The 144179-nt window shown below is 41.7% G+C and overlaps 1 protein-coding gene and 1 long non-coding RNA gene across 45 annotated transcripts; one reads left to right on the top strand and one right to left on the bottom strand.

Annotated features, from left to right (window-relative positions):
- Nucleotides 1–32564: 32564 nt before the first annotated feature.
- LOC143412817 (uncharacterized) lies at nucleotides 32565–38396 on the top strand. The gene is made up of 3 exons (XR_013093349.1): nucleotides 32565–32781; nucleotides 35267–35425; nucleotides 37959–38396. It is a non-coding gene; the product is annotated as an uncharacterized LOC143412817 (long non-coding RNA).
- Nucleotides 38397–46665: 8269 nt separating this feature from the next.
- adgrl2a (adhesion G protein-coupled receptor L2a) lies at nucleotides 46666–136190 on the bottom strand. Of its 44 annotated transcripts, none has more exons than XM_076874425.1 (28): nucleotides 135306–136187; nucleotides 116623–116807; nucleotides 101128–101341; nucleotides 89097–89206; nucleotides 87511–87570; nucleotides 82806–82820; nucleotides 80884–81684; nucleotides 69568–69861; nucleotides 68910–69013; nucleotides 67854–68039; nucleotides 67366–67404; nucleotides 65345–65528; nucleotides 64541–64663; nucleotides 63937–64142; nucleotides 63113–63286; nucleotides 62366–62575; nucleotides 61491–61711; nucleotides 60793–60859; nucleotides 56846–56937; nucleotides 55548–55592; nucleotides 55233–55259; nucleotides 54342–54510; nucleotides 54015–54143; nucleotides 53159–53255; nucleotides 51464–51592; nucleotides 50757–50774; nucleotides 49597–49635; nucleotides 48856–48996 (listed from the first exon to the last, which is right to left on the bottom strand). In XM_076874425.1, the coding sequence occupies exons 2-27, from the start codon at nucleotides 116696–116698 to the stop codon at nucleotides 49598–49600; spliced, it is 3828 nt and encodes a 1275-aa protein (XP_076730540.1). In that variant the 5' UTR covers nucleotides 116699–116807; nucleotides 135306–136187; the 3' UTR covers nucleotides 48856–48996; nucleotide 49597. The 44 variants fall into 44 exon arrangements, with proteins under 44 accessions (XP_076730526.1, XP_076730527.1, XP_076730529.1 ...); XM_076874424.1 differs by having other exon boundaries at nucleotides 48860–48996; nucleotides 49583–49635; XM_076874411.1 differs by lacking the exon at nucleotides 49597–49635 and having other exon boundaries at nucleotides 46666–48996; nucleotides 135306–136185.
- Nucleotides 136191–144179: the final 7989 nt, after the last annotated feature.

Here is a 144179-nt window from a genome sequence, read left to right as displayed (position 1 = left end):
CACTGACGGAGAGTGACGGTGTTAATTCTGCTATGAAATCACACTTTAAGATGCGATTTGATACCGGTAAGTTAAACAGATGTTAATGCAAGTTAGTGTGAGTGGATAGGGAAATGGTGTAGCTGATTCTTATCTGGTGTGAGGTTAATACAGCCACGGAGTGATGTTGGGGTCGCGGTGGAGCTGTCCGTCCACGTACAGCCGGTCCACAGCGATGACAGCGCGGGAGCCCTTCTGGATGAAGCCGCGTCGGATTGGGAAGAGGACCCTGCGTCGTTCCAAGATCTCTTTGGGGAACTGGTCGTTCACGCTGAAGTCCGTTCCTTTTAATTCCCTGCCGCGGCTTTTCACACTTTTGTTTGAAGTGGCCGAATTTGGCCACGATAGGACGTGGTCTCCCGGCCGTAGCCCGAATGGGGCCGAGGCGATGTACCCGATCGAAGACGATGTTCTTCACAGTGTCCTCCGGCAGCTTCAGGTGGGTTTTGATGAAGCTTTTTACCGTGGTCTCCGCGTCCTCTCCAGCGGCTTCTGGAATACCAGAAAATACCAGATTATCACGCATGCTACGAGCTTGTAGATCGATAACTGTTTCTTTTATTTTTTAATTTTCTCTATTGAGCTGGGTAACATTATCTGTGAGACATTTCACCGACTCCCTTAGCGTGGCATTTTCAGCAGCAAGCGTTTCCACCTGCTGCTGGCTGTACTCCAGGGATTCTCGCAAGCATTTAAATTCTCGGTGAAGAATCTCCACCAAGGACAGCCTTGCGTCGAAACTGGACAATCGCTTGTCGATTGACTCCAATATGTCGGCAATATCTTTGCCGGCTGGCGATGTTGAGCCGGGGGAATCTGCCGGGCGTTGTCTTTTCGACGACGGCGTCTCAGGTTTGGCCGGGGAAGCTGCACACGGGGTCTTCTTCATCACGAGATCCTGAAAGCACTGATCGATGTAATCTTGGAGAGTCTCTAAACTCTCCTCGTTGTTCTCCAGGGTGTTGGAGATTATTTAGACAAATAGTGTTAGTTATAAGACAATTGATAAGTGTATTTGGTAATGCTGAAGCTTAAATGAATTTGTTCAAATCTAAACTACCATTTGCTTTAATTTTCCGCCAAAATCTCCGGCGTCTGACGTCAGTTACAACATGAGTCGCTTACCTTGTCCGTCACTTCCGTCACTTACTCACCTGCTCCGTCACTTACTCACCTCTTCTAAACTAGCTAACTAAGAGGCCTAGTTAGCTGGCTAGCAGAGACAAGACAGACTGACCTAACATGAATTACAATATAAATTAACAAAAACTAACTATCTAACTATCTAAGGAAGACTTTTTTTTTTTTTGTTAACAGACAGCAGACAACAAAGTGCACGTGCAAATGTGCGAACAAGAGCAGCAAAGTGACAGTGTGACAAAAAAACACAACGTAACATAATAAGGTTTTGTGATGATGAGTTGAGGTAGTGGAGGAACAGTAAACATTCCTTAGTGTAGCAGCAGAAATTAGGAAGTAAAGAAGTTAGTGCAAAAAGTCCAGTAATAATATTGTGCAAAAGAGCATTTACAGGTTGGTGTGTACGATAGATTGGTGGTGTAGGTCAGTGTGTTTGCGCTTGTGTTGATTAGTCAGTCCAGTCTCAATGTTTTGAGGTAGTTGAGTTAAGCTGAGTGATTTGTGTGTGTGTGTGTGTGTGTGTGTGTGTGTGTGTGTGTGTGTGTGTGTGCGTGCGTGCGTGTTTATCAGTCAGTTCCTTTTTGCTGAGGAGACGGATGGCTTGTGAAAAAAAGCTGTTGCACAGTCTGGATGTGCTTGCCCGAATGCATCGGTACCTTTTTCCAGATGGCAGGAGTGTGAAGAGTGTGTGAGAGGGGTGTGTCCGATCAGCCACAATGCTGGTGGCTTTGCGAATGCAGCGTGTGGTGTAGATGTCCTCAATAGAGGGGAGAGAGACCCCGATGATCTTCTCTGCTGTTCCCACTATCCGCTGTAGGGTCTTGCGGTCTGATATGGCACAGTTCCCAAACCAGACAGTGATGCAGCCGCTCAGCATGCTCTCAATAGTTCCTCTATAGAAGGTGGTCAGGATCGGTGGTGGAAGCTGGGCCTTTCTCAGTCTTCTCAGAAAGAAGAGACGCTGTTGGGCTTTCTTGTGCAGGGAGCTGGTGTTGAGGGACCAGCCGAGGTCCTTCTCCAGGTGGACGCCCAGGAATTTGGTGCTGTCGACGATCTCCACAGAGGAGCCGTTGATGCTCAGCGGTGAGTGGTCGCCTCGTGTCCTCCTAAAGTCAACAACCATCTCTTTTGTCTTGTCAACATTCAGAGACAGGTTGTTGTCTTTACACCAGTCCGTTAGCCTCTGCACTTCCTCTCTGTACGCTGACTCGTCGTTCTTGCTAATGAGACCCACCACGGTCGTGTCATCAGCGAACTTAATGATGTGATTTGAACTGTGTGTTGCTACACAGTCATGAGTCAGCAGTGTGAACAGCAGAGGACTGAGTACACAGCCTTGTGGGGCCCCAGTGCTCAGTGTGGTGGTGCTGGAGGTGCAGTTCCCGATCCGTACTGACTGAGGCCTTCCGGTCAGAAAGTCCAGGATCCAGTTGCAGAGGGAGGTGTTCAGGCCCAACAGGCTCAGCTTTCTGATCAGTTGTTGGGGGATGATCGTGTTGAATGCTTGTAAGCCCTGCCACATGCGCCGTGTGTCGCCGTTGTCCTTGAAGTGGTTGTGGATTCTCTGGGTGTGTGCTTCGACCCTAGCTCTTCTAAGCGCCACCTTATCTCCCGCTTTGAAGGCAGAGTCTCGGGTCCTCAGAAGTGCACGCACTTCCGCAGTAATCCACGGTTTCTGGTTGGGTCGTGAGATGATGGTCTTGGAGACAGTGACGTCATCGGTGTACTTGTTGATGTAGCTGGACACTGATGACGTGTACTCCTCCAAGTCAGTGAAGTCGCCGTAAGTTGCAGCCTCCCTAAACATGTTCCAGTCAGTGCTCTCGAAACAGTCCTGAAGAGCAGAGATGGCTCCTGCTGGCCAGGTTTTCACCTGCTTCAGAACCGGTTTTGATCGCCTGATGAGTGGTCTGTATGCTGGAATTAGCATAACAGAGATGTGGTCTGAGTAGCCGAGGGGGGGGGGTCGAGGCTCTGCCCGATATGCGCCGGGGATGTTTGTGTAAACAAGATCCAGCGTGTTTTCCCCTCTCGTTGCAAAGTCCACATACTGATGGAATCTAGGAAGCACTGACTTGAGATTTGCATGGTTGAAATCTCCAGCAACAATAAACAGTCCATCCGGGTGTGTATTTTGCAGTTCACTGATCTTTGTATACAGTTCCCCTAGCGCTTCCTTAGCATTAGCGCTAGGTGGAATGTACACTCCGATAATGAAAACAGTGGTGAATTCCCGTGGTAAATAAAAAGGTCTGCATCTAACAGTCACAAACTCCACCAGCGATGAGCAATAACTAGAAACTAGCACAGAGTTCTTGCACCATTTCGCATTGATGTAAACACACAAGCCGCCACTGCGAGTCTTACCGCACAGAGCTGCATTTCTGTCGGCGCGAACTCAACACAGCCGGCAATTCAGAAGTCCCAACGTCTGGCTGTGGGGTGATGCGCCGGCGGTGCGATCGTCGTTTCCTCCCCACAGACGGCTCCGACGGGCCAGGCAAAACCACATCCGGTGGGTCGGGCAGCGAGGCAATAGTGGCTGGGAGAAGGTGTGGTGTGTGCTGGAGAAAGGCCTGCATGGTCGGAGGAAGTGATTCCAATAACCATGGAAGGCCGGAAAAGAGCCGTTGTAGCCGGCTTTCAACTGCGCGGCGAAGCTCTTCCGGAGGCCCTTCCAACCACAGCCCGAGGAGAATCTCCACATTGTAAATGATGTCCTGGAGCTCCTCGGATGGATTCAGTGCCGCTGGTTCCATGGTGGCTGGTTCGTACTGTCACGGCTTGCCATGAGCAAGCTGTGTGTGAATGATTTAGGACCCAGGAAGCGGAAGCTCTGGTGCGTGGTGAGTTTAATAAACAAATGTAGAAATGGCGAGGGTGAACGTGAAACAAGAAAACCTAAACTGGGCAAACTAACAAAACTAACCATAAACAAAGATGCAGGGAGGCACAGGGAAGTACACGGGATAACGGACGGAGAGACGCAGACGAACCAGCAACTACTATGACAGGAGACACAACTTAAATACACTCATAGAAACACAGGGAGATTACACACAAGTGGGGGACACAGCTGGGAGTGATAAACGTGACGAGACAAGGGAGGCAAACTGAAAACACTCACATGAGACGCAGACCTTCACAATAAAACAGGAACTTACACATGCAAGGACACAGACTAGGAAACACGGACTTGACACAGGAATACACGGGCAGAAAAGAATAAACACTAAACTGAGGAAGAACAGAACCAAAATCACAATAATAGAAAACACAAAACACTGGGTCAAAAGACCCAGGATCATGACAACCTAAAATTACTTATAATTTGTTTTTCCTTTCCTGTAAAATACCTGAAGTTACACACAAACTACAATTACTGGCAGTCCAAAATGTCTTCCTTCCTGTAAAAACCTGTATTATTAGCATCTTATTCTAGTATCAGTAGAAAAATATAATTACATTGTAATTTCAGGTAACATACATGGAAATTCAGCTCTTAGTCACAGGTCATATTATAAAGGGTTAACAAGCTAAAACCAGTCAATCAAAGATTTAGTGACGCTTCATGCACTATGGATGGGAGCACTATTATGCAGGAAAAGTCCGCTCCCATCAGGATAGAACTGTGATCACTCAAAGCAACATTGTAATGATTTTGAGTGACCCTACTGTGTAATGGCACAAATGGACCCACACCATGTCAGCCAACACAAAGCGGACTCCGGTGTAGAAGTCAAGGGTTCAAGAGGTTCCCTTTAATTTATCACTGGTCTCTGCTAATGAGACACCTTTTTCAAGTGAAACATGTGATACAGTAATAACACAGACAGAAGCATAAAACTGAAATCTTTGTTGACCTCAAGTGTTCAAACTTTTGGAGAAGAGTGTGTAGGACCCGACTGATCACAGCAAGAAGCAGATTAAGAAAAGTAATCTTTAAGCGATGTCTTCCTTGCTCCCATTAATGTGCATTGACATAAATCTCTCTGATGAGTAGCCCTGATGACACGGGGGGAGTCTAAAGCACGGCTTAAAAGGAAAACCACATGCAAGGACATGTTAGACCTTATTACAGATCTATTGATTGCTTTGTGTGGACATTTTTCAGCCAAGAAGAGCAGCTTGCCAGCACTTCACCTCTTCCTGCTGACAACACAACTTTAGCACCACCTCTTCATAAATGGATGAAAATCTGTCAAAGCTCCTTCGTTGCTAACCATAAATCCTGCGCGGCTATTCTTCACCCGTTTGTTCAGAGGCCTCCCCAGAGCAGTGCTGGCAGGGGCCCCTGTCCTAGGGGTTCGATCAGCCTTACCAGACAGATGGCAGTTGCAATGTCATGGCTAAGTTCTTAGCAGAGCCTTAAGCTTTCATCAACAAGAGGCTGACTGATGAAGACACATCATTTCAGGTTAGGGAGCATAAGTGGAATACGATGTGATTTATTTTTTCCTGTAAAGACCTGCATTTTGTAGAATTATGGTTTGTGTTTTCATACGTACACACACACACACACACACACACACACACACACACACACACACACACACACACACACACACACACAGAAACAACTGGTGAACTTGCAAATAATCCTCTAAGTGAGATCACACACCCTGAGAGAGTAGTGAAATCATCTGTTTTGACTAAACCTGACAGATAACAACACTCAACCTTAATGATTAAATAAATCATCCTTTAAAATCTACACATATTTAAATATATTTAAACAGCTCTGCACCAATGAAGCTCGGGAACAAAAGAGACCATTTAGAAAACAGTCAAGATGTTTCCTCTTTAAACTATTTACACAGTGCAGAAACGACAAGAAGGTGTAAAAACCAGCGTCCATATTCCATTACTTCCTGTTGACGAGAAAAAATAAATAAATCGTGGCTTTTTTTCTCACCTAGATGGCATTTTTGTCTCACTTTAAGATGCTAAACTTCCAACATACTATTTTTAGTTTTGTAGCTCTTTCTGCACAATTGAATCCGCTCTCATCAAGACAAAACAGATTAAGGCTAATCCCAACATTAATCTTATTGAATGTCTGCGGGAGGAGTAAGGCCAACAAAGTCAGGTCAGAGAGTCACATTAAGTTGTTGGCTTCTGGAGCAGGAAAGGATTTTTGTCAAATTTTAATCAAAGCGCAGGCTGTGGTCATGTTCAGCCATGACTAGTCGTTTGACCTGCGCACAAATCTAAATCATCATTCAGCTCGGCTTTGTCTCTCAAGCATCCAAAGGTTTTAGGTACAACATCCCTTTTCTGTAATACCAAGGTGAGTTCGCAGCCCACTGCTCATGTGCAAAAGTGTAAAAGAGAAAAAAAGATTTAAAGCATAAAAAGTCATACAGGTCACAAATCCATAGCATGAGCTCATTTGGGAAATGGAGAAACTTCAAAATCAGAAAGACTTTGGTGTTGTCATCTCATGACTACAATATAATTAAGAAAGGATTACAAAGCAAGTCAAAAGTTGATCACGAGGGGTTATGGGCTAATTTCAGTCATCGTCTGATGAATATCTGTCAAGATAGAGAAAGAAAACAACATGCCTCTCTTGATCATTCTGAAACTTTTGGCAGAAGTTGAAAGTCTTTGTGAAAACTGTGGACTCCTCTTAATCACTGTGTGGTTTGCTTAGGGATGCCAATGTTTACAGAGAGGAGTCTGATGAAAAACCTTTGATTGCACGAGGAGCATCCACATACTCGCTCTGTTGATGTTTTGCCATCGTACACTATATCTGCGACTTCATATCATCAAGCAAACGTCCAAAAATAAACCCTAAACCATGCAGGATTCCTGTCCTGTTAGTAGCTGACAAGCCTAAGAGCTTAAACCTAACATCACCTTTGGTGAAATGAAAATCGTGCTGCGCTGGGTTGGCAGGTTGTTTATCTTGTATTTCCTTTTGTGCTATTACATCTCTAGAGGAGATGCTTGCATGTATTTGTCAAAACGTGCACTTTTTTATGTCAGGGAAAGATATGTTAAATAGTGTATAATAGCACAACATAGTCCTGTTTTCTTTACAATAATAACATCTTCTACCAAAGGTGATGCACAGCATCCATACTTCATCTGTTACACAGCGCCTTGATCGTAAATTCTTTACGTACAGATGAACACACAGATTAAGTTAAAAAAAAAACACAAAAAGGTAGCTACACAATTAAAAAAGCTGCTGCCCCTCAGGGCTGGTTGAATCAAGGAAAACAAAAGACAAACCAAGTCTGTGCTTATTCTGTGACAGATTTCCCATAACAGTCAATAAAGGAGGAAACAGGTTGTCAGGCAGACCTCTTAATTTGTTGTAATTGTTTTTAACGATTGTGAACGGCAAACTCACACTGCACACTCACAGATTTGTTTTTATTCACATCTTCATTTTCTTGTATATTTTTGTATATTGTTGCTAATGATCCAATCAAACTCGAGAGAGAAGATAAAGACACATTTGACTCCTGTGTTAATTAACTGGTGACACTAATGGGTTTCATTGGTCTACCTCACTTGTAAGCTAGTTGCCCTTTGTTCTCTATTGGCTGGATTGCCAACATGCCAATAAACAATTCAGTTGCCTAACAGATAAAATCAGCATTAACAAAAGCTGAAGAATTACCTGCTTGTGACAAATCTCGTGAGGAGAAGCAGTCTGCATGGCTAAAACACCTCATATATTAACTAGCTAGCTGGCTCCTGTACTGTATGTCCCTGAGTGTCGAGCAGCACAGAAGACAAACAAGTGAGTGTAAAAGAAAATCGAATTTACTCAGTGCCCATATGTCAACAGATTGCAAAAGACATGGAAAGTGAATATTACAGCTTGTCTAAGTAAGTAAATTAATGAAGGATTGTGAAGCTCTTTAGTATTTAAGTGTGTTTGATGTTTTCCTGGTTATAAAATCTATTCAGGTATTTCTTTGTCTCACTCCTGTTTCGTACTGCAGTCAATAAAAATGTATTTTTTCAAAAACTGAGAAATTATGAAATGTCTAAATTAAATTATACAATGTGCATGGACTGGAAATTCACACATAGTGATTTTTTTTTTCCTTAACACCAAGAAGGGGGGAAAGCACACAGAAAATGAAAATAACAAGAAAAGGAATATCACATCACCAGGTTGATTTAGGACAGGATCCTATGATGGCTAATATCAGGCTGCCATTTGGGAACCAGGACATATTTCTCGTAGGATAGATGCACTTTTAGTTCCAAAGAACGACTCCTTTCTTCTCTGTTTGTAATGAGCATGCATTTATTTATAAAGGTACACTATACGCTGTAATGAGAGACTACGTGTTTTTGGATGTGCATTTCTGTCTTCACTAGTAAAAAGTAAGATCAGATTGAAAAGGCCAAAAATCCACATGAAAGAGTTCAGTGGTTGCCACCGACCATGAGCACTGACAGCTGCTGTTCTGGCTCGAGTTTGCACTTGGGTCAGTACAGATACAACCGCAAGCAAATTTGTTTGAAGTAAAAAAAAAGAAGAAGTATGGTACTGCTGCTTGCCTCTAACTACGACCAAATGGACAACCTCTGTGGCTGTCCGCTCTGTGATATATATATATTTTTTTTTCTTGAAGTGACATCAGAAACAGCAGCATGTGACATCACGTGATGGCGGAGCTTCAGTTCATCCTTTGTCATCCTTTTTTTTTTTTTTTTTTTTTAATAGGACAGGGGGAAAGAATGAAAGAAAGAGGGGGAGAGGAAGAAAGAAAACCAAAGGGGAGAAGAGACGGTGAGAAGGGGGGGAAGAGAGAAAAAAAAACAAAAAAAACAAAACAAAAAAAAAACTCCTGGGTCACCTGTATGGAGAGAAAGAAAAACAAAAAAAACAGGGGAGACAGCAAACAACAAAGAGCAACATAATAAAAAAAAATAAAAAAAAGCACCATCACAATAAACTAGCTAGTCATAGATATCAATAGTTACTAAATAGTAAACGATATTGTGCAGCACGCAAGATAGACAGCGCACAGTGTGCTTTGAGGCAGCAGCCAAGAAAGCTTTAGTCCGCATCTGTGAATACCTATGCGTACACCTGTGTGCATACCTGTGTGGATCAGCATGCTTGCATTCCAAAGGTTTCTCCATGTAATGATCTGCTAGAGAGTGTGGGGAGCCACAGCCCCGTCCTCTATGGTATCAAGCAGGTATGGAGGAGATCAAAACTCCAGACATCCAGAGGCCCCCAGAACACAAGAGACCAAGGAAGACCAACAGAGGGGCAGCCGCGCCACTGTCCCAGAAAGAGCTGAGGAGAGTCCCAGATGAGGGCTCATTCAGCAGCCGCGGAGCAGAAGCCAGGGGGAGTTGCAGTGACGCGCCCGTGAGCTCCGCCGGCAGCCAGCTGTGCCTGAGTGACCGAGCCCCAGGCCGAGAGGCCGGGGGCACCCCACCTCCAAAGTGGCCCGAGCGAGCCCCAATAAGCGGCCGCCAAGGAGTGAGCCGGTGTGTACCCGGACGCCCACCCCCAGATACAAAGAACCACCAACGCACCGATACCTGAGGGAGTCCGCCACCGTCAGGGGAAGTGGTGGTGGGTGGATAGGCCTCCAAACCTTGGAGGGCCCGAGATGTCCCCAGAGAGGTGGCGTCTGATACCCAACCTGACATATAGACACAGAAATACAGGCACACACAGACACAAACATCCATTCCCACCCTCATGCTCTCATATGCACTTCACACTCAACCGACGTGGAGACAGACATAAAGGGACGATCACACTCCCCAAGCGTACTCTACTAACCGGGTCTAGGTACCCTTGCCCCTGGAGGCTGTGATATTCTTGACAGATTTCAGTTCATCTATACATCCTACCTGGCAAGTGGGACGTGTAGGGAGTGCAACAAATTGTCTAGATGAGAGGTCATTTTTGGCTTAACTTTGAGTGTGTCCTGTTCTGCGCCTGCTGCATAGATTATCTCAACAGTTCGATGGTATTTAGGCTCGTAAGCTTAATGTGAGACTTCACAGATGAGGCCACACTCCCCCGTGGCCTCATAATGCTGTCAGTGGGTTTTACAACACGACTGTATGTCTGTGGATGCCTGCCTTTTCTTCTCATTGCGCAACAGTTGTTCCTTTTATCTATTTAAGACTTGGAATTTCAATTGCTGCTACGAGAGGAAGTGCAGTGACAAGTTTGATTAATGAGTCTGAGTCCAGCATTTACCTTTGCAGATGCTAATATGTTTGTGACAGCGTGTATTGCACTAGTAAATACTGAGAAGAAAATGCAGCTCTTGGCTAAGTGGTTTTTAGATTGCGTATTAGGGTTCATTATGGCCAAAGACAGGAGCGCAAGAAAGGTTTATCTTTCCAGATATTGCATGGATTAGAAATAATTAATGTGACAAAATAATTATGAAAATGTCTTAAACTGAGTGAAGTAGGTTGTGAAATCATTTTTAATTTTCAATTTAGACAGTTGCATTTCTCAGTGGAGACACTTGGACAGCAACTGGAACAATATATTGTTTAATGGATGAGTGGTCCCTTTCTCCAAATGGAATATAAAGTGGTTCAACTGCCTGAACACACCATTTGCTGTTAGCCAAAACAGACACGCCTACCAATACCTGGACATTTACGGGTCATCTCCTGATTGGTTTCCATCATCATTAATGATTCCTTCATCTAAAATATCATTTTATGGCTTTGACAGCGTGTGCACCGATTTCCAACACATTATTAGGGGGACTGTCGAAACGGACAACTTCCACGGCTTTCCCAAAGTAAATGGTACTGCAAGTCATGTTTTGAGGCCAAAATGACTGGGTGAGTGAAGGATGGACTGTAGGAGTCATTACTTTTAAGCCGCTGGATCTGAGCCCAGGTATTTTGAATTGATGCCTAACAGGAGATTAGGACAAAACCTATCAAGGTCTTGTCATTTCACACAACTTTTTTATGAGATCCTGCACAGTGAGTGATGAGAAACTTTTACTGCGAGTCTGCCAGACCGGGCCATATCGTGTATTAGCACGAAACACTTTGATACATAAAGATGTTACTGGCAACAGTTTCAGGTGCCAACATCAGACCTGGCTATTTGACCAAACAGATTACTTGGTCTGACAGCTGCAAATTCCTAATGCCATATCCCAAGCCACAAGCATGATGCGCCCCACAGCATTTAATGCCTTTAAAAAAGTCAGGCACACACATCTCTCCATATGTTTGGGGCCATTTGCTGGGATTGCCTGGGGGCTCTTAGAGAAAATGCAGCACTGGCCAGAACTCTTCTTTGCAGTCAGGGAAAGCAGGGTCAAATCTGGTAATGATTGGCCCACTTTGCTGGATGAGGTGTGGAACTGTGAGTCCTGCAGCCCCCACACTCCCCTGTTTTTCAATACATCGTCCATCTGGCTGAACGGATCAAAGACTTTCCAATAGGAATGTGGCTTATACATGTGTGAGAAACAGAGGGGATCATTGTTCACGTCTCCATGTCACAAACCTCAGCTGGAAATAATCCTTCTTTCTTCTATTTACACGACATATTGTAAGCTGATAAAGATATTGTTTTTCTCATGTAAACAACGCTATGACAGACACAGTGTATACCGTGCAGTTTTTAACATTTGGTTACATATTGTATGTAGAGGACAGTTCGCTTACACAATTAGCAAGTGGTATTAAATTTAAAGTATCAAATGCATGTGCACATTTACTCGAGTAAGTCAGATTTTATGTAACATTTTTATATAAAATTGAAAACCACTCTAAATGTCAGGTAAAAGCACACATAATCTGTATATTATTCTAACACATATTTGCACATTGTGCTGCATGTGTACATTTCTCTATACAGGGAGTGCAGAATTATTAGGCAAGTTGTATTTTTGAGGAATAATTTTATTATTGAACAACAACCATGTTCTCAATGAACCCAAAAACTCATTAATATCAAAGCTGAATGTTTTTGGAAGTAGTTTTTAGTTTGTTTTTAGTTTTAGCTATTTTAGGGGGATATCTGTGTGTGCAGGTGACTATTACTGTGCATAATTATTAGGCAACTTAACAAAAAACAAATATATACCCATTTCAATTATTTATTTTTACCAGTGACACCAATATAACATCTCCACATTCACAAATATACATTTCTGACATTCAAAAACAAAACAAAAACAAATCAGCGACCAATATAGCCACCTTTCTTTGCAAGGACACTCAAAAGCCTGCCATCCATGGATTCTGTCAGAGTTTTGATCTGTTCACCATCAACATTGCGTGCAGCAGCAACCACAGCCTCCCAGACACTGTTCAGAGAGGTGTACTGTTTTCCCTCCTTGTAAATCTCACATTTGATGATGGACCACAGGTTCTCAATGGGGTTCAGATCAGGTGAACAAGGAGGCCATGTCATTAGTTTTTCTTCTTTTATACCCTTTCTTGCCAGCCACGCTGTGGAGTACTTGGACGCGTGTGATGGAGCATTGTCCTGCATGAAAATCATGTTTTTCTTGAAGGATGCAGACTTCTTCCTGTACCACTGCTTGAAGAAGGTGTCTTCCAGAAACTGGCAGTAGGACTGGGAGTTGAGCTTGACTCCATCCTCAACCCAAAAAGGCCCCACAAGCTCATCTTTGATGATACCAGCCCAAACCAGTACTCCACCTCCACCTTGCTGGCGTCTGAGTGGGACTGGAGCTCTCTGCCCTTTACCAATCCAGCCACGGGCCCATCAAGACTCACTCTCATTTCATCAGTCCATAAAACCTTAGAAAAACCAGTCTTGAGACATTTCTTGGCCCAGTCTTGACGTTTCAGCTTGTGTGTCTTGTTCAGTGGTGGTCGTCTTTCAGCCCTTCTTACCTTGGCCATGTCTCTGAGTATTGCACACCTTGTGCTTTTGGGCACTCCAGTGATGTTGCAGCTCTGAAATATGGCCAAACTGGTGGCAAGTGGCATCTTGGCAGCTGCACGCTTGACTTTTCTCAGTTCATGGGCAGTTATTTTGCGCCTTGGTTTTTCCACACGCTTCTTGCGACCCTGTTGACTATTTTGAATGAAACGCTTGATTGTTCGATGATCACGCTTCAGAAGCTTTGCAATTTTGAGACTGCTGCATCCCTCTGCAAGATATCTCACTATTTTTGACTTTTCTGAGCCTGTCAAGTCCTTCTTTTGACCCGTTTTGCCAAAGGAAAGGACATTGCCTAATAATTATGCACACCTGATATAGGGTGTTGATGTCATTAGACCACACCCCTTCTCATTACAGAGATGCACATCACCTAATATGCTTAATTGGTAGTAGGCTTTCGAGCCTATACAGCTTGGAGTAAGACAACATGCATGAAGAGGATGATGTGGACAGAATACTCATTTGCCTAATAATTCTGCACTCCCTGTATAAAATACATCCTCGATCTTATGTCGAACCTGTGGCATTATTTATTAAAATATAGTCATTCTAATATGCCTTTTTAATATGCCTTAAACTGTAAAAAAAAGAAGAGTGGATAATTGGAAACTGGATAAAAACAGAATAATTGAGACAATAAAAATCTCTCAGTTTACAGTTTTGAGTTTCTACTGTACAGATATAAACTGAAATCCTTACTGGATTGTTCTCCTACTTTCTAGAAAGATAAACACTAATGAGAAACGACAAAAACACATCGATCGCAGTATTGTTGCCACCTCCATAACACTGAATTACATCGTTCATGACTCAACTCCTCGTTGTCTGCGATGCAAGTTCCTTGCCATCAAAGTGCTAAATCCATTGCTCTTCTCATGTGTGATGGACAATGTTTACCATGGCCATGATAAACTATTTCCTCATAAATGATTTTGTCACGGCCTTCTGCTGGCTGTCATGTGGGATTCCGCCTGCAGACTAAAACAACCATAATTCACTGGGTGTATTTACCTCCTCAGAGGACAGAAGCTTGACAGATGATAAATGGCCACTGCTGACAATCATCAACACATACCGCCCTGTGTTTGCCTTGAGTGTAAGTGCCAGGACATGGAAATAAGACTTTGACATATCACACATGTGAACAAAGACACACAGAAAGAATGGAAAGATGAGCAAGAAAAGAGGAAGAAAAAGAGCTCGGAAGCTGCAGCTCTATTAGCAACTGGTTGAAATCTTTGATATGTATATTGCACACGTTTGCTTCTGTGCTTCCTGTTGTGTTAACTGTATTATATTTTCCCACTATGAATGGATTGATGTTGTATGCAAACCCAGCGGGAGAGATGTGCCGCTGTAAATTGAAGATGCTTTTTTTCCCTTTTGGTTGCTTCTTTACTTTATAGTCTTATAACGTATGAGCACGTGACGCAAAACATAATGCAACCAAGGTGATGAATATCCTCATTTCTTGTGTGAAGACATTTTCCCACGGCCTAATGATGTGTAGAAAACTCACCTGGTTTTCATGGACTGTGCAGTCTTTTATTTTTTTCTCTTTTTTCCTCTGTGTGAGGTTTTTTTTGTAGATGTATAATCTCTTGACTCTCCTCCTCAAGAAAAATTATTGAATACATTAAAATAAGTAATAATAATTTGTTGTAAAAGGTTTCCATATACTCAACATGGGTATGAATGCCATGGTAATTTGGGACTTTTAATGATTTCTTTGAACTGTTCTTTTCCAGGGTGGATTGATTGCACATACATCCTGTTTCTTAATGAAAAAAGCAAGAATTGGGTGCATTTATTTTGGATTTTGTCTAATTCATAAAGGCTCAAACATATACATACAATCACCCAGATCTATTAATAAGTGACACTGAAGGTTCTACAATGTCCTTTAGCCTGACGTTTTTTAGGCCGGTTAACGTCTGGTTGATTACAGCTGACAGTTTCTCCACGCCAACATGAAAGCTGTTTGTCGAGGTGCAACTTGCTAAGGGGCATTGGACTAAATATCAGTGGGTGCATGCATATATTTGAGCCTGTGTGGGGTAGAGAAAATCCAACACAAACTCATTCACCCAATTCTGTGTTTTGCAATCTTTCCACCCTGGAAAAGGAACAGTTCAAAGAAATAATTTGAAGCACAACATGACATTCATGATGATTGTATTTAAACACAGCAGCAGACCTTCGTATCGTGCAATCTATGGTGCCTTTTGCTCTTTGACAGCTGGGATAGCTTCCAGCCTCCACGATTGATGGCTAGATGAATGAATGGATATGGAAATTAACCTGATGCTTTAAGATCAAATTTTTTTTGTTAAAAATCAGTTTAAGCAGCACAAAATGTCATAATAGTCCAGTTCAGAGGATCCTAAGTGTCTGCAAAATTTAAGCAAAGCAGTTGCACACGGGACTAAATCTTTTAAAGCAACACCTTTAAAATATGTGTGTTTTACTACAGTAAACATGCAACGTGCTCTGGACACATCTCAATCCCTTCAGCCACATTAAACAAGGATAATTTTCAAATTAACCTTTGACCCAGGTAAGCTACACCTCTGGACACAATATTAATTAGCAGCAAGTCTTTGATCTTTTTCCGAGTGCAGAGTGTTGTATATAAGGTGTAAAACCCCCTGCTAATTATGCATTATGCTATTTCCTATTTTCATCAAATAAAATCTCATCGCACTGCCTGTTTCACTCAGTGTTGAGTCCAAAAAGGTCCATATATGGTGTTAGTCTAGGCATCCTTGCCCAGTGAGGTTTTTGTTGCATCCTGGATGGACCAGTGTGGCCTTGGATGGTATTTAGCCTTTCAATACAGAAAAAAAGAGACAATTATAGTCCTCATCTTTGAAACACTGAAGCTATTAGAATGCCTTTGCACACTATCCCCTTCCCTCTCTATGTGCAACACATTATCTATTTGTCAGAGTATTAGGAGATTAGTCATGTTAGACCTCGCTTCCTTTGTGGGCTATCTGTGAATTACACTCTGTGAAGGACATTTTTCCCAGCCAGCAGTTAAAGGATGGTTCATTTTTGTATTTATTTCCCACACACATACTTCGCTTGCTAGTTGGGCACACATGGGGAGGCTACAGCTGTTCCTCACCCTAAACTCTGCCAACAATCATTACAATGGATCTCAAATCTAACACTTGATTGCATTAGGCTTATGCAAGAAAATGTGTTCTTTGTCTAACAGATACGGAGCCATTGGTGTGATTTTAACTTCCCAACTTCAGAAGAAAACGCGACTCGCCCACAAAATCAAACTTTTCCACCAAATGAAACTCAATCTATCCCCTTAGACAGTTTTCAGTGAGTCAAAGTGAACAGCGTGACATGTGGAGCCACTTCTGCAGATTTTTAATGATGCATCTCATATCCAAATAGTTTGAAAAGGGCTCTAAGGATTTAGATTGCTGTCAAGATACAGTATATTTGATTTGTTCAATTTCACCCTTGTGAAAAGCCAAAGAACAGGCCGGTTTCAGAATGTCAATGTTGTGTATCATAGCCATGATAATGCTCACATATCCTGCTCCAGGACTCTGAGGTCTCTTCAGAATCCTGTGCACACTGTGAAACGGATGATTCCCAGAGATATCCGGGTATATTGGATTTACCCGGCAGATGAAACTATTTGTGACCGATATGTCAATTTTTTCCAGCGTGTTTGCGAGGGCAGGTTCTGACATCTCGCAGCCTGAGCAGACACATGTTCTGCTGACCAGCAAAAGCTTCATATCTTGATGTGGAGAGATTGCTCTGTGGCCATTTATTAACATCCTGTGCAGCTGACAGGGTCGGCTTAAGAGCAAATTGAAGAAAATTTAAGCGTGGCACTGCTCCCTTCTGCCATCAGATTGGCACCTAAACTCCACTACAGTATTTTAGATAATATGCTGATTGAGGTTATTATGTGTGAGATACAATTTGAAATGGCTTACTAATGAACTGAAAGGCACTCCACTATCTCAGGTCAGTGTTATATTTGCCAAAATCCAATTCATTCTGGAGAGATATGGAAAATGTCCCCGATTTCATTAAGGTATTAGAATAATCATTTAAAAACTACAGACAAAAATAGCTGCCTCCAGACAAATCACCCGAATGATAACATTTCCAGATCGATCAGTTCTGGCAGCGGCCCAGCGCTCGGCGAGCGTATCTGCTTTTCACAAGGCATTTCTGTTAAGACTGATATAAGCAGGAGCAGGCAGGCAGATGCAGTCATTCTTGGCTTCTTTGTGTCATCCTCTGTTCCTCATTCTGACTTGTATTGTTCTAGAAGTTACAGCTCCATGAGACAGAAATGGGGCTCCCAGAATTTGTTATTTGCTTTTTGGATAAAGTTTAATTTAATCAAATTTAAAAAAAAAAAAGGGACAGTGTGCACGGTTTAAATCCACCACGTGACATGATTAAATGTTGAAAGGTGAAACCTGAGCCATTATCACGGCTTAGCTTTCTGTCAATATTAATTTTATTTTTTTTACAAGTCTCTTATTTACTCTAAACCTAGACGGATTATTACCACTTAAAATGGTATTTTTTTGAACAGTAACATAAACATGTTTTATTCAAATGACAAGCAATAAGAGCACAGGAGGAAGCCATATTCCCCTTAGTGCCAGCAGGCAGGCACGTAGACGGATCTAGCCTCACTGACTAAATTGTGCTTTTTTCCCCGAAAATTGGCAAGCTCTGGCTCACTAGAGGCACACTATGGTGTTGTCAATAACAATGACTGCCTGTGGCTTATTTATTTTCTTATCAGCTTTAATCAGTCTGTGTTGACAATGACATCTGCGCTCAGCAACATCCAAATGCTACCAGTTAAGATCCGTGTACATATTTGTATTGTTTCGCGTCATATGGCTGCGATGTATAATTGGACATTTGTGTTTGAAGATACAATTGACCATCTAATTTTGTGTATAGTCACACATGTTCTTGAAGAGCTGCATACAGGAGAGTATGTTTTAAGGCGTCTGTCTTGACCCACTGAGCATCGCAAATCACAAATCTCTCTAAGCCTCCGAACAGACAAATGTTTGCCTATAAAACTTTTCCAGGTTCTTTTTTCTTTTAACTTTATTGCTTTGGACTCGTGCCCTCAAACCAATAAAGCAACATTTGAAAACATATACCGATCGACGTAGTCATCTTGAAATTTTGACATATCGAATGAAACTCTCATTTCCTGTTTTTTCCTATAAAACAATAAACGCTAAAAAGCTATTCGCTACAGATTTATGTTTGACGAATGACTGAAAGTTCAACAAAAAGATTCTGGCCTTTTGCCCTCTAGTCTCTAACTGAACAGATAGCTGCTGCTTTTGGACAGTTGTATGATTGACTGCATTTCCACTGAGGAGCACATTTTTCCACTTTTCTGCCCGGCTCAACTGCCGGGTATGCCGACAGGCGTTTGCCTGTCTGCAGAAGCGACACTGGACATGTGGGCGAGCTCGAGTGTGTGTGTATGCGCGTGTGTACTGCTCTGTGTAGTATACGTGTATCGTCCATGTCTACCTCTCTCACTTGCTGAAACATATCCGTCCAAATTTGACAGCATGGGGGCAGACAGCCATGCTGCAGAATTCTGATCATTTAAATGCTCAGAGGCCTGCTTGAATAGCAGAGGTGTTAAAAAACCCAAAGACACACAGAGAAAAGGATAGAGAGCAACCCTTCACATGCCTCCATATCGCATAAGGGACTGCCTGCCACTTTCCTGTGAAAAATAATGCTCACTTGTCAATCTTTCAAGACCCAGTCAGATAGCCACCAGTCCCACGGAAACCTATTGAGGTGTATGCTTTGTTTCATGTGGGGCACGCCTCAGAGGAGATTCTGTAGAGTTGTATCTATGAATTGCCTCCAAAATCTGGGGTAGGAAAAAAAGCGAACATTTGACAGAGCTCTACTGTTGCTGTGCTATTGTGCTTAAGTAAGAAATACAAAACGTGTATTCATTTGCCTGAATGAAAGGAAACTCGTAGAGAGACATAAAGAAGTGTCGATGAGACGGACCTGAAAAAACCCTAAAAGGTTAGAAACAAATGGCACCTATGCTCCACGGATACGGCTGTATTTCTTAGTAAACACCGTTTGAATTACAGTTCAATAACACAATTGTCCCCGGACTTTTTTGGGGGGGGGGAAATTGATTTATCACTGCCCTAATTACTTCAATTACTGCCTAATGATAAATAGACTAGCACATGGTTATGTACACAAAGGTACTGCATTCCTCCAGAAAAAGCAATTCTCTGTAGTCCATAGCACACACTATAAAAGTACCTTGTGATTTATCTATGCAGCAATATAAATAAAGAAAAACACACCCAGCAGCTTTAGGATGAGGTCTGCATATCTGTCCACGCAAACATTTTCATGTCATTTTGAAATTACGCCACCTGTTTCAGTTTTATGACTCACAGCACCGATGCAAGTCAAAAACCTTACTTGTATTACGGTGGAAAATCTAACTTTGCCGCCATAAAAGAGACTTTTTCTGAGTAAGTTAACAACTAGTGACAACGCTCTAACAGTCGAGTGCAGTCGAGCATGCCTACAGCCTCCTCCGAATCTGCTGAAAGAGATTCTGTCCTAACCATCCCACGGGCCGTCTTAAATGAGGAGGTTTATATCAGTGTATCTTTCAGAGAAACACTGATATGCGCAGAGAGAGATTGAATGTTTTGCAAATTATTCACAGGGATTATAAATCACACTGGTGTCAGAGTTTCCAATGATTGGAGAGGATGCTTCCTCATTCCTTAATACAAATGACATGGAAAACAACAGCTGCAGCAATAAAACGCTCTGCCATAAAGAAGGATAAATAAATGTACAAAAGGGAAAAGCCGGGGCTCATCATTAAACATGTCGGCATTTCTCAATGTCAACTCAATGACTGTCTGATGTCAGTGCCTGTTTTATTGTTCTCATAGTTGCTTGTTTCAGTCTTGCCTAATTCATTTATCTCACTCATGTCCTTTTTTTACATTTTTTTAATGGATTTTAATCGTTATTGTTGTTGTTGCTTTTAAACCCTTGAGAAATGTTCTTTACCTTGGGTTGATCAACGTGACATCTACATGCATATTTATAAAGTACCTAGATGTGACACAGTTTTAATAGTGAGTGCATTTTTTAAGGCTTACTTTACATATTGGCTGGATATTTTACACAAACATGATTGGAGAACAAAGGCAGTATTTAAAAAGTTGAACACCTGTTCAAAAAGAACATAGCCAAATTTGAAAGCATACATCAACTGGTACACAGCCTATAATTTCACCCTCTGCAGCCTCACTTTAATGTTAACCTAACAGTACATAGATGACTTCCAATTTGTATGTTTAACATCCATTTTAGCATCATGCCAGGATGCCAGTTTTCTGAATTTTGTATTAAAGATAGCAATAATTTAATTAGCTGATGGCAACAGGGTGATAATGCAGCTAATGAACCTCTTTATCTGGAGTTCATGGCCTGTTTTGTTTATAGACTACTTTTAAAACCGAGTACAACATAATTAACAAATTAGACCGGGGATGTTGGAGCTGTATGCATCCTAACCACAGAGTCACTGAGCTTTGCAGCATTCAAACAGGGACACCGATCTGCCAGAAACAGCGCGGCCACTCTTAGGTGCATGGTTTGTACCAAACAACCTCCCATTTTTTCCTCCCAGATATCAGGATAAATCATAACATAAAAATTATTTAACTTTTTTTGTCTGTGGCAGCAGTGACAACTTTGCTAATAAATGCCTGGCGGCGATTATATTCTCTGGCAGAGACTCCCTCCTAAGGCAAGTGTAACCCCGTTTCTCCCCTTGTTTTACTTCACTTTGTCATTATGCAAGGCAGGAGCTGAGGTGGTTAACTACACCGAGTCCGGGTGAGTCTCTGGCTAATGAAGGTGAAACACAATGACACTCCATTTCCACATTAGTCTCCCCTTTTCCCCTTTTTACTTTTCTCTGTGGGTTCACGGTGACCTGATCCTCCCCGCTCATCTGTGTCTTGTGACTGCTCCAAAAACAGGCTGACAAACACATGCTCATGTCTTTTACTAATATACTTATGAGGACTGTCTCCTTTCTTTCTTTGGCATCACACAAAGATGGCTGACAGGACTCGACTAAAACAGACAAATATTTCAGCGATCTATGAATCACACTTGAACTTTGTTAACATTTGTGGCCTGGTTTCATCCATCCAATAAACAAGACAAAGGAAAACAAAAACAAAATGTCATGTTCTGGGAGCGACGCTATGTTATTTTAATGGGACATGTTTTTCCCATTAAAATAACATAGCAGACAGATTTATTTAACACCAGCTCACAACAATAGTCGCCTCAACAAGAAAGGAATTTCGGACTGATTCCTGCATGTCTCTCATGCTTACATTTAGAAAGTGTGCTGCATTAAACTGCATTATAACTTTCCCCTGTGGCTGGAAGCTAGTTTAAGCAGCAGCTCTGCTCAGTGTAATATTACCAGCCTCAAAAGTACAATATATAACATTTCTGCATAAAAATGTCTAAAACTGCCATGACTAAATCCTTAAGTAAAGAAATCCCTAATTTTGTTAAATGTAATGGGGTGTTTAAATTTGGTCAGCTTTCAGCTGCTTGCCTGGTTTTACTTATGTCAGCTACCAAGGTCTAGCATATAGTGATGTGCCGGTCGCGAACGAAATGGCTCTTAGAGCCGGATCTTTGACATGAACGATGCGAGCCAGCTTGTGGGTTTTTTTTCTTACTCTCACCCTCTCTCTCGCACTTTTTTCCCGCTTCACTCCGCACGTGAGTCTTGTGCTTTGCGCTGGGCAGAGTAGTTACACTCTGAGTAGCACAGGAACAGAGCGGGAGGGAGAGACAGAGAAAGAGAGCCAGGGACAACTATGGCTGTGTCCCAATTCAGGGTCTGCACGCTTGAAGTACGCATTTCAAGTGCGATTACGTCACCGCCACGCGACGACGGCTGTCCCAATTCGAAGTGTACTTCAAATGCATACTCCAAATGCGCCGTCAATTTCCCCAAATATCAAGCGTGGTCCCGACCACGCTTCGTGGTCCCATATATCCCACAATTCATAGCGCGGCGGTGGGTGTGGATAATTTTGCCGCAAAATACGGCAGAAGGGAGCGGCCGAAGAGTGAACTGTCAAAAGTAAGTACTGAATATTATGTAACTTATTTATGTGCGAATGTTTAATAATGAAGAACATCAAAACGTTACTGTTGGCCACATGTCGGCAAAGTTGTGTGACATTAGTAATGTTTGTACTTTCAGCGTCAGCTTGGTTTTAAAGCCTCTACTTCTAAATATATATATAGTCGACCTTAATCTTACAGAGAATGTGATGATTTTATGGATAATTAAAGTCAGTCATATATCCACAAACACAACAAGCTGAAAGTCAGTGATGCTGCTCGGTTTGCAGTCCTGAATATCACAGCACAAGCAGGATTCACTGCACTGTTAATGTTAGCTGTGTTATATTGCTGCCTCTGTTCGGTGGTGTCGAGCCAAACGGACTTTAACGTGTGTTTGAACGAGCTGACGGTTCACTCGTTAAGCTGAAAGAAAGATGCTTTAATCACAGCAGTCACACATGTGTCCACTGCACCATCTGGGAACTCTTCTTGTTTACACTTGTAATAACACAAACACTAAATCCTGCTTCTCTGGTGCTGTTGTGTAGCAGTGTGTACACCTGAGACTGTCACCTGTATGTCTGTCCTGCACTCTCTCTCTGTTTCTTTCTCTCTGATTGTGGAATAAAAGTATGAACATGTGTTTATAAGTTACACTTGTGTTTGAATCCTGCAGCTTATCGCACATTTGATTTCCATGTGTGACAACTGCAAGTGTCCAGAGTGAGGACAGACTGAGGGACCCACTGCTGCACATCATCTGTGAGGCTTTGCATCCCTGATGATCCACCAGGACAAACTCAGCAGTGTGTGAGGAAGAGGAGGAGGAAGAGCCAGCAGCAGCTGATAGATGGAGAGAATAGACAGACTGTTCCCTGTTTGTGAAGGACTGCTAGGAAAGTTTAACATAACTGTCTGTCCTGAATCAGTCTTATTAGGTAATGTTCAAATAATGTTATCATCCCAGTGTTTTCAGTGTGGGAGAAAGTACTCAGGGCCTTCAAGCTACACACCATGAAAGGCAGCAACAAGTTTAATGTTCAGAAACCTAAAGTATGTATCAGCAGCAGAATGGAGCTAAAAATAAATGTTTGTTTCAGTTCTATGAAGCTTTGAGTATTTTGGATCAGTAGCTGCTGTGTTTGTTACATCATATTGCTGTAACTGTTTATATGCTTTATATATTCTGAGCTAAGTTGATCTATAGTGTTACATCATATTCTATAAGGATGTTATGTGTTTGTATACTTTCTGCCCAGTTTGACCCATTTAGCAGATGTCAGCCTGTTTAAGGCTCTGATGTCTATTCTGTATGACTTAAAGCAGTTATGACATGGTCTGATTTTCTCACCCAATAAAGGAATATTTCATATATCAGTCTACTCTTCATTCTATCAGAAACAGTTTTCACAGCTCGTACATTTTCTTTTTACACATATATGTAAGCATTGAGCCAAATCTAATGTTGCCAACATATTAAACGAACAATATTTCTCTTATATATAATACATCCGTATACACACTGTCAAAGATACTTGTCTTTGACTGAAGATTTAAGGTGATAGGAAATATAAATAACTGCAACTTGAATCTTTGACCCAGAGTTCAAGCTCACTGCTGTAATACAGGGAGTGCAGAATTATTAGGCAAATGAGTATTTTGTCCACATCATCCTCTTCATGCATGTTGTTGTTAGATTTGTATTGTTGATTGTCATTTATGCTTAGAAATATTTACTTATATATGCTTAGAGTTTTGTAATTAGTTGTAGATTGGTAGAGGTTTTGATCCTTGATAGTCTGCAAACTTTGTGTGTATTAGACAGCACTTTGGGAGCATGAGAGGTCATACCGTGTCTTATTGTTTTATGGTAGGATTAACGTAGCTACGTCTGTTCTAGTCTAAGTGCTCTTTGTTTAGATGAACTGCAGGACTTCCTCACCGTGTTATCTAGGATGAACCATCTAGGGTGAGGGGGAGGCTACCCTCTTCCTGACCAAGGATGTTTGACCCTTTGATCAGACACACACACACACACACACACACACACACACACACACACACACACACACACAGGCAAGGTACTCTTTGTTTGTATGTAGACGTCGTATGTTAATGAACCTATGCATATTCATGTAACCTCAATAAAAAGACAGTGTTACGGGAGGACGGACGAGACCAACTGGAGTCAAGCGGTTGTCCGGTTCTCTCCCGTGCACGAGTAACATGAAGAACTTTGCCTATTTGTGTCTTGCTTAGCAGTGTAATTATATTGTCTTCAACGTTCCAGCGGATGGGTTCAAGCTACAAACCTAACAGTTGTCTTACTCCAAGCTGTATAGGCTCGAAAGCCTACTACCAATTAAGCATATTAGGTGATGTGCATCTCTGTAATGAGAAGGGGTGTGGTCTAATGACATCAACACCCTATATCAGGTGTGCATAATTATTAGGCAACGTCCTTTCCTTTGACAAAATGGGTCAAAAGAAGGACTTGACAGGCTCAGAAAAGTCAAAAACAGTGAGATATCTTGCAGAGGGATGCAGCAGTCTCATAATTGCAAAGCTTCTGAAGCGTGATCATCGAACAATCAAGCGTTTCATTCAAAATAGTCAACAGGGTCGCAAGAAGCGTGTGGAAAAACCAAGGAGCAAAATAACTGCCCATGAACTGAGAAAAGTCAAGCGTGCAGCTGCCAAGATGCCACTTGCCACCAGTTTGGCCATATTTCAGAGCTGCAACATCACTGGAGTGCCCAAAAGCACAAGGTGTGCAATACTCAGAGACATGGCCAAGGTAAGAAAGGCTGAAAGACGACCACCACTGAACAAGACACACAAGCTGAAACGTCAAGACTGGGCCAAGAAATATCTCAAGACTGGTTTTTCTAAGGTTTTATGGACTGATGAAATGAGAGTGAGTCTTGATGGGCCAGATGGATGGGCCCGTGGCTGGATTGGTAAAGGGTAGAGAGCTCCAGTCCCACTCAGACGCCAGCAAGGTGGAGGTGGAGTACTGGTTTGGGCTGGTATCATCAAAGATGAGCTTGTGGGGCCTTTTCGGGTTGAGGATGGAGTCAAGCTCAACTCCCAGTCCTACTGCCAGTTTCTGGAAGACACCTTCTTCAAGCAGTGGTACAGGAAGAAGTCTGCATCCTTCAAGAAAAACATGATTTTCATGCAGGACAATGCTCCATCACACGCATCCAAGTACTCCACAGCGTGGCTGGCAAGAAAGGGTATAAAAGAAGAAAAACTAATGACATGGCCTCCTTGTTCACCTGATCTGAACCTCATTGAGAACCTGTGGTCCATCATCAAATGTGAGATTTACAAGGAGGGAAAACAGTACACCTCTCTGAACAGTGTCTGGGAGGCTGTGGTTGCTGCTGCACGCAATGTTGATGGTGAACAGATCAAAACACTGACAGAATCCATGGATGGCAGGCTTTTGAGTGTCCTTGCAAAGAAAGGTGGCTATTGTTAAGGTTCAAAATTGAGGAGGGAGAGTACAAACCACCCTTGGTCCAGAAGGTCTTGGTCAAACAATGATTTTAATGAATACACACGTGTGGGAAGAATAATCTGTACACAGACAGGAATTAATCTTCAACTTAATCAAAGCATAAACAGATATTTTATAGCATCAGGGTTTGATTTACTGACGCCCCTTCATGCGTCACAGATACATTTTATACATAGATCAGATCAACACCACAATGACTTTTAACCCAGAAGATCATCTTCTATTTTCATGGCTGGTACTTTCCGTTCTTGTCTTAAAGTGAATTGTTCCTCTTTCTTGCCGAGACATGACTAATCTCTCTCTCCTCTAAATAAATCTAACTCATGTGTGTGTGTCACGACCTCACATGCTCTTTCTCAATTCACCTGTTGCACTTCTGACCTTTCACCAGACCAGAGGCTCACTGAGACTATATGTATGTCTTCTACTAAATAAATGTTTTAACCAAGAAGCTCTACTTAAAAGCTTAATATAAAATGATCTGATATATAAGTGTTTTGTAAGCATGTACTGCAATTCCTTCTATGGCTCCAAGTCACTTGCACAATAGATTGTCCGGACATCGCGCCGAACAAAGCTTCCAACCCCCAATTAATTGACCGAGCTCCAACTCTTTAATAAGCACAGATATGCATTGTGTATAAAATAGTCATAACTGCACCTGAAATACAAGGTCAACATAATAACTGTATGCATAACATCTTAAGGCCTTCTTAAAGCTATCTGTTACATTGTTAAAGCCTCGTCTTAGCCTGCTGCTCAAAATAACTTTCACTTCTGCAAAACTCTCCAAGCCTGTTTCCTGTCCTGTTACTTTTAGCCTTTCTGAAAGACACACTGTTTAAACCTCTAAACGCAATATAAACTCCAGATTATATTATTAATGCAATGGTAATGATGACAATTATTTAACAATAGCAGTAAAATAATTTCCCTGCTCCACACTATATTGGTCGCTGATTTGTTTTTGTTTTGTTTTTGAATGTCAGAAATGTATATTTGTGAATGCGGAGATGTTATATTGGTGTCACTGGTAAAAATAAATAATTGAAATGGGTATATATTTGTTTTTTGTTAAGTTGCCTAATAATTCTGCACTCCCTATATATCCTGAAATATATATATATATATATATATATATATATATTAGGGGTGCAACGATACACAAAATTCACGGTTCGGTTCGATACTTTGGTGTCACGGTTCGATATTTTTTCGATACAAAAAAAATGTTCATGCCTTTTTAATTTGTCATTTATTAAAATTATAAATATATATTTTAACTCAAAAGTACAGTTTTTAAATTTAACCCTAACCCTTGTGCGTGTTTTTTATTTTGACAGCGAATGCGTACCTGCGGACCAATTATGTGCACCCCTGGTTATTTAGCTCGTCATATTGCAGCCACAGAAATTCTTTTGTCCATGAAACCATAAAGCTGCACTTTCTTTTAGCCTTATAGTCTGATTTGTCATAACTTTTCCGTTTTGTGGTAAGCTTTTCTTTGGCTGTCACTTCTTCACCCTGACCTGTCTTATTTGGCTCAGCAGAACTAAAATATATATCTGTCTGTGAAGGTTCTCAGTCATCCAGGTCATCGTAGTCAAATATATATCCTGCTGCTTTTACACACACACTCACATAAGCTCAGCGATTTTCTGCGCGATCAACCTCTCACATGTTTAAGCTTGCTGCGTGAGATTTCACTTGTCATGTTTGCATAGTAAGCTAACAATTAATAAGACGATGTCAGAGGAATTGGTGCACAAATTATCATCACTCACAGATCAGTGCTGTTGCTCTCTATACACAGTTCACACGATTGCAAAGTGAAAGCAAAAAAACAAGCGCAAATTCAAGCGCAATTTCAATATGTCACATATTGACAGTGGCTCACCGATGCCAATGACATAATTACCCAGCTACATTTCTGAAAGAATGCAAAAGCATTGACATATATTTCCTTCCTACAATAGCCCGACGGGCAGGGCAGAGATAGATTTCGGTAGCCCGACTGAAAAAATCGCTAGCCCCGGGACGTAGGGCTAGCGATATTGCGAGCCCTGTATCTGATTGAGGAATCACTCATCTTTGGAAAAGAGAGTTTATTACAGAGAAATGTCTCTTTCCAAAATAAAATCTATACTATCCGCTTCTTCTGGGCTATATTCTCAGCAGCATATTAAACATATAAGGAGAATCATGTGCTAACAGCTGTCTAAATGACTCGGCTAAAGTTAGTAGCATGCTTGCTTGTTTTTTTTCTGCTTCCACTTGTCTTTGCACTAGGATGATGTCGGTGTAAATGTGCAGTCATATTCGTTGTGTTCCCACTAGTGCTTTCAGGTTAATCTCGTTGAAATGACCTTAACGCCACAACACGGCCAACACGTTAACGAGCTAACTGCGCTAACACACTAGTTCCCACCCATGTAATTGAGCATTGCATGGCACATCCAACATACTGTTTTACTTTAGTCCATGACTCGCTTACCTTCAGGGTCATACGTCACATGAAAACCAAAATAATTCCAAACGCCAGATCTGAATGAGGGTGGGGGAGGTCCATGTTGCAAGGAGAGCTTAACTTCTGTCTCGCTAGCTTGCCCTGCGCTCTTCCTTCTGACGATGCTGTCTGTGTTGAGCGCTCAGTGAATCTGCGTTCGACTACTCCGCCTAGGCTCGACAGTGCAGCCTAGGCGGAGTAGTCGAACGCAGATTCACTGAGCGCTCAACACAGACAGCATCGTCAGAAGGAAAGTTGATAAAATAAATTACAAATTTTGTATTGTTCGATACATATGCGTACCGAACCGAAAGCACTGTATCGAACGGTTCAATATCGATACGAATATCGTTGCACCCCTAATATATATATATATATATATAAAACACCCAGCACGCCCCTGCGGGCGGTTTATCCTTCAAGCTCGGGTCCTCTACCAGAGGCCTGGGAGCTTGAGGGTCCTGCGCAGTATCTTAGCTGTTCCCAGGACTGCGCTCTTCTGGACAGAGATCTCCGATGTTATTCCCGGGATCTGCTGGAGTCACTCGCCTAGCTTGGGAGTCACCGCACCTAGTGCTCCGATTACCACGGGGACCACCGTTACCTTCACCCTCCACATCCTCTCGAGCTCTTCTCTGAGCCCTTGGTATTTCTCCAGCTTCTCGTGTTCCTTCTTCCTGATATTGCTGTCATTCAGAACCGCTACATCGATCACTACGGCCGTCTTCTTCTGTTTGTCTACCACCACTATGTCCGGTTGGTTAGCCACCACCATTTTGTCCGTCTGTATCTGGAAGTCCCACAGGATCTTAGCTCGGTCATTCTCCACCACCCTAGGTGGCATCTCCCATTTTGACCTCGGGACTTCCAGGTTATACTCGGCACAGATGTTCCTGTACACTATGCTGGCCACTTGGTTATGGCGTTCCATGTATGCCTTGCCTGCTAGCATCTTGCACCCTGCTGTTATGTGCTGGATTGTCTCTGGGGCATCTTTACACAGCCTGCACCTGGGGTCTTGCCTGGTGTGATAGACCCCAGCCTCTATGGATCTTGTGCTCAGAGCTTGTTCTTGTGCTGCCATGATTAGTGCCTCTGTGCTGTCTTTCAGTCCAGCTTTGTCCAGCCACTGGTAGGATTTCTGGATATCAGCCACCTCCTCTATCTGCCGGTGGTACATACCGTGCAGGGGCCTGTCCTTCCATGATGGTTCCTCGTCTCCCTCCTCTTTCTTGGGTTTCTGCTGCCTCAGGTATTCACTGAGCACTCGTTCAGCTGGAGGTGGTTGTCCTGGCACCATGATGCCAGATTCCTCACTTTATCCATGTAGACTGCGTCATCGTTGTTGGAGATGGCACCCAACACCACTGTGTCGTCAGCAAACTTCACAATGATGTTGGAGCCATGGGTGGCCACACAGTCTGAAGTGTAGAGGGAGTAGAGCAGTGGCGAGAGGACACATCCCTGAGGTGCTCCTGTGTTGATGGTGATGCTGTTAGAGACGCATCTACCCACCCTCACCACCTGAGTTCTGCCAGTGAGGAAGTCCAACACCCATGCACATAGACAGCTGTTAAGTCCCAGATCCCTGAGCTTTGTGAACAGTCTGCAGGGCACTATTGTGTTAAATGCTGAACTGTAATCAACAAAAAGCATTCGCACATAGTTACCCTGTTTCTTGTCCACATGGCTGAGAGTGGTGTGTAGGACGCGGGCGATGGCATCCTCTGTGGATCTGTTGGATCGGTAGGCGAACTGCAGCGGATCTGTGGTGTCTGGGATGGAGGAGGAGATGATGTTCTTCAGCAGCCTCTCAAACACCTTCATTACTACCGAGGTCAGTGCAACTGGCCGGTAATCGTTCAGGGATGAGGGTTTGCTGTTCTTGGGCACAGGGATGATGGTGGAACTTTTTTTAAGCATGTGGGGACCACAGACTTCGCCAGGGACTCGTTGAAGATGTAAGTGAACACACCTGCTAGCTGGTCAGCACAGCAGCGCAGCAGACGGCCGGTGATGCCGTCTGGCCCCGCCGCTTTCCTTGTGTTCACTCTCCTCAATGCCGCTCGGACGTCATGCTCCGTGATGCTGGTCACCGGTCTCTCGCTGATGACGTCACTGTCCTCGGTAGTCAGGCGGTAGATAGCATTAGCCGCCTGGCTAACCTCGAAACGGGCGTAGAACTGATTCAGCTCGTTGGTGTATGCAGAGTTGGCGTTGATCGGCGCAGTGTCCCTGGCTTTGTAGTCCGTAATGGTGCGTAGTCCGTGCCACATACTCCGTGTGTCGCCCTGGTGGAAGCGGGACTCCACACGTTCCCGGTACCGGCGTTTGGCATCTCTCACCGCGCGCCGCATGAGGCCGCTTTGTAGGCGCTCATGTATGGCAGCAGTATATGAATATGCAGCAGTATATGAATGACTAACCTCGTATTGTGGATGGATTATCTCAGTTGTTCTCCTGGCTGAAGCATCCTGCCATGCAATTACATTTGTTCCTGACCACCGAGAACACTCACGTTAACTTTTATCGAGTGGAAAAAAAGTTAGCTTGTTTATATTATGCTAACATAGCTGTGTCGCTAGCGGTCACGTAGCACATCATTATATACCAGCTAGCTAAACTTCAGTAACCCTACAAACGTCACTGCTGTTTCGTTTTCTGTCTTCATTTATGTTGGAAGTGATAGCAGAGCTGTACGTTTGAATTGTTTCCAAAACCCCGCCGTCAGGACATGCTATATTGTATTTAGATAGAAGCTAGCGAGCTAACTTCCTGCTAACTTCTAACTCCATTAAATGTCATAAATTCTGTTTTCATGGATGCTTGGATGTTAAACTCAATTGTTACACCTGGTAGAGCAGAACGCTGATCATTTTATTAAAGATGTAAGACTTTAGATAGTTTTTCAACTCTCAGTAATACCATAGTAATCGTTTGATATATGGAGCTGCAGCAGAGTTTAGGCCCAGACACGGCTGGTGACGTCAGACTTAACGACTGGATAGTAATCATCCACAACTATTTTCAGAAATAGTTTAAGGATTCAGAAAGTTTATTCATGCAGGCCCATATGACAGAGAATGTGCATCTTCTTTTTGTTTTCATATTTTAATTTATATTTAAAAGGAAAAAGCTGAAAATTTAAATAGTTAAAAGTTGAAATGTGAATAGTTGGTTTTTGTATTATATGATTTATTTATTACATTTTATGTGAATAAATAAAAGTATATTTACGGTGGCCCCTAGAGACAAAGCACGTACAAACTTCAAACACGTAAAAACTCCAAAACACGTAAAAACTCAGAAGCACATAAAAACTCAAAACACGTACAAAAGACAACAGTATGCTCCAGGATGCTAGGCGCAGTGTTGAACTTTTGTTACCTAGTGCCAGCAAGCCAGCAAGTACCAACAACCGGATTTGGTGTGTGGTAGTAACAGGTAAATGAACATTTTTTTAAATTATTTGAATATATATGAATGCTTGTGGGCAGCACGGTGGCACGGTGGTTAGCACTGTTGCCGCACAGCAAGAAGGTCCTGAGTTCAATTCCACCATCAGGCCGGGGTCTTTCTGTGTGGAGTTTGCATGTTCTCCCCGTGTTTGCGTGGGTTCTCTCCGGGTACTCCGGCTTCCTCCCACCGTCCAAAGACATGCAGCTTGTAGGGTTAGGTTAATTGAATAATCCAAATTGCCACTAGGTGTGAATGTGAGTGCGAATGGTTGTCTGTCCCTGTGTGTTAGCCCTGCGACAGACTGGCGACCTGTCCAGGGTGTGCCCCGCCTCTCGCCCTATGACAGCTGGGATAGGCTCCAGCGCCCCCCGCGACCCTGAAAAGGATAAGCGGAAGCGAATGGATGGATGGATGGATGAATGCTTGTGTATAAATGCACAAATAATACACATATGCTTTCAATTGTGTAATTTAAGTGATCTAGGTAGCTCTGTTTTGGAAGTTCAGTTAACGTTAGAAATGTGTTTTGGAATTTGTACGTGTCTTGTCTCTAGGGGCCACCGTATACATTTATATATAAACATATATAAGTAAAACAACTTTTTTTTACATTAGTAATTCCTTTTGTGCATAATTTTATATTATTGTTAATAATAAATTAATTAAAGCAACCAAACAACCTGAAGATCTGGTTCGGAGCCGAAAGATTCGGCTCTTTCAGCTCGGTAGTGATGGGTCGTTCGCGAACGAAATGGCTCTTGGAGCCGGTTCTTTGACGTGAACGACGCGAGCCGGCTCCTTATCGCGAGCCGTCACGTGTTTTTTTTTTTTTTTTTTTTCTTTCTCTCAGCCTCTCTCTCGCACTTTTTTTTCCGCTTCACTCTGCACGCGAGCCTTGTGCTTTACGCTGGGCAGAGGGGGGAGGGGCGGTAGTTACACTCAGTAGCACAGGAACAGAGCCAGAGAGAGAGAAAGAGAGGCAGGGACAACAACATTAGAAAGGTATAGTAATCATCCACAACTATTTTCGGTTGCAGATGATAAAGGATTGAGAAAGTTTATTCATGCAGGTCCATATGACAGAGAATATGCATGTTCTTTTAGTTTTCATATTATAATTTATATTTAATTGTGTTGTGGTTTGCAGGTGTTCTTTTCACTTTAAATTTGTGAAAGGAAAAAGCTGAAAATTTAAATAGTTAAAACTTGAAATGCGAATAGTTGATTTTTGTATTATATGATTTATTTATTACATTTTATGTGGAGTGAATAAATAAAAGTATATTTACGGTGGCCCCTAGAGACAAAGCACATACAAACTTCAAATCACGTACGAGCTCTGAAGCATGTACAAACTCCAAAACACGTAAAAACACGTACAAACTCCAAAACACGTAAAAACTCCAAAACACGTAAAAACACGTACAAACTCCGAAGCACGTAAAAAATCAGAAGCACATAAAAACTCAAAACACGTACAAAAGACAACAGAAGTGCTCCAGGATGCTGGGCGCAGTGTTGAGCCTTTGTTATCTTGTGGCTACACAAGCCAGCAAGTACCAACGACCGGATTTGGTGTGTGGTAATAACAGGTAAATGAACTTTTTTTTAAATTATTTGAATATATATATGAGCAAAGATGGGCAGTAACGCGTTACAAGTAACGCGTTACTGTAATCTGATTACTTTTTTTCAAGTAACGAGTAAAGTAAGGGATTACTATTGCAAAAACGGTAATTAGATTACCATTACTTTCCCGTAGGAATGCTGCGTTACTGCGTTACTAAAACCGTGATTTTTTTTGCGAGAATGTCTCACGACAGCGAGTGCGCCGTTAGTGACAACAGCTGTGTGCAGATCAACAATGGATCACATATCGATTGTGGGAGAGAGTATGAGCGTGCAGCATTTAAAGCGTGGGAGTACTGACCTTACTTTGAGTTTGATTCCATAAAAAGTGACAAAAACATTAGCGTCCATTGTGCGTGGGAAGAAAACTTCTTTTTACAGCGAAAAAACCCCCTAAACTTCCAAGAAAGCACCGAGTGCGCCATGACGTAATGGGAAACTCACAGAGAAAGTCGCGGATTCTTTAACTGACCGTGGCACACCTGCACCAGGGTAAACCTCCGCCTACCGCAGTCCTGCTTTACAGGTGAAAATAGAGCAACAGCACCGCTGAGTCTTTGACTTTATTTATTTTCTGCTGTGTTTTACTTGCATCTATTTGAAAGAGTGAGTGTAAACACAAAAAATATTTTATTTTATGTGCTGGAATGTGCAGAAAATAGGTTTAAATGTTAAACTAATTTATTCAAGTCAGAGAATGTTGCATATAATTAAATTTTTGCTTGATGCATAAAGTTAAAAGATTAAAACTGTTAAAACAAGTTAAAAAAAGGGACTTTTCCATTTGATTACATTTTGTATGATGGATTATGTAGAAAAAGTAGAATTGGGCTGAAAGATCTATCGCTTTATCATCTCTTCAGGTTGTAAATCGTGTTTTTAAAAAGTAACTAAGTAACTAAGTAATTAATTACTTTTGAAAATAAGTAATCAGTAAAGTAACGGGATTACTTTTTTGGGGAAGTAATCAGTAATTAGTTACTGATTACTTTTTTCAAGTAACTTGACCAACACTGTATATGAGTGCCTGTGTATAAATACACAAACAATACACACATGCTTTCAATTGTGTAATTTAAGTGATCTAGTAGCTCTGCTTTGGAAGTTCAGTTCATGCTAGAAATGTGTTTTGGAGTTTGTACGTGTTTTGTCTCTAGGGGCCACCGCATATATTTATATATAAACATATATAAATAAAACCACTTGTTTTTACGTTAGTAATTCCTTTTGTGCATAATTTTATATTATTGTTAATAATAAATTAATTAAAGCAACAAAACAACCTGAAGAGCCGGTTGGGAGCCGAAAGAGCCGGCTCTTTTTAGTGAGCCGAACCGAAAGAGCCGGATCTCTAAAAAGAGCCGGAAATCCCATCACTACAGCTCGGCTCACTAAAAAGACCCGGAAATCCCATCACTACTAGCATACCTATCTGGCATACTTACAGTTTTTACGCTTGCATGGACCTCACGGTCAGGGGCGCCGTAAGGGGGAGAAAAGTGATGTCTAACTAGTAAACAGTAGACTAGTCAACTAGTCTTTTTTTAGTATTAAAATTATTACAATAATTAACCGTCACAATAATCAGGTTGCTTTATTTTTGGCAATAAAAAATAAAATCCAGTCACCCTCTGACCCAGCCGCCCCCCCCTCCTTATTTCATGATTTGGTTTGGTCCAGGTGCACCAGACGGAAGAGTCTCTCCATTGAAAACTTATGTCCAGTTTCAAAAAAGAAATTAAGATAGGTGGAAATTAAACTCATAACAAAGTCCATATGAAAGAAACTGCTTGACTTTCCTAGTATTAGTTAGCTTACTTCATTTCTAACAGAAAATAATGTGTTTGTGTTCCTTTAGCCAACGTGTAATTGGTGCAGGCAGATCCTCCGCACATATGTTTAATCACTAATCTGACGACCTGGTGCCACGGCAAACCTCTGGCTCAGCTGTCCCACGCATCTCCCCAAACTCACACTCATGACAGTGAACCAGCCCCACTGATATCCGAAGAAATAGGTGAGTTCAGGGTAATGTTTTTTTTCTACACACTATAAGCCAGTGTGTATTGCTCTGGATATATTTTGCACACTGCCAATGATTGTTAGGCATATAAATATATATATGTGTATATATATATATATGTGTATATATATATATATTGGCACGGCACCCGTGCCCATGACTGACTTTGTCAGAGTGCATTTCCCCCACCTATAGCCTATAGCTCAGTGGAATAATGTGAAATGCCTCACTTGTTTGCATGAGTGCGTCCTCGTGCACTAGACAAACAAAACAGGGAACTCCCTATGAGTGACATCTAAATCACTGAGATTCAATCGATCCCACTTTATTAAATTGAAGTTTTCAGCCATGAAAGCCTTTAAACTTGTAGCAAATGTAGCAGAAAAATGGTCTTTCTCTTTTGATCTATAAGCCATTAGCCCTTCTGAATTTAGGACAGAAAACACAAAAACGCATTCCCGGTTGAAAAATTCAAACCTTGGTTTAAAACAGGATATTAGTCATCCTTAGCATTGGTCTTCACCAGCCTGAGCGTTCGACTCATCCTGGTGACCGGAATGCATTTAAAATGCCAAATATTCCCAACTGCACACCTGCTGGAGGTATTGGAAAGCATAAAAGGAAATGAGAAATGAAATAGAAACAGTTTCCATCACAGGATAAATAACTTGGAGAAAAGGTTATATGAGAATTACACTGAAAAACATCAAACTAGACCTGCAAATGTAAATTTTCTTTTAATCCACTATGACCAGTTTTAAATTTCTTGCACTGAGTTGTTTCAGCTTCCTGTCACCTGCTTGCACTGTTACAAGATTAATTTCTTAATCCTTCCTAATACTTTCACTTGCAGGCATTTTTAAGACAGGCAAGTGGCTTGCCCACTGCATGGCTGTTCCAATATTAATTGACTGCTGACAACTTTTTCTCATTGATGTAATGGATTCTCCAGATTGACTGTGAGCAGACTCGTGATGCCATGTAAGCTATATTGTAAAGGCTGGGGAATTAACCATGATGTATATGATCCCAATTAGTACTTATCACCATTACTTTGAGCACTGCAATCCTGTGAGGAGGATTTAAAACGATCATTGTCAGTCAGTTTGAGGGAAGTTGAAAAGTGACGCTGTCTCCTGCCCATCAGTCGGTCAACTTTAGCTGTAAGAGATATGGGGGGAAAAATGCATCGGAATAAAATGTGGTGTTAGTGCGAAAGGATAAGTCAGCATTTTCTTTCACTGTGCTGTGGCTTAATAACGTTGAGCTGCTGTGGCTGAGGGTGATGATTAGATGCAAAGGTGAAAATCTAAGATGGTGGAAAAACTAACAAACCAATATATATTCATGAGGTTAATTAGAGGATGTGCTATAATGATGCCTTTTTGTTATTGGGTTCTTTGTCAAATGGAAACTGGCACTAAAAAGTGTCAGATTGCAAATCAATGCCAATTATATCAATATATTATGAGTCAATAATATTTTTTGGTTGGTTTGTGATGTTGCTGAACTGCTGTGAATTAAAGATAACATGAGTCGTGGTGGCAGCTTTTGGGTAAATATGCACAAATTCATAATGTTGGCTGTCAGTTGTGGATCTCTTTCCGGCGGCGACCAAGACAAAGAAGTTTTCATGAAAAAAAGCATAATAACAATAGAAAGAGTTCATTTCTGTTAGTAAATTGTTCACATAATGAGTACTTGGAGGAAAACAAAGCACATTTTAACCATCACGAAAGCCTAATCATAGCTCACAGAGCACAGCGTTGCTGCTAAAACGGTGTATTAATATCACGGATATCACATTTTGTGAAGTGATTTAATTGTAAGTAAATAAATACAAGATTAACATTTTAGTCAGCATTTCGACGTATTTGTTTAAGATTTGATTATATTCATCATGCAGTAAATAAAACGGCGATACTTTATTTCTGTAGCTTTTTCTTTTTCTTTAAGCATCTCTGATTCCTCGCAGATGTTAAATTAAGCCATTAATCAGATATGTTTCTGGTGGAGGTGGGAATTTTAAAATAAATAAAACACACGCTGATTGCTCACTGATTTACTATTGTGTTTCACAATTGGTGTTGTTATATCACTTTCAACCATCAAGTGGCTTGTAAACCAGCTCATGCCCAAATCATGCACGCGAGCAGCATTTCAGGGCTGTATAATCACCTTGCTTATTATTCAGAGTAGTCTATCCAGTGTTGATTAATGCTTCTGAGCAAATATGTACAGAGGGCCTGGTTAATCTGCAGCACTGTTTTAATCAAGTGGACCTTTGTTTTTGTCCAGCCGTCTAGTTTGTCCAGCAGACGTAGGCTCTCACACGGTCGTTACGTATCGCTCACAGCACAGAATTTCTGCAGAGTTTAATTTTTGTTTGGCTTCACTGCTTTCTACTTCCACCCACTCTCCTCTGTAACATCACCCTTTACCTCTTCCCTTACTCATCTGTCTGTATGTTTCCTCCCTCCTCTGTTCGGAGACTAGCCACTAATCCTCGGAGCATTTTATCATGCAGTGGTGACAGTGGGTACTCCTGTCAGCTGACCTGACCCCAGCGGACCTCTGCCGCTATCGACCAAGTGACCCAGTGTACTGCTGAGGGAAAACAACATTTCCTGCAACTGCAGAGGGGTCCCCGAGCAGCGAGAGAGGAGCCGGCAATGTGACTGACACAGGGTGACAAACACTTTGAACTCAGACAACAGGAAATTAATGCATGGAGCGCCGCTCAAGGCACAGCGCATTGCATGCGGCACACTTAAATTGACACGTCTATCCAGATGACACATGTTGATACTGTGGCTGTGGCCTCAGTTTCACTTGTGAGTCTCTGCATCTGGTTCTCCTCCAATACTGCTGGCACACTGGCCACATAAAGACAGGCCCTGCAGATACTGGAGCCGCCCTGTGAATACAAATGTAAGTGGCTTAGTCTTTTTTTTATTTTTTGCATCCAAAAACAAATCTCAATATGGCATCAGCAACTTGAAACTCAATGTGAAAATAGGATTGGCATTTGTGCTACTAAATGACCCCATTTAAAATCACTGAATGCAGGGGTTGCAGTTAGCTTGTGTGGGCAGTGATGGTATCTGTTATTTTAGCCTGGGGGGGGGGGGGGGGGGGGCTCTGGAATTTAAGTGCTTAATCTTGTCTGCCTACTGAACCAAAAAGAAAATCTGTTTGTTAGACTACATCTACATGATGGTGTCTATTTTTTAAACTGCAGGTTTTGTGTGGAAGCAAATTGTGTCCTGTTGTAGGTGGTTTCAGTGGCGACATTAGCCATCAATGAAACAAGAAGGTATAAATAGATTCATCTCACCTTCTTCCCCCTATTCCAGTTGAGCCATTGAGAACACTGGGTATCAAAGTCAAAACATGGTTGTTTGCATGGCTGCTATGTCCACTAGTCCACATGACTTCACAGCCACACAGTATCCGATCTCCAGTGGCCAAGCTAACGTACAAGGGCAGAGACTCATTTTACTGTTGGACACAAAACAAACAGAGACATTTCCCGCAATTCCTGAAAAGGGACATCAAAGGTTGCGCCCAAAGTGCAGATGTGTTAAGAGTATATACCTATACCAGTAAGCTTTTATGCATTCGATTACCTAAATTTCCTGTATGCCATGCCCACACCACTGTTTTAGATAACCGGTGTCAGAGCTATGTAGTATGAACATGCCTTTACACTTTTCCACATGATTTCTTCTTCCTGATCTTAATCTCAATATTGCACTGCTGACATACATAAATATTTGATTTTTTTAACGTTTCTTTCAAGTTGCACCAGCCTGACTGCATTTAAAGCACAAAAAATTCAGCCATCCAGCTGTTCTTCCTTTATCAGCCGAAGAACTGACTTCACCGAGCTACCCAGTCACAGCTGTGAGCCATAACGTCGAAGTGAGTCGTAATGTGGTTCATACTTGATATCACCTTCAAGCTGAAAAGCCCTGATGTACTCAAGACAACACAACCATCGAGCATCTGTTGGAATCCCCCAGGCTCTGCTTTAACTTAGTTGAAGAGTACATGTGCAGCGAGGAAATATTGCATTTCCCCAAAAGCCAGACAGCAAAATGAACATTTGCCATAATGATTGCATTACAGTGTAGGCTTATGCATTTAATTACAACATCAGGCCTGAGTCGCTTATTAAAATGATATGAAAGTGAGGACCTTTGCAGCCAGGCTGTACACAAAGGGTAAAACTAATCAATCAGGTGGAGGCACGAGCGTATTCCATTACACTTATTGAAATACATTCATAATAAAAGTCTATTTCCAGGGCTTTTGCTAGAACATGTAATAGGCACCATTCATAGAGCTGAGTGTCAATACTATGATTATCACAAATAAGCGCAAAGTAATTTATCCTTCTGAATTAACGGAGAAATGACTTGGAAGGCGGAAGCGTGCCTGACATTAGACCATCTGATCATTTATGATTGTTGGGGATCTGAAACCCCAGCTCAGGTATCATTAATTGCTTGTCCTCCCTTTTTCAGTCAACATAATGCTTTTCTCTGTTCCTATCTGCAATGTGATCCATTGAATCTGAGATGTAATTTACATGATTGACAAGACATTTTATTGTCGTTTCAGACATAAGAAGTTTAAAGAGAGGCTTTAAAGGTCATGCCAGTAATTTCATCAGCTAAGAAATGTACTGTGGGTAGATTTCAGGGCTTTCCTCTAAGGATGCAACAATGGCACTGCATATAATAGCACCATCCAGCCACTAGCAAAAGTAATGTGTTGGGCTTGGTTTAAAGTACAGAAACGACTCGGACACCCTTTATTTATATTCTTGTACAATGATGACAATTGAAACATTTCACCAGTGCCATTCTAAACTGTGGCCCTTTACTTTAAGGTGTATTTGCACATAGTCAGGCAACAAAGTAGCTCCGTGTGCCGTTATTGGCCAAGAGTAAAACGAGAAAACAAAAGATGTTGATATGAATCAGAGAAGTGCGATGGATTCCTAGAACTGCATTCTCATTTTAATAAAATGAAATCAGATTAGATCTCACAACACTTCACTCATGCTATATTGAAACTGACCTACAGTTCAGTCGACATTAAATTATAGAGCATACTGTATATTCATTTTCTCTGATGGCTTTATTTGTTCTTGTTTTATTGCTTTAAGTCAGACTATTCTGCATTTGAACACATGAACTAACTGATTATTCATTAATAAAACAAGTGACCTGAACCCAAATCATTTCATAAACAACTAAATTTCTTTGCTTTTTCAACACTTGTTGGGCATACTCTGAAAAATACAGGCTGCTTTGCTTGTATGGAAAATCCTTTCTCTTTCTGTTCTCTTTCACAGCAAAGAGAAGTGGAGCAAGCTGTGCGTTTTGCTCTTATAACCAGATATTTGACTAAGACAAACTACTACACAAATAGGACAATGACAACACAAAGGCAATCCGAGTAATATGACAAAGATCACAGACGAACAAAAAAAAATGTTCTTCGAGGTTATGCTCGCGCACAGTTCCTGGGACCCTGTGGACCACTTGCCCAGGATTAGCATGACAAGGTTCCATTGCAAAGGCCCCTCTGAATCTTAATGAGAAACTACAATCCAACAGAGACATTCATAATATATTTTATATCTTCTCTTCATAGCCTCCTTGCACATTTGCCACCAGCAAGGAAACTCAAAATCAATATTCAGCTGGAATGCACACCAAGGTTACCCCCCCACTTCTGTTTACCAATTATAAATATAGTAATGAGCCTCAAAAATGTAATGCATATTTTACAAAAAGATTCCAACAGTTACAATTTTATATTAACACGTATGTAATGTTTTCATCAGTACTGCATTACATTACCATGCAGTTAGGAATGTAGATATTATTGCTATTATTATTATTATTATCTGCTCAGACCTTTGATTATGATGGCATTGAATATTTCTCTGTGCAAACACGAGTACTTTATGGCGGCAGTGTTTTTAAGTGTTATCATTTTTTTGCTTTAGATATCCGAGTTGTCTTACTCACTCTGATTTAAGTTACGGGAAAATGTGCTTTGTTTTGTCTCTGTGAATATCCTGGTTAGAATGAAAGCAATGCAAAGATTGCAGTAGCTTTCCAGCCGTATCATATTTCCTTCTTAAATGTCCTTTAGAAACAAGCAGGCTAGGCGAGTGGACATTAACTGGTTACATATTCCTTCTCCTCTTGTCAAATGATGAATAAAGATGTTACTGCTGTGTGAATACAGCACTATAATGGATTATTTTACATGAGACACGGCATACAGTAGGTGTCTTGTGAGTGGGAGTTATCTGTATTGGCCTGCAGAAGCTTGTACACAGCAGGAGATCCTGTAGTTATTGCTTGAGGCTTCCCTCCGGCAAGTGCCAATGAGTTTATCAGACGAATATTAGATTTACTGATAGGACGGAGTCTCTCTGTTGTGAAGGACCTGAACACAAGATTTAAAGAATGCATCATTCCTGATTACTAAAAACTATGTGATAACTCATGTAATTACATAAGAAAATTGTATTATACAATTTATTAAACTCTGTGGGAACTGGACATGTGCAGTGTGTGATGCACTGCATATATTAGTCAGAAACAGTCCAGATGAAATGATACAGTACTGGTACTGCTACACCTGCCAGTACAAATATTATATTTTATTTCCTTTTTCTTCGTAGGTGTGTTATCAGCTAATTGCCTTCAGTTTTTCTGCTTCACTTTAATTACTTGTGTGTTTTCTCTTATTTCTGGTTAACAGTACACTGGTTCCATCATTGCATGTTTATAATATGACAATTTTATTTGAACTCCTTTCGATTGTTTATGTCAATGTTAAGGGCGCACTAATCCAACACGGTTGCTTTGCGAGGCTCACAGTTTTTAATGTTCGCAGACCTGGAGGCAGGCGTATTGAGATGGAAGGACCTGCACTAAGAGTGAGGAAAGACAGCAGATCTTTGACAAATTCAAAAGTCTGGGGATGAATGGTTTATTTTGCTCTCTGTTTGTGAAAGGCTGGAACAGCATCTACAATGACTTTTAATGAACGTGGCTCAAGAGTTGGGAGTTCGCCTTGTAATCGGAAGGTTGCCGGTTCGAGCCCCGGCTTGGACAGTCTCGGTCGTTGTGTCCTTGGGTGAGACGCTTCACCCGTTGCCTACTGGTGGTGGTCAGAGGGCCCGGTGGCGCCAGTGTCCGGCAGCCTCGCCTCTGTCAGTGCGCCCCAGGGTGGCTGTGGCTACAATGTAGCTGCCATCACCAGTGTGTGAATGGGTGGATGACTGAATGTAGTGTAAAGCGCTTTGGGGTCCTTAGGGACTAGAAAAGCGCTATACAAATACAGGCCATTTACCATTTAATGAGATCGCAAGAACATTTATGAAACCGCTTTAATTTTTTTTCACAGTTTAAATGCAATCAAGAAACTTCATACAAATAAGTTAATCGCCATGTATCGCACCTCACTGCAGTCTGTTGTTTAGTTGTTTCGTCAGGAGACGCCAGGCAAGTCAGAAGGAAGCTGAGGGATGTTTTAAGACTTAAAGCCCTTCAGAAGTACACATTTACACCACTGGAGACTCCAAAGCGCTCACACTGGCACGGTTTTGATATATTTCAATAAGCTAGACATTGATGTCTAAATGCATAATTGTCTGGCCAGTCTATCCATTAATCTCAACGACTAGTTCGCGATCCTTACTGTCCTCATGTTTGTGCTTAGGATTTGTCTTATTCTGATTACAAGGACTTTGTGGGCTTCACCTTCAAATTCAGCCATAGGAAATAGCTGTTCCTCCTTGAGGTAAATGGGAACTCTGTATACTGGCAGGGAATGGCTTATTTCATCTTTTTTTTCCTGAGCCAGTCGCTCTCATCCTTTTTTCATTTGAAATCCTGCATCTAGTAATTTCATAATTATGGGAGGGGATTATAACGAAGGCAGCTGGAGCTGCAGGTTAATTGGATTTTTCACCTCAACGGGACCGGATCTGAGTCGCCCATGGGCCGCAAATCTGCACATTTGAAGTTGGGGACAGGACAAAGGAGGCTGGGGGAAGAAAAGAGTAAGCAGTTAAAGGGTCCCCTTTGACTTCAAGAGTATGGGAAGTTACTTTTGTGCTGCCAGTTACTGTTTGTGGTTTCAGAGGTTTTCCTTTGCTTGTACACAATCGCCTTCATTCACGCTGATGGCATCTATAATTGGCAGTGTTTTCCGTTCACAGGAGTGACTGCTGCAGAAGCTATTGCAGCAGCTATTGATAACCTCAGAGAAATAACCAGAGGGTTTGAAAATGAACTTCTTAAACAAACTTTCAACAAATACATGAATGCATACTACTTGCAAGAACAGTCACACTGTGCTCTGTTTTTGAAAGAAATACCAAATTGACTGGCTTGATCACCGGTGGTGCAGTGGTTAACAGTGTCACAGCAACAAGGTCCTGAGTTTGAATCCTCCGGCTGCCTTTGATGTGTGGAAATTACATGTTCTGCCCAAGCCTGCTGGGATTCTTTCCCGGTACTCTGGCTTCCTCCTGGTGCAAAGACATGCATGTTAGGTGAATTTGTGATTCTAAATTGGTTCGTAGGTATGATTGTGAATGGTTGTCTGCCTCTCTGTCTCAGCCCTGTGATAGACTGGTGACCTGTGCCTCTGATAAAAACATGGGACATAAACAGGCTCTCTATATACTAAAAAAATTAATTAAAAGAAAAACAGAGATCTGCAATAAAACACACCCACATACACACCACAGAGCACAGATTGGAAATACTCGTACTCTGCGAGCCAGCCCACAGCTTGCCCCGTGACAGCAGTGACGAGCTTCAACCCGACAACTACCCTGAATTTACTGAAGAAAATGGATGGATGGCTCATAAAATGCATTTAAGCACTTGATTAAAGTAAAAGAATTGGTGTGAATTTATTTTAAAAATGATTATAACATCTCAGTCGATCTTAAACAGAGGATTAGTTAAACAAATAGCTTTTTAAATGTCTCTTTTAAATCTGCTTTCTGCAAAAGATTCATTGTTTCACGTTTCCTGGAGACGGAAAATGATGCTGGAGACGTTCGGTGCACTCTGGAAACGCACATTAAATCTTTTCATCGACAGCAAAATGTCTTTCATGCCATTTCATCATATCCTACAGAAATCCTTAGATCCTGAAAATGATCTCAGACTTGACAATCAGACAGTCACAGCTATGTTTGGTCAGATGTGACTCACATGCTTCTTTCAGTCAATAACCCATTCGTCTTAAATAGTTTCACTCTGATTCTGCTGACAGTATTCTCTACTTCTGTTTCCAGAGGCTGGCTTGTTCCTCCGTGGGAGGAACCAAGCTCTCAGCCCCTCGGCTCCTGGCCTACTTCTGAATCAATGTTTGACAAAGGGCGAGTCTCTCCCTCAGCAAAAGGCAGGGAATTAGAGAAGATCTTGAATGGTGAGAAGGCCACACGCAAAGCTAGAGGCTGTATAGTCCACATTCTCTAACAGAGACAAACAGTCAGTGTGAGATCATATTTCCCTGTCCTCAATAATGAAAATAAACCTGCTTACACACCAAGTTTATCCACGTCGAAGGTCACCGTGTCGGGATAAACAAACCGCAGTTAGAGAGAGGGGTGAGGAAAGGGTTGGCAAATATTTGTTTGCCTGTATTTTATGAAGACCTGACTACTGACACCACTGAAACGTGAGCTTCTGCTGTTAAAATGAACTTTATTTTACAATTTGTACATAATCTTGCACTGGAGAGTTTTTTTTTGTTTCAGGTAAACAGATAAATCGGGTGAATGGTGCTTCTGAGTGAGATTTATCCTGACAAAAACAATGAGCAAAGACAAACCTGCAGATCTGACAATGGAGCATTGCTTTCAGTGTTAACTGTGGTGGTAGTTTTGAGGTTTAACACATTGTTCTGCACTCAAAAACGCATTTTTTCCCTCTGTAAGTGTGGGTTAGCCACTTCTTTTTAATATGCATTGTCAGTTTAGCATTACTTTTGACTTTTACAGGACATATTTTGTCATTCCGCTGTCAAAAAATACTATCAATTCATTATAATATTTATATTTGTCATTCTTAAGACTAATTTTATGCTTTCAAATTACGTGTACGCTATCAAACGTTAAGGGATGTTAAACAGATAAAATGGTGCTGCATGTTTTACAATGCAGGAAATCAATATGCTTTTTTTCTCATTATTATGCATGTCATTATGCCTGCCATTTCAACAGTCAACAATCACCACAACACTTGATTCCAAACTGACATTCAAGGGGTCTGTACAAGAGATCACAAAAAAAGGAACATAATTCTTCTATGACAATTTGAAGCCTCAGATAATTGCACAAAATGTCACGTAATTGTTGAAAAAGTCAAAACAACACACAGCCCACACAGCCTTATGTGCACTGACATAAAGTGCATTTTTGCTAAGTTCTGAGTCATTTCCTTCAATGCCAAATGGTAAACAGTGCAATTTCCAGCAACCCTGCTGAGAGCTGTCACTCTGCCTCAACTGGTGTTATATTAAAATGCTTCAGAAATTAGCACTACCTGAGGCATAAACCACCCAAGAACTGACTGTGGGCTCCAGCAGAAGCAGACATTAATTAGAGCAAATATGTGTCATAGCTGGACACATTATGTATAATATATTTCTACAGCCGGAGCCAAGTGTTACATTGACCCCTTGTTAGGTCTGTGGACACATTTCCACTCCCACACGGCATTTTAAGCCAAAATCTTACTACAAGACTTCTGTACTGCCAGACCCTTTAATGGCGCTCAGTCTAGTGCTCATTTAAAAATATACTTAGTGGACAATGCTTTGAACCAGTGTCGGGTTTTTTGTGTTTGTTTGTTTTTAGCCTTTATTAGTGTCACAACCACACAGAGGAACATTTACAATGCAGTTTTCCTACCTGAGTTTCTCATCTTTGAATCACATGGAAAGATTTGGCTTCTCTATAACACATACGCGCTCTCTAAACTCTGCAGTTAGCAAAGAAATAGCAGGAAAAGAAAGCAAATAAACGCTCTAGAAAATAAATTCACTAATTTACCTGTCAAGGTGCTCGGGACTTAACTTGTAACCTGAGTCAAAAGTGTATTTTGTCCATAGCAAAATAATAAAAGCTTTTTTCTCAAATAGTACCAAAACCACAAACCATTAAAAAGCAACTGGCATTTGACAAAAAATCTCACATTTATTTTATTTGTTAAACAAGTGTTGAACTTTACATCAGTCTTAAGTGAAGAGCCCCTTGGTAACATGTTTACATAAAAAACATGAGCTACAGTACAGCATGTATACCAGTGCTGGAAAATATTCACACATTTCCCATTTATTTATTCTTTTTTTTTTTTGGAAAGATTTTAATAAATAAAATATCCAAACCCAAGCGGAAGAACTACATTTATGATAGGAACTTTATTGTTCAAAGTCGCTCGTTTCATTTGCGCTTGCCCACCACTCTGCCGTTACTTAAAAAGATCTATATCTGCCAGAATTACACAAAAAACTGTGCAATGCATAAGTCACCTTAACTGGGGTTTTTGCATTCCCATTCTACCAAAGTAAATGGCAAAGTCAAATAAACATATTTAAACATGGGCGATATCGATGGAAGAAAAAAACACTGTTCACAAATGGAAAAGGTGATAATGCATCTTTGTAATTAGTTGACTCGATCTCTCTTTTTATAAGCCTTAACGTTCAAACGCACTACCATGAATGAAGTGTTGGAACCATAAACACACTGTATAACATATGTGCAACTTCTACACAATAGTCTCTCAAACGTTAGATTTTGCAATTATAAGGTTTCTTCATATTTATGGTTTCCCATTGAATTTTTTTATTTTATACTAGCAATACAACAAAATATATATTTTAGCCATTTTTCCTTGACAACAGTTCAAGTTACAGTTGAGAAAATATAAGGCCAGGGGCTTGATTGCTAGTGGTTATACAATCCAAACTTGATGGTGATGGAGACCGATCAGGACCTTATATTCCTTTTCTAACAGTTTGATCAGGAACATTTTGCAAACATGTCCATGTCCTGGTCCAGGGGTACTGTTCTGTATACAATATTTTAAAAAAAATAACAAAAAAGAAAAAAAACAGGCTTCAGCTAGGTTGTTGGGGAGTGTATGTACAGCCTTTTGACTGGGAGGTTGCTGATTGGATGTAGCCAGTATTGATTCTTTCTCGCTCTCTCTTTTTTTCCTTTTTTTTTTTTTCCTTTTTTTTTTACATTTTTTTTTAAATTTTCGTACCTTAAAATTTTCTCAATTAATCAACAGCAGCAGCACATTTAAATACATAGTTGGCTTGTCTCTTAAAATTGAAATTTAACTCTGCATTTTATGTACAGTCTCATTAAAACTCTGCACTGCCATAGCTGTGCTCCAAGTCTATTGGTCTGCAGGGAAGTTAGGAAGGGTGGCATGAAAAGAAGATGGCAATGGAGATGTAGGTTTGCAAATGGCTAAGTATAAATGGCGGGGCTTTTAAGCTCTCGTCAAAAAAGCAAACAAACCCCAAACAAACAAACAAAAAAACCCCATTAAAAAAAACAAAGAAAAATGCCTCCCTTCCCTTTTATAATGTCCTCCAAGAGTTCAGGGCTGCAGGAAGGCTGGGAACGGTCTGGGGATGATTTAAATACATTTAAAGGCTTGTCACTAACTGCATCTGTCCTTCTCGTACGTCGCCTTCAGGGATGCTGTCCTCTTTAGTAATGGGAATAATGTAACCATCACTGCTCCCTCGGCCTATCTGGTAATAGGCTTGGAGCTGCTGGCCACCCCCCAAGTTAGGCATACTCTTGTAGTAAACGTCCTCATTCTCGCTCCTTTTGGAGGGGGACAGGTCCTCCACAACATCAGGGCTGCTCTCGGGGTACGGAGAGTCTTTCAGATTAGGCATACTAGTGTACAGGGAGTCCCTGTTTGGGGACTGCAGACTATCATCGGGATTGGTGGGTGTCAGCTCGCTGACAAACGTATCGACTCCCCCATCGGTCCTCACCTTCTTCTGGGGTGCATACAGAAGCGAGTGAGTCCGCTGGGGGATGAGAGGTGCCTCCAGCTCCTGGTGCAGCTCGAGGCCCACCGTGTCACCCACGTGGACCAGAGACGAAGCGTCGGCCACAATAGCGTCATCTTCGCTGCTGCTTCCACCTACCACCGTCACCTTGGGCGGAGCCCGCTCCGTGTGGTGGTGATGGTGGTACTGCGGTGGCTGCTGGTGGTGGGGTGGATGATGTAAACTGTGGTGCTGCTGCTGTTGCTGTTGGTGGCTTTTATTACAGGCACGCAGGTTGTTGTGTACTAGCTCTGAGATTATCATTTTCTCAAAGGCAGCATCGTCCAGACTCAGGCCGCAGTCTACTACCTGCACACTGTCGCCAAAGTCCCCATTACGGAGCGAGTAGCTATTATTAAAGTTACCATTTAGCGGTAGAGTATCCATTGCACTTGTGTCCCTCACCGCATTGTTCAGTGAGTGCCCTGGAAGGAAAGGCAAATAGAGGGGATTTTACATTAGTCAAACACCAATAACAGCAGGGGGAATAAAACAGAGCATTAATGCTGTTTAGGATGCAGTTTCACATGGAGGTCAAATAAAGCCATGCCGTAAACCTGTTAGTTAGGCACAATCCTCAGCATACGCAGGCATGCATCACTTGCGTCGAGAAATCATTTTACTTTCTCACATATACATTTTCACTTTCCCTTTTAAAAAGCTGCTTTAAGAACAAACAGGAAGGGGTTTGTGCGCTTAGTTCTGCCACAAATGTGAAAAAGATCCCAAACAACATTAAGAAACAGACAGTAATCACCATCACAACACACCGGGCAAAAAGTGGATGTCCACATGTATGAAGCCACAGACGGGCAAGCTACGACACTTAAAGGTTTTCTAGCAACTAATAGGTTGGATGTGCTGAACTAAAGAAAAGGAAGGAGATGGCAAACGATGACATAAGACAGAAAAGGGAAAGTGGTCATGGGACAGCCATCTTTGTTCCCACTACAAGGGGAGCCCACAAGCAGCACTCCACCATCACCACACACAGCAGGTGAAAGGACTCACTTTAGACAACTCACATCATGTCTGTCTGCTCAGGCTATCTGGTCTAAGAGCAGCTGATGTACAAAAGAAAGTAAAATGATTTATTGTAACATGAAGAATCACTCAAAAGAACAACAAAATGTAACGGTCTTAACTGCAACTTAGCAAGAGCAAGGGTTCAGCAAATGAAATAATTAAGCATCGGCTAGCTTTTAGTTTTCCGAGCTAACTGCCAGCAGCCGCTTTGTTGTCGTTTTTTTTTTAAGTTGAGTTTGTGTCGGTACACTTGCTGTCCATTAGTTGGCAGCTTGTGTACCCAAAGCTGGCAAAGGTCAAAGCCTGCCCGCAGTTCGGCACTTGGCATCCGTCACAGTAACAGTTCCCAGTGAGACCCCGGTCACTAGCAGAACAGCTCAAGAAAAAAAACAGCTGCTGCTGAGGTCAGACTCAGTCATGTTAGGAATTTCTCAAAGCATGGAGGTCATGGAAAGCAGCAGAAAAATGTATTTGTAATACCACGACTGAGAAAGGAGATAAAGGAACTCTGCTACCACTTTAATTATAACATTAATTCAATGTCCATGGCAATTCATTATGTCTCTGTCCAGGAGGGGTGGACCGATTGTGACTAAAGGGAAAGATTTTACAGAGATTCTGTGGAAATTTCAAAAAAAAGTATGAAGAAGGAAAACTAAAGCTGAACAGCTGCAGCCATGACATCCACGTGTTTATGCCCGCTAGACGGCAATTTAGTGTCCAGACGGGTGTTTCTGGGGAAAAACAGTGCGGGGACACTACTGGACACTGAAACTGCTGTATGCCACACAAGGACAAGCAACTGGAGAGAAAAGAAAAGACATGAAAAAAAAAGGTAGAAAGAAAAGAAAAAAGAAACCTGACAAAAGCTGTTCTGACGGGGAGAAAAAAAGCAACACATGTTGTTTTGGTTAAATCTCAAATTAAGCAAAAGAGACAATAGCAGAGTAATAAGCATTTAGAAGCTCTGGAAGAATATTTGATATTTTATTGTCTTTCAAATTTGGGTAGATAATTTTGTGAACCGCTTGCTCACTGAGTGTGTGTTAATGGCCTAAAGTGAACCAGTGATTGTGCCGGGGTTTTGTTGGGTTTTTTTTAATAAGCATGCTGAAAAAAATTTACATTTGATAGGCAAAGTTAAGTTTTACTCCCATACTTGTCTCTCTGTAGGTCACTAGAAGGAAGCACAAGGGAAAAGCACAAAACATGACAAAGGAGGCCATTTCAGTTTCAAAATAGAATACATATATAGATATATATAAAAATAATCACAGCACAGTCTTTACAGTGTGGTGTATGCTCAAAAGTCACCACCAACTGTACAGTAAAGCAATCTGTGAAAGTCTGCATGTGTATGCAGCTACTAATGCAACGCTGCATGATTTTTTCTTGCAGTTTAATGTGTTCTGAAGGGGAAAGAAGCAAACCAAAACTAACAAACGACCTGTTCAATTCAGGAGAATTCATCATAATAATCATGCAGATTATACTGCGGCTGCACAGTTTGCATTATTTTAAGGCAGAACGTGTAGTATCTCTTTCCCATCTTAATCATCACGTCCCATGCAGAGTATGGATATTAGAAATACGAGAACACATATGAGACTCTATTGAGGCGAACCACAAAAATCTCTGGCGTGCATGAAAATGTGTGCATTTTCACACAGACACACACACACATTCTCTCACTATGTAGTGTGTCAAGCATTTGGGAGACAGTGATTCAGAAGGAAAGGTGATACTGCCGAACATCCTGCTTTTCTTTTAGCGTGCCGTACACTGAAGTGAGATACAAAAGAGGGAGAGAGCAGGTAAAGACAGAAGAACAGGCAGAATGCAGGTGAAAGTATCAAGTAAGCACACCTGGTGAATTAAACACTGGAGCTGTGGGAGTGTTACATACGACTGTCTCAGCCAGTAAGGTGTTATAAGGGTTGTTAGTGCCTTGTGGTCGCAGGAGAGGATTTGTTAGTAGATAGTTCCCGGTCATTCCTGGAGCAGCAGGACAGAAGAGGAGCATTGAGAAAAAGAGATCAAGGAAATTAGCAGCAGTTTGTGTAGAGAGGCGTGTGGCGTCACTTCTCTTTTTACGCGAAATCTGAAACGTAGTGATCGTACAGAGAAAAGTTTGAGGAGCAAAAATATTCAACTTTGTGCTGTCCTTCTTCAGTTATTTAGTTCATTACGTGTGTTGAAAAGCATTTATAACCCATTTATTTACCAACTAACATTTGAAACAGCTGTGCTCATTACTGCAATTTTTCACACTTCTCGCATTTTTTAAGTCAAGCTCGGTTATTAGTATTATTTTCCTCCCAAAAACAGCACCCTGTTATTGTGCAGAGGTTTTGCTGTTGGACCAGGTCCAAACATAAGTGCTCCCAAGAGACCAAGGCGAACACGTCCAAGTCAAAGTTATTATTAAGTCTTAATTTTTTGCCACTTTCTTCCAAAAGCTCATCTTCTTTCCATCCCCCCCCCCCCCCCCCTCTCAGCTTGCAGTGTGTTTTAAGGATCTGAGGTATTTCGGCTGCCATTTATCACCTGTGTTAAATGCCATCTGTCAGGTTGAGAAGTCTCCAGGGATGTTTTTAATGACAGGGAAGTGCTTCTAGGAGATAGAGCCATCCTTCAGTGCACTGTCTCTCCAGGGTAACGAGGCAGCTACACCCCAGAGTGATCAATATCCAACCTTTACATTAACATCTCCAGGAAATTATACTGATCGCCCCCCCAAAAAGACTTCTATTTTGATGCTGATGTATCAGCAAGCCAAAATGTGTTTTAAAGCGCTAGGTGTAATGTTGTAGTTTGTGACAAGTGACAGCAAAATTTTAAAAAAAAGTGACCGCAAAGAGAAGCAGAGACAGGAGGGGAGAGGAGGGAGTGGAGTTAAGCTACCTCGGTGTAAACCCTCTTTCCCTTCGCATGCTTGGAAAGCCATTTCAGAGAGCAGCAGAAAGCCTAACAGCACACTAAGCACTCCAGGTCAGCCAGAGTTGAACATCATCTTCTCATCATCATATTTGTGCTCAAGCTAAATAATAAATGACAGTTTTTTTTTCTCCCTCCCACTGTAAAGTAAGAGAGGTCACCTTACATGCCAGGCTACAAACCGCCTTTTTAAAGCAATGTTAAGATTTTCCGAAAATAAAACTTTGCACCCCACCCCTTCCCCGCCTTTTAAGTTTTGTCTATGTTTCCCCTGAGCTTTGGTATAAACTTTGGACAGCCAGCACTTAAATTAGAAAAAAGTTCTTCCAGCCTTGCCCCAATTTAAGACTGACATGACTGGCCAGAATGACAGCTCACAGAGTATTTGAGGATGGATTGTTGTAATCCTTTGCTGGCAGAACAGGGAGACCACACTAAAGACCTAAATCTTTTTTTAAAACCGTACTGCTCTGTCTTTTCAAGCTGAATCATTTATTACGATTACCAGAGTAGGACCCTAGACGGTGTTGGTGAGATCATTGGAACTTGAAGGAGGTATTTTTAGCTGGATGATGAAATGTGTGCATAGGTGTGCATGTGCAGAGAAATGAGGTATGAACTGACCTTGGTTAAGGGTGGAGGTGCTGTTGATGTCACCTGAGATAAAGGAGGACTCAGATTGCTTTCTTACGGTGTCATTCCACATTCTCCTGATACGACTCTGTCAGGTCAACAAGGGACAGCCATTAGGACTTTAAACAAGCCCGTTCACCTTTCAGATCAACTTTCATTCGATTTCCCTCTACGTGCTACACACTATAAAACAAACCTACTAATCTGCAGTGAGGCAAGGGCAGTAGTAACTGCTCAATCCCTCTGGATGAGTTTTTCAAAAACTAATTTTATGTAAGTCAACTTCTGAACAACTTCAGCTCCAGTTATGACTCTTTACAATAGGCTGGAGGTTATACTGAGACGGGGATGCTTCTCTATAAGCACATTACATCTGGAGGTATTGTCTGCTAAGGTCTATTAGCCTTTAATAAGAACCGGATAAGGCGAGGACAAAGTTGTTGTTTTCTTCTTTGTAATTTTGGCTCTCCCTGTAGTAAAAAGTGCCTGCAATGCTCTTTAAACAGTGCAATATGTATTTCTTCCCCATGCACATGGCGTTAGTGAAAAAGGATAAAAGCAAGAGCTAAAGGGGCCAGAACAGAAGAAAGGTACTCATGCAGTACAGCAGATGCTGCTTGTAAAAAAGTGGGATAATGTTTGTGTCTTCTCATCTACCTCTGAGGTTAAGATGCAGAATGTGCTTTTTCTCTGTGCTCACAGTAAAAGTACATTTTCCTGAGGAGTCGTTTAAACAGTGGGGTTATTAACAACGTAACAGAGCTGCACGACGAGTCCAGGATACGTCGCGCTCTCATCTTATCCTGGCACGTGGCGAGACTCTCACTGTGCAAAAGTGCCGGTGTACCTGTGTGCCAGAGGAGTAGCGTGCGCTGGTCCGTGTGGTGGAAGTCTTCGCAGAACCGTGCGAGCTCTCAGTCGGCAGCCCTCCGCAGCAGTACGTGTGGCGGAAGCACTTGCTGTACTCTTTGCGGACCTACGCAGGCAAACAGCCAAGTGTTTAAATACAATGTTGACTTTACATATGACTTTACAAGAAGCAGAATGAGGCAGTGTTTGTTCTTTATATCAGCATCTGTGAATTCAGCTGAAGGTTTGGCCTTGACTGCTCAAAAGCCTTCTGCTTTTCACCTTGACAGAGAAAAACCGTACGCAGTGCAGAGTGACTACTTACTTTTTTCTGGAGAAGGCAGTGGAAAATGAAGATAAACATTCCTTGGAAGGTGTTGAATATGGTGAAGAGGTACGCCATAACAATCGAGGCCTCGCTGATGAAGAAGAGCCCAAAAGACCAGGTGAGACCGAGCAGACACAGCAGAGCAAAAGCACCCATGACCCAGGATCTGAGGGACGACAAACGAGACACAGGACGAATCCAGCATGAGGGAGGTTCTGTGACAGAACGGTGATTGGAATATTAATCACCCGGTTCCACTATGAAATATGTAGAAAAGGCTAAAAACCAGGTGGGAGGAAAATGAAATAAAATGAAAAAGAAAACACACACACACACACACGTCCTCACAACCCTTCCCCGCTGTCCCCACCCCTCCATCCTCACACGTGCAGATTCTGCCCTCAGACAAGACAAGAAACAAGCAAAAGCTTGACCCGCTTTTCTCTTTATACCTCTCTATTTATTAAAACACACCAACCGCTATCACAAGACAGCACGACATGTTTAAAAATAACTCAACAAAAGCAACAAACACTATCATATTCATCTACTGAGTGCGCTACCAGAACCGGAGAAGCTACGCAGACGTGGAAAGAGTTCAAGGAAAACTCCCTGCTTCGTGTGCGAAGGTCCTGCGGAGCCTTCGCACACCAACAGTGGTCACGGTTCGATGATCAAACACACAACAGCAACGACACCAAAACTGGATCAAAAATGATGGACGTGGTGGCAGTGACCGGTCACAAAGACAGTGGATGAGAAGCTTAGAAGCTGCAGTTTGTGAAAGGAAATGATAGAAAGAGGAACAAAAAGGCACGAAAAAATAACGTGGGATAGAGAGAATAAACTAGAAGCTGAGGAGACGACTTCTGGGCAGCATGTTCTTACTTGATAAACCGTTTATTATCTTCATAGCTAGAGAGCATGACAGGCAGGAAGAGAGAAACACAATTAGATTAGAGCGCATAACAGCTTGGGTTAGTCGGCATTTGAGTAAGATATCGTCAACTTTGATTCAGGGGAAATCACGGGAGGCAGTGAAATAAAGGATCTAACAAGAACTGAGACTTGTATATTTTGCTGTTGATGATTCAATTACATGTAGAACATTCGCTGTCTGTAGCTGAATATGCATTTATGCTCCTTTACTCGTGGGTGGTGTTGTGTGGGTAAAATTATCTGAGGTGCGTAGTAGAAGCTTACCCAGGCAAATCTGTATTATAGTAGCCGTCACAAACGCGATAATTACTGGTGTGGATTGCAGAACAGAGACAGGAGAGAGGAATGACAGAAGAAAAAGAAAGGAGAGGGTGTGCGTTAACTTTGGCTTCACATGCAACATGCAGCGACCGTTGTCTGACTTCAGCATCAAACTTTGGCACGAAAAACAGCGACAACAGGAAACAAATGATCACAGAGGAAACAGCGATTAGGCAAACGTGCATTTCAGTACAAACAAGCTTGAAAGAAATCATTTCTAACATCCGACATCAAAATGCGCAACAATCTGAAGTTCAGTGAATGCTTTCTGCTGTGGTTTCCTTAAACAGGGAGGAGTCCATCTCAAATGGACCTAGAATACTAAGTGAGGCGTTTTTGTGACTGTTCTCTCTGATTGCGGTTTTACCACAGAGCTGTGTTGTTGCACGCATTCATTAAGCAAAGATGAAGAATAACAAACACTGGACGGGGGGAAAAAAGAAAGCAGCAAGCGCCGCTCCCGCACAGCGTGGTGGAGGTTGAAACACAAACTAATATAATGTAAATAATGCAAAATGGCATGAGACTGCAGGACTGTAACCAACAAGGCCCTGGAGTAAACAGCAATAAATATATATTTATATCAGTTTTCTTCATACAATGTGCAAAAACAACAGCAGTTGTAATTAGTGCTTTGGAAAACGCTGAGCTACACGCTGCGGTGACTCAGCAGCGGCTACAAGAGGAAAGGCGGAGTGTGGCGGTGTTGAGATGGTGGCAGATTTTTTTTCTTTTTAGGATTAGAAGCTGGCATCTCTCTCTCTATATATATTTATATAAATATGAAAAAACTTTGACATTTTCCAGTCTCAAGCACACATGGTAGCTGTTCGGCTGCGCCCCACCCTGCCAGAGCCGACGCTGAACGGTTACGCAGCATCCTTACAGTGATGCGTGTCATGCCAGAGCAGTTCTGTGGCTGCAGGTTTGCAGTAAAACACCAAAGCATGAAAAATATGAGTCACAGAATATGTGTAGTCATCATCACAGATTATACACAACATGGTGATGCAAAAAAAAAAGTAATTTCAGTGAAAATAGTAAAGTCTCTATGAATCATTTTAAAATTGGGCCTAAAATAAATAAATAATAAAAAGAATTCATGTAGAGGTGGAGAAAAAACAACAACTTAACACTAAAAGAGGCTTTGTGGTTTTTCCGGGGGAAGTGGCACCGGTGTTAGATTGCTCATAGGTGGGAGGAGTGTGTGGGCGTTCTGCATATGATGACGCTTCACTTACTTTATATTCTCCAGTCGGCTAGAGTCTGGTTTCAGGGTGGTGGAGTGCTTCACCATTTTGTACATTGTGATCACCAGGAAGATGAGATTGAGCTGTCAAAACAGAGTAATGGCAGTGTTAATACATGAAGATGTATGACTGAAGATATAGCACACACAGAAAAAAAAACTGTTAATTTGCCCATAAGTATTAAAAGAGGAGAGCCTTCAACTCTGCATGTCCACAGACTAATCCAATAAACATCTATCGTTCCAGCTAGTCTCAGACGGGGCCGACTGGCGCCAAATTTAGTGTCATTCTATATCAATAAGAGCATGGAAATGCATTAAAATCCATCACTGTAAGGGAAAAAAAGAAAAGAGGGGGGCAGCCACACAGCACCATTCTGGGAATGTCAGAAGGGAATGAAAAGTAGCAGAAGAAATGAGAGCCTCTTGGTGTACAAAACAACTGCATATCATTTTATGCACATAGTGAAATATTATAAGGTATAACCAGCTACAGAAGGCTTGAGGGAACGTGGTGTATTTTGTTCGATTCCTGTTTGTGGCCAGATGAAAAGAGAGAGAGAGAAGGAAGGGGAGACGTGTGGAGGCTGTTGCTTGCTTGTTTTAATGTATTAAATCTTTAGAGAACCAGTGGCACATATCAGGTTGAGACAGGGATACTATGCGCTGTGTTTCTGAGCACATTTATTTGCTACCTTTAAAAAAAAAAATCAATACTGTGATTTAGAGACACAAAGGCTGCATGTTCCAGCAAGGAGACCTTCCAAATAATTTACCTCAAAAACATTTATTCTGGAGCAAACTAGCACCTGACGCAGCATGTACATGTACTCACTCAGACAAACCCAAGTGCATTTGTGCTGAAAGCCAGGCATGTATAAATGATGTCAAGGAATATCTTACAAAGGGAAATTGAGATGTGAGTCTCCAATAGAGCAAATAAGAGGATCAAACACCAGAAACACGGCAGACAAATTTATGTGTACGCGGCGTCAGTGCCATGTGCGTAACAAAGAAGCTCCATGCAAGTAAAACATTTGTAGGGACGAAAACCAAACAGTGCATTTTGGCGTTAGCACGCTGTCTTTAGAGCACTGCAGCACTGGCAAAAGAAAAATGGAGACGGACTGCCAATGCAAGGGACCTTTGTGAGCTGGACTCAGACCACAGCCATTCAGTCTTTCTCAGTGTTCTGGTGCACACACGCTGCTATCAAAAGACTACCTGTGGTCAATACATCACCCCTCCACATGCAATCAACTCATGGAGCCTCTCACAATAAGCCCGACTGTAAAAAAAAGAAAAAGGGGCGAGAGAGAAAGAGGAAAAAAATGCAAACCTTCTTTCATATCACAGACGGCACTGAAACTATGTTTTGTTTCACCGTGATCAGCCATTATTCCTGTCTGCATGAGTCAGACAGTGGGTGTGGGTGTGGGGGAGGGGAGGCGTGTGGGTGTGGGGGGACACGAGGACGAGGACTTTTGAAAAACCCTTTCACACAGCCTGGAGTGGTGACATGGATCCAATGAGACAGAGGAGAGGGACACGGTACTTTAAAGTAACCTAGCAGCATGGCACATGTTCCCACCCCCACCGACATGCTTTCGCAGCCCCTCCCGGGGGATCCCTCTTGCTAGAGCGGAGCTGTCTTGCCTCTATCCTTCACTCTGTCTCTGAATCATCACTGCAAGCCATGCAGAAGCACCTTGCCACACTGGGACTGAGGAGAAAGCTTTTTCTGAAGCGGACTGTGTGTGTACACACTGAACTCCAAATGAACTGCTGGGGATAAAATATTAAAGGTGCAGATGGAGCTGTCCAGATGATAAGAACTGCTCGCGACGTGTCATGATCCAAAAGGCCTTGTGTTGAAGTTATCTCAAGCATGCTAATGGCTCCCCCCACCACTCATTACTTCCATGTTCCTCCTTTCATGGAGCTAATACCCCCTGTGCCCAGAAGCAGGGCAACCTCTGCCTAAGAACAAGGATCTAAATGCCTGCTCTCAGCTTTTGTTTTCAGTCAGTATTTAGGAAGCGTTTCATCCGGCAGCAAAAACAACAGGAAAAATGAGGGGGGAAAGCACAAGGCTGAGAAAAAACAAAACAAAACATGACCACCCTAGGTCAAAACTGGTGTTACTTGGCACAAACATGGTCTGGGTGACAAGTGGGGATCCAGACATAAGCCAAAGCAGCACTGTTTTCTCTCCTTTTCTCCTGTTCATGTGCCTTTTCGCCTTCTAACTCTGTCTTTCATTGACAAGGACAAAGCCAATTTGTAGAGAAACCAGGGTCACGGATGGTGCAGACAAACCTTGCTCCTGCACGCTCCCCCGAGATGCCCCTTTCCACAGTACTTTGTCTTTTTGAGTCAATTGTTGCACAGAATCAGAGGAGCGGTGTGCGAGGCCCGGCCCAGTGCAGCAAAACCTCATTCCTGTCACATATTAGCTCTGCTACAATACATTAGCTCCTCACAGGGTCATGATTCTATCTCTGCGGTCATCACCACCGGGATCCCGATCATCATTTCCACTGCAGAAATATTTTTCATGCAAATCATTATGAGAGCAACACTCGATTGGAAAACAATGAGGGTCCAATTTAGGGAAAGGAAACATATTCCAGTGTGGCTGACAGAGCATTTGCTGAGACAGGGAGAAATGTATGTTTGCTTTAATACAATGTTAGCTTTTCCTCAATTATAAGCTCACACATTCAAAGCAGGGAGGCAGAGAGGAGGAAAGAAAAAAGACAGGAAAATCACTGAAAACAAGAAAAAGTCATTTCAGCATTTACTCCGAGACATTTCAATCCAGCGCAGACCCTTTTCGAGTGAGCACCATTTCTTCCATTCCTAAGCCAACGCCTGTTTGTGAGAAAGCTGTGAAATGCAATCCAGTGTGCAGATTTGCCTTTTACTTATTCTGCTGCCACACAGACAAAGAGTACGGCCACTGCATCTTTACTTTGAAAACTCGGAGCAGTCTGCCAATAGTGTGCAGGGACTTGATGGAATTTGACACGGCTGACCCTTTTCTCTAGTATATTTTCAGTGTCAGCTTGATGTTCAGCAGAGGTCACTGCATCTGTAGACACAGTACCAACCATTAGCTTGGATAATGAACACAGTACTGAACAAATACCACCCATCCTCCCTACACAGCAGCAAGACGAGCCTGCAGAGCTTCCTTATCCCTCGGTGTGCACGAGGGCAAAGCAATACATGATGTGGGAAGCTGAGAGGATATATGTGAGGCTCACCACCTGCTATTTCTTTTTTTTGGTCCTGCGCAGGGAAGTAAGACTCCCGAAGGTCTTATTCTTCTGAGCCTCTCTGATGGAGCGAGAGATAATAATGTCATGACCAGTAAATAATTGCATGCCTCAATGGGACATATGTCAATATTATATGCTATATGTCCTTCACCCTTGGCGGACCCTGACCAAACAGAAGGGATGCCTTTGCTCTCCGTCTTCCTGACAAAGTCGTGCGCTATTTACAGGCAGACAAATACAAAAAAGAGCTATGAACATTACCCCGGCTTGCAACGTGTGCTGTAAAATGGACCATTTCAGCCAATTGTTAACATAATTTTTTCCCTCATCACATACCTTTGAAGGTCATCAGGTAATATCTGTGATATGAGACTTCCTGAAATTGTGTAAAAGTGAGGTTAAAGTACACTATCAAGGCTGATGCTTGTCAGGCAGTGAGAGGCAGAGGGGAACGTCGGACGCCTCGTAATCTGTCTGTGGCGCAAAATTAACCTGTCATCACCGGGAAGGCTTGGAGCAAAAATCCTGCTGACTTTTCCCTTCAGTTCAACCATCTTGCTCCCTTTATCTTCCTCCTGCATCTCTTTCATCTCACCCTCTTGGTCCCTTCCTCACTCTGTCAGTATGAGTATTCAAAGAAAAGAAAACAGCTTACCATGATGATACAGGTGACAGGTCCTATAAAACTCCATATGAAATGATTATCCACACTTAGCCAGCACCTATGTCAGAGAAACACACAAATCAGCTCCAGGCAGTGAACACCACAAAAACGACATCGTGCTCCTGTGGCTAAAAATGGAAAGAAATCATTTTTGGTTACTTGGGCTGATGTCTTTTATTATCAGTGTTTAACTCAAAGCTCTTTCACAAAACGAGCAGGAAGACGGCCGGACACAACAGGAGAAGAAGCAAACCGAGCAGCCCCTCTTAATAGCGTCGTCTTAGCTGTGATATAGCCATTAATCTATGTAAAAGGCTTTTTTCCCCTGCACTGCGCTCTCCTCTTTAAGACAGCATTTACAAACAAGAGGTCACAGGAGGGTCTTTGAACAGAAAGGCATTAATGTAGCTGCAGCCTCCCCTGAAACCACAGTGTTGAGTCTGTCAGCCACTTTCAAATGACATAAAAAATTGAACAGCTGCCCATCCCTGGCAAAAGGCGCTCAAATGTTTTGGTGTAGTCTCCAGGGATGCACATAAGGTGCTGGAAGAAATGACGAGCGGATTTCTTTTCAAAATCTGCCACACGCAGCCACAGCAGGTAAGCCCACACAGTGCAGCATCCAGCATGTCTGCTCTGCATTTCCAAGAATGTTTTCAGAGAGAGAGAAAAAAAGAAGCTGCACTCACGCTTTCTTGGTCCCGTAGCTCCTGTAGTCAATAGCTGCTGAGACGCCGACAACGATGGCAGGGAAGAGGTAACCAGACACGTAGTAATACTTTTTCCGCGAGTATTCGCTCTCAAAGACTTCTACAAGCATGAGGTACAGCTGGACTCCCTCAAGACACATCCAGGAGAAGGAAGCTAGGAAGAAGAAGTGCAGGATCCCCGCAATGATGGCACAGCCAATCTGAGAACGACAGAAGAACAACAGATTCAGACAATCAAAGAACAAGATGCAAAGGAGACACAGTGAAATTTATTAAATAATCTTTCGACATCAAGATGACACGTGTCGTTTCCATCTGACTTTTGTTGTTGTTGCTGTTTTTTTAGTGAAAATTGTACATCGTGTACCCCATCTTTTATTGAAGCTCCCTGAAAAGATCGTCGTTTCAGGGCGTCTCGTTCAACAGCAGAGAAAAACAATGAATATTCATTCACCACATGGGCTCTGACTAAGCACAGGTTTAGCTTTCCATCAGCACAGTACAAATTTAAATGCCATTAGTATTGTGGGGTTAGAGTTAGGAGATTTAATTATTTGGAGCTGTGAAAAAAGACAGAAAAAAGCTGCCGTTGCTCAGCAATCGTCGCTGCAGCTTCAAAGGAAAGAGGGAAAAAGACCCATCAAGCGGAAGACATGTCCCTTTAGTAAGCTATATTAATGGTGCTGTTCCACTCGTGTCATGTCAGGGACAAGTGGGGAAGGCTAGAAACAAACAATGCTTAAAGTCTTATCCATTTTACTCTGGAAGGGTCTTTTGTGTGAGGGCTGAGAGGCGATAAGGAGAGAGAGGATGAATCAAAACCAAATCAATAGGGTGAAATCATTCCGGCTTACCCTGGGTTCCGTCATATCGATACCAATTAGGAATATTAACTCTGCAATGAAGAGATTAATGCACAAGTTCTTGTGGATGGTGTTGCGATCGCTCTGCAGGCCCCGGAAGAAACAGAAGGTGAAGATGCTGATCATGAGGCAGACGAGGGACACCACGATGCCGACGCGAGTGATGACGGTCAGGAGCAGCTCGTGCACTTCACTGCTGGCCTGAAGCGAAAGGGCGAAATGACAAAGAGGGTCGTGTGAAGCTCTGAGGGAAATAATGGTAGCCTCCCCTTTTAGATTTGATAATTGAGGACTAAAACGAAGAAATGACTGCTTACATTTACATTCCAGCATAATGAGATAAATCAGGAGCAACAAAAGGACACAGAGTAACCAATTTCATATTTTGGGACTACATCCCTATCCCATGACATATCTGCGGGCGCCCATGGTGATGATATTGATTAAAAAAATCTTTCTCTTTCAATAATTGTGGTTATTTCATTATCGTTTGCTTCTGGGTGTAAAATTAGCATTACGTGTTGGAGAAGATGCACTCAAATCAAGCTGAAAGATGAAAAAAGTCTGGCAAAAACAACCCAGTACGCACAGATCGACTCATTAAACCGCACCGTGATAGCTGCAATCTTTAGCTGCTTTAATATTCAAGCCTAGGAACTAAAATGTTAAGGGTCTGATCTTGATTTAATCAAAAATCCTCCAATGCTACGGGTGGGCACGAAAGAAGACTGGACATACCGAGGTTTCACGGTGTGCCATGAGGATGGCAAAGTTGGTGAGATGGCTGCATGAGCAGGTGGTGTGTGTTTTATTGGAGTCCAGGAGTTTGCAGCCTTGGGTGGACCAGTAGCCCATCATGCTTCTCTCAGAGTAATTCCAGAAGGAGCAATTGGAGTTGAAGTAGTGCTCCATCTGCAGATAACAAGAGATATGGTTAAGTGTCCAAATAATTGACTTCCTGAAATTGAAGCACATGTAGAACACAGAGGCCATTTACCCCCCACTCACAGAAAGTATTTTTCTGCACTGATATGGATGAGGATTTTTCACTTCACAGCTCTTATGAAGCAATTCATATGTTGTATCTCATTTGGCACATGCTTGCCAAATCAACCGAAGCATGGTCGCGTATACGAGGCCTTAATAACAGAGAAGCATAATTGTTTGACGGCATGTCTTTGGAATTGCACAATTTCTCTGATAAAGAATGGAGTCACGCGCGGCCCTCTGGGAACTCTAGTGACAACTTTAAAAGACGAAAGATAATTGGTGCTCCAGTAATTTCATCCTAGATTGTAGGGCTAATCTAGGAGTTAATTTCCCTCACTATAAAAGAAAATGGGTATCATTTATATCCCAATGTTGATTAAAGAATTAGTTTTCATTAAGAATTCACTTAGGTTCTAAAGACTCCTTTAATTTGATGTTCAATGACTTAAATAAACTGCCAACTGACCTAGCCAGACATTTACAATTCAAATTGCACATCTCCGTCTACTCTAGATCTTCCCTCCTGGTGTTTTTAATATGGCCCGTCCATTTGTTCCTGCAGGCGGACTTACATCAATGTGCTCCAGGGTAAAAATCACGGGGTCATTAATGAACACGCGGCTAGACTCTTTGTTGATTGAGGCGGCGATGATGTCCGAGTTGACGGCTACCGAGACGTTGCGGGCGTAGGCGTCATTGTCCATCTTGATGGTGGCGTTTTCTGTGCTGAGGAACTGGCTCAGGTTTTTGTAGAGCATGAAAACCAGTTTGGCAACTCCTGCGGAGCGAAAGATTTAAAGAAACACCAGATTAGGGAAAGAGCGACGCAATTAAAACAACAGGGGCCTAAAAGAAGTGAAGACAAAATATGCAGAAGACCAGAGGACGAGAAAGCTCTAAAACTGACTGCATCTTTTTCAATGTAGCTGAATTTAAATTATTCAAGCAATTATCTGCATGGATGAGAGAAGTGAGATATATTTGCTACAAATGGCCTTATTTGTAGGTTTAAAATCGCAGAGCTTTGGAGTTTTTGAGATAAACTGCACTCAGTCTCTTGAAAATGAATCCATTTCACAGTTTCTCCTACGCTAAAGAATCACTTTTGTTTGTCTCTGAGTTACCAGAGTTAACTTTGACCGAGCTCCTCTCGCTATCGTTGCTTTTTTAACTCACCATTCCGACTGTTGAGCTTAACAGTATTGGCTGAGAGCTGGATTGAGATGCCGCTTTTGCCGATCTGTGGAAATTTGAAATCCTGGACCTGGCCATCCGTGCTGAGAACATACACTTCCAGGACTGCCAAGAGCAGAGAGGCAGGGGATGAGTTAGAGAACGACAACAAAAAAAACGAAAATCGGTCAATTCAGAAGAGACAAAAAAGAAAAAAAGCAGAAGGGAAGACGATTTCTTCCTGACATTTCTACACGAGCTGTTTAAACATTTCTAAATGTTAGTGACAGTGCGCCACGCAATAAAAGCGTCACTCACACAGTGATCGTTTCATCCCAGTGGTGCTCCCACTAATATGAATAAAACGGTGCTGAGAGAAACCAAAGGACTCTCTCGTTCGGTCTATCAGCTGAAGAAAATGAGCGAAGGAAGAGGAGCTTTGGATAAACAATGTCCTTTTTTCTGCCTGCACAGCAGGCTAATGTTCACATTAGTGTATAGAGTTACAAGGTCTAGACGCACACATTTATAAAGTAAGCGTGCGCAATCAGAGAATCCAGTCTATTTAATTGTCTGATATTCATCACTTTGTCAGTAAGCGACTTGTTAAACCTAATACGCCTTGTTTTTCACTTCCCCCGAGGTTTAAACCCTTATTATGAAAACAAAGTCCTTTTTTATGAGGCGGCCTTGTGTTGCTATCACAGGAGTTACTCTTTCAATGAACTGAGCGTAATCAAATTAGCCGAGGCGCACATCAATCACGGACGCTTGTCATTTGCTTACCGCAAACTCGGCTTTACTCACTTATATTATCTGCTGGGACTTTGACAATAGCTGGTTCCATGAGGTTGTCGGCGAGGACGAAGGCCCCTTCCTCCAAAGTATCCAGTAACATGGTGGCTGCGTGAGTTTGCTCGGTGCTGTTCATGTCCTGCCAGGATTTGAGCGCCTCTGGTCGCAGAAGGTTATCCACCGTGTCCACGATGGCCTGTATTAAAGCAGATAACCGAAACAAATCCACAGAAAACAAAGGTTCTTGAGTGTCTGGAAACAAGTGACATTTTCTGTGGATGAGCTGTGACATGCAGACGCTGATGTGAGTTAGTGAAACGCTGTGCTGGAGTGTCACGTCGTTAGGAGTGAAATGGACAAAAGTGAGGAAGCTGAAAGGACGTCTGTTTCTCAGGTGTATATGTAATGTAAACATATACTTGCAACACATTTCAAAATAAAAACAATAAAAAATGTTTTTAATGTGATGTTAATGAAGGAAGAACTGCTAAAAGAGCGGAGGAGACGAGGCGCTTCAGCGATGCTCGGCCTCTTTTCCAAGGATGTTGCGTCGATGCTCTGGGTCACAGTGCACTGAGCCTATCACGTCTGTCTGATAACAGGATATTAAGAGACGGCCTGGTGAAAGCCAAAGTCTCCGTGGCTGATCTCAATTAAAGCTCTCTAATTGGAAAGTTCAGTGGGCAGCAACTTTCCTTTTCTTCAAACACTTTACTGTAGAACAAGTAATTAAGCCGCCCTGCAAAGGCACTCGAAAAGTCAACCAAAAGTGTGCAGTTTGCTAAACTGTTGTTTGTCCCGTGAATGCAAACCTTGTTTTTTTTCCCCTTACATCTTTTTTGCCATCTAAAAGATCAGGAAACACGGAGGATAAATTGGGCATAAATGATGCAGGGTTTTCTTCAGGAAATAATAAAATCAATGCGTCTAATCAGGTAATCAATGCTGGCGACGGCTGGAGGAGAGGGTGGGGTGTGTGTGGGGGGGGGCTAATGCGAAGTTGCGTCAGATGTCAGATACTGATGACTCAACAATCCCTGTCCCTGATCCTCTCTCATGCTGCTGTAATTTACATCGACATAACCTCTCGGAAGTCAAATCGAAATGTTTTGACTTTAAAAAGCGAAACGATGATGCGACGCGGCGGCGGCGGCGATATGACTACGTATGTGCTTTTTGCTTTTTTCCAGTTTCCCTGCCTCCTTTACGAGCGCACGGCCGTTGACTGGCTAATTAGCTTGATCCATTTTAACACCCTCCCGAAGGAGAGATGGATTGAGGGGGGTGACTTTGGTGGCAGGTGGAGGACACTGATGTCCCTGATGGTGGGGGGATATATATACAGCCAAAATACTTTGATGTGCGAACCCAACGCTGTGAAAGCATTTGGGGAAGAAAGGGAAAGAAAAAAAAAAGCGTTTGACCTGCACTAACCCTATTAACCAGCTCGAGCTATAGATTTGTACCTTTAATTTATGAAACGCATTCATTTAATGACCTCAAACCTGCGCCCTTGTGGATTTTCCCTTTGCAGGCTGTGAATGGTCAGGAAACGATCCGTAGAAAGAGTTTTGATACATCACTACAAAGCAGCAAATCCTTCATCAAATGAATAATGAGGGGGATGTAAGAAGAGGATGTCTGCTTGAGTTGTGCTGTTATTCATGTAGGCGTGCAGTCTTGAGGAAACACAGAAAATAATAACAGGGACAAACGGAAGAAACAACAAAATACACCATAGCTGTCAATGCATACAGGAGAGAAAAAAAAGAAGACACGTACACAGTTACAAAAAGAAGCCACCTAAGTAACTGGAGATGACTTCTCTTTGACTTAGGAAGCACTTTGAATACAACTGTGTTTTTGTGTGAAGCAATTACTCAAAAAAGCAGGAAGCACAGGGAGGAGGGTGTACACGACAGTGGAGAGGGTGCATGCTGCTGAACTTGGGCTAGGGCATATACAGTACGGTAGTACAGGAATAGAGGGGACAGCAGCTGCAAGCAGAGTGGGCAGAAGCTTTGCTTCAGTACCTTCATGTATGCCCTGCATGTCCTTTCTCGCTTTTGGAGCTTTTTTTGTTTGAGAAGGAAAAGAACAGATACAAAATAGAGACATGTAATTTGCACAAGTTCACGAGCTCGAGTAAAGAATTGGTAGAAATAATAAAGGGGTGAGCGCTGGATGGAAAAACCAACTGATAAAACGACCAGTCTCAAATGGCACCGGTGGATCACACTCATGACACTGAATACACATCTGCTCAAAAATCAGAACTGCTTTTCTGTTTGTTTCCCAGCTCGGCTGAACTTGAAGTGAAAAGCACAGAAAAGCAGACTGCTGACGTAATCTGGTGAAAAAAATCTAATAAAACGCAGCTATTGTATTAAAGAAGTATTAAGTTATCAGTAAAGCATAAAAGCGATGTAAGTTATGCAGAGTCATTCAGTAAGAGGGAACTGGGGAGAAACTTGAGGTAATAATTTTTAATACCCTGCTAATATGTGGAGGATCTGGTTACCTTGTTGAAGCTCCGTCCTGCAGAATCCTTCTCGCTGGGTCTGAGCTCCTGCAGCTGCGCATCCAGGATGTCCACCAGCTGCTCCATCAGGCGCACTGAGGAGCTGACGTCCCCGGCAAAGATGGGTCCTTTGGTGTGCTTGGCTAATTCATTGGCCAAGTTAGCCGCGTTTTCACCGCTGCGGATCTGCATGGGGAGAGAGTGAGTAATGTGAATGAGAATACGAAAAGACAGACTTGGAGGGCTCTTTGCGGCTCTGTTTCTAACATAAAAATCACACTTGAATGAGTCCTTGAAATATTGCTTATGAAAAGAGGGTTTAATGTTTTCTTCACACAGCAGAAGCTGCTATAGTGGCAGTTTTTTCTTTTTTTATTGTGTGCTAAGGCAAAAGAAAAAAACAAGTCTACAAAGAGTGGTTTGCAAAATAAGACTATGGTGCAGATTATACAGAAGGTAAAAGGCTTTTAATCAAAGGGCACAATGTCAGGTACTTTTGTCCCTTATTTCCGAGTCGGGTGCCAAAGCAAACGAGTCCACGTGGTGGATTTGGAACAGATTACATGTCGGATGCTCCTCCTAATACAACCGTCCTATTTATGGGCCAGCTTCTGACCTCCCAGTTTCAAACTGGGTGAAGGTGTTAACCACTACACCACTAACCAAAATGTAAAATCAAAATCACTAAAATGTAAATACACAATTATACACACTGCAGCTTCATGGTGCCTTTCCTACTGTCCCTCTGTATAATGCAGTTTGTGTCATTTTATTTTGTTAACACAAAATTTGGATCGTTTTAACTCCGATATTTCACTTTTTTCTTTTTTTGTAGTCGTCTTCTATAAAACCAAAAATATAGGACACATCAGCCCTTTTTGTCATCCTGCTTTCGAGTGATTCTGACCCAGATTTGCTTCCATGTTTATATTTTTTTTCCAGTGAATAGTTTACTTTTGCAATTGACGTCCTTTACAGGAACACATTATTTTTGTCTACTCCTTATTTTAAGAAAAACACTTAGATGGAAAACAGCGAGGCAGAGCTCATACAAACCTTCTGGGCTACTTGGTTGACCCAGTGGGAGGTGCAGTTGCTGAGATCAGGGCCCTTTGGGTGCCAGTCCCCGGTGGAAAGGACACATAAATAAGATGCTGTGCCTGACAGAAAAAAACCAAGAAAACAAACAAGAAGAGAACAGTGAAGTTGAATCAACTCAAATCAAATACATATTTTTTATGAGGCTGCTCGCTGAACAACAAAGGCAGAAACAGAGATCAAAGGAAGAAATTGCACACAAGCAACACAATCATGCAAATTGAGTATTTATATGTAGAACATATATGAATCCAAAACATTTTTGTGCAGATGACAACATAAGCCTGAGCAGATGTTTCTTCTTAGTTTTCCCCACTTTGTCTATCGAGACAATGTACAGAAAACTAATTTTGTTAGCCTGTTATTGCTACAAAGTGACATGAGTTCATATACAATCAAATGAGGAACAAACAAACAGCTGAGCCTCAGTCAGTCAGAGACTGCTTACGCTAACAGCCACTGCTGATTCCTTTAAGTTAAATCTTTTATAATTAGAGAAAAAAGGAATATCTAACAAACACGGGGATGTTCTCTCGAGAGCTGTCGGGTCATATTGAACGCAGCGAGCAGTCGGCCCTGAGATGAGAGAGAGAGAAGGAAAGACGGCCCTGTTTACCTCGTGTTCCCTTGGGACAAGGTCGCTCAACAAGCATGCCCCTCTGGGTCTGAGGCCACATTATGTCTCTTTTCTCAATTGCCTTGCAGAAGCGTTCAGGTAAAGGGAAAGACTCCAGGGGCGGAGGGGAAGGAGTCTGTGGGATTACAGGACGTGGCCTGGGCGTTCCCCTGCTGCGCTCCTTGTACCCTGTTGTGGTGGTATTGTTGTCCACACCCCAGTGCACCGTGGTTGTTGTTGTGGTGGTTGTCGTTTTTGTAGGCGGAGTCGTGGTGACTTCTGAAAACGGCGGTGCTGTGCAACGGGAGAGAAAAAACAGAAGTCAATATTTGGGTGGAGCGCCGCTGTGTGATCTGCGCTGGGTTGGATGGGGTTGGGGGAGAACACGACGAGTCTGGATCTCACTGGGATACATTTAGTGTTTCTCAGCCTCCGAAAACACGATGCAGTGCTGTAAATAAAAATAATAACCAAATGGTAAGTTGACCTGCGGTTGCTGTGTGAGGTCAGCTCATTAGTGTGGCACCCCTGTTGTGCAAAACACATAATACCGAGGATTTGCTAAGAATATTCAACCTGGCAGCTTTTCAAAGCTTGACCTTCTGGTGGGCAGAAGTCTTCATGTACAACTAAACCTTAACGGCGCCCCCTGTAAGCAACATTCCCATTTTTTTCCTCAACACGTTCGACGCTGTAATGCTTATACATCCAAGTACCCTGTTGTGTAAATTGCCACTAAGTGCTTTGTGCAACAAGCGTATTTGCTTTCCCGTTGACTATGGCTTATCCAAGGCACTCAGTCTGAAGCGAACAAGACAATAATTACAGTAACATCCTCCTGCCTGGCAATCATTCTTGCCTGGAAGATTTTGTGGCATGGCTGATTAAATTTCACTAGAGCAACATGGAACCTGTATGTGCAGCCATGGTGCCAGAACATTCATTTTACAGTTGTTTCTCCCTACAACTCATACTCTGATAAAACAGGTGTGCAGTAACTCTTCCAATGCCCCGGGCAAAAACAATATGTTTCAGTCCCAGGAAAGGAGAAAAATAGTGCAGTCCTTACATTTAACATGAGCCACTAAGGAAAAACTATGAAGACATTTTTCATGTGATACACCGGAGGAGTGAGAGTAACGCTGTAATTACATTTCATAAAAGTTGAACATAAGGGAGCTTTATAGATGAAATGTTGATAAACACTGACTATTTGATATAAATCTGCAAGTGCAAAAAGAAAGCAGAACAACCACCTCAGAAAAAAACATATTTGTTGGTTGAATTTAACAGAAAAAAGCCGAATCAATCAAAAGGAGCTCTGAACGTTATGCGATCTAATCGCATTTGAGTACTTTGATTTCCTCCATTAGGCTGCCTATAAAGCATGCAGAAAATGCGAAGAGGTGCTGTTACACTGCCGGGGTTGAGCACAGTTGCTGTCGGTGCTGCAACACCTTGTGAAATAACAGGTGAAGGTAGAGACGAGGCAGAAAGTGAGAACGAGGAGATAATCTGAGGTGGAAGGGGTGAGGCAAGAGAAGCGGAGAAACAGAGGGCGACGATGGGAAAATTCAATAAGAGTGGGGTCAATAAGAAGACATTTTCGGCGTTCTGGTGAACCCCTGGCTCCATATCTATCGCCTCTTATCTGACTCAACCCTCACACACACACACACACACACACACACACACACACACACACACCAATTCTTCCATCACCAAAGGCCCCATCGTGTGGATCAGAAGCTTCAGCACAGTGGAGCTGAAGGGAATCGTCTTTGAGGCTGGCTGCCACCTGTGGAGAATTAGGCTCTATTGACCAGAGGAGATGACTCTCTGTGCTCCCTCCTGTTGAGGGAGGCTATAGGACGGCATACACACAAACACACACACACGCACAAGCAGGTGACATGAAGGTGTACACAGCTGACTGGCTGTTTTGACACTGAGCTGAAGGCAGATTTGGCTGGCTGGTCGGCTGGCTTCACCTCAGCATCCCCCCTTCTCTTGTCCCTTCTCCCCTACCTGTATCCTTTTACTCAACACAGTGAAATTCTTGGCTGCACAGCCTGTCACAGCAGTTGAGAGACAACCTGTGCTTAGTGTCCTTTCAGCACCAGCATTTAGCTGGCTGGGAGAAATGTTTGTCTCTATTCTGCACCAATATCCTTTTATTGCTATAGCCCTTTTTTTTCTTTCTTTCTCTTTTTTAAGACTCACTGAGAAGAATCAGAGACGTGAAAGCAAGCTTTGCAGATTCCTGGTTGACTTTACAAGCTGTGGCAATCAATGCTGCGGCTCGGTCTAAAGGAAACGAATGTGTGTCAACGCAGTGTTAAAATGATTATCGTTGTTTCTTCATAAATGTCTGCGTCAGAGTTGCTTGGCAAACTTCCACAAGGCTCCCAAGAAACTGTGGGGCCCCTTTATGGGTTTCTCATTTCCAAAGTATGAAAGATGATAAGGCTAAAAATCCCAGTCTCTGTGGGTGGGAGGTTTAGGATCCAGACAGAAATGAAATGAAAATGAATTGCTGTTCGGCAGCGTGATTCGAGATAAAGGGCTCACCACTACAGCCAATAAATCAAAGAGGCATCTGCTGTAATCCAAGCACATTCCTTTTGCATGTCAACTAACAACTGTATCTTGTCTATACTCTCATTCAACAGGACTACATGCAAAAACAAAAAAAAATTGCTGTGATGTTGGGGTTTACGCGCTAGTTAAAACGACCGCAATCTTTTTATTCTCTGATGGTGCCTGCTGTCAACAGCAAAGCTGGGAATATAATTAATGTTGGACTCTTGTTGATATAGAGCTTGAACTGAGGGGTTTCCGTTTGAGAGGGACGACCCTGTGGCTTACGGAAAGGGCTGCGGGGTGGATTGAAAAAAACCAAAGAATCAGTTAGCTACGAAAAAACCCCCAATAAAACTCTTGCTGCTCTGATTGGACGCCATCAGAGCTTCGTTAATGAGCAGTACTGGGAAGAAAACGCATTATTTAAAATGGCTCAATTAATCCAGTTTGGAGGTTTCATGTCATGTTTATGATGCAAACTAATCCGCTTTCCAGTGTGAAAACGAGGCTAATGTGGATGTAGGCTACACTTCCCACAGAGATCCGTGCATAAACAATGCAGCCCCTCTGACCACTGCTGCTCCCGTGTACGTAGCTTGTCATCCCGTAATCCTACCAGAAACACAATAATCTCATTACCGTTATGCCATAGACTGGTTTAATTTAATCCAATGAACGCTAGGAGGAATTAACCCAAAGGCATTAAAATGGACACTCTTCTCAGGTAGTCACTTCTTCACAGAGATGTCTAAGTGGATGGTTTTTATAAGCAGAGCAAGCAGAGCCGAGTGAGGGATGGCTATCGATCTGTTGGCGGTGCTGCAGCAGGCCTTTCCAGACCTTTTCAGATTCATAACATTAAGCAAATAGTTCTGTTTTCCATTGTGGCAACACATGCCTTGACACTCCTGAACTTTCCCTGTGCGACGTTCCTTTGATTATGACAAAAGAAGCAAATCCCACGTTCGGGCTATATATCGAATCCAGGACAGGATCCTTGATTATTATGTCTGTGCTGCACTCAGCCCAAGGGGAAGCTTCAATTAGCTGTCATACAGTGGGAGCGCACAGAGTGATATTCTCCAAAGCACTGCCACTAGTCAGGGCAGACTTATTCATAACCTCTTTGTGAGATTCAACACCCACACATTGTTGCACTTGAATGTATCTCGGTGGTTCGGTTATTACCACAGGGGTTACAGGCCTCGGATTGATGACAGACAATAAGATGGGAAATCGAGGAGAGGAGCATGTCAAGTTTTGAGCCAGTGCAAAGCATATGCATGGACGCAACACACACACACACACACACACACACACACACACACACACACAGAGGCCAGATGAGACTTTACCAGGACTCGGTATTCACGGCGAGGTGACAAATGAAAACCGACAGCGTGTGTGTCTTTTATATTATGTTTAATGGCTTCACTTTCAGTAGGCACCGCATGGTTGTTCATCAGGGTAATGTTTCATACACATTATCAGGTGCTGTTTATCTTGTGAGGGAAGGGAAAGTGGTTTAGCATTCGTTTCAGCTAATTTGCCACATTAAAAGCTAAAATAATTATTGGATGTCACTTATCACCTCCTCTATCCCCTGCTTTGTCATGGAATAATCACATGATGGGAAGTGAAGCTGCTTAAGAGATTTACTGTACCGCTTGTACCTACTGTACCATTTTTGAGAGAGGGAAAAAAACAACCTTTTTGTGCTACAGTGAAAGGCTTGTGGTAATCACACGCCCATGAAAGGGGAAAAAGTTAACGAGCCCATGAAACCACAAAACAGATCCAGGCCTGTTTCTGCCATCAATAGCGACCCGTGATAGGCTTTTGGGAAGGGGACCAACGAACAACCCATCGGCTTTAGAGCCGCTCGACACTGAGCGCAGGCTAATTGAAATAAGGCGCTGAAGTGTGAGAAAAACTGTAAATAATTCTCTGTGCTAATACTGCTGATGCGTCCCTGTTTCCAGCGCGCACGGCGCTCGTTGTCTCCGGGTCCCGCCTTGCATCGAAGTTCATATGGAAATGGAGCTGTTCTTGAGTATGAAACAGCGTGATGATTTATAATATGTTTGTGATGCATTTTGATATCTACCAATAATAACAATAATACACAAAGGAAATTGGATTACACATCTTTCACTCTACGCCGCGTTTGTAGCTGTGGAGGGAACACAGCGTATGATTGCTTGTGTATCAGCAGTAAATATTAAGAAAGGCGAGTGAAAATTCATATAATTTCCCATGAGTCATGTCCTTGTGAGGTGTGTACAGTACACATCTATGTCTTAGGGAACCTAATAGTTGGATTATGTTATTTTCTGTTGTCTCCAGTGTTTCTGTTTCACACAGCAGCACTGGAGGCAACACACACACACACACTTTGAAGGAAGCAGAGACATACATATACACATTTACACATTCATATACACTCTCACACACAAAATGTATGGAGAACAGACTTAGCAGCTGCCAGACTGCCGCCTGTTTTCTTTTTTTTTTTCCTTGCAGCTTTCTGAACCGTACGTGCCTCAAATTTCAAGCGTTAACTCAAAGTGTGCCAGGCAGACTGATATGCAACGCTGTGCACAGGAGAGGGTATCTATTTTGGGGCAGTCACATGCACGTGCACGAGCGCACGGAGATGCACACCCAAGCGGCTGCGTGTGCATGTGTGAGCACGGGAGCTGCAAAACGCAGAAATCCATGCAAACCCGCAGATTAGAGAAACACAGACTCCCATAGACACAATAATCACGCCTGTGTGAAATAAATCTCCTCAAAGGCGTGTGTCAGGGAGTGATGGGGGACCATTGTGATGTCTGAGTAATAATTCTTTTAATACGCCTTGTTTCACAGTCAGACTGTAATCAAACAAGAGACTGTGGATCCCCTTGGCTATAGGACTCAGTGTAACTATAATCACCCCTCCTCCCCTTTATGTAAAACAACTCTTTGTGACATTCTAAATCATAACCCCGGGTTTGCTATTGCCCACATCTTGTGTGCTGTCAGTGGAGATTATTTGGCCATGTTGTTTATACTAACGTAACATCAGCTTGTAAGGCTGCATTCCAAGTGAAGTTCCAACTAGCAGGTCGGGACTGTGGGATAAGCTCTGAAATGGTATTCTTTATCCAGTGGCCAGTGCTCAGTGCTGGAGTAACAGCAAAGATCGTGATCATATTTCAGAGGAAACAGGTGACCTCCTAACCTGATGTGTAATAGCCTTTATTGCCACCAGATACTGGATGGTTCGTTATTATCCCACAAAAGTAATATCTGAGACGCTGTGAATAATCGTCCAAATCCCCATTGTGGAATTTCCCTTTTTCATCAGCCTAGTTAAATTCACTCCTATATCATAACCAAAAAGGAGAACAGCGGTGTTATGATGTAGACAGAATAACTAAATTGTGTTTAAAAAGATACGGGGGAGGAATAAAGAGCTGAAGCAGGCGGACAGATATTAGAGAGTTTTGCATTCTAAAAGCAACAATGGAGACATTTAGCTGACAAAATTGGAAATATCATGCACCTGGGCAGAAAAATATGAGATTTAGGGACGTATTTAAGCCGCTCAACAAAATATGAAACTTGCTGAATTTACCTGTTCCGACCAAGAAGCAGGCCTGCCAAGAGGTCAGCTCGCTGTGGGGGGATTTTTATACAGACTTGCTGCAGTGAGGTGTTTCATTTGGTTGAGCCTTGGCTGGCCGGGCTTGTGCGGTCAGAATTAGAGTCACCTTGACAGAGGCGAATAGTTACTTACCAAGAATTTATCAGTAGAAAATCCAACTACGAACAGATGGGAAATATTGGATTTTACTTTTTTTTTTAATAATGAAAATATTGATCCTTAAAAAAAAAAAAACAGTGGAAATGACTTCTTAATGACAGCCAGCAGTGTGTGAGCCGCGTGCTCATGTTATGATGGCCATCTTTGCCCTGTTGTGTGTGTGCAGTTCCCCATGAGGCAGAGCTAAGGATTTGCTCAAATCCACTCATTTAGTGTGCACTGCTCTCACTAGGCATTATTTGAGCAGTCTGACTTAGGCTTTAGCCCGACTTCAGCAGAGAAGTCAAACAGATGCCTATGGGTGACGACATGCTTGCAAAATGCAAACATGTGGATCTAAGTCGCAGCTCGTGTACATTCACAGAGAAGGAGGACTTAAAAGAAAAAAAATTGCTAGTTTGGATCAGCTGGAGGGCAAAGCAGAAACGAGGCACTGATGTGATCGGTGCTTAATGTTACACCGTGATTGCACTTGCTTGCGGAGGCGCCGACGGACAGCTGTGGACACCATGGATGAGTAGTTGTTCTTATTAAAACGGTCTTCTGGGACGACGCGTGCTTGTAAATCTACACAGGCAAGCCTGTGACGACAAATTTGAAGGCACGCCATGGCAGCGTGTAGCTTCGGTTTCACTGATGACAAAATTGGCATCGCTGTGACCAAAGGTGACTATCGTATATTCACGGACGTGAAAAGGGTAAAACATGCTTTAGGAGAGATATGTGGATTTGGTTGTCAGAGTTAGAGTGGGTTTGGTCCGATGGCATCAGGCACCAACCGAGACAATGAGTGTCTGCAACTCAGAAATAAAGAAATAAAAGAAAGAGTAAAGCAGCACAACTGAATGCAACAGAAACAACGACGGCGAGAAACCATGTGACTGAAACGGACAGAAAAGAAAACATGAAGACAAAAACAGAAAGGGTGATTTTCCACATCGATACCCTCCCCATCCACACCGCTGTGTCCACACTTGATTGTTGTCAAGGCAAACATGTTTTTAACCCATCCTGAACCGTGATCCTGCACCACAGTGAGCAGACACAAAGTTCTTACCACCTGACCAGAAATAGCCTCACACACATTTTCAAAACTGCACAGCCTGGCTAAACAAAGAATAAAAAAAAGATGGTTTTGATCATTGTGGCTAATTTATACATTTTTTAAGGGTGTGGCTGCTTCGAGATGTTTTTCAGTGTCGTACTAAACGAAACTGTCAGGACTGCATATGTTGTAACTAGCTAAAAGTAGCATCCCTTTTAATGAGCCTGGGAAGTGGCACCTCCTTATCCAAGCCGGCTACTCGACAATCGCAACACCTTAAAAAATAATAAAGAACAAATTCAAACTCGAGGACACATAAACATCCATGCTCTATACATTTTAGCGGAGCAGCTTAGATGGCTGCGAAAGCTTAATGATGATGTTGACAGTGTCCATCTTTTTACCCCCCTTCCTTGTTTTCTCTCTAAATGTTGCCACGCACAAGTTGACCTCCATGTAAGCACCACAGAAGACAGAAATGAATCATAGTGGTGCTTATTAGAGAGCTGTATATTTATCAGACTATAAGAGGTAAGCTCTCTAGGGTGATGCTAATGCATATGAGTCACAAGCATCTGTTAACAGCTGAACATTTTTGCACTGTAAAGCACTTTCATAACACACCAACTACAGGGCATTGTTTTGACCACATGCAGACTTTTGTAAGCTAATTGGCAACTCGCGTCGGTGAGCCGTACCTTATAATTTTAGACAAATTGGGTCATTTTCTTTCTTACGATCCCTACTTGCGAATGTTGTAATTTGACTGTGCAGCGCAAAGATTGAAACTGTATGCAAATGTATTGACATTTGAACAATTAAAGAGGCGGTTTTGATTTGCGTGGGTGTTAACTGCAGCACTGGGGGCTTTTATACAGTAGTATTTTGCAGTGCGGGATAAAATAAAAGATTTCCAAGGCTCATCTGTGTCCCATCCTGGAAATGTCACAGCTTGTTTTTACCCACTTTGGGTATAAAAGGCTTTGGAGATGCTTACGCGGTGGTTTGAGGCCACATATCAGAGCTTGGCATGAATACATTCTCCACAGAAATGGGTGCATAATGAGTTCTCTTTGGGAATACCTCATTCAAATCCATGTAATCATCTCACTTAAAAAATGCAACAAAGGAATGTGCCTTTTGCATTGGCTGCTATATGCAAGAAGGGAAACATGCAAGGAGCAAAACCACTTTATTATATTGACGTTGGTCAAAGCCACGAGAGGGACTTGCTGACCCATATAGCGTCCACTTCCAGTGGAGCTGATTGTTGAATCGGAGCCCATCCACTCCCACATAATCCTACAAGAGATGATCTTGTCTTTACACGAGCAATGCTATTGGACTTGACAAGAATCCAAATGTCTGTCGCATAAAGCCTCAGCATCACTTTGATGCTTAGCGTTCCATGACGGATCAAATCAAGTGGCTGAGTTGTTTGTGCATTGAGAAATGGCAATAGAGCAGAAAGTGCAGTAAAAGTAAAGTTTTGGTCTTGCCCCTACCAATTCCATCAGCTTCTATTCATTCTCTGAGATTCCCTTTAAAAGTAGAACGACCTGCAGATATTAGTCAAAAGTTTAACACAGCCCTATAAATACTGAAAGCGTGGAACTATTTTGCATGTTGGATTCTTAGGGCTAAAACACTGTGCACCATATGGTGATTCAACAAATAGAAAAAGTAAGAAACTATTACTTTGCTGCTTAAATCCTCTTGTTACACGGTAAGTAACTACTGGATGTTTGTCTGACTGATAATGGGCCAAACTCATCATTCAGCAGCAGAATTTTGCAAGTTTGGGCCAGTTACTGCTACACTCATACACAAACACACCTTTGTGCGTGTGCATGTAGTCTAGGCTTTAGTGCATGAGAATGTTCTTTTAGTTTCCTTCTTTTTTCTTTGTCGCTGCTGCTAAAAACGTATAGGTTCAACTTTTAACACCACAAAAGCATTCTGATGGCTTGTTTCAGTGGCCAGTGATGCAGCCACTGAAACGAGCATAAAGATATCAAAGAGAGGGCGTCCTGTGACAGCCAGAAAAAATTGCCATCATTTATGTGTCAACATCAGCCATGTGGGAGGACAAGTTTATTGACATCTTGATGATCATCCTGGACCATTCTCCCTTGCTCTCATCGACTGCAACTCAACATACATTAGTCAGCAACAGGGCCAGGCTCATGTCTCATTTGTCAAGGGGAGAGAACTGAGTCCTTGTAGACATTAAAATAAAGATGAGAGAATAAGGAAACCCTAAGGAGAAGGAAATGCAGGATGTCAGAGACTGTATATTTCTTAACGTACTAGACAGGAAGTGAAGTGGGCTCTTTTTGATGCTTGAGAGGTATCTGTGTGAATAAACAAGCTAGCACAGTGTGATTTAAGACACACAGACAACTGGAGTGTATTCTTATATCAGGGCAGATCCTTTTAAAGCCTCTTATTTTGCTATCGGTGATCAGTGTCCATTTAACAAATGAAAAAGTTGATTGAGCATGCAGTGTGTGTATAAACAGCTTAATACGGGAAGCCATATCAGTTAATCTGGAAAGACAATGCTGACTGCTTCATAGTCAGTTTGCTGGTTATAAACACATAATGCACTAATTGATTCTCATTTGTTAGGAGAAAAAAATAACACGACCGCTTTTACAGTGACTGTCGGGAAATTTAAGGGAATGGCCCAAAACCAGCTTATTTTTGATTTCTTCAAATGAGTACGTGAATGTATGTTCAGGCATGACTAAAATAAGGTAACGGATTCTGACTGCAGAATACGCCTCAATTGTTCAAAATTTGTAGGTAAAACTCGATATATTGATAAAGTGGAAGAACTTCACGCAAGTTATAAAGATCATTTTTTAATTTTATTTGGCCAGTGAACCCTGTGCATTTTACCTCAGACCTGGTTTGCATTGCCTAGGCTGATGCTGTTCCACTTGCTGAACCCAGTCTAGCAGCCCTAGGCCGTGCCCTATCAATACCAAAGTGGACGAGCCAACGCATTAATAAATATTGAGCTCTTGGATAATCTGTGAAAAAGTTGCTTGACCTCTGTGGCTCATCATTAACTATGCTGAGCATTACGTGGACTTAGGATTCTGGGTGTGGAGGGATTAAGATAATTACCGTTATTATATTCTCAGCGTAAGGACGATTGCAAGCTTTGGCTGGTCTCCGCTCAGCTCTTGACAGCTAAATTAAAAACACATGCTGCCGATGTGACCCTGGATGATTGATCCGTCTCTTTTTTGTCTGCATCTCTTTCTGTCTTAAGGAGAACCTTGAATCCTTACACTTCAGCTAGAGACTGTAAAATGAAGTGGGGGGGTTCTCTCGCTTTTTTTCACTTTTTAATGGCCAACAGAGATTTCAAGTTTCAGCATCACTGGGGGAATTATCTAACCTTGCCCCAGGCCAGACTTTGCACCTGTCCAGACATGTATGTTTCCAGAGGTGAGAGTATCTCTCTCTCTTCCTGTCTTACTCACTCTCAAAAAAAAAAAGGAAAGGAATATGCTAGCAGGGGTCCCTGGAGCCTTAGCACCAGGGACTCAGGGAACGCCCGGATGGTAAACCTCCCAAATCCCCATGATACTGATCCCTTATGATATGGTAACTGGCTTCGAGGTGTTGTTTACCACAGAGCCCCGCTCACTTCAATGCTTTCCTACACTCCAAAGCTTCCCATAACATATCTAGCACATATTAGATTCTAAATTAAAAATCAGTCAGCTGTGACACTTGATACATAGATGGGGATAGCAGAGGAATATAAAAGTGCACTTGACAGGAACTAAAATCACAATCTCAGCAATGCAATTTAACACTATTGTCTGCAGGAGAAATGATCGGGGCGACGGTTTCTTACCATGTGCCGGATCAGGCAGGCCAAACTCCAAGTTGTACCTCAGGATGTAAAAGTTATTCCACACATAGAGCTGGTTATCTCGCGGATTATAATCCACAGCTGCAATGTACTGGTACTGGTTGGGAAAGTGGATATCAACGTATTCCCCACGGTTCTGTTTGGTATTGTAAATATAATCAATCAGGCTCTTGCTGACTTCACTTTCATTGTCTTCGTAGGTGGAGCGGACCACATAGAGTACTCCACAGACCATGAAGGCATTGGAGGCTGAGCGCTTGTCATAGGTCGTTTCCCAGGTAGCTTCAAATCGTAGCGTGTAGGGGTTCAGCTGGCTGATCACCATCATACCATTGTTCTGCTCTGTGGCATAAATCACCCACAGCCCGTTCTCATCCACCGCCAGGTCAATGTCTGTTTTTCCTCCCCACTTGTAGGGCGACGTGTCGTGGTAGTTGGCGTTGTTGATGATCGCCTCACCGCTTTTGATTCGAGTCCGCAGGTCAAACTTCACGATGTTTCGGGTACGCTCCTTGTTGAAAAACACCGCCCCGTCGTAGACCACAAATCCAGTCCCATCCACCCGGTGCGGCAGCTTGTAGGTGATGGTTTGACGGGCATTTTGAAAGTCATCCAAGGAGGAGTACTCGATTAGAGTGTCTGTTCGGTACGGAGTCCAAGGCATGAAGTAGATTTTGTCGCCGGCTTGCAGTGGGTCTTTGCACCAGGCTCCAGCTTGCTGCTCCGCTTCAAATATAAAGGAAGGTTCACCGACAGCTTTCAGAGTCCCAGGACAAAGAAAAACTAGCAATGGAGAAAGAGTAGAATGAGAAGCAGAAAGGTTAAAATGTGAAAAGCATATACATATATATATACACGCTTAAATAGCCGATTTAATAGCTAATTTCTTCATTTTGTTTTACAGGTTGTCCAATAAGAGTGGGGACAAACACATATCAACGAGTGGCCAAAACACAACTAACATCTATAGCCAATATGAGGACGTTTTGTGCATAGAAAGAAAAAATACAAAGAAATAGAAAAGTTATTAAGCATAATGTTTAAATATGTAGTAGTCGGAAACGAAAAGAAGACTGGCCTCATAGACATTAACTGTTGAGTAAAACACAAATGAGGGGAAAACATAACAGAAACAAAACTTAACATAACAATTGGTCCTGTAAATAAAAGTATGCAGCCAACTAAAGTCACTTGGCAACAGACGGGAGAGGTTATGACAGAGCAGGAGTCAACGGAGTCTGCAAAATGTGTATACTCTGATGTCTCAGTTACACCACCTATTCTAATGGTATATACCTGAGAGGCTCGTCATTACGAAGTGGTGCAAATATCACAATCATTCAAATTGAAAAGTAATAAAAAATGTTTGGTTTCTTTTCTTTGAAAGGGTCTCTTGAGGTGTTTTTGGTTGTTGTCTGAGGTAAAGGAGGCATAAGAATCAACGGAGAAAAGAGCAGCAAGTGGTCTGGTGAGAATAATGGGGAAAACAGTGAGAAGGGTAGGGATCTTGAAGAGAAAAGGGACAGTTGATAGCAAAAGCTTGAAAAGAAGGCCAGGAAACACTGTTACCATGGCATGCTATGGAAAAGGGTTTAGAAGCCAAGCAATATGAGATTCTGCTGAGTAGCAAAGCACCCAGGGAGAATGAGAAGAGGACGCCCCTATGGACTGCAGCCAATATTCCCCCATTTACATCTTTTGGCTGCTTGTGTACCGTCTTTATATGGCCAGCTTTACTTCCCTTGTAGCACTACACTGGCTGCTAACGTTACAGTTGGGGGGTGCGGAGGTTCTGACGATAACGTCTGCAATGGGTTTCTAGAGGCCACCATCGGAAAATAGGTAACTGACAACTAGATGCCACAAAACAAGGAGCTAGGGTTTGGGTCGTGTCTGTTATTTACCTTTTTGCTCCACTTCTATTTTAAGCGTTGGAAGAGAGAATGAAAGGGGTGCAAGGGAAAAAAACAGATTAATATGAATTAAGTGTCATCGCCACGATTACATATGCAGAAACACGTTATGAGACATGGAACAAGACGGGTACACCTATTAGAAACAGGAAAGTTGTGAGAAAGATGACACACAGACGTCAAAGTCCTGTCTCAGAAAAAGGGTTAGATTAGAGCACCAAAAACTGTGTGGTCACATTTGGCGTCATGACTAATTGTCAAAGTAGTTTTGTAGCAAAGTGGTGGGTGGATTTTTTTTTTCATTGGCAAGTGAGAAAATTGTTATTAACATACGTTCAGTTTTATATCCACGACTCTAACCATTTCAGAAAAATCTCTCTTTAGTTAGAAATATGGTAAAAATTTGCATAAAGTAAAAGTCACATTTTTGTCTCTCAAAGAAACTGAAACCCTGTCTTACAGTTGGACAGATCACACGATACTTTCTAGAGTGTGACTTTTCATTCCCTTAAATCCACTCACCACCAAAACTCAATCAAGATTAATTATTTCCTTTTTCTAAGTGGAAAGTTGTACAAATACACTGCTCAAAAAAAGGTAAAATTTAGGGAGCAATCCATTTCACCTGCTTTGGTGCAATGAAAGCTACAACAGGCACACCGGAGAGGCAACAACATGACAACAGTTTAGCAGGTGGTGGCCACAGACCATTACTCTCCATGTCCTTCCTGCACCACGTTTCTCTGCTTTTGCTTTTTGCTAGCGTCCTTGTCAACACTGTTATCACGAGACGCTCCATGCAGCACATTCAGGTTCCTGTAGGAGCGTATGTTATGAGAACTGGACAGGGCCTCCCCAATCCCAGCCCTACAAAATGACCCCAGTAGGCTATTAATACGAATACCAAACGGTCACACGCCATGAAGACGGGACTAGGGGCTGACGTCCTTTGGTGTGGCCTTTAGCACAGTGCAGCTTGATTGGCATTCACCAGTGAACATCAGAATTGGCGTGTTCTCCGCTGACACGCCATGAGAGCAGCTTCACACTGAGTACAAGTGACAGACGTGAAAGAATCTGGAGATGCCTTGGTCAGTGTTATGCTGCCTGCAGTAGCACTGAGCATGAGTGCTTAGCAGTGGGTCAGTGATGGACTGGGGAGGCATATCCTTGGACAGCTGCACAGACCTCCACATGCTAAACAGCTGATCACTGTTAGGTACCAGGATGAAATCCTCAGACCCACTGTCAGACCTTATGCTGTTGCTGTGGGTTCTTCTAGTGTATAGGTAATTCCTGGACAGAGGCATCGATGCCATTGACTGGCCTTCATTTCCCCAGACCTGAATCCAACTGAGAACCTCTGGGAGCACCCAGACTGTCTCGGATGTCACTGATGAAATGATCCAGGTCTAGAAGGAGATCTGCCAGGTCACCGTCTGCTATCTCACCCAGAGCCACACTATGACACCAGTTGAAGCAGCCTCTAATTTCAATTTTAAACTTTGATTGGTGGTATAATTTTGAACCTTGCCTGCAAAGGGTTTATGAATTACACATTTTATATCAAAAAAGCTTTCCTATGTGTGATTTAAGTGGGGGGTTTTTGAGCAGTGTAGTTGATTACATCGTGTTATTCAATTAAAGCAGGTTTTAATATAATAAAGATCCAATTTCAATTTTGTGGGAAAAATACAATGCAAAAGTCTCCATGTAACATTTTTTATCATTATTTTCACTTTTAAAAAGATGAAGCCATGCACAAATAAGTTCATTGCAGACCAAGGGAGCAGGTAATCACTGTAAATTGTTGGAGCAAAATGCATGAATATACCTCTCGTGCACTCACTGTGGAAAAATGTATTTAATTTTATGTTCCATAAGAGCGTGCGCAATCTGAATAGATGTTTTTGTGTCCATATGAGTCTGCTATAAATTAGCCATCATGAGCGCATTCAAACAAGGCACTCTGAATGCACTTGTGCTAATAAGCATTATTCAGTCCATTAAACTGAGATGTCAATAGCCGATAAAACATTTCACATTTCACTAAAACTTAAAAAAAAAAAAAAGAATTCCATATGCATTGCAAGTGAGTGGCTTCTAATTCTGAACTGCAACAATACAATAATGGAAAATATATATATAGAGAGAGAGCAGTATATAAGCAAGGTACATCTAAAGCCTAGATCAGACTGGACAATTCAAGACAGTACAGCAGTAATCTGTTTGTGTTGAATGTACACTGTTTAAGAGGTAACAGTGTTACAGAAAGGGAAATCCAGTCAGTGGTATTTGTACATGAACGAGAGAAAAACTGTGAGTGAGATATCAAAACAATTCTGTCACTCTGCCCTTAAAAGGCAAAAACCTGATTTAAATTTGGCTGATCTGAAATTCAAGGTAAAGAAAATTAGATTTTATTTTAACTGCTTCTTCACATCATGAGCTGTGACCAAGAGACCGAGCAGCTTATAGTGTTCGAGCACACGGTTTCAGTGTCGTTTTGTTTTTTTAAATTGTGTTTTGGACCTTAATTTATCCTCCAAGATCAAACTTCAAATTCAGCGCTCACTATTATGTCCTAATGTGTCAAGTAGTTAGAATGAGACCTCAAAACTTCAGCGAGAACAATGAGAAAACCTTGAAGTGGAAATCAGCAAAAATTTAAATTAGGTGTGTCTTTGGCTTTTTTGGGTGGAGTTAAGGAACCTGGTATTTATCAAATGGTACTCTTATTTAAGTGAGTTTTATTTCTTTTAATTTGAACTTTTATGAAGCGTCAACAACAAAGTAATATCTATGTGCGGAGTGTTTGAAGTGCACTCGTACTTTACTTCACTGATTCAACGATTATTTCTGCACACCTCTGATCTTGTGCCCTTCAGTCTACATTCCTATGTGTTTGTGACTGTCTGTTTTTCACAAAAAGCGTTAACGTGATCATACATTTTTATCCGAGGCCTGCAACACTCCTTTTGTATACATGTTCACATTAAAATTTGAATCCGTCACAAACTGTTGAGTCTGATCTTGGCTTCTGTGGCAAAAAAGAAAAGAAAATCTATGAAGCTCAAAAGGATCCACAAATGAATGCACTCCATTCTGCAGAAGAAATTCAAGTGTGCTGCACCTAACTAAGAGATCTCACATGGATAGGAATCAAACAAACTAACAACAGTTCTCAGAAGCTGCCTCAGCCACACAAAATAGAAGAGGTGAGAAGCAGACGGAGAGACACGGGTGAAGGAAATCTGGAAAGAAAGGGAGAACACATGACCGAAGACCTGATGATGTAAGTAGAAATGTAAAAATAGAAACAGCAATCAGTGTGATCAGAAATCGTTCAGTGGATGAAGAGAGTGAGTCAGATACCCAGGAGGTTTCCTGCAGATTGCACAGGGGAAGGGAAGAAATTAAGTCAGTTTATATACAGCAACATTACAACAAGCATGAGACACATTCGAATCCACATTTAACCCAGGAAACTACATTCTTTTCTTTTCTAGGGAATTCTTGCTTTTTAAGAAGTACTTGTAATTAAATAACCCCGGTTAATAATCTGGCTTTCTATTATTTTGTGAACACATGTCTGCTGTCAACTCAGTTAGGTATCCTGGTGTTGAATTGAAGCATTAAATTAAATATACTCAAGAAAAAGGAAGGGGTGGGAGGTGTGAGGGGGCTAAACAAAGCCATCAAAGAGGACTCGATGCTCATGCTGTATTTTTTATCCTATTTTTCCTGTTCTGGCCAACACTGTCACTCGGAGCTGAGGGGTTTACCTGTACTAACAGGTGATGAAAATGAAAATATTAGCAATGAGGCCTGCTTATGCCAACTGGCACGACTCTGCAGTTTTACAAGTAAGAATAGAGAAGGAATCATCCTCTTTTTTTCCCACCGATTCGAAATTGCTTGCATAGAACAATCTTAATAAAGAAACATCGAGGCTTTTATGTTGCCTGATTCAAGCAATTACTGGAGCCAATTCAAAGGGTGACTCAGTGCCAGGTGAAGACAAAATTTACATCCTTGGCTGGAATATGAAGCTAATGCTACTAATGAGGGCAGTTCATGACAAGAACCAAATTATAAAGCCAAAGGAGGAAAATGGTTGGAATGTAGGTAAGTCATTGCACACGCTGCTTGCACAGAAGTGTAATTATGCAAAGACTTGGAAAATAGACCGAATGGATTAAATACATTCAGCTGGTGAGAAAAAAAACAACATTTTAAGTCTTCTGTTGTGTAACTGCTACTTGTGTTTCTTGGGGACAGTGAGATTTTGAGGGGTGGTAGTTACCGGGCTAAACGAGGACACTGTCTTTGGTCCCCTTGCTGATCAGCTTAATGGGGATTTCAAGTGTTCTTTTGAAAAACATCTACTCAAGTCTGCAAATCCGGGGGTTCCTAAGCTTCTGGACTGCTGAAATGTTGTTAATCATGAACCTTTCTATTTGGCATATGATCTATTCAATCTGCATTAGTCTGACTCTACAAAATGAGATGCATGGATTAATATTATTTTTTTGCTGACGGCTGAGGAGACAGAGGATTGGTTACAGGAGAACAACAAAACAGGCAACTTTCCTATAAATCAAAGTCTATCACTGTTTACAGTAGGGGTTGAATAGGAAAGGCTGGACTGGGCTTGTGTGGACTGAATCAGACTGGGAGAACACTATACACTTACCAGGGCAGTTGCGATAGGATACATTCTGTGTTCTTGGTCCTATTCTGGTTGGGCATGGACCTTGAGAAGCAAAAAGATGGGGCTACAGACATGCATGTTTGAAACTGTTTAGAGTGAGGACTTGTTTTTATTTTCATTGGTTAGACAGACTTTTCTAGGGCTGAGAGTCCTTGGTCAGAAGTTTATTTTTCACCACCACACTAGCAGCCTAGACTGTTTCCTCTGCGAGATGTGAAGGCAAAAGACAATCATAACAGCGGGTGGACACGAGTGCACCTTGAGGTTAATCCTACTATTAAAGTTTGCGGCATCACAGCAAGACGTAGAATCAATACGTTGCTTGACTATAAGGTGAGCTCCCCCTAGCCTCTCTAACCCCCCCAAAAAAGAAAGAAGGTAGCAGTTGAGTGCAGTCTGAGGTAGGACCTCCAGGATTCGTCTTTCCTCAGTAAGTTGGACTCGAATGCCCATTACTGCTTATTCCATGTTTAATTACAGGTCCTCAAAGCCTCAGAGAGGTTAACCTTTAAGTTGTAATGAGTTTCACCATCTAATGATGTTCACTAATGCATTCCAATTCAACACTAAGGGGAACAGCTTAAGCAGGTTTACTGGTAATGAGCAGCGTTGAACAGATGTGTTAAGGAGAAACAGAATACAGGTGTTTTATTTCTACTTCTATTTCATTTCTGTTTTGAGCTGAATCAAGACTGCAACACATCCAAAGACATCAGAGTGCAAAATACTCATTTGGATCTACAAGAGCTGCCAAATACTATTGTCCCATCACCCCGACTCTAATTATTTCAGTTCCACCTGATTAGTGATTCTGGCAATTCATCTAAATCTTTGTCATTAATCAGTTTGTAAAGGTTACACGGGGGAATTTCCTTCACGAATTGCAAATGAACATGGCAGCTTAAAGGACAAAGGAGAATTTTAATACAAAGGGCAATCTAAAGATTGTTTGGAAGCTGAATGGCAATGAATATTTTAACACCAGAGGAACAGACAAAATGTTAACGCTATCTCTTTACATGAAATATTAGCTTGTTGACTTATGAGTGGAGCTATTTTGTTCTGTTACATAATGAAACATCTGCTAACATATTTCAACACCTGTTGTGCGAATGTATATTAAGCCATCAAGGTGAGCTGTGCTTATGCCTGATAGACTTCTCTGTACAAGACTTGAGTAATGAAACACTGTCTTGCTATTAAGGAGAGTCAGCATGACTTCCTCTGCCCTCCCTCTAGTCTGCTACCTCATAACCAGGCTTGTCGATCTGCTGGAAACACAGTGAGCACATCAATAATAAGGGCCGTGTGGAAGAGGACCAAAGGGTTTTACAGGTCATATTTCATGAAAAGTTCACAGTGACACAGATGGAAGAAGAGAAGGAGAAATAGGGTGTTGGAAGGTGTTGCAGACAAAGAAAGGAGACTGTCTGGAAGAAATGGGACAGAATATGGTACAACAGGAGGAGAGACAGAGGGCAAGGAGGAAGGGGGGAAACGATGGGGAAGGGGTGTCGGGAGAGAGAAAAGGGAGAGTTTACAATTCATGACAGAAGGGCCATACTTACTGTAGGGAACACACTCATACTGGACCTCCAGGTATTTGTAGGTCCCTGGGCAGGGGTCGGGGAAGACATCTGAACCCGTGATTACAATGCACTGGGTCCGATTGTTGCATCTGACGAGAGAAAACACAGGAAAGAAACATTCACTGCTTTGTTCAAATTCATCCAGTCTCAAGCAAACTCGGCAACTGAAGGAAATCCCAGAAAGTTGACTGTGTTCATCTGGATGTAGTGTTCTCAGTTTGACAGGGACAGAATCAGCTGTCTGGGATTTCCTTCCCTGGGTGATTAAGCGTGTATCGAGACAAACCGAAGGACATAAAAGCATAAATATTAAAGCGCTGTGTGCCGGTTCTTTTCAACGGCTCTTAACTCATGTTCAGGCTGGGAAATATTCAAATTCTATCAACAAAGAAATAAAAAGAGTAACGCTCAGCAAGATGTAGCCATGCTATTGAATCTGCGAGCACTAAAGATATGACCAGTTCCAGTGCTTTTCACTCTGTACATGCCTGTTGGATCTTTGCCATCAGGTTCATATAAAAGAGGTCTTTTGTGTTGTATTTCTTTTAGATAGTGGATAATCTGTCTGAATGTGTATATGTCAAGGAAAAATCCAGAAGCCTCTCTTATATTTTTAGTCCCTTAACATAACACAGCATCACCTGTCTGGTAAAAAGCTGGTCAGCACTGAACTAAATACAGAGTTCCCCTTCGGACTCAGTACAACACATACAGTGTGAGATATCATGCCCCGCATCACATGTCCTGGTTGAAGACATCTCTCTTTGCAGCTTTAAGGCAGATGACCTATGATAACACACGCGAGGCCCCGTCTGCACATGCACACCTTTTTATAAACACCTCTAGCTAGCGACAGCTTGTTAGCCGTGCTGTCTGCCAACTTGAAGTCATCTGAACTCCTCTGTTGTTGTTAATAGAGTGCAGTTTGGAGGGAGTTGTCATCATGCTTAAATTCAAACTAACTTCTGCATGTGTTGTGGTTTGTTAAATGTCAAGCTGCTTGCATGCAGTTGAAACTTTGTGGGAGGAAAAAAAAAAGCAACAAATTATTCTAACACTGTCAGATGCAGCCAAAAAAAATGTAAAAACTAAACGGTGGGTAAATAAAATTAACAATACAATGATCAACTTTACAGTCCTTGCATTGCATCGCTGGTATGTGTCAAAGTCAATATCCATGACACACACCAGCAATGCAATGCACGGACTGACTTTGACACGTACCAGACATAAGACGTTGTTAGGATGTCACCATAGCAACAGAACTCCCTTAGAAAAAATGTGCTAAATCACACCGTAAAATTGCTCCGTCGCAGCTCGAGGAACATGACAACGACCCTCGGGGATCATTGGACCACAGAAGTCCCCGGTAACGGGGAACATGCTTACTTAATAACAACTGTTTTTTGATTGGATTCATCTTGTCTAATTACCTAATATGTGTCTGTCAGGTTTAAATAGCTGTGGGTGTTTTGTGAACGGATCCCAAATGCTATCATTTTGCTGTAAAGCATATTTACCTATGGGTATAAATAAAGTCACCTTGAATGCTCAGTAATGGCTCTGGGAACATGACCCATGGGAGCAGCACTGCCTTCATATCCTCCAGACCCCAATCCAGTGCACCACAACAAGCCCAATCCAAGGACGTCCCATTCTAGAACCCCCGGGATCCTAAGACCCGGATCCCGCAGGGTAGCCCTGTGATTCCATTTTGTTTTGTTAGCAGAAGAGGGAACCGCACATTATGTGGCACTAGTTTTAATGTTGCAGCTGACTGTGGCTCACTGTAAATACAGTACTGGACTACTGCACAGGAACCTCATGTGATCTTTACCCCCACACTGGTCTTTGGTGGGGTGAGTTTTGCACAGGATAAACAGTCTCTGTGTGTTTCACTCAAATGTCCTGACTTATTGATTGAGCTTCCTCTGAATGGGCCTACATGCTGAGTAGCTTTATGAGGCACCCAAAATGCCATCAAAGGTCTCATTAATAATAACTGCAGCATCTGAAATTGCAGATCCCACAAGACCAGACAATATGAAATGTGTCATTTCTTAAAAATAAGAATAATAATATTAGATATCTTGTTTATAATTTCAACAGCCCTTACAGTAGTGTCAGAAGTACATTTCAGTCACTGCCTTTAACATCTGGAGAGGATCTTCTGAGGTTCAGGGAGTTGTAGGAGACCACCATCTCGCTACACTGAAATCATGATAATGACATCAATACCCTGAGCTAGCCGTCTTTGCTTCCAAGGGGACTTGAAATTCTATTGGCAATGTGAGGAGCCGGATCGATAACCCTGTTCTGCTGATTTAGCAGAGACCAGAGATAATATTTGTTTCTTCTTATCACAGACCAGTGCGCCCATTTACAGCAGATCATTGGAAAATGTATTACTGGTTGCACTGTATTGTGCTTTGGGTTTTGCTTTTGTTTTGGGCTGGAGACGTAATCGCTGCTCTGTGTCCAAATGTTATTAATATATTATTAGGTATCTCAGTGGAACAGAGTTGGTTCCTGTTGAGGGGCACAGTGATGAATTGACGTAGGGGCTGGACACTGGTGCCGCTTTAGTTTTTGCTTAAAAACAAACCTACAGAGTTTTAGCTGAGTATCAGGAATGCATGCAGGGCGCTGGGACTGAGATTTACAACACACAACTGTGTCCAGAACAAAGTCGGAACAACAGAAGGGAACATAATTAGACATCGCTCATTCATGTTCCTCTGCATTTCTACAAATCATGCTGACTGAAAGAGTTCATAAATGTTCATAAATGTTTTTGATAGAGAACACCTTCTTATTTTGACTGAGAAGCACAAATGGGGGTTTTTTTTCCTTCTTTTTCCTTTTGGCAATTTTAATACAGCACATTTTATTACAGAGCAAATTAGCATAAACACACATTTGTTTCCACATCTGTGTGCATCTGTGTTTAGTGCAGATTTCAAGGGGCATTTCACTTTATTAATGACCTCCGTGAGTGATAACAGATGAAAATATCAGCATATTATAGTTGTATTTATGGAAATGAATGACTGTTTTGAAATTAAAACATGCACTTCATGCTGGGACCATAATACGCTGCTTGTTTTTGTGGCTAATATTTCTCGAGTCTGTAGCAGTTTCCATATATTATATGGTCACTTTGATGATTGTTTTTCCTTTGCTCATGCATAAGCATCTCATGCAGGAGCAATATAAATCACCGTGCTTTATCTATCAGATACCAACGAGACTGGGAAATGAATGCATACTTTATGTTACGGGTATGAAAAAGAATTAATTCAAAAATAAAATTTGTGACACTAATGAGACACCGGCCTGCCATCATCACTCAGGCAAATGCGTGAAACGACAGGACATAAACACAAAAAATTCTCATATTTCTCATGAAACAATGTTGACATAAGTGTTGATGGCTCTTTCTGATATATTGCCCTAATTTTAGAGCAGCGGAGCAGGGGGCTCCCTCGTCTGTGGGATTGTGTGACTGTGATGCCTGTCTCCTCAGTGAAACCTCAGGCATCCCCTGAGACCAATTGAGAAAAAAAAAACCCTAATGACTTGTGCTGTGCGTAGTTCTAACCCTCATTTTGAGAGAGAGCACGTAATAGAAATTCCTCCCATAAAAAAGTTCAGCATTTTGGATTTGGTAGGGCGCAGGTCTCAAAGTGCACACTAATTAAATGCATGTACAGTATGATCTTTTACTACTCTTAGGCTATATAGTAATTAATCATGTACATAATGATTATTAAGTCAAAGGAAGCATTCCTCCGCTTTCTTTGAGATTTTGAAACTTTCTATGACTATCTTGATTGCTCAGCAGGATTTCACTGAAGCAAAAGTGAAGAGACTACCAATTTATGTTTTAGCTTTTAAAAAGACTTAAAGAAGTTAATAGTAAATATACTATTTCGGAGGCAAAATTATAATTATTATTATTACTCATTTTTGGGGGTTGTTTGTTCCTGCTGTGCCTATACAGACGAGTGTATGTGATGCAGTCATATTTTAGGAAACTTTTACATCAAACATAGGTTGGCTGAGAATAAGTAAGTACATAATTAAATTAGTAAGTAAGTAATTAGTAAATAATACATTTCAAAGTGTATAAAAGACTGAAGAGATAAAAAGTCTTAGAGGTCACAGACTCCAATAAAAACTAGCTCTTTCTCTTCCTCTTCAGGGTGTTGCTCACAGATACTTTGAATGGGAAAATATCTAGAATATATACACATATATCTAAATTTGTTCCAGAATGAATGAATGAATACATTTCAAAGCAAAGCCAAGTCTGAAGAGATAAAAGAAGTAGAGGTCAGAAGCTTAAATCAAAAGGTTATATCTTTCTCTACTTATTTGTGCTATTTTCTTACAAATAATTTGAATTTGAAAATGTCTCGAAAATATGTATTTAAATTAGTCTCAGAATGTAAAATCAGATCACCAATTTTCTTGACGTAAAACTAAAGCGACTGCAGGAGAGAGCATGATTCTGCTTTGATTGCCTCCATTTCTCCCACCGGCCTTTTAATCACACTGAAGTGTTCCAAATGTAATCCCATCACATCTCTGACCTTTTGGGAGAGGCAGACATCAGTACAATTAGAGTGTGCTGCTTGGATTTCATGTAAATCTCTTTTAAATATGAGCTCCGTCTCAGGGCAGTGGGAAAGAACGCAATAAGATACCAACAAGGTGAACTGCTAGTACTCGCTGATACCATGTATCCACCATATTTAACCTTTTGCTATGACATCATAAAGCATGTCAGAGGAATGATGGGCCTTGAGGATAATATGTTCATTTAATAATAAATCATGATAACATACAAAAACAAACATAGTGGGAGGTCTACAGCCTTCTGAAATCCTAACATGCCTGTTTTTTATAACTGTGTTATTTTAATAAACTATGCTTTGTATCATGTCAAGCTTTCAGTTTATACGTTTATATTCCAGTTTTACTTTTATGACAAATATGTGGAAATATACTGCATAATTAGAAATTTGGGGATTTGGTCGTCACACATTTCATCATCAGATTAATCACAACCACAAAATTCAAATTCAAATTCAAATTTTATTTGTCACACACACACAACCATACACAGTATGACATGGGGGTGAAACCACGAGGTAATACCGAAGATAAACCTTTAAATATTTAATAATAATAAAAGAAACTACAAAAAATGTGTATTTAGACTGTGTGTGAGTGAAGAAATTTGCTTTAAAAGAGAGAAAAATAGATGACCGGAGAAAAAGCCCTGAAATGTTGAAATATTTTAATTATATTCAATTTTGAATCAGAACAATTGCAAACTGATTTAAAGGAAAACGAAACTAAATTAAAAACTTTTAAAGCAGTGTAGAAAGTAAATCTTTTATTACCATTTTTGCATGTGTCACATCAAGTGCCGGTCACGTGACTGGTTTATTTTAGACTACCGGTAAGATGTCCCTTAATTGCTTAATCTCAGATCATTTTGCACCCACTTCTCGATTTTCTATCCTTCAACTCACTGAAAGCCAAAGCAGCTATTTGTAATTCATAATAAAAAAAATAAAAAAATACAGTAGCACCAGCAGCAGTAGCAAAACAATCGCTGTGTAACTGGAGGAGAAAAGCGACATGAGTGAGGGGAGCACATTACAGAAAAAGGCACAATCTACTTCCTGGTGCTCCCAGTTTGAATTTCAATCAAATTAGCATCTCTTAAACTCAAAGTGACCCGTCTAGCTCCATTTCATCTGAAATGCTGATGAGGTTCATGGCACAATTATCAAGGCAGACATCTCTCTCAAGAGGCAAGCCTGTTGATAGCAGACAGGCCATTGAAAAATTAAATCATTTCCAAGGCCAGAGAATAGCAGCAAAGGGAAAAAAATCTGGTGCGAACAGGACACAACACACACACACACACACACACACACACACACACACACACACACACACACACACACACACACACACACACACACACACACGTGTGTACAGTATAGTCTTTATAAGTATAACCAGCTCCAGTATCAGTATATATAGACCAGTTTATAAGGGGGTGGCCCAATAATGCTGCAGGAAATAGGTTGTTAGAAATTAACCATTAGCATCGCTTTCAACTCACAATCCAGCCCAATATCCGGGTGAGACATCCCAGAAACTTATAATTACTGTCATATGCTTGTGCCATATTTATGGAGCTCACCCGGGAGATTCCAGGCTCTTAAAGAGTCAGGGGGAAGGCTGTCTGACTCACATCCATCCATCTATTGATTTTTAAACCAGAAAAGGTATATCGCCATGCCACTCAAGTCAATAGAAATACTACGGTGACATTCTGCTGGTCAAAATGTGACCTTTACAAGATGACACGACGCGAAGCTAGAACACCCAAGTACAAAGACAACAATTCAGGAAAGCTTCAGAAACAACAATATGAATGTTCTCCTTTGGCCAAATATGAGATCTCAGTGCAGCTCTGACTTCTAGTAAATGAAAGGAATTTAACTGTGTTCATTCTCAAGCTTGATCAGTTTTGTAAAGAAGAGATGGGAACTCAAAGCTTTACTAAAAAGGAAAAGCTGCTGCTTCTTTTGTCGTTGAATTTCAAACTGATACCCAGGAAAATAATATATTTTTAATATAACAGGGGATCATATTTTATATATATAAAAATTACAAACAATATAAAAGAATATTTCTGTGACAAAACTGTTTTTAAGTTCTCTGACATCGTGCAAAAAAAAAAAATTCCAGTTAATATAACTGGAAGTATGACTGTGTGACCAATACTTTAAGATTTTGTTTGCAGAGCAAAATCACAAAAAAACTTCAACATTTTTAGATTTTCTGAGGTAGCGTTGGGCTTCTGGTGACTTCTGTTATTGATCGAATGCAGTCGGTAAGGTAGGCTGCTTCTGTTTCTGTCTAGTTTTAATAGACTTTTTTCAGCTCCAACCTTCAGAAGGATGATTGTACTTTTTACACACAAATAATTGTGTCATCCCGTCATACTGATATAATTTGCTACCCACTCCCAACACTAATGTTATCATTTTAATATTAGCCATAGTTACGATCCACCACCTTGATGATAACTTCACAGACCGCTAGTGTGGCTGTTTTTAATGTGTGTGCAGGTCATAACTGTTTAATACTTCGGAGCTTTCCTGGCTGCTTAAAATTCCTCCTAGAGAGTAGTTCAGTGTTTCTGTGTTAATTGTTTTTTTGTTTTTTTACAGAAGTGTTGTGTTAATGATCAAATTTATCTGAAAAACTGGAAACATTTCCAAACTGTAAGAAAATATATCAATTTAAAAACTCTGGTGAATCTAAGTGCATATCATATGTACTTTAGTACTATTAATATCAACAGTAGTAGGCCTCACTTGCTGCATTGCCCAGATTCTCCAATACATACTCCAGACTTCATACGTGGGAAACCAGCGTGCTGCCCCACCCGTCTAACATGATGTGACACGTGTGTTGGTAAATCTATTTCTCTACTTACATTTCATGTAATTCAACACTGGTATTAGCAGTTGTTAGCCTAATGAGGTGACTGTTCCTACCCTTAATTTTTCGAGTGGAGAGCAGTTTCATGCCTCATGAACTTTTGAACATCCCTGTGAAACGTCCAAGCGGAATCTGGATCTTTATGAAATCTTAATCGGCTGCGCTTTAAATAAACACTAACGTCGTACATACAGAGAGGAAGAACAAGGCGCTGTGCTGTCAGGCGGCAACAATGGAGCTCCTCGGAGAGCCTCGCGAGCCGCCCCTGACATTGATATAAATAGTGTAAGTGGCATCATTTGTTCTCCAGAACTGCTTCACATTCATTGACAACAACTTCAAAGATGCAGCTAATTGCATGTTAATGTTTTTACAACATGTTATATTTGTAAAAACCTGCTGCATTTAATGTCATTATGAAATATAACATTTCAAATACACGGTTGTTGACTGGTAATAATAATAATTGTCACGATAATTATTAATTAATAATCAACTCATGCTGTCCCCTAATCCTGCTGATGAATTTAATCTTCTCTGTTAGAGACGTATCTGCACTGATCATTTTCATCAATGATACGCTCTTTAAAAAAAAAAAACCATGATGCACAGACACCAATCATGTTATGTTACAGCAATCAATGACCTTGTTATCTAATACTTACAGTGAGCCTCGTTAGTCAAAGAGAAATCAATAGATGTAAGCTGCTCATATTGTATATCCTTTTTTTTTTGAGATGATCAGTCGAGGTGCTTCACTGTCATGTTTTCTTATTCCTTGAACTGTGATGGAGACTGATGGACAGATTTAGATCAGTAACATCTAAGCACCAGATGGTTGTTGCATGCACAAGTAAACGCACTACAAAATAATATTCAAATGCACCTAAATTACAGTTTTAATTTAGTAGATGTTATCTGTGTGGCGAGAATGTGTTTGTAGTCATTATCATTATCATCAGCGTAGATGAGGAAATGTAATCATTAACAACTAAAATCCTGAAAAGAAAGAAAAAAAAAAACACATCACTGAATATTATTACCAATGAATTAATTATTTCAAACTGTACTGCCATGCAGTTTCACATCTGCTGGGGAGGTGTCCACATGAAAAATTCCTGTACAGATTATCACCCACTTGAGTCGACTAATTGCTTGCAGCTGAATGTTCTAATTGAGCCACAACAGTCCTAAGGCTATTTTCATAAAATCATTGTGCTCATGAATATAATATGCTAGCTAGATATAAAAACAACTTGGAGTGCCAACAGGATCTATCAAACTCAGTGAAGCCTCAATCCAATTCTCCACACTTCGGGGCCACATCAATTTCGGATGTTTAAAAGTGAACACAGTTTTCCACACACGAGTACTAATGTGATTTCCCCCCACACACTTAAATTAGTAGACCAGAGTAATTATGGCAACAAATATTTTTGATTCTCGAATCCCTTTATTGATGTAGGCTGTACAGTAGGAAATACTATTTTCCTGTTTTTTTTCCACATACAGTGTGTGTGCAGGGGAGTGTTCAACAAAGGGACCGTTTTCAGCTGAGCTAGCCTCGGAGTTTAGACTCGGGGAGGAACCGAGGGCTCAGACCTCATGCCAATGAAACAAACACTGCATTCCAAACAGGCAAAACAATCACCACGTTCCTTTTTCCCCATTTGAAGATAATTATTTTTGGCAGCAGGGGCAATCTTTCATGACATTTGCTTCCTATTTCAGTCTATTGCTGTAAATAAACGGGCAGGAGAAAAAGAATGTGTAATTAGTCCCATATGCAGTCTTGGACATTTGTCAAGCTGTCCTTGAATCTATTTTCATGTCGGTGAACTCCTTTTGCTTTTTATGATACTGACTACATAAAAACTCCAATCCACGCTTTCCACTCGTATAAATAATGACTCACTCATCTGTTCTCACATTTCCATGGTGATCTCAAAAGAACTTTATGTGTTTTGTCAGACGTTGTTCTTGTAAAGTACCTGTTTTGTGGATTTTGAACTTGTGTCCCTCGCAGAGACCTCTTTTATGACAGTTCTCTCTCGCTCTCTTTGAACACTACAGCATCGACATCACGGTGCTAAAAACACATTTAAAACAACATCTGAAGTTCAGCCTCTGGCACTCTCAGGATGTGAGGAATGAACCCCAGTCCTACAGACATCAGTGTCTGAACTGGAGACACTGGTAGAGAGCGTTTTTGGGATTTGTTGTCAGCCTCCTGCTGGGTCGGTATTTGTGCTTCAGTTTACTGTTTACTGTTGTGTACGAGCGAGGCTGAGGCCAGCGTAATACATATGGCCACAAGCGGAGAGAAGGCAGCCTGCAGCCTTTCAGGACAGACAATGTGAGTCAGCTATCTGACTTCATCAAATAGGACTTGACAATAACCCCCCTGAATACAAGGGCTCTACTTTTTTATTTCATTATTTTTTTTATTTCCCAAGGCAGCGTGCCAGAGTTGCTGACGCTCTCATACCGTCCAATATCTCTCTCTGTGGCAGTCATATGTCATTCCATCCTGTGCACTTTGGCTCCGATGGCATCCCTGTGTGACAACTGGTCTCGTGTATTAGGTCTCATGTATGCAGCGTTCCTGCTTGAGCCAAGTTTGCAAGTGTGTGTGCGCGTCAGCGAACGTGTCGATAGCTTTGCATCTAATGACAGCTACAGAGATGGTTTCAAGCTTGCATTGTGGTGTTCATTTATTCAACTGTCCATTAGCAACCTTTGTTTCCATGAGAGCGTTGTGAAGGAAACTGAACATTTTTCTATAAATGCAAATAATAACTAAATGAAAATGTGCAAGGCTCACAAAAACATGCTTATTTTTTCAATGTAAAGTTGTATTCATTTGCTTACAGTCTGTGATGAGTAGTATCATCTCATTTTATCTGACTTCTTGGACAGAAATACATTTATGAGCTAAATTCCTTGAGAAATGTCCTTTTATCCCTGGTGACATAACGCGGTCAGAGTTACGTAATAATAAGATGAACTGGAATTACTGACTTGGTCTGCAGTGTTAGCATTGTGACACTGCAAATAATGAATAATCTGCAAAATTGGAATTAAATCTTTTTAGTGTTTGTTGTCTCATAAAAGCCTAAAATTCAGATTGGACTAAAGGCTGAAGTCAGACTGGTAATGAACTCGTCTCACTGTATTGTTGGTGTGTTAGTGTTTGTTATAGCACCTCAGCAAACCTGCAATATGAAAAAAGTGCATATCATTAAAATGCATATGTTATGTGTTTCACGTTGACTTTTTAAAGCCCCGGCTCAAAACAGCTTTGGTGCGTGTTGCCTTTCGTTTCCTTAGAAACATTAACGACTGCCCTCAGATGTTCTCGTGTTCTTCTAGTATTGCAGATAAATGAACAGGAGTGGAGAAACTTCTCTCCCTCATACCACAGCGCTGTTGTTCTTGGAACTGCAAAATAGTTAACACATGACTTTATGCCATTAGACTTTGGCAGTTGGTGGTGAATTGACAAATGCAAAACTTAGTGAGTTGAGTTGTATATTTCATCTTAAAAGTGTCAACCCCAAATTTTGTGGTCTGAATGGAAAACTCAATTCAGATACATGTGCAATAGGGTCAGCTGCAGAAAAATAACTGTATCCATGCACTTTTCATTGAGTGCATTTATTCAATTCTGACACAATTTTTTGGTGCCAATCTAAAGCAATACTGGGTGCCAAAGTTAACACTATCAACCAGAGTGCGAATATCAGCTATGGAGCATCTTTGAATCGTGCTAACAGCCTGCTCTTAAACTTACCAGAAGAAATTTACACATGAGATCAGTATGATTTAGGAAGTTTAGGAAATTCAGACAGTAGAAGTAGAACATTTAGAAAAGTAATACACATTATACTGTAGAAATACTCTTCATCATAATCAATATTTATCATGTACATTTTTTTCATTTTTATTTATTTTTAAATATTTATTTATTTTATCACATAAATGCAGATATTAAATGTATGTATATAAGAGCAGAAATGACAATGGGCAGCAGTTTGGATGGGAAGCTTTGTTACTGCACTCTGTGACTTTGGCTGTGTTTCTGTTTTAATCTGCTCTCTCTGGGCTGTTTGCCCAAATTGATTTAAAATTCCAAGTTCTGATGAAATTTCTAATTCTTTTCTGCTCGGTTTCGGCTGTCTCAGTAGTGCAATCTTATTGCACACTCATATTCCGTTTTTCTGTTTTTATGCAACTGACAGCAACACTGTTATTGTTCTGGGTGACTTTTACTCCAAAGCCGAGGGATACGGAGGGTTTTTGTCCTCAACACAGGATGCCAACAGGGGCAACCATGCAAAATGAACAACAGCGGACCACGACAAAGAAAATGTTATCATGCTTATCAATCATTTCACTTCTGTGACAGCGGAAAATACCTTTAGATTTATTAGTTATTATTACTGTTATTATTTGGAGGTGTCTGCAGTGTTACCTTTGTGACATGATCTTGTAGGCGTCTGGAAGATAGCAGTTTATGTTCTCCATCTGGAAAGGGTCGGCATCGCAGATCTTGTCGTCCGTTCGGCCATAGTTGGCACTTTCGATCATAATGACATCACTTCCTGGACACCGCAAATCAATGGGGTAACCCTCACAAGACAGCTCTCTCCGCACTAAACCAAATGGCAGGGCAGCTCGACTAAACCCTGAGGGAGAAGAGAAGGAGGAGCTCTATCAGTGCGGATCGAAGCATGGAACTACAGCGACTTAGAGGAAGAGGGAGGCAGGAGACAAAAGAGATCAGAGGTGGATATACACAAAGGAAGCATCTTCAAACATCGCTTTCTCTTATTTTATTCAGAAGATGTAACTTTTCATCAATATAAATAAGAAATCTAAAGAGTAAAAACCCAGACTAGACTGCAACTCTGACATACATCTGTATGCCGAGTGAACATTTCAGATCTAAACCGCACCAGGGAGCTAATAGTGTTAGTATGTCATCCACGTGCCTTAACTGCTACTAAAAAAAAGAGAAATCAATATTTGTCATTAAAGTCTAGTTTGTCAGCTTAAATGTCTGGAGCCTTGTTTCCCCCTGTGACCATCTACATAAGCATGCCGACACAAGAACGTGACATCAGCCTCTAAAGGTTGTTAACATAAACAATTAAATAAATACATTTTTAACCATCTGTTTTCTTCTCTGCTGTTGTCGCGTGTTTCACTTCAATACGGGGCCTGACTGACACTGCAGAGTCTATCACTGGAGACTTGCGGTTTACTTGCAATGCTCATTTTTCTATCCAAAATGAAAAAGAACAACAAGCATGACAACATGAGTGTAATTTAATCCACTTTCCAGTGCTGACAATCGAAGGCAAGGCTATTGGGAGGCTGAAAAAAAGGTTTATGAATGTGAGTGTGTTCAGTGTGTGTGTGTGTGTGTGTGTGTGTGTGTGTGTGTGTGTGTGTGTGTGTGTCGGGGAGGGGAGGGGGGAGGAAAAATAGAAAAGAAATCAATATTGTGGCTCGGCGAATACGAACAATGCCAAAAGCCATATTTAAACTAAAAGTGAACTACCTGCATAAACTATAGCGCTCTACATACTGCGTGTCTTTTTGGCGAGAGCAGCTTCCTGCAGCTATCTCATGTCAGATATCAAAGAAACCTGGCGCGGAGCTAAAAATGATTTTCAGATGCTTCTCTGCAGACTCTGAATCACGGCTGAATAAAAACTACAGTTTCAGTCACCTTTATAGTGCTTTAAACATCGCTGTTAATGCAACTTGGTTGATGGCTTTGTTTCCGAAGAACGCGTTTCCTTAATGAGCTTTATTCACAGTTGCAAAAGAAAATAAAGCACGCCGCCGCCGCCACTTCTAATGCACTAATTCGTTTGGCTCCTGGACAAGTCCGGGCGATCCATATGTGCAGTTGTTTGGAATTATGAAGCACTTTATTACTTCATGAGGCATTGTGTGACATGGCATTGTGGCAGCTGTTTACTTAAAGCCACCGAGTAAATTGGTCAAGAAAGGCTAAGTTCATTGTACCCTGCTGAATGATTCATCAATTAATTACCAAAACAATTATCTTAGTGTGATTTAAAGGCAAAGCTACAGTGGCAGGGGATTAGCATTCTGCTTTTTCTGCTTTGCCTCGTAATGCTCCTGTGGTATTTTACAAAGTAAGATAAATGTCAGCTTGTATTGCCAGATCCACCGTTTGTGAGCCAATCAGGTGAAAGGCCTGTTTCTGAAGGTGCTCGGTGAGGAGCTCGGGGTAAACAAAGGATATATCTGTATGGATGAGGGCAGCTGCCCTGGCCTATCACTAAAAGACTTTTATTTGTTTGGGAGCATAAAATCATCAGGGAAGGATCTTTTTTCCTCCACTTGCACTTTTTGACAGCAAACTTTCTCATGTGACCAATAGACATGAAAAAGTAAAGGCTTTCAAATATGATAGGTTGCGGCTGTATTTCATTTTTGCAGCCCCTTTCTCTCTCGAGTCAAAAAGAACGCTTAAGGTGATAAACAATATATCAGAGATGTTGGCTTGAGAGAAAAAACCCCTGAAACACAGCATGTTAAGAACAGGACTTGACAGCCAATCTTGAGTTTGTGTCAATGTACTCCAGCTTTGTCAAAAGACTGAAATATGATGTGTAGTAACTACAAGAGCCTATGTAAAACATCACTCAAACCCGTATCGCAATTTTACGCTTAAATCATGTCACAAAAGTGGTGGATGTGTAATGGAAACTCATCTATTGCTTTTCCGTCAGCTGTTGTCACATCAAATGAAGAATTGACAGCTTTCACTTTTTTCTGCATATGAGGAATAAAAATCATTTTAAAACGTGATTTCAATAACTGAAGCTAACACATTTTTGCTACCCTGCCTTAATATAAAGGTGACCGGGCAGCAGATCAGCGTGACTGGGTGGGAGACGGTAAACTTGGCCAAGTGTTCTGCTTTTTTGGCCATGTGTAAGACCTCCGAGTTTGATCTCCAAATCCACAGCCAAACCCACTGATGCTCTGCGTTTCTGGATCACTGTTAAAACACTTAAATCACTCTGCCTTTACAATCTTCTGGTTTTTTATGATTTAGAGCTGATGCAGTCTCTGCGCTTAAGTAGGAAAACAGCGGCCGGAGCAACGAGGAGATAAATGTAGGCTCAAGAGTACCGTACGACTTCTACAAAAACACGCTGTGAAATTATTTTCTTGTTCATATTACTGGTTCTCAGACAAAATTGCTGTCCTCTAAACTCTTTTCATTCACCAGCTGGGCTTGTGCATCATGAACCAAAAGCAGCATCGTAAACAACCTCAAAAAGCCTCTCAATTGATTAGGCCTGAGGCTGATTTTTTTAGTTCATGGGGAGATGGGTGACAAAGGAATCAATATGGGGGGGACAAACAATAGTTCTGTAAACAAATGTCAATGGAATAGATGGGTGTCCTTATTTCTCAATTAAGTTAGTAATGTTGTACTGTTTGTACAAGTATTTCATTTCATTTATTCAGTTTTGGATGAGATCCTCAGAAAATCTGTCCTCCTCACATACGCATTTGTCACTGTTTCACTTAAATAAGTATTGACCAAGATCAGCCCCACAAAAAATCATTTCTCTGCTATGCTGGGAGACTAAAATGTGCACTTTAAATAATGTTTTCTTAGGTTCTTTTCTACTGTATAATAGAGGCTTTGTGCCACTCCTGAAAATAAATCCTCTTTGTCTGTTTTCATATAGATAGTATGAAGGAACCAAAACACCATCGATCACACGTCGCAATTACACGAGAATAATATGATCACACTGAATCTAACATAAACAAATCCAATGCTTACTGTCTCACTTAACTAAATGATTTCATTATTCAAATGAGCCAGAAAAGTAATCATTATTTTGCTCATGGGGCCATTAGCATAACTATTCAGCGAATGCATGATATGAAAATTATTTACTTTCCATACGGTGACAGTAAAACATGTCAAGAATATCAATACGCGGCGGATGCTAAAATATTGACGACGTAAACCATCTATTTTGGTTTTCCTGCGCACTCTTGCTGATGTTCTAAAAACCCATCCAAACAGAGCTCAGCAGTTAATTGGGGGAGCTGAGGGCACTTGTTGCTATATTATGTTTCAGGAGCCTCTTTACCTCGGAGCTTTCTACAAAGAGGCTGCTGAGCAGACAAAATGGCGCCACCCAAGTGTACGCTGATGGTTCACGGACAGAAAAACATAATCACAAGTCTGCGCCTGGAAAGAGTTTTTAGACGAGCTATGCGGCCACGTGCTCATAAAAGAAGCCCGGCTGCCCCATCGTCACTGATAGCACGCACTTCAGAGATCTTAAAATACGAGATGCTATTTTACTCGCTTTGATGTGCTTTCACTTTAAGATAGTGCACGATGTATACAAGCTCTTAAAATATAGATTTATATCAATCAAACACGAAGAAGGAGAATTTTTGAAGCATTCTCGCCATTAATTAAACAGCAGGGGGTGAAAGTTTAAGACATAGACAAAAAAAAAAGATATAATATGGAAAGCTCAGTCCTGTCACCATGGCAACATGATGGGAGCAGAGACATTATTGGCCAGGCCCTTATCGTGGCCCTGTTGACACTTTCTAATCAGAAATTCTGGTCAGCCGTCAGCCCCACCACCACGACCACAAGAAGACCAGTCCGGCTCATCGCCATCGGCTGTCACGGAGCAGAGCGAGGATTACTGACATCATCCTCCCGTAAAGCATTCAGTCAGGGCTCTGTCTTTAATGTGATGCAATTCGACAGTAAACCTTAAAAATGTCGTGCATTTCCCAGTCAACAAGTGAACATTATAAAACATCTGTTTGCTTTAAAAGAAATCTGAGCACTTAACCTTTTGACATGTGCTTGTAAACGCTGTAAATGGTGTTGGAACATGCTAGTAATTGACTCTGATTGGTGCATAGCACCTCTATTTCCATGGGTTATAGCACTTTATTAAGCCAGTGACAAGCCTCTATTTAAGGCTTTCCACTCTGGCTTTTATTACCCAGACTAACCTTTGCGATGACTTTAAGCACGTACAAAAGCTGAGGCTGAAGAACTGTGAGAAACCTCCCATATGTAAGGGCGGCCGATTAAGCGCCGTCTCGTTGCCGTAATGTTTTAATTCATTTTTCTCACAGATGAGCCAAATCAATCGGAAAGTGACCATCTGTTAGGATATGAGTGTCATTGAAGCAGAGGTAATGACGAAAATGTCTTCCTATTTCACAGAAATGAGGAGACATTAGGGTCTTTTTCAGCCATGTAGAGACTGTGTAGTCTCATCAAGCCGGACAACAGACATAAAGAACATGCAGTCAAAACGGCTGCATTTAATCAGAACACCAAACTTACTATCTTTCTATGAAATATTTTTTTTTCAGTATTTCTTTGCTCCAACCGTAATGCATAATTGAGAGTAGTCTGCTTTTCATCACAGCTATATTGCATCCAGCAAATGGTTTTTAAATCAAAATGACTCTCTGCAACTCCAGTTATACTTTTTCCAGAGTTAGTCCAGGGGCTAGGCAGAGGCTGATCAAAAGGTCTATTCAGTCATCATTGTGCTCCGAGCACAAAAGAGGACTCGAGATTATTTTGATGTCACACCAGATAATTTTTCTGTCGAGAGCCAATGAGAAGTGTGACGGGGACGCTCCCGATGCTTGTCGTCTGCCGTTAACGCAGCCCTTTGATTTTCCTCGCTGCTCTGATGAGAGCTAAACAGCTGCTTGTAAATGAGCTAGCTTCGCTGCTCGGCCAGCCATTATTCTGCACTCCTGAGCCGACAAGGTCGCTTGCTGGGGGGATTTTGGGTGAAAGGAAAGTGTGGCCTATAGCATTAGCTTGGAGCCACAGGAACCACAGCTTGAGTCCCCCAGGTTCTGGCACCCCCGAGCCCCCTCCCTTTTTCCTTCGAGTCTGCGAAGGAAAAGAAACCTTTAAGTCAAAACTCTTCCCACAGTGCTGATTCTATAATCCAGAGATATCCTTTACAACAGCATGTATTCTTAAGAAGTCAGGTCCATGCAGGGGAGGAGAAGAAAGAAAATATTGCATATATCCTGCAAACAGCAGGATATGGTCGACTGCAGACTCTGTGTGGCCATTGTAAAGAAGAATTGCACGGGCTCGACAGATATTAACGTTCTTTGGAATTCCTTCATATTAACTTTAGCTTATTTTGTAGCTAACAGCAAACAGCAGTTACACGTGCAGACGTTTCATCTGTAATTCAGCCCAAAACATCTGTATATAATTAAGGTGTTTGAAATTCTATATATATGCAGAATATAATTTAGTCTTTAAAACCTACTCGCACATAGAGAGGGAGACAGGATCAGAGAAAGATATTGGGAGAAGAACAAGAGGCAAAGAGCAGCAGGAGAATGAGCATTCCAACCTCATTTGTATTCTCCACCATCCAGTTCACTCCAGTTCATTTACATCTCTGCTACTTCCATAGCAACAGCAGGGGGGCTATCAGGAGCATCTTTGATATAGGTACATGACTCTGAAAAAGATCTTGTCATTTTCCTCTGAATAGGTACTGTGAGAAAAAAACTCATTTTCCATCCTTTTGGTTTGGGTGGGCCTCCTTAAACAGGATTTTAACCTGTCACAGACTCCCCCCCCACCCCCCGTTTAGTTTTTTCCTCCAACCAGCACCTGTAGACATATGTCTGCACTAGAAATACCATCATTGCATAGGAAGGAAATATAATCCTGTGGAAACCAAGCACCCGAGCAGGGTCCGAGTATTTATTGTATTTTCTTTCTGATCCGTAAGAGTTTGAACAAATGCATCGAGTCTTAATGCCAGACAGAATCAGAATGCACAACAACGGCAGGAAAACACAACCTCATCAAGTTCCATGTGCACTTGTATGTAAATCAACCTTTAGGCCTAATTAAGCTCTATGGGGCTCATCAAGGTCATAAATCCCATTTTTTCATAAAGCATTATTGACTTCACATTATCTGCACATGTCGGCTGACTGCACTCGCACAAGCACACAGTGTCATCTCACTGTCTAATATCGGATAGCCCTGAGGCCAGGCAGTGTGTGTGCGTTGCTGTGTGTGTTTGTATTTGTGGGAGAGAGAAATGGGGAGTGCTTTTTAGGTCACACACAAAAAAGCAAGGACATCTTCCGGTAATGAAATGGCTGCGATGACCATCAAATAGTAAATTTTGTTTCATGGTCCCTAACAAATGGTCACTGCCAGACTTGAATTTTAAATCGCTATACATTTAGAGATTATCAACGAGAGGTCAAGGCTTCTCGCCTCGTGTTATCACGGTGTGATACCCGGCACAGTGTGGAGGCTTTACTGCAAGGATCCAAAAGGTAAAATATTCCAAATCGTGACACAGCTTCAGTTGTTTTAGCAAAGTAAACTGATTATTATTTAACTTTAAAGTGAACATGCTGCATGCTTTGTTTGATTAGCAGTGTCCTGATCCCACGAGTCGTCCTAAAGAGCTTGATGTGGGGCAGTCCCTGTTAGGGCTGCGTGGCACAGTCATAATTCTGTGATCATGAGTATTTAACGTGACGGCTCACTGACTTCTGTGGCATTTGCTCAAACTCTGCTAACTCTCTGAATCCAAACAGCTGAATACACCAGAAATAAACCTCCAGTAGCCACCAAGCACGTTTAAAGGTGGGAGCAAAGAGTAAAGGAAAAGAGGGAGCTGAATTTTTTAAAAGTGCACAAACCCAGAACGTGAGCGTGAGGCTCACAGCAACACAATATTTGCTTTGTCTAGACTATCTAGTTCCAATAAATGTTAAGTAAAAATCTGATTACCAGCCCCTCCAAACAAGAGGAAAGCATCTTAGTGACAGCAGGTCTGTCAGAACACTGAAAATATTTAGCATGCGATGAGTTTTTTGCAGAACACCAGTCAGACTTGAATTGGTTTGTGTTCGTCACATCGATACCATTTTCACAGTTTCCATTACAAAGAATGTAAAAATTGGACTGAGATGCATTGGGTAGCACAGACTTCCTTCTCTGCTCCAATGAAGCGTTTGATGCTCCTCAATTCAGTAAAGAAGCATTTCCCAATGGGTCACCAGCAGTGGCAGTACACACAAATGAGAAGGATCCATCTGCTGCATGTTTGCCTTCCCAAAGTGCACTTCTTCAAGCAGGCCACAGCAGTGGTTCCTTTCCCCGAGACTCAGCCCTCATGTGTATGCATTTGTGCCACATTATTCAGCTAGTGCTTCAACTGACCCCCACCTGGCATTTAAATTCCCTGACCAACACGCTAGTCATGCCCTGATGACACGACTACTGCTCCAACTGAATTCTTTATGCAGCTCTTGCTCAGACTAGACTGCAGACTTGCTGCCTTCTAGGTTCGGCAGATTGTTATGTGACAAAACACCGTTTTACTCTGATACAATGGCCTCATCCAAGGTTATGCACAACTCCAGAGTACTTATCTGACAAAGACAGAGCAACAGTTGTTTGGTTTATTTGATTTTTTTTACTTTTTTCTTCTTCTTTTTTTAAATCATGGGACACTTATCTTAAGATTCCCTTTGGTTCAAGGATTCCAGCTCATGATTCTTGAATAGAAAGTTGAAATTGAATTTAACTCAGTTTATCAGGGATTTATTTGGCGTTATTCATTATAATCCACAGGCTAAGGCTTACCTTGATGGCCTTCCATGTTACATGTGTTTTTCCCCCCAGTGAATCATCTTACCTTTAAAAAGAAGGTCCGCACCAACATTTTATGTGTGTGTCTGTTTGAAACTTTGACTTCTGGAATAACCTCGTCTGAATCACGTCTGATGCCCAAAATTCTCACTCCTCCATCTGTCTGCAGCCCTCACACATGTCACAGCAGGAAGTTCTCATTTAAGAGTTTCAGATGTCGCTCATGGTTATCAACCTTATTTACTGCATGCTGGCTATTTTAAATAATGGTGGTGGTACTGGCGTGTTTGGAGGGGGTTGTCTTGAAATTAAGGTACAAACCGAATATAAGGCATGGGTAAGTAATATATAAATGCACCAAGAAGGGGGTTGGGGTTGAGTTGATATCACTAATTTAATTTGATAGTCCTTTATAAGATGTCTTTTATTACAGTTTTCCTTCCGCCCATCATTTACCCAAGAGTGGGGCTTAAAAGCAGGAGCCAAAGCCCCTGACGTGCAATCACACTCAGGGGTCATTCTGGCTCACAAAGTCACACGAGGTCAAGTCATAGCGTTTTTACAAGCGCATAAACGCCCTGAGCTAGCATGTGTGAAGCCTGCCAGCAACTAAACCAGCAGGTCGTGACATCTTCCTTCTAACTAAACAGCTTCTTTATTTACTGCAACCTGCTTTGGCACCATTTGGTCACGTAGCCAAGAAGCACAAAAACACAGAAGAAAGTACAAATACTAACTAGAGAGGAAAGCTGTAAGTTAACAAAGCTTCATGAAAGGGCATTCAGACTGACTTCAAAAGGTCGTGGCTCTAAATTCAGTATATTTATGGGTGTAGTTTCACCACCCCTCAAATACAGGAGCCTCTTCAGGATTTATAGCTGCTCTAAATCAGCAATGAAGAACAGGACTCCAGTAAGGGCAAGCAGGGATATATTACATGTGACTCTTGAGAGCGAACTGTAAAATCTGTGAAATCATAAGGCTCTAGATATATTACGCTCTCTTAACAGAAGCTGTCATTACATGTCCTGCAATCAGTTTTCCTTTGCATGACATTCAAACCGTACCTGCGCTTTTCTGCGAGCGCGTCTTTCGGCAGTGGCCCTCACAATGAAAATGTGATTACGTCCTCTTTAAACACCTGCAGATTGTTGCTGTTTACGTATTTCAGCTGTTGAAACGAGTCGATGGTTTCATAAACAGCAGTTCAGGACCACTTCACTGCCTTAGTTGCTCTTGTTGTTGAAATCAGAAGGTGCGGCAGAGCTAAACTGCTCGCGCTGATAAATACGTGTAATTCACCCTACGAAGGAAAACGGCAAAGAGCACACAGTTAAATCCATTCATGAGGATTTCCTCCATCTCTGATTTTGCAGAAGGAGCTGAAAAGCGAACATGGACACGCTGCGACCCATGTGACCTAAACTCTGCAGTTTAATCACCTTAATATTCCACATCAATACAGCAAAAGAAAAAAAACCGACATTTGCCTTTTGACCAGCTGAGCTAGTTCATTTGTGCGGCACAAGGTGTTCACGCTGGTTCTTGTTTGAAATACTGTCGACACCGGATAATCAAAAACATTCGACTCATCCTCCCCTTGCAGACAACACTTCAGCAGTAGTCCTTGCATGAGGTCTGTCTGTAGTCCTTGATGTCCACTACACAGGCTCTAAGAGCCTGTGCTATTTCTGCCATCATGCGAGGAGGTTCAGGTCTTTTCTGAACACTTTTGTATCTGCTGGATATACCGAAACCTTTAACATCAAATCTTGCAGCTAACCCGGGTTTCAGGCACAGCAAGTAGCAAATATGGAACACGAGGGCAAACACAGACACAACTTTTAAAACGGAGGCATATCTGTGACAAATTGAAGCCTGCTTATACCAAGATGCTCACATCTGCCACGGTCACATTAGAGACTACCAACAAAAGCACAAAACAATAAATTTTCCATGAACAACAGTCTCTGGTTATAGACCACTGCACTGGAGAGTGATAAGATAGATTTGTTTTCCCATATTTGGGATTTAGAGAAAAGACTTGATAAGGTTATCAGAACATGTTTTGTAGATTGTTTGGGATATACCCGCATGATTCTAGCAGGGCAAGAACAAAGCGAGACAAAGCATGACGGTAAAACTGAAGACAGACAGGGACATGTGGGTAAATGACTAATCTAAGGGTGCCTGAGATACGACCGAGCAGAGGGCTCGTGGGACCCGTGTGAATTCCCGTTATCCAGACAGATCAGCCTGGAGAATGATGGGACAAGGTAGGTTTCACACTAAGTCTGAGGCTCTGTCATGCTGAACCACTCTCTCAGACAGGCCTGAAACCCAATTAAAGACCATGTTAGAGGTTGAGCAACACATGAGGAAACACAGTCTTGTTGTTTTGTAGCACAGGACTGGAACACTCGTGGCTTAATTAAAGCAGTAACCGTATTTGCAACAGGAAACTCTTTGCTTCGGTTTAGAAAGAAAGAAAAAATGACCATAGAAACCTTGTGGAAATGCGTGAGAAACCTGGGGGCAAAATGCTTTATGAAAGACACTTTAGCATCTCCGCCATGACTGACACGGCATCGTATCTGCTGTTTGAGGTGCCGCATCTGTGTCGCGGCCCCAGATCTGGGCACGACTTATGGATGGTGACAGCAAACAACAAACTAATGATGCTTTCCAAGGTTATCTCCGCATAAATAGCCATTAAGAAGAATGCTGACGCGGCAGTCCAAATCCACGAGCGCAGGCTACTAGGAAGCTGTTAAAAACCTTTAGCAAGGGCAACGAGTTAGCAGTCATAGATTTTGGGTTAGTGGAACATCCTTAAACTGCCTCAGTAGCCAGGTGAAGGGAATATCAGTGTTTGGGTGGGAGAAAGGAGAGTGCCAAGATGTCAGCGCTTCACCATGCTTGTGCATGACAAACACCAACCTGGAGCCAGCTGTGACAAAGCCCTAATCCAGAAAATCCCTCCTTCCTTTGCTGAAAATCCTAATGAGGATTTGAAGTACTCGGCAGGGAGGAGACCCGGGGGCTGAGGTTACACCTTGCCACTGCTTGCTCTCCCAGTCATTGTCTCCTTATCTCCTTATTGGCCAAGCCTGGCTGGCGATGAAAGAGACATGACAGCATGGTGGGCCTTCGTACACAGGCCCCACGCCTGCCTGGCTCCGCGGGGAGCCAGATTCCACAAACAACCAGGATGACATCACACAGGAGGTAGAAAGACAAAACCAACAGAGGTTGGTTTAGACACACGAGATAAAAGGGAATTTTAAAAATCCAGCCCTTTAGCCTTTACTGTTTTGCTTCAACAATAAGCAAATTGGAAAGTATGAAAACTTAGCATTTCAGAAAGTAATTATGCAACAACTGATTTGTCTCTGTTAACAAATTAGGTATGGGCCAATGTTTTCAAAGGCTGGCTCATAGCTAAATGCCAAATTAAGTGATCAGGGGACTGGAGCATGGCGACGCAGCGGGGTGCTATTCTTTTTCCACGGACACAACCGACACAAACGAGTATTCAAAAAGGGAAAAAAATGGTTTACTCATCTAACAGTGTTCTCTTTTTATTTTTAAGACAACTAAGAAAGAGGCACCTGGCGCTGGGCAGAATGAACGGCTAACGATTAGTCTGAGATACAGTGTGTGTGCCTTTAAAGACCGGGCTTATGATAACAGGATTTATAGTTTACCTGATTGGATTTACCTGTTAGATAGTTATCTTCTTATCTTCTTGCCCTAATGCTGGTCAGTAAGACACTGGAGCAGAAAATAGAGAACAAAAAAAGAGAACAACGTGGAAAATAACAAGATAGCAGCCTGCCATCTTAATGAAGTTATAAAACAGGCTTTTATGGTTACAAGAAAAGGCTAAATGGGTCAAATAGGTGGTGCCAGAGCACTGGGAGGAGCCGGGTCCTGCCCTTGCAGGTCCTGGTTCACATTATGCTGCAGGCTTTTACTTCTAGCCTTTATATTTTCAAAACACCTTGATTATTTCTCTCCACAGACTTTGGTGTGACAGCTTTTAAAACCCTTCTCTTTTCATTTCACGTGGTACAATAACAGGCCCTTTCTTGCTGCCCTTGAGAAATCTCAAGTACTTTGAACATTTTAAGCATCGAGGAGAAACTAGTGTGGTTTCAGGGTCTGTGACAGAAACGGGAATTCTCAAGCTTGTTTGCCACTTTTGCCACTGAACAAGCAGCTTTTATTATAGTGCAATGGAAGAGAAAATAACTGAAGTTTAATTTTTGTTGCATAAGGTCGACATGACCTACTTGGGATAGTTTTTCTTATGTTTGCTTATACATCTGCAAAACATGATCACTCACACAGTAACATCCGTACACTGTGAAACTGTGACAATTAAATTAAACAAACTTCCCAAAAAGCTCCCAGGATAGGGAATTTCCTGATTAAGTGTTGATAATAATTTCAAACCAACAATGGTGCAGGAAGAGCAGCGTAGGGACAGGCGAGTGTGTCGCAACTTTCACCCTAATATCGCATTTCTAAAACTGAATCCCTGCTCTTCGGTTCGGCCCCGCGTAATTCCAACAATCATCGGGAAAACTTCGACGAGAGCGTGTGGCTGAGCTGGGTGGGAATTGTTATTCTGTCGCTGATACATACAAATCCTTTCAACCCCACCAGAATTCACTAAATTATTTTGAAAGATATGTGAGCCAATTTAATCATGTATTGCAGGGGTAAATCACGACTGTTTTTGCAAAAAAATATTATTACTTTGTAAATTACACCTTCGCCTCATTTTAGGTTGGTTGTCATGGTGATATCCACAGGGAAAGCCAATGGGACAAAAGGAAATAAACCCACTACTTTACAGAAGACCACTGTGAGCGTGATTGTTGTGCTGATGCACAGACAGACAGAAACATAGGTAGACAGATGAAATGAACGCTATTAATCACTGTGTTTAGATCGCCCTCGCTCTGTTTCACAAGGTAAATTAAAGACTGTAAACATAATTAATTAGTGGAAGGCAAAACATGCGTAGAGCATTGTGAATATTAATGTGTGAAGCCTGACGCTCACCTATAAGCTGAAACCGGTGCTGCTGGTGTCTGTGGGCTCTTTCTGTTTTAAAAGGGCATTCCCACACTTCAGTATTTCACTTCCATGAATTTAGGGGGAATTCAAAAGGTCAAAATTGATTCACCAGAGGCCAAGATATTTTTGTCAAGTCTTTCCTTCTTAATTCTTTTCCCACTTTTTCCAGTCGCTCTCCTTTAGAACTGTCTTAATGGATTGAGTAGTTCTTATGCTAAATTATTTTCACCTGATGTCTCTTTAACAAAGGTGAAGCTAAATTATAGACGGAGAGCAGAAAATAAAAAAGTAAGTCTATACTGTAACCAGCACTGGTCTCATATCATCGTGAGTGATCGTAGTATCTATGTCGTAACGACGCCCGTGTGGCCTTTTGTGCAGTACTGTCTGAAACGTATGTAACAAATCAATTTTGGAAATTAATGCTGCAGAATAGGCTGAGGAGGGTGCAATTTTGAGAGATGAGGATGTGAAGGGAAAAGAAAATACGGGGAAGAAATGAGCCCAGCAAATACAGATATTCATGAAGAAAAAGTGAAGGCATGAGACAGATGGTCAGTATCGGTATTGGCTGTGTGTATGAGTCTTTCTTTAGATACAACAAAAAAGAAAAACTGGAAAACTAACTTTAAACTATTTACAGCACTGCACTAACCCATTTAATTCAATTATAAAAATGCATTAAAAAGATATTAGGGGTAGACGCAGTTTAATGAAGCATGTTTACTTGAGGATATTGTTTGTAATGAACTGTTTCTGGGCTGAGATGGGAAAAAGGAGAAGGTGGGTGGGGGGCTCGGGGAGGAGGCTATCCAGCAAGAGGAAAAAGGTGAATGACAAGTGCCATGTTATTAATAAACGGGGCTATTTATGTGTTTTTGAACCCGTTCTCCTCCCCGATTCTGGACACATCGTCATGTCTGTCTCTTCTGCCAGAGTGGACTCACGCAGCACATGCAGTTCACTCCTTCGCACTGTTGCAGCAGATGTGTCTTAAAAAACCATTAGTCTATCGACAAGATTTATTGCAAACCCTGCTGACTGAATTTTGTGGAGCACCCGGTAAACACCAGAGGCAACGCAACATGGATAGGAAAACCTCTGAGGTTTTCCTAAATAGATTAACGTGTATATACACGAGTCTCGTAATTGCTCTTTGCCCGAGGTTCAGAATTGGGGTTTAGTAAAGTGCCAATATTTGAGGAAAACATATAGATTTGTATGTGCGTGCATGTAAAGACAGTGCAATCGTTTCCCCGACTGTTTCCCATACGGTTTCACATTTCTTACATGAAAGATCAAATTGAACCCAGGTGATACATGAGAAGACCATATGGTAAAGCACATCGTGCCAGTGTGACCTGCTACAGTGTAAATGAATCTTGAGAAATCATTACCTTGAAAACTTGAATGAGTAATCCTACATTATTAAGTTTTTTAAGAAGTAATAAAGCAGGTATAGCGAACAGTTGGCGAGATCTTAAAACAGTTGGCAGCAGTGAAGCAAAATCTGTAAAGACTCATCTTATACGGCACGAAAAAGATGCCAACCTCGCTTTATTTTAAATCCAATAATCAAACATCTAAAGTAAAGCACCTCTAGTCTTGCGATTAAACACTAATAAGTAGAGGATACAGTTTATGAGATAAGGCTTGGACGCATAAATCTTGTAATTACGATACAGCTGAGAGTGATTTAATCAAAACTTAATGCAGTATGATTAAAACACATTCAAGCTTTATATTTTTTGAGGTGTGAAATCTGTGTGCCTGCCTGCCATGAGACAGAACATTTTAGTGAGGAATTTAAAAATGGATCCAGCTCTGATGCCACTGGGAACAACTGACGCTTTCAAGCAGAAAATCTCAGACAAATCACAATTTACCAACTAATGAAACCACTCAAGATTATCCCCCATCCGCCTGTGCCCACTGTCCTCCAAGCTGCATTACTTACACAAGCAGTGGCTGCACCCAGAGAGCAGATTTGGCTTCAGCCACAATGTAACTGCTTATGCTATATGCAGTAGAAAACAATAGCATTAAAAAAATAAGTTTTTTATGTGAGCCTGAAAAAAAACAACAACACACTTTTTCAAAAGACGCTATCAAAAAAAAACTAGCAGTATGTTTTTGACGAAAGCAAGAGGAGCTACTTACCCTCTGTGGAGTGTACTTGGGCTAGAGTGATGAGAAACCAGCAGAAAGTGGGTAGTTTCCACAGGGAGCAAGACATGGTGCCAGGTGTTGATGTTGTGTGGCAGATTTGTGTTGTGACTAACAGGTTCTGATTAGAAAAGTCCAAGCCAAGTGGTCTCAGAGATGCTCATCATTGATCCTCTAACCTGCAGAGAACACAAAAAAAGACATTCCCTTCAGCAGTGATAATAATTCAACGTGCGAGCTCTGTCCTTGTGTGATTTCACAGTGGAATTCATCCTGTAACACTCATGTCACAAGGCACTTGATGCTGCATATACATCCCGCTGCAGAAATGTGACAACTGTGAAATGCCACAAACCCCATGCAAGCCACTAAAATAAGCCCAGAAGTTCAATAATCCTGCAAAGGGAAATCCCTTGATGGCAGCTCAATGCTAACTATTTCCCCAGCAGGGAGGGGTGGGGGTGAATCGTTGTGTGTGTGTAAGCCGAGGGGGGGCTGAGTGGGATCAGCACCGTGATCAAAAAGACGGATCCCGCCCTGTCCACCTTCTACCTTCTCAAGACCTTTAGCGATGCTAACCTTATCAAAACTGTGTCAACTTGTATTTTCTGTTCCTGTTCCACAGAACACATTTATGCCTTTTGAACATTGTTTAAACCCCTTTAAAATCCCTTTTTTTTTTGGGCCACTGTCTCACGTGACATCACTTTGATGTGCTAAAACGTAGCACCTTTATAACACCAAAAGCATCTCGCCGACCGAGTAAAAGCTCTGTTGTAAGAGCTGCAGCGCGTCCTGACACGGAGTAAAACGCTACAGCCACGTGGTGGAAATGCTAAAGTAAATGACAGTAACATTTAGTGCTAGAAATATTAATGATAATAGCCCGGATAGCATCAGCCAAAAAGCTTTCCGTGCAGCTTGCTTTGCATTGTCATTGTTGTTATTGTCCATTTCAGAGGTGGTTTTCTTACATATGGGAGCTGTTTTCACATCCGGTTATTTTTAGGAAGGTTGCACACGTAATGAAACGATCAGCAACACGCATTTTACGTAAAAATGTAGCAGTAATGAAGCTACTTTTGGCCGGGGATGCACTACTGGAATCTCACTTGTATCCAAGTGGAGCTCTACTTCTGTTTGAGTGATATTTTATGACCCCCAGACAAACAAACAAACACTACCAAGCAAATGGTCACTTCTCTGTGTTGTGACTGACCACAAACCACCTTATCTCTCCAGTCCCCCCCCCAGTCCCTTACATCTCTCCAAACCAAAATTCCTGTCTCCCCAGCCCATCCATACCTGTCTCTGTTGTACGAGTCTGAATGTTTGTTTTGCTCTCTTTCGCTACAAAAGCAAATGGCCTCCTCCCCGCCACAGATACAGCGTTGAAGCTGTGTAGGGTGAAACCTAATGCCTACCTGCGCGCCCAGGCATGCGTTTCACAGAACTAACGGCTCCCTTTTGTCTGTGTGTTTACACTGCTGGGCTAAGCTCAATCCTCTCACTCCCATGGACCATTAGCACATTCACCATGGGATATGGCATCACTCTGGCAACAAGGCTCATAGGACCCCATTAGAAACAGTTTTTTTCTTTTTTAGCACATTCAAAAACACAGTTCCATTTTTTTCTTTCCGAGTCTTCACCCTGCAATTGTTAGTTAAGATTCAAAGGACTGGATGTTATCCGTTATACTTGCAGCTAACAAGAAAAGACCGTGAGGAATTTTGTTTGTCATGTACAGTCAGAGCTGCAAAACTCGTCTTCAGCTGCCTCCTCCACACTGGAGAATATCCGCGGCCCGAAAGGTCTTTGATCTATTTTGTCTGAGTTCTCAGACAGTGTAATAATTTATCACCGAGAAAACATGCAGAGCACACACATTAGCCAACAAAGTTATAATTAAACCTGCCATAATCAGCTCATCTAGTATGACATTGTGCCTCACCTGAGACCTCTAATTTTAGAGCCATTTAAAAGAGGTTAACAGGAGCAGAACACACACAGCCACCGGGTATTTAGTTTCAATGGAATAATATGCAGTCATGAGGCTTAACAAATGAAAGTTGATCAAACATGTTGGATTCCAATAAAACTCTGACCCTTTTTTTTCTTCAGTCCACGTGGCACCAATTCAATTTATCAGGTGAGTGGCGACACATAATCAGCCTGTAAAGTCAAGGTCCAAACGTACGGCGTAATCAGCTCTTGAGCTGATCGTCTAACAATAAAGCTGGTGGATAGTGACCATATTAGCTTCATCTTAGCCTCATCGGCTACTGGTTTGTCCACTTTTGCCAAAAGACATCTACGTGTGTTGAGCGGTGGATGATGGTAATCAGTCCTTAAAACTAATACAGTATGAACACTCAGATGAAATGAACAGTTTAACAAAATTAGGCTCCTTAACAGGATCATTCATTATTTACTCTTGTGTTTTAGCGTTTAACAGCAAAATATAGTTCAAGAGGAATATCTACACATGGAGAAGGCGGCATTCATTCAGGCTCTAACCCTGGAGGCGTTAGCTGGAAAAAACGAAATCTGTTAAAAATTAGCTTCCGCTCTTGTCATCACATGCCATTGTCAACAAATGTAGCCTCACTTTGCACCAGGTTCACTCTGTGTGCGCACCAGACTGGGGAAACAGAAGCTACTGGATGTATGTGCACTAGTCCTGCTCAGCTTACATCCTTGACAAGACGCTGTGACCTACTTAACGTGTTCGTTTCGATAACCGGTCTATTGGCTTCCCATGGTGAAGTAGTCATTTTTCCCCTTTACAGTTGCTTTATTAGCTGATGCACCAACAAACGTATCGAGTGATCGTTTAAGCCAAATCAGGTCTAACTAAACTGTTATAGCTCGAGTCGACACTTTATGCCAAACGTTATGGTCAAAATAGGTTAAAACATGCTGGTGGATGCGTGTCTTCTTCATGGCTGAGGCTGTTTGTGTATGTAAACAGGCTGGTCTCAATATGATTTATTCTTCCTTCCTTGTCATCATTGCTTAGTGTAAAAAAAGGGAGGCAGCGCGCTCACACGCCCTGTGTCAGAATGCTAAGACAAAGACGGGATGCCTTTAAACACTTTGCCTTGAAGGCAGCGTAGACCCCCTGCCACAAAAGGAAAAGAAAAAAAAGGACGACTGTAGATCCGCGGTACACGGGGACGGATGTTCTGTAAATCGACGATAACAGTCCTATACTTTAATATATTTTGTATCATGCTGTGAGTGCTTAACATGCTGAGACACCAAAGGCGCAGGCTGCAGGAAGACTGCAGACTGCCGTTCTCCTCATTAAACAGGCTGAGGTCTCCCCTCTCAGCTGGGGGTTTCTTTTCCCTCTCTTCGCCTTGTAACGGAAACTGCCGGTGATCTCATTTTGACCATTTTCTCAAATAGCCCTCGACTCCGGTGTGATCTCAGAGCAGGTTTGAGCATCTCTATAACGCCGCCGCTGCGTCGTGCTTGAAGTTTGGACTCGATACGCAGAGATGCACAGATGACGAGCGCCGCTGTCGACGCGGGTCCTTCGACTTCACGAAACGCATGACCGTAGCGGTCTTCTGTGATTTTTAAGCACAGATTGCTAAAATGTCAACAAGCATCGCAGTGCTTGGGCTAAACGTGAAGCCACTGCAGACAGATGTTTAAGTACTCTGAAAAATGTAGAAGCCACAGGGGCGTGAGCCCAGAGGCTTTAAACATATGTGTGCTTGATATACGGGCAATACAACAGAATGCTTTATAATCAACAACTGTGTGACAAAATTAGGAATTGCAGGAGCAGTTGGTCCTCTTAGGAAAAAAAGAAATAAAAGGGCTTAGTGACTGGGAGGAAGGGGGTTATTAGAAGGGAGGGAGAGAGGATTGATTGAAAAGGACAGTTTGAAATTTAAATGCAGTGGGGGTCTGAAAACAAGAGGCAGATGTGAAAGAATGCTGGGCTTCTTAGACAAAGCTCCTGGTTGTCCCTCTATAGCTGTTAGAGGGCCACAGGAGAATAGAAGAAGAGTTGGGCCATTCTACAAAACGAGGTCTGGGAGAATGGAGGGGGAGCCGGAATAAAGAACCTGAGTGGGGGAGTGGGACACGAGTTACAATGAGAGACTGACAGCTTGCAAGTCTTGCTTGACCCTTGAATTAGCCCCTGAGCTTTCAACAAACCTCGAGAAAGAGTTTGGATGTTAATTGTCACCGAACATCACAGGGATGCAAAAGAAGGGAAACGCAGGGCCAGATATTCACTGAAATGGAAATCAGAATCAACAGACCACCACATGTTGAATGCAGGGAAACACATTTGGTTTCTATTGGGCTTTCCCAAAACTATCCTCATACATTAATTCATACGCACTATAAGAATCCTGTTATCTGTTTCTCCAAAAAACCTGAAACATGGGGCTCAGTCAGAAAATACTCAAGTCTCAAATCTGGAAGAAATGTCTTCTCAAAAGTGACTGTGTCCCTGCTTTGACACTGCTGAAATGTACATTTTGCAAGCGTAGAGATTGGGCTGGTGAGCAGATGAGTCTGGAGCCCCCCACTGAGTCGGATATAGGCCAGGAAGGAATCAAGGCTGACCTCTCTGCTGAGGGAATGATTGAGAGCAGAACAGGACCAGAGGAGCCGAGCGACACCCGACCAAACGCCGTGCGACTGCTGGTGCCACGAACACGAGACCCGACCCTGACACGAGCCGAGCCAGTGAAATACCGGGTCAAACACGCATGCTGCGCGACAGGACTCCTCAGCAGCAGAGATGGTTAATGGAGCAGGGAGCGCAAAGGATAAGGGCGGAGAAAAATTGCATGGAAGATTATTTTCATTTTATTATTACTCTGCATAGTAACATAGCTGGAGATGTCGTGATTAGGACTGCTAGGACTTTTAGTCACACTGTCTGTGGGAGGCTAGCTTACTTGAAACTTTCATGTATTATCTTGTGCATTTCATCATCTGAGAGCACATAAAACCAACTGTTTTTTGAATTTGTTGATCACAACATTTGGATTAAACGAATCATTAGCCGGCTCTGATGCAAGCCACACTGCACGGAAAAGGCAGCAGCATGCAAGAGGAGCAGAGCGTGACATAAGCGTGGCACTTGTCATGCTCACTGCTCTTAGTGTTTGCACCATTCATCATTTTTATGAGCCACTCAATTAATCGATTAGGGTACTCCCCACTGGTTAGGACATATGGCTACTAAATAAAGCAATCATGAGCTAAGCCCTGAAACACTCCAGCACTTCAATACATTCAAAAATAAATGGATTGTCTAGGAGAAAGAAAAGACAGCATTGTTTTATTTTCATTTCCCTCCTTCGATGTTTTACTTGACAATATGAAAAACAAAACAAAAAAGTATTTCTGGTCTGCCGTAGTTTTACATGTCGAGAAGCGCCGCGTTTATCAGGAAAGATTTCCTGATTTAAGAATGTCAACATACGATATGTTTCAACGTGGCACTTTTCCTCTGCATTTCTAGGCACTTAGTGTTATCGCCCCCTCTGCTTGAATATATATTAAATCCATAGCCTCATAATCACTTTAGCAATGCAAGAAAAATCCTATTAGCGCTGAAAGATACCTACACCTGTCTGTCCACATGGATTATAGGCAGGTGATTTGCCACGGTAACAAAGTTTTAATACGGGTCCCATACATTTTTTTTGTTCTAATTTTGATGTTTTACTGGGAAGTGAAGTGGATTATCTCGAATGAAATTTCAAAATGTCATTTCCACTTGCTGATAGCACAAAACTATTCCTTTCAGGTCTGCAGAGATAAGAATGATTCAGCCAGGGCTGTTAAACGGTGTCTTTGCCAAATGTTCCTCCGCTTAGGAATTAATAGGCTGACATTAATACAGCAAGATAAATAGGCAGGTCAGGTAAGTGAGCCCTGCCATTATATGGGCATCTCATGGTGATAGTACCTGCCAATCAAGTCCAATAAGTCCTTGACAAGGTGTGATTCACCTTGAAATACAGAGAATGCATGCAATATGTAGTATATAGTCCCCTGTTGAGAAACCTGATCCAATTAGTGTGTGCGCATAAATACTTTGCAGGGTTGACGCCCCGAGAGCACATCAGGACAGCATAAAAGTTGGGTTAACGTCCGCTACACACAACCTTTTTTTCTACATATGAGTCACCTCTCATCTAAAACAACATGGCTGTTTGCAAAAGAGGGACCAAGACCTTTTGGAAGCGCAAGGCCTGGTTTTTAGTCTATGATAATAATGCGCTGTATTTACACGGATATGCACCAGTAAGCAGCTTTTGTGATCCTCTGCCCCCCTCCAAACGGAGCAGCTGAATGGGTAAAACCTTCGCTTCATCCTTCTATTAAGGACTCACCATCAATAATGCACTGTGATCGTGAGGCGTTATTAAGCAGGATGATTAATTTTTAAGGCAGTGGGCAGCAACACAAAACACGAAGAAAGTAACAGAGACGACGACTTGTGAGAGACGCGTTTTCAATGGAGCAGCGTGAGCGTGAAAATAAGACACTTATTTGCGACTTTTTTTCGTCTAGGCGACGAGAAGCAGAGAAACTGAAAAACGAAGGAATGTTTTCAGTGCACCTCGACTGACAGATATGTCATTAAGTAAATACTTGGCATACGCTGAATTTACATTCCGGACAGTCTGCATCATCTTCTCCTTTGTGGCTTTTGTGTTTAACAATGTCTTAATAGGAGCTTTTACCTAGACTCAGCTCACTGCAGTGCCCCTAATACAATTTCTCTGTATTTGTTGATGCATCAGAGGCAAAAATTGGCAAAAATTGCATCAAATCCTGTAAAACTAGTTATTGTGTTACTGTGGAAATGTATATATTTTTGAAGAATGTTAATTCTTTCAGATTAGAGGCACTATGCTTAATGTCTAATTAATGCTTTTAACCTTTCTGTGGCTCAGGGGAAGGACAAAGCCAAAGCCAAAAGGGCCACTGCATCATCTCAGTCATCAGCTAAACAGGAAGAGAAGCAATACTGTGCGAATGATTTCAGCAGTGGATGTACAGTAGCGTACTTCATCCGAGCGCATTTCTATCCCACTACTGCCGAATCTATTTCCAATCTAAAAGATGGCATGAATGCCTTTGTCAGACAGGGGGAGCGGCGTATGTCAAGCTAAACAAGGTATAGCGCTGTGTCTCGTCAGGAAGCTTAGACAAAAGAAGTGGGTGTAGTCTTTCCTGAATGCAATCACTTGTCAGCCCTAAATCTTCACTCAGTACTGCCGTGACAGGTAACGGTGCTTTTTAAACCGATGAATGTATATTGGCCTTTTTTTAAAGATACAGAAAATGTCTAAAAGGCATTTTGCTGCCGCTCACAAATGAATGTTTTACACACTCTGCTGCACAATAACATGAAACATATTTTCATTAAAAGAGTGAAAAAGGGGTGAGACTACATAGTTAGTTTTTTTAAAGAAAAAAAGCATCTAATATGGCATTTATACACAGCAGCACGACATAAGCGAGTAATTTGGGTTGCTTTGAATTTTTGGGGAGGCTGCTTCATTAGATTTCCTCGTGCCGTTCCAGTGTCACTACTCCTTGCCCTCTGCCCACCTTCAGCTGTGAAAGGGAGAGGACAGTTTTGGGGCTGAGCTTTCTCTACCGTCCTCATTTGCATAACATCAGCAGCGCGAGGGGGATTGTGATGCAAACAAGCCAAGATTGGCTCGTTCCATCTCCCCCAATTTTAATAACTAAGGTGTTATAGGTTCTCGCTCCCGCCTGCTCACTGTACAATGGATCAGCCTTCTTTGAGACTGAGAGAGAGATTCGATTTTTTTAAAAATAGGTGGAAAAGTTTCAACTGCAGTTTGGATGATTAAAGAAAACTTGCGTGCAGTTGACGTAAGAGCGGCGCTGCTGCTGTTGCACTTTGCCCGAATTTAAACACGTGGCAGGCCACAGGAGGATAAAAAAATCTTCATTATGGGCGAAAACATCTCTTTTCACCAATGTTCCTCATTTCCCAACTGACCATGATTTGGGCTTGACATGAATAAAGAAAAAATATGTAAATGAATCGGTGGCTTATGTTATCGTCCCCTGCCACCCACAGTAGGACAGCAGATACAGCAATCACTGCTTCTGCACCTTGTGTATGTTTAATATGTGTTTGTTCCTTTGTGATAACAAAAAAAAAAGGGGGGGGGGGGATAAACAGGGCTTTCTTTTGTTGTTGTTTTTTTTCTCCTTCGAATAACTGGACCAAAGTCAGGGAATCCAAAGACACAAGGAGAGAGAGAGCAGACAAATACAGGAGACTGTCAAGCAGACTGCGATAAAACATTCACTGTGAAATTATCTCCCTGTCATAAGGTCCTCCTGTTTTGAATACCAAAGGGATTCAAATTCCCAAACAAACTATGAGAGGTTGACCAATTTTGTGCTCTGCTAAACGATAGCGGATTGCAGGGCAGGTTGTAGCTTTGAACCACCGCGGTTTGAGGTAGCAGGAAGCCAAGATTTTAATCTCTGCATGTCTGCATAGGTAATCCATTGAAGTGTAATTGCTACAGTTCTAAGTTATACAGAATAATGACAGAAGAATGAGACTCACTATGAATATGAAGTGAGTGAGAACACAAAGTCCCCACAGTGGCAGAGGAGCAAAACACTTTGACAAGGACTCTTGCTGGGGAGGAAAACTATCCTCTGAAGAACAACAAGCGCCAATATGGACGCTGTTTTTCTTTTTTCTTTTTTTTTTTAACAAGACGCACCATTCGGAGAAACATAATGAAGCGAGCCGCGCAGATGAAATGTTAGGATTTATGCGACTAAAGCGGCTAGCTAAGATGAACCCGTTCCTGTTAGCAACAGCATTTCATCTTCATGGATACCAAGGATGTGAAAGAGAGGTGAGAAAGAGGTGAATTTACAAAAGAGGAAACAGTTACGTATTTATGAAATTAATTAAAATGCAGCCGAATGTGTAGCATGCAAACTTTCTGGAATTTCCACATTAAATATAAGAGATGCTGCTTGCAACCTTTTGCTCTGTGTGTTTTCTTTAAATATCGCTCTTTGCAAAAACATGAAAATCCAGGAAGCTTGAAAAGACTGGAAGGTGCAACCTAATACTGACTGTGGGTAACTCGTATATGTTTTTTAACACTGAAAACAAATGGGTATATGGAGGACTTAATGTTATGAAAGGTAACTACAGAATAAAATCAATACATTTAACATGTCATCCTCCTGGGTTTTTTTACACCAAAACATCTGCAGCAACATTTGGCATTTTTTGAGCCTGCTGCTGCTCCAGTTGTATGAATTGTGTCTGAATTCACTTATCATTTAAATATCAAGCATGCACCTGAGAAAGTCTTATGGGCAGTGACTTTCAGAAAACGTCTCCAAGTAATGCTTGCACAATCCTGCTTTTTCCACGCTGCTTCCACGGGAGCCTCGAGCCTTTTCAGGTGAGAGAATAAAAGATCCCTTTTTTTCGTCTCTATTTTTTGGCCCTTGCAGTAAACTGTAAAACGAGTAGGCGTTGCAGCGTCTGCAACATTCACCATCTCTCGCTGATTGTTAAGGCTCAGCTTTGGTGTCTGGAACCCACATTTCAACACCACCGTTTACAGAGCAAATGTTCGTCTTAGGTAGACCTTTAAAACATAAATAAAAACAAGCTAAACATTTAGGCAAAATTTACTACCTCACCCTGATACCCAGAGAGATGTTTTCAGGGAGCACAGAGAAACTTTTCCATTCTTTAGACACGTCTCTGCCTCCTTGGAGTTGAAGCTTCTTGCCTACCCCCGGGCCGGGCTGATGGTAATGGCTGCAGGAGCCACTTCCTGTCAGCTCACTCCAGACTCACTAGTAATCAGCTCGAGCTGATGAATGACAGAAATGCCACTGGCTCCACTTTTTGCAACGACAAAAAAAAAAAAAAAAAAAAAAGCACCAGTTTCTGCCCCCCCACCCACCCATTTGACTGTCCTCTTTACACAGCTTTTTTTCCCCATTTCCATCAACTACTACAAAATAGCACTCATCACATTGGTTCAGCTGCTGATGCTGAAGCTAAAAATGAAACATGTGTTGCCGGGCACAGATGCAGTACTTGAGAATTTGTAGAGCTTGCTCAGAGCTTTCTGTCTGGTCATCATTTAACCTTGCTTTCATTTTATCACTGGGTGATTTATAAGGACGTGAACACATGTTCGCTTTAATGGTCCCAGTACAAAAACACAGCTATAAAGTAGATAAAACTACTTTTTTCCCTGCTTTGGCTTATCTGTTTATTTCTTAGCAGGTCATGGCATTTTTTGGCCTCATTTATCTCTTTTCATGCCACACACACACACACACACACACACACACACACACACACACACACACACACACACACACACACACACGAAATATCCACCAAACACAAAACCTGACCTATTTTTTTTTTCTTGAACAAACTAAAATTACACCTTTAAAATTTTTTGTTTATCGAGCAATAAATATGTTACAGCATTGCGAGGCTGCTTTTTACACACCTCAAATTATTGTTAATTTTTAAAGTTATTTAAGAAATAAGCAAAGCGATAAAACTCTTAAACTACAAAGAGAAATCCAAATATCGTTCAATTTTAATTTCTGAAATAATCAAAAATAATATATGTAAAAATGTAGCAGCTTAAAAAAATGCATTATAACACAACAAAGAAGAACATTTTTGCCACCTACGGAGATACTGGACATTTGGCCGGTAATGAAATTTTAGCCTTAAATATTTATTACATGCTGTTATTGTTTGCGCTTATTGCAAGGAATCTATACGGTGAGCATCCTCAGTTTTATTGCAGTTGTGCAACTAATAGCATTTCTTCTGCTTCTGCACGTCCTGCTCAGTCACAACATAACAGATGTGAAGTATAAGCTGCAGTTCTCACACTCATCTTAATTACTTAAACCGGTTTGCTGTGGACTGAATTAGACAAACCGGTGGCTCTAATGGATAAAGCAGCCAGGGTATGTGTGATTTATAACAGAATTCACACCAGCAGAGCTGCCTCACACCTCATTTAGAAGGAGGCACGATGAATTATTAGGGCAGCCTGTATATGTCTTTTTCCTGTGCAAATGCCAAAAAGATCAAATCAGTACAGAGACGCGTGTCAATATTAAGCACTCCAAATTTCATTATAAATACATGAATAATTTGACGTCTCCATCGACACACACACACATTCAGGAGCAACTTCTCTGCAGTATTTAAGATGTTCATTACCTCACCCCCACGGCAGTAGAGGAGGAGTTGGATCCAACAGGCAGCAGTGAATGCCAGGCCTGGCACAGCTGTACAAGCAAAGCTGTAAAGAGAAGTCACCGGCCACTGTCGCTCAATCTTTCCCTGTGTTAATCCCACACTGTCTGCATGCACGTCAGACCCATTCCTCACATCCTTGCATTGCTTTTCACACCCCTAAGTTCAATTTGGCAGGAAAGTGGACACGTTGCATCACTTCTCCTGGCTGAAAATTCTCTCGGCATTGTTCCCCTCCAATAATCTTGTTTCTGAGACAGCATGATGGCTGTGTTATCATGTACAATCGATTCGCTAGTCATTTTCTGCAAAATATTTTCTTGCTTCTTGCGTTCTCTTTCAGGTACTTACTGAAGCGTGCAATGTGAACGCACAAACCTGAGTTTTACTCGTGCATTTCCACACCAGAGCCCGGCTTTGTGACTTTTAACAGCGGCGCGGCAAATATGTGTACATATGAGATTTAAAAGCCTTTAACGCCCCTGAATCTCTTCGTAGCTGATCAGATCATCTTCTGAATGGCCTCGATACACAAACATGCGGCGTGTGTGTACAGAAGAGTCGGCTCCATTTATCTGCATTCATCCTTCACATTATCATGGAGGGACAGCTTGCTGTCATGTCCCAGACCGTTCCTGTGGCTGGACAAATGCGCTGAAAAATGGACCCTCAAGTGTTGGGCACGTTTTACTAAACAAGCCCCTCTATGTTTTATAGACTTACAGAATTTTATAGCCGAGCTCCAGCGGAACCAAATCCCGGCCTTCGGGGCAGAAACTTTATTTTAACATCTCTCTTTTTTGGGGGGGAGGACTGACATTTTGTCCTCTGCCTTCAAAATGTTTTCCCAAGAAGCTTCTCCTCAGTTGACCTACGCAGAGACCATTGCCTCTGGCTTGTCACAGGGAAAAGAGTGATGCGGTTCTATGGGTAACAGAGAGGGAGGCTCTGTACTGAGACAGCAGCAGGTGCAGCCGTGACAGTTGCCGTGTTGTTGCTAGCCCCACACTGTAGTCAAGATGAGGTTCACAGATGTAGCCACTCAGTGCAGTGGTTTATTGGCTGCCTGAAACAATGCATCTCTGTCAAGAACAACTCCTCCTAAGGCCATTTCAGCCTAACAGTGCTGCGTATGAAACAAGGCGTAGAAAAAGCTCATTCTGACACACAAGGTCAATTCAGCTCCACAGCAACACAATCAAAGCTCCCCTCGCTGTGCCAAAAAGCAAAACAAATACCAACCCGGAGCAATCACGCTCAAACGTGGAGGTTTCAGCCACATTTTCATATTCAGCCATGTGCATAATAATAAATATAACAATAAAAATATCAATAATAATTCCAGTGGCACCTTGAGATTTATTATCACCATTTATCAAAGCATATTTGTGACTAATTATTAGCAGCGCTACCTGAGGCTGCACTTTAGCCCACATGCACTGAGTAAAGTAATGGCACCCATTTTCCCGCGGCCCTTTTCATTTTTTTTTCTCCCGTTGGACAAGAGAAAGCAAACCTGATTCTTTTCTTCAATTCAGATGTGAAGCAGTCCACAAAGTCCAGTCCAACCTTGTGTTTTGTTGAATCTGAGAGTAGTAGAGATCTGAGATAATATGACTATTGTTTTCCTGTAAAGCACCCAGTCTCTGCTTGTTCAATTACTGGAAGGAGCCTCAACGAGGGCGGTTAAATCATTTGCAGAGACATTATCTACGCAGAGAGAGAAAGACAGAGAAAGAGAGGGAGGGTGTGTGGCGGGGAGGGGGGGTGAGGAGGAGGGGAGAGCCGGCATAGGGGCCAAACTTTAGTTTGGAGAGGAAATAGAAACATTTTTGTGGACCACACATGGAGGGTGCTGCGAGGATAAAAGCAGCAGGATTCATGATTCACTGCAGGAAATTAATAGACTAATACAGTTCTCTGTTTCACTGCCAAAAACCACATAATAAGATAAAATTGTTTTCATTACAGGTGATGATGGATATCTATGTAGATTATTAAAATGTACACAGAATTTATGAGCGCGAGAGAGACCGCAGAATTTCCTTCTTCCTCACATATGTCGCCTACAAACAAAAACCGACTCACGAGCACTCATCTGTCAGCGTGAGCAATCATTAAGAGATAATTTGATTGTTTTTTCAACCTCGGCTGTGTTTGATGTCTCTGGCATGGTAGCAATTGAACAGACAATTATTTTGTTGATTAGCTTAGTTTTTAGCAACTTACCATGCCTGTGATATTCCTCTGAAACTCCCAGACCAGACGCTCAACTCCATCTGACTTGGCAGCTACGTTACAAGAACAAAGCTTCTGCACTCCCTAACTACATACTGTAAAATAAAATATCATGAAAGAAAACCACCGCCTAAACAAATAAACGTATAGAATAAAATATGCAACGATGGGGGCGGTAAAAAAAAAAAGCAGAACAAAACATGTATTTGGCAGGACTTTAGCTGCAAATAAGGAAGTGCACCGTTTATGGGAGTGGATCTACCTGCAGGTCACTTTGACTTTTTAGAGTATTTTAACACTGGAAACACTGCTGTGTGTTTTTGATGGATTCCAAAATGCTTCAGTGTATCGTTTTCTGAATCATCTCCCAGTAGATCAATATCCAAACACTTAAGAAGAACTCTAAAACCAAATATTCTCACATCTTTTTCGCTCATTTTTCATCCACTGGAGAAACAACTACTGCTTTTTTAGATATACATATATATGTATTAGTTTTAGTTCAGTGTTTCTGTTCCCTACAGATTTCTTTAAGAGGGTCCCGGTTCACTAGACTGCTAAACAGTCAACAACAAACAGGTACGTAAATAATTTGGTATATTTAAAATACAGCCCCAGAAGCAAACGCAAATAAAAGCGCTGCCACTCAAACGAGTAAAATTATATTGAAATGTCAAACTCGACTTACCATTTTTGTTCGCTGCAAGAATGTCGGCTTGAATATACTGGAGAACATCCATATCCCATTGTTAAAAAAATAAAGAAGCAACTTTTCTTACTTGCAATGAGTCACAATTGTCAAGGACAGCAGCCTATATGGAGGAAATATATTGCTCTGCTGTGTTTACCCACACCATCCCTAAATAAGAGCCCTGTCTTGTTGGAAAAGGGGCTTTTAAATGTGGATGTGCTTCGCTCGCCTATAATCCAGCCGAGACATTACTCCTTCCCCTGGCAGACGTCCGCAGATCCCCCCTCTCTCCCAGCCAGGCCTTGCTCTCCGCTGCTATGGCAGAGCCGCAATAACTGCTGTTTGCTTAGAGCCTTGCCTCCCAAGTTCTCCTCTGTCACACTGAAATTGAATATTTTCCCAAATAGTGTTGCAGCTGTGCACAGATAAGGACAAGTCCTGTTCACATAGCACAAAAATGAGACTGTGTGTGAGTGTGTGTGTGAGTGTGTGTGTGTGTGTGAGTGTGTGTGTGTTTCAACCTTCTTCAAATTACAATAGGAATAAATGTAACAACTTATATATAAAAGCATCAAAAATAACCACAATGTCAGGTCTGAAAATTAAGAAAAAATATTTTTAAATAATAAAAAAAACCATAATTTATTTGCAATCTCGCTTTTTATACCTCTAGAGATTAATATAAAAATGTTTTTTTTTTAAATCACAATTTGTTGATCAAATTTCCACCCAGTGATCTCTTGGCAGAATTTTCTTTCACTTCTCTGAGTGACCTAAACACACGTTGCTAATACGAGCAGTGTTTTGAACACATTGTAAAAAAAGGCAAACAGAACGGCGTGCTACGCCCAGTCATCTTGTGACCAGAGGACACACAAAAAAGGAGATTTTATGACCCAGTTTTGCACTTTGCACGGCCTTATCTCCAAATACCTTTCATAAAAAGAGATGCCAGATAAGCTAAGGGAGACTGCCACTTAGCCAGTGCAGACAAACCATCGTGACATCTATCGGCTAACGCTCATGCTGTTTCTTGTCATCAGACTTTGAATGGAGCCCTACTTTCCACTCCCAGAGTAATGTTCTGCTAGGAAATTATTTAGGCAAGCAGAAAGTTTCACCTGCCATTTCAGGGGCACCGAATCCCCCCGCTGCACCAGAGGCCTTTGGCAAGTGGAAACAAATGTTTCACAAAATGGCAGGGAGGGGAACACACTAGCGCACTAGCGTTTTACTGATTGCCAATCGTAAAATAAAATCAGTCATGAAAGGGGAGGTACACTGGCCCACCAAAGCCCTGCACATTACATCAAATTTGCCATAGCTTTCTTTTACAGCCTTGTTTATTCCCTTTAATGGCAAGCAGTTATCCGCACAGTATGACTCCATGTAGGTGGTTAAGGCAAAAGAAAAGACTGCATCTGAAAACACAAACCCACAATTCACACGCCAAATAAGCAATGGGATGTAAATCTAACTCCCTGCAATCCTCTTCTGCTGACACACTCAAAGCCTCCATCATTTCTTTTATTATTTGGGGGGTGGATTATGCTGTGGAGCAGCTAGCACATCATTTGCAACAACAACTACACTTTTAAATTGGTCATTGTTCCTTAGCTAAAGACTCTGATGCGCAGGAAGGACAGCAAAGATGGGCTCACACGAACGAAGAGCATCCTGACAGTGCGAGGCTGGCACAAGCTATCCATGCAGCCACAAAGCAACCTTTAAATCAGTCGTAGTGGCTCGCCAATCGCAGGCTCACATCCACACTCATGACAGAGAGACACAAAGCAAAGTGAGCAAATGCCACCACCGGTCAGCATGTGCAAGCTCACAGTGAATAAAATCGATAACAAATTACCTTAATAAAACCAGAGTGGAACAAGTCTGGCTTGTTGGGATATTAGAAAAAATCTGGACAGGCAATGAAGGCTGCGTCATTTCTGTTTAATCCACACGTCAAATATCCAAAAAGCTCAGCTGCTGTTCTGAGGAGGGGACCATCCCAGCAGAAAATGGAGCTAGAGTCCATAATGTGGCAAATTTGGATGTGTTCACACCCACTCGCCCTTTCACACTCGCTCGAGAGCCTTGCGTTCTATGACAGCGTGGTATACCAAAGTTTACTAAGGAGTGATATGTCTCCCTCAGACCCATACAGGAGTGTGGCGGGCTCTATTGATCCGCCAGTGGAGACGAACATGCAAGCGAATAGAGGCAATGTGGGGCTCTGGCACATCAAGAGCAGCTTCAGTTCTTTGAAACCGGACGCACTTCCATTCAAACGAGGCTACAGACTGAAAAAGGTGCTCTCATACTGGTAAACTACTCATAATAGCCGGGCTTAAGATATCAAGCAACGACATCTGAGAAGACAGTCTCCTTCTTTAGGACGCATTCACAGGTAGATTACATTATTTCCACTGAGTGTAGATAGACCTGTATTTCTTTTCAGACTCCCACACAAAATCACACAATTTTATTACTACTTTAACCAAGAATCAAACATCGCCAGCATTTATACATTTTGAATTTCGTGTCATTTTCATCCCCCATTGTTTACTATAACTGACTCACTGTGAGGATGCCATGGCACGTATGTTATATGCAAGATGTCAGAGGGACGTGTGCACAAGAAGAATGGAGAAAGAAACTTGAGTTTTACTAGCTCACACACTCATTCTGAAGCCTTTCAGGATCAGCCAAAACCAGTGGCAGAATATATGACTCCTTCAATTGTGCAAGGACCACTTTGATATGCTAATATGTTCCTTCCAAACAGCTGGAATTTGCACTCACATTAGCCTAATTTTACCTTTTTTTTAATACAAGTACAAGGCAATGGAATCATCATCACAATACTAAAAAACAAAGTATTCAGGGAGCAGCAGCCATGCTTCTTATAAATTCCTTAAATTTCAACACTTTTTTATTGAGAGTATGGATTTGTGGAGAATATGAGAAGATGAACAATAACTTTGCAATTAGGTTTATTTTGTTTCTCATTTGAAAAATTATCTAAGAATATATGAGGCAAAAGGGGGGAAAAAATCCTCTTTTACTCTAACTCTATAACCCGCTATGGACAAGTACGTATACGTGAGAATGTGTTGTGCAGATATATTAAAGACAGACATGAGGGACATCTATGGACAGTACTCCAGGCAGGAATTCGAAGGTCTGTCTCTCGCCTTCCTAAGGTTAGTCCTGAACCCCCCAAAAGAGAAGAAGATGAAGAAGAAAAAAACTGTGGGCATGTGAAGTCTGCTGGAGCTAAATTTAACCCAATCCTCTGATCGATCACTGAAGATTGCTGCTCCGCTCCAGGCAGCCATGCATCAGCGGTGACCGCTGTGTGTTTCTCCAGCAAAAGGAGAGGCACGCACCGCACCGCATGTGCGCGTCTCCCGCCTCCTCTTTAACACATGGTTGACAAGACACGTTCGGAATCGGTGGGCCTAAATAATAAATGCGCAGTAAAAGGATCTAATTTTTACTGCCACTCTGCGCCCACTGGGTTTGAGTTAAGTGTAAGCAAGCCAAATCAGTTCCTATTTTTTATGCTCCCGTCTTTTTATTTTTATTTCACCATTTCATTCCAACGTCACCTTCCACCCTCGGAGCCAACTGCCTCACAGGCTAGCTCTGAGGCAAAACTAATTATTACATCTCTAGTTGAGGCTCGAATTATTTTCTGTCTGTTTCTTTCTTTCGTTTTTTTTTTTTTGGGACAAATAGCCTAACCCCAATTATAATGGATTAGCCCGTGAATGCTCTCCAGAAACAGGCAGACAACACTTCTCAGGTCACAGCTTCCAGCGTAAATCCCCATTCAAAGCAACAAGACCCATCAGTGGATTTAAAAAACCCTCAGCGGCCAATACCACCAGCAAAACTCCACCTCAACTTTGGAGGCATAAATCCCAATTAAATGACGCTTTACGTGTTCTGGTTCATAGAAATTGCGCTGCCGAGCCCCCCTACCACACACACACGTTCACAAACACACACACACGCACTTTAAATTTGTTTCAATTCAGACGTTCAGACTCGGCAGCCGAACAAATCAATCCACATCTGCTTATGTTTTGATTAAGCACTTTTCAATTAACCACGGCACCCGTCGGTACTCCACTGCAGACTGTGTTGCTCTGTTTTTTTTAATTCATCATTATTATTATTTTAGTCTCGTTAAACTTATGGCGCCTCTATTATAATGCGAATTTCCTAAAACAACTGACTCAGACACAAAATCTGACTCGCCATCTGTCGTTTTCTAAACAAGTTTCGAAACGCGAGGTTCAGAAGTGACCGAGGCAGAAGGTAAAAGTTACTATACCTTAGTTTGCAGTTTGGATGTTTCATAAGTTTTGATGGTATTAATGCGCAGAAGGAGGGGGGTAAAATAAAATCTACTCTTACCTTTCTCGAAAAGCAGTGTAGCCACGCGGGGCTTGATTGAAGACAGTGAGTAGGAAACTGTGAGCTGTATAAAAAAGATTCGTTTAAAAAATGTCAGATTGTGGAAAGGCAGTCTGATGTGAACTCCTCTGCAGCGAAGAGAGTGAGTCTGCAGGTCTCAGGCATGCTCGCCTTGTCTGGGACAGAGGCTGGCTTTCAAGCGGCAGGTCTCCTTTTCTGCCCGTACATTCCCCTGCACCGAGCGCACACTTCCATGGCACGCAAGGTGTTGCTCTGAGCTCAGTCCTAACTCATCAGCCACCTCATGCACACCTCTGAGCGGCTCATACAGTCTCGGCTCTCCCTGTGCGTGCGCCCTCACTCCCCGACGCAGCAGCAGCAGCAGCGGTAACAACAAGAGTCAAAGAGAAGCGAAGCTCGGGGACCAAAAAAACAAGGACTTGAGTGACTGAGAGGGACAGACAAGAGTGGGGCTTTTCAGTGTCTGGTGGAGGGGAGAAGACGAAGATCTCTCTCCGCTACTGTAGCCGCCGCCGGTGCTGCTCTCCTGGCTCCCCTGAATGATACTGTGTGGGGACTGGGCAAGTTTCAGCGGCTAGCCTCTGGTAAAGATCCCGCTCACAGTGTTGAGACACTTGGAGGAAGCAGCGCTGAGCGGGCTTCCAGTGAACAGCGCCAGTGCAGTTGATACCAGGCTGCCGACTGCAGGAGCTGTCTGAGCGCAGGTCTACACTAAAACCTGACATGGATTCTAGATCCACCACGGCTCGGAGTCTAGACGCATCACAGACTGTCCTCATCAACTTATCATCATGCCCGGCAGGACTGTGCTCAGCTTATTTTCCTACAGAGGGGCTATTCCACTGCATCATACAGAAAGTAAAGCTTTATTACGAGTGCAGCGCCTTCATTTTTGGCCCCACTTTTTTTCTGCTTAAAGAAGCGACACTGCCTTCCTTTTGGGTATGAGAGGCCCGTATTCTGTCACAGTAGGCAGTCCGGCCTATTCAACCAATGACAGTGGAGTCATTCTACTGTAATACTACCAAGCATCAAAAGAACACGGACGTGCACACAGACCTTTTTCTCCCTCGCTCAAACCAGCCCCATTTGGACAGCACTCTGGCCCATGCAGCAGTGGTCAAGCTGCCGCTGGTGTGTAGAGCCAAGCGTGTGCGGAGCCAAGCAGTTTTTCAAATCAAGAACCTCTTCAGAGTCGTGAATGTATTTTTCCCCCCTTCTTTTTTTTCATCGCTCCTCTTTTCCTTTACATGATTCATGACACCATTCAGCAGTCAATGGATTTCTTTTCAGGCTTCTGGGACTTTGACCCTGGCACTCCTTACTGCATGCAGTATGTTATATTGGTTTTCTACATTATACTCCACTGTGGGTGAAATGCAGATTATTATACTTCATCGTGCACAGCATTTCTTTCTGTAATGAAGCTGAGCTCTGATATATGTTTTTTTCCTATTAAAACAAACAAATATATATATTTATGAAAGTTTGAAAATCTAATTATCGGCACAGCTGTTATTTGGTGTTTTTTATTAGGGCCACTTTTTGGTTTCACAATATCTAAAAATAAACACAGCTGTTTTATGTTTATATTTGAGTCTTGCTAATACTTGGAGCGTGCTGTAATCTGGTTAAGGAATGCCGTTAAACATCAGGTAGAGCGCAGGCACACACCTGGCTTCAATATAAAAAAAGCCCGCTGTCTTTCACCCACTATGGGGAAATGTGAAGTTGAGTCATGCTTGCCAGGTGAAGGTGAACGCAGGAGAGGGGCAGACTTATGTTTTCATAAGCATAATTTTACATAATAATACAGGCCGTTTTTGCAAGGGACAAAAAAAGAGAAAACAGATGTAATAAAAGGTCATCCAGTGACAGGCATCCATATCTGGGAGAGATGTTTATTCATAAGCTGGGACTAAAAACACATGTGGTCTCTCTGGCTGCAACAGCTTAAACTGCCATTTTGCATTTGGAGTCATTTGAATATGTTTCCTCGGATTGTCAACAGAGGGCATTAGACTTGTATTATTATTATTATGAATGTACTCAGTTCACTGAATTGTAAAATGCACAGCACTATAGATTACAAACAGGCAAAGATAGGATTTTTCTGTTTGTTTGTTAATGACAGTCTTGCTGGCGTATGATCCCCAGTCAGTTTCTTGACCAGCGCATAAATTGTTCATGTGCAATTGTTAATGAATAACTGTGATGTAATCATATCCTGCAAAGGTAGCAGACTATTGCACGTAATCACTCACCAAATGGCGCATGATACCTGCTGGCTCTTACTCAACCCAGACACGCCGAGGTGAAAAACAACATCATAATTATCAAAGCCTTTTCAAATATCAAGTATATACTGTTAATCAACCAAAACTGAAAATGTTAATGTGTGTTTGCAGCATAGTAAATAAGTAACTACCGGTTCTTTTCCTGGCCTGGAGGAATAAACTTTCTGAGATAATGGAAAAACCTTTGGAGTCCCTTTGGCACGTGGCAGGAATTTCATTCCCTCCTGGGTTTGAAAACAGGGCAACTCGTAATGTCAGTCCTCATATTTTTAGTCCTTTTGCTGAATGTAAAGTGGGATTAGGGAAGATATTAATATTGAATTATATACTAAATAACAGCACAAAATGTAAGCATTTAAAGTATTCCCCGATCAAATAAGGCAACAGGTTAAGTCGGTCGCTGGGACACTTGTTTGAAATACCTGAGAAATCCCTAATGGAAATCTATTTGTTTGACACCGACTGACTTCCACATGGGAATCTTTTCATAAACAACAGCTTTATTAATAACCTCTCCAAAACAAAGAAGAAGCAAGGATCAGAGCTGGAATCATTTCCACGAAGAAAAATTCAGGTTTTGTTGATATGCACCAAAAACAGACAAATTCAGTACAGGATGCAGTTTTTCTCCTTACTGTCCAGTCACGCTTAATGACTTGGTTGACAGAGATGTAGAATGTCTCCCAGGACTCTGACATGTTCTGAAGCTCTCCAACACGCTTACTGCAACGATCACAAGATTGTTTGAAATCTCCAACAGTCGTGTTAACTTTGATCTTGAAGTTTGAACACCGGGTGATGTCGGTTCAGTTAAAATGACTCATCATGAGGAGCTTATCCAGCTTGTAGGTTCCGTAGGGGAAAATGTATAATTAAATAGTAATCTCAAAAATTCCCTGCTTTGGAACACCAGATCAATGAGCTTGCATCTTATGGAAAGTTAGCATTCTTTAGCCATTTTGTTAAGATTCTTAACACTGTTAATCAACAATGATAGAACTATCTACATATAAATACTGCTATATTGTATATAAGGACTGAATAGTTTCAGTTTTTATCTGTTACAATGTATCTCATGGTACATATGTATCACTATTGTATTTAGAATGATGGAACAAATGTAAGTAATCGGGATATTTTGATAAATTGTGGTTTATTACTTTTTGTTCACTGATATGATAAAAAAGAGGACGCACAGCTAGTACAACTGTGAGGTTTTCGCTTCAGTGAAAATGACGTCAGACACTTCAGGCAGACCTAGGTTATCCATGTTGAGAGCCAACATGTCATCCCGTTTCCCATGTGGTTCCTCGATCGCTTCGTAACCTTCAGTTTTCACTTAACAAAGCTTATTGGTTCTTTCCCAAAATATCTGCACATGATTGGCACCTCAGGCACACATGACCAGTCACAAGACCGCTGCTGATTCCAACAAATCCGTGTCCTTTAATGATGATGGACAAAGACTTGGCCAAGCTACATGCTCCCGAGCACGTCTACCCTTGATCATTTATGTTTTCGGTGTTCTTTTTATCTCATTTTATTAGATTTACTTGGGACGGACCCTGATTTACAGTCCTGTGCAAAACACTTTTAAGCATTTTGGATGTTTACATTTTTATTCAATCATGTAGGATCATCAAAGACGTCTCTGATCTGTTCCAAATTCATTCTGCGGCACGACAATGACCCCAAGCATACAGCCGCAGTCGTTAAGTGACAAGAATAATTAGAGGTCTTGCGACAGAGTCCTGATGTCAACATCATGGAGTTAGTCTGGGATTACACGAAGAGACAAAAGACGCTGAGGCAGCCTTAATCCACAGAAGAACTAAAGCGAGTTCTCCAAGATGCTCAGAACAGCCTACCTGCCAAGTGTGTCAGTGTGTGCCTACAGGAAAGGGAGCATGTGTTAAAGGCAGTGGGTGGTCAAAGCAAAATTTGACTTGATTTGATTTCTCTTCTTTTTAACTGCACATCAAGCACGAATTGATAAACACTAACACGCACTAACTGTGAGTGCATTACATCAGAAGTCTCTATCACAGCTTTGTGTGAAGACACCGGGATGTTGAGGTGACAAAAACAAGTTCCAATTAACTTCCTTCTGTAATTACAGCATCATTTAGACTTGCTCGTTTGCTTTTACCCAAATCGTTAGAGTGCGGATAAAAGAATCAGCTTTAGTAAACCAAAAGAGGTTTCCTTCCAATATCCTTTTTCTCACATCTCTTCCAACCACTACAGATGAGAAGTTCAAAGTGAAATTTTGGATACGTGAAATGTGAACTAGTGATGTTTCTTACCCCGATTCGTTTGCATGAATCTGTTCCAAATCAAGTGAAACTCCTCCTGACTCTGTATTCTCTCATCAATTTTGTAAAGCTGGCTTCAGTGGTCTCACTGGATATCAAACTCTTGGAGTAGACTCGTAATCAAAGAAGGCCTCCCTCCACAGTGGAGCCTTGGTTAATATTTATGTAGCCACGGGCAACCGTGTAGCTTGGAGTTTTGACCTCACTTCTGCAGCACCTTGAGGTGTCTCGCTACGTCTGCTTGAACTGAGAGCAGAAGTGGGACTAAGAGGGATTCTCAAAAAACTGAAGTTAGATTGTTTAGCAGCTTTTAAAAAGTGTGCGTTAGAATGTTGCAATATTCGACCTTTTCAAAGGCAGATTTTTAAATTGTCACAGAATGGAAAAGACTCCTGGGAATGAAAACAGGAATGAAGTCAACCAGAACACACAAGCATCCTTTGAATATAATGCAGCAGCCTTCATTAACAGACCTTCTACTAGTGTGACAAATGATAATGTCTCTCTTTGAAATGGTTAATTTTCAAAGAGCTTAAAGCTCTCCACTGAAATTTGATCCTTGCATGTATGGATTCAGCATGACTTTTTTTATGAGGGTCAAACTCACCTTTTAAGATTGCTAATGTGACCTCAGCAGGTGCCATGAAGTTTTAAACAGGGCAATAATATTACTAACCGTGATGTTCCTCAAACTAGAAAGTGCCGTGCGACACTCGGCTTTATTTTGTTTTTACTTTGTGGTTTGGGTTAATTAAAAATGAATGGATTACCATACGTTAATGAAAGCTTGTTTTATGCCTTTTTAATTTGCCTGCTGACAGCTTTTGAGTGTTTTTCTCAAGGCTCATATTTTGTGTTAAGTACATTATCAGTGGGGTATTTACACCACCGTGCAACCGCGCCCGAGTCAATAATTAATAAAAGAGTATGAGTGTTGTTTTAAATCAATACAGTTTTGTTTGTCTTTTGCGACTATTTTTTTTCTTTTCATTAAACAAACCCAAGAAAGGCAGCTTGAGAAATCTCTTAATAGAAGTCAACATGTTTGTGCTGAGAGCTGGCACACCTAGGAGAAACTTATCAAGTCCCCATGAATGATCTCACCATTTTGCTCAAATTTCAGTTATTTAATTACTTTGTGTGTTCAAAAAAAAGAAAGAAATGCTGCTGAAGTTGCCTCCCTCCCCCAGCTCCCCCTTAAAGAGACTTATAATTGACCCAGCAGACAGGAAGCAATTAAAAAGAAGTCTAAAAAGAAGTCAAACACATGAGGGGCTTTGAGATCAAATTTTGACAAAGGGAAAAAGAAAATTCTCATGCAAGCATGTTGGGCTCTGGCTTGCACAACTGTCACATGAGTTGACTTTTAAAAGACCACGTTACATAAACAAATCATTTTAAAGCAAACTGTGTCACGGAGTAAACATTAAGGAATCGTAGCACCCCTTAAACTCTGTCCTGCTATCAGACCGTCTAAAAAAAATACACTTTTTGATACGAAATAACCCTTTTGCTCTTTTTGAGGTTTGATATATGAGAGACACGCGGGTTTAAACAAGCACATGGGAGCAACAGATATAGGTGAACGATCTCTATTCAAATGTTTTATATGGAATCCTAGCCAAGTGGAAACATGTGCTTCACTTGTGACCTATAAAAAATGATATATGGTCACCAGTAATATAGTTCAGCAGAGGCCAGCAGTTCCAATTTGCTTCACTTTGCTGCATGGTACTCTGCATTCTGTAAATGTGGACATATTTTTTAAACAAAAGTTGCAGGGTTTGAGCTGCGAACCTTAAAAAAAAGAAAAGAAAGGACTCGGCTGAATGAAAAATCCATTTAATTGTGATTGCAAAGCCTTCGGAGCTAACGTTTGTTTTTTGCTATGCCCAATTTCTGTTTTCAAAATCACAATTCATCAACTTTCATTATTATCATTTAAAACATTTCTTTTTTCACCTTAGAAGTTTTCAGGGAAGGCTGCAGTACTTTTTGCATGGTAGCCCAGCTATTCTTCAATTGTTTCCTGTAAAGTTTTTGAATATATGCGAAATTTTCACACAGCGATAGAGACTCCAAATGTGTTTTGAACAATACAAAAAACAAACCAATCTGGAAGAAAGTTTAGCACTAAATAAATAAGAGTTGTTCATTTTCACACATTTCCAGGAGCTACTTCGCTTAGTCTGGGTTCTGTTACCACTGGCTAAACAGCTGCACCGTGATCCACATACAGACACAACGATGATCTTCCTGTGGCTGCTGAGAGGACAACAAAGTCTAAAAAGTCCCGATGAAGAGGGACAGGTCAGTGTGAGAGGAGACAATGCTTCAAAATCTCCATTTACCTGGACAGACAATAATAGAAATCAACTTTATTAGTGAACTGTGCAGAGGATAATCTGTTGGCGTTAATACCCTCTAGCATGAGCAGGAAACGCCCGCAATTGTTCTCTCTAATTAAGATGAATACTACCCTACAAAGACAGAGGAAAATAAGTGACCTCACCAGTCCCTTTAGAGGTCAATAATCTTTCAGAATAATTGCCTGAAATTTTAATTGAAGCAAAATCTTACTTAAGCATTCATCATTGTGGACAGACATTCCTCCCTTCAATTTTGCGTTCTTATTAATTCAGCTAATTTAAAAGTAACTACTTTGTGCCACTATAAAGGAACACAATTATAAGTTTTAAATACATATAGCTTATTTCCATAAAACATTACTGTTCTAAATACAGAGGCTGCTCACCAAGGCATAAAAAGATGGCCAAATTTATGCTGCCTATTGCCTCAGATGCTTAAACTTATTACTAAGTCAACAACCAGTGTCGAAGGTTTTTCAATTTGTCAAAACTTGCACATATGACTAAACAAATTGCTCTTGAGGGCTGATTACTTTTTAAAGGTGGGCTCCCAGTCACACGCTTCAAGAAACACATGCTGTGTGCAAATGCGCAAGGTCGTATGTAAATGTAACAAAATCGTATCCTTTAATACACGTCCCTAATAGGTCTGGAACAGCACCAGTCGCAGCCATTCGAACTGTTTATTAAGCCAAATTAGTCCGAATGAAATCTTTCCAAGCCGATCAAATAGTTTGCTTGATTAGTGGTGTGTTCATCCTGGCACACTGAAGAACAGATGAATCCAATGGGGGGAAAAGACGAGGAAAGGCAACTCTAATTTCTGAGGACAATGAACTAAATTGTTCTGTCCCAATTTCTCAAGAGATACTTTGTAATCATGGTAAATTATTGCTGCATGGTAAAGTGGGAAAAGAACAATAGCAGTTGTTCCAGACTTTCTGTGTGTTTGCACAAATAAAGAGATATTTCAAAGATTTTAAAAATAAAAGTTCCATTACAGCACACGAGACTGTTGGGAAATGACAGTCTGCATGGAAATGTTGGGTTTTTTCCTTTTATGCACTGGCAAACAAGAACACATCATCATTATCATCACAGATCCACTAATGGCTGATTACAGTTGTAGTTGGTCAGGACTGCTCGTTTGTTTGTGTGTGTCATCTATCAAATTATTGTATGCCTATAAAATGTTAATATATCAATATCCATATAACATGTCAGTGTGGGATGCTAATATAAAGGATAGTGAAAGTTAAGCTCTGTGGCACATGACATAAAATTAACCCCATTTTTCCATTTCAAAATTCTGAGTTTCTGTCTGTCTGATGCAAAAGGAGAAGCTAAAGGTCTCAGCATCTGCACAGCCTCTTACCTATTGTGCTTTGACCTGCCTCATGCATTGAATTTTCTCTTGTGAGCCTGTGTTACAAACTCTGTGTGGGTGTGTTTTTTCCACAACTGTTCTCAATAGCAAACCTCACAGAAGTAACCTTCAGAAAGATGCTACTTCATACCGCTTCCTTTTAAGCCACCTCGAATTTGTCTGCATTAGGGTTCGCCAAAGAGGAGAAATTAGTCAGTGATGTCAGGACTAACATAAATACTTCTCACGAAAGAAGCAGAATAAATAGGGGTCAGCATAATAAATGCAATAAATGTTCCACAGGCAAGAGGAAATGGAAAAATGGAAATGTGCAATGGATCCCATTCATATTTCAGACGATGGGATAGGCTTGCCATGTTTAACCTAACGCTGGGATATTTGATTAACTGTGTTAATCATTTCCCATCTGCACTGGGCCCCTGTCTCTGCCTTTTGATTAAATTCCGACTAGTCTTGCATTGTTCATTATGTGTACTTGTCAAATA

Source organism: Maylandia zebra, linkage group LG15 (genome assembly GCF_041146795.1).
Source record: "Maylandia zebra isolate NMK-2024a linkage group LG15, Mzebra_GT3a, whole genome shotgun sequence".
Classification (NCBI taxonomy): domain Eukaryota; kingdom Metazoa; phylum Chordata; class Actinopteri; order Cichliformes; family Cichlidae; genus Maylandia; species Maylandia zebra.
The sequence above is the reverse complement of the archived record's forward strand: the minus strand, read 5'-3'. Positions and strand labels throughout refer to the sequence as shown.

Coding starts and splice junctions, on each gene's coding strand:
- adgrl2a (XM_076874411.1), bottom strand. CDS start 116,698: ATGTCTTGCTCCCTGTGGAAACTACCCACTTTCTGCTGGTTTCTCATC. Junction 69,862..80,883: donor CCTGCCTGATCCGGCACATG/GTAAGAAACCGT, acceptor CCCGTTGCACAG/CACCGCCGTTTTCAGAAGTC. Junction 67,405..67,853: donor CAGGACGGAGCTTCAACAAG/GTAACCAGATCC, acceptor AAACAAAAAAAG/CTCCAAAAGCGAGAAAGGAC.